The 144179-nt window shown below is 40.0% G+C and overlaps 6 protein-coding genes and 1 long non-coding RNA gene across 10 annotated transcripts; 3 read left to right on the forward strand and 4 right to left on the reverse strand.

Moving 5' to 3' along the window:
• The first annotated feature begins 9460 nt into the window (after positions 1-9460).
• LOC134664722 (uncharacterized) lies at positions 9461-18477 on the forward strand. The gene is made up of 10 exons (XM_063521468.1): positions 9461-9619; positions 10453-10656; positions 12336-12519; positions 12953-13111; positions 13587-13846; positions 14316-14520; positions 15351-15558; positions 16544-16724; positions 17401-18197; positions 18276-18477. The coding sequence occupies exons 1-9, from the start codon at positions 9461-9463 to the stop codon at positions 18091-18093; spliced, it is 2253 nt and encodes a 750-aa protein (XP_063377538.1). The 3' UTR covers positions 18094-18197; positions 18276-18477.
• Positions 18478-27123: 8646 nt separating this feature from the next.
• LOC134664373 (uncharacterized) lies at positions 27124-29398 on the reverse strand. The gene is made up of 2 exons (XR_010098243.1): positions 28663-29398; positions 27124-28567 (listed from the first exon to the last, which is right to left on the reverse strand). It is a non-coding gene; the product is annotated as an uncharacterized LOC134664373 (long non-coding RNA).
• A 2403-nt stretch (positions 29399-31801) lies between these two features.
• Positions 31802-74559, reverse strand: LOC134664412 (tubulin-specific chaperone D). The gene is made up of 19 exons (XM_063521037.1): positions 73996-74559; positions 73305-73464; positions 72504-72627; positions 69012-69262; positions 68162-68313; positions 67652-67859; positions 55262-55497; positions 54725-54871; positions 52233-52355; positions 49116-49254; positions 48404-48586; positions 46879-47115; positions 46395-46670; positions 41987-42146; positions 40784-41027; positions 39949-40117; positions 39245-39384; positions 37366-37521; positions 31802-32408 (listed from the first exon to the last, which is right to left on the reverse strand). Exons 1-19 carry the CDS (start codon positions 74353-74355, stop codon positions 32286-32288), a joined length of 3588 nt encoding a protein of 1195 aa, XP_063377107.1. The 5' UTR covers positions 74356-74559; the 3' UTR covers positions 31802-32285.
• LOC134664392 (uncharacterized) lies at positions 60813-62771 on the reverse strand. Its single transcript, XM_063521013.1, has 2 exons — positions 61436-62771; positions 60813-60915 (listed from the first exon to the last, which is right to left on the reverse strand). Exons 1-2 carry the CDS (start codon positions 62618-62620, stop codon positions 60835-60837), a joined length of 1266 nt encoding a protein of 421 aa, XP_063377083.1. The 5' UTR covers positions 62621-62771; the 3' UTR covers positions 60813-60834.
• Positions 63025-64735, reverse strand: LOC134664404 (uncharacterized). Its single transcript, XM_063521028.1, has 2 exons — positions 63925-64735; positions 63025-63505 (listed from the first exon to the last, which is right to left on the reverse strand). Exons 1-2 carry the CDS (start codon positions 64226-64228, stop codon positions 63204-63206), a joined length of 606 nt encoding a protein of 201 aa, XP_063377098.1. The 5' UTR covers positions 64229-64735; the 3' UTR covers positions 63025-63203.
• Positions 74560-75361: 802 nt separating the features above from the next.
• On the forward strand, positions 75362-105682 carry LOC134664374 (PHD finger protein 14). 4 transcript variants are annotated; one of them, XM_063520956.1, is made up of 21 exons: positions 75362-75499; positions 75597-75755; positions 75935-76062; positions 82474-82585; positions 89493-89621; positions 89886-89968; positions 90871-91025; positions 92641-92793; positions 94328-94443; positions 94911-95029; positions 95993-96178; positions 96993-97183; positions 98316-98434; positions 99530-99665; positions 100554-101340; positions 101575-101682; positions 101930-101989; positions 102513-102602; positions 103194-103315; positions 104130-104238; positions 105439-105682. In XM_063520956.1, exons 1-21 carry the CDS (start codon positions 75490-75492, stop codon positions 105457-105459), a joined length of 3093 nt encoding a protein of 1030 aa, XP_063377026.1. In that variant the 5' UTR covers positions 75362-75489; the 3' UTR covers positions 105460-105682. The 4 variants fall into 4 exon arrangements, with proteins under 4 accessions (XP_063377026.1, XP_063377027.1, XP_063377028.1 ...); XM_063520957.1 differs by having other exon boundaries at positions 98328-98434; XM_063520958.1 differs by having other exon boundaries at positions 98385-98434.
• A 6098-nt stretch (positions 105683-111780) lies between these two features.
• On the forward strand, positions 111781-112560 carry LOC134664723 (uncharacterized). Its single transcript, XM_063521469.1, has 2 exons — positions 111781-112352; positions 112435-112560. The coding sequence occupies exons 1-2, from the start codon at positions 111864-111866 to the stop codon at positions 112558-112560; spliced, it is 615 nt and encodes a 204-aa protein (XP_063377539.1). The 5' UTR covers positions 111781-111863.
• Positions 112561-144179: the final 31619 nt, after the last annotated feature.

The following is a 144179-nucleotide window of genomic DNA, read 5'->3' on the forward strand; positions in this document are numbered from 1 at the left end:
TCACGATATTTTACATTTCATCCCCACTTTACGTGTAGGGAAGGAACACAAAAAATGGCATTTATTTTACCACTTTGTCGGCATGATTGATGTTTAGGTATTATATCCATGATAAATTGCAATTTTATAGCACTACATTAACGATCACGGAGAATACCTATTAAGTTTCGGACGGACAGACAGACAGACGGATATGGCGAAAATATATGGTTCCTAGTTGACTACGGCCCTCTAAAAAGGGGTTGAAAATTGTGATTTTGTTCGTTTACACGACACCTAACGTTAAAACGCTTAATAAAGTTAAATTTAGATTAGGTAAGTTATTAATAATACTTGTAGCAAAAATAACTTAAAACTAGGTAGGTAACTAAAATATATATGAGTAAAGTAACGTATTGGGGCTCATTGATTATGTACATACACATATGAGAATAATATTTGATTTGCTTCTTGTTATTAAATCAGATGAATATGCTGCGTAATAGATATATCTAGACTGGTCATAGATCAGCCCGTGTTTCCCCTGAGACCAATAACAGACTTTCGCTCCGTAATCCGATAACACTAAGGTACTTAGCCACATAAATAACGGCTGAATGCGCACATGATTTTATCGTCTAAGAAATAAATACATGACATCAGTTATTTCTTTATAAAATATAATGGGGTCAAACTTACAGTTCAGTTGTTTCTTGTATCTTAGGGTGGTATTCTGTCCAATTTCTTTATCCAATGTGTATTTGCATCTCACAATTTGCTTAGTGAGAGAGTGAGAGATGGTTCCAATGTGCAGTGGAATACCACCCTTAGAAACCTATCAGTGCACTATTATAAGCACGAGGAACTGCGTGTTTTAAATTTTAGGTACAAAGTCTGAAGTACGAGTAAGAACGACATCATTCATAATATAATTAAATTAATCTAGAGTTCGTCTAGGTACTACTTACGTATCGACAACTTCATTTTCCTCCTTGATAAAATTCTAAGCTTTCCTCATGAGAGCACAATTTTACTTATATGGTCATATTATCAAAAGCAGGTCAGTCGATAAACGTGATTTGCAATTCAATTCAAGTTCCAGTAAAATATGAAGGTATACCTAAATATTTTTCAATTTATAATGTGAAGGTACCTCATATACCTATAGATAAGCAACAAAATAAATATAACGAGTAGAATTCCAAAAGGCTCGTTGATATAATCAATGTTAAAAACTAGACCATAGATTTTTTGCCGCTACCTACTTACTGTACCGTAAAAGTATAAAACTTTGCCCTTTAACTTCACTTCAGAATGTAACTACTTTTAAGTTATTTCGCTTTTACTGAATTGTGACGCGGTGGGCAAAGTTATGTTAAAGGGCAAAGTTTTATACTTTCATGGTATATATATGTCACAGATATAAGTGGTATATGTCTCAAAGTTTAGTAAAAGGTTTCACTTTGTCGTATCTAGTTTCAGAGTTGAAGACGATTTAGTGAAAACTGACAAAACTTACTGAAAATCGGTTTTTGACAAAAACCGAATACCAAAATTGATGAATAGTTTTAAATAAAATGTTTTAGAAGTTGGTGTAATGCTCGCAAAACAACGAATCTTTTTAACTTACCAAATCAATCTGAGTTGTACACTTTATAGAAATGCTTAAACTTTATCGTCTGTCAAGTGCCGCATATATACGCGTTCTTAACGAAGGAATATGTGAGCGATTTTGGACTTGAACTATATTTCCCTAATGGGAGGAATGCAGAAGTATGTATATACTATAGGCAAATTTGAAAAATGTAGGCGCGAAGGGATATCGTCTCATAGAAAATTTGAATTTCGAGCCTTTTTCTACTGACAAGATTTGCTTGACCATCTACCTATACCGGGTGTGGCCTGTAACACGAGCAAATAAATAAAACATAGATTGTACTCCTCAGAAGGTGACACTTTTAAAAATTATAAAGTATTTAGACTCCCTATTTTTCATACAAAATAAATATTGCCTTCAATGGACGCCATATCATTTTGATTGGCGTTGCTTGTCACGCCTTAAAAATAACAAAATTCGCAATACATTGCGTCTTAGAATAAACTTTAAAGTGTATCAAAAATCAAACCACAAGTTATTTTTAAAAGTCGCTGAACAAATGTTGGTCAGTTGAGGAGTACAGCCTACAGTTTAATTGTTTGCTCATATTACAGGCCACACCCGGTATAATATAAACTGAAAATCGTAATTAGATCAGGAAGTTAATTAGATTCCAAAAAAGTATGACAATGTTGCCACTGCAATAATTTGTTTGTAAAATAGTAAATTCCTTTTTATAAATAAACACGTACCCTAAGATAATTTATTTATTGGTAATTTTACTTCTATTATTTAAAAAAGTACTTTTACTTACTTGTTTTTACATAAATACAAGACGCGCTAGTAAAAAGTGACAACATTTTTTGGAATCTAATTATGATTTTCAGTTTTAGTTGAGTGTGCTCAGAGCATAAAAAGGTTAACCACGGCGTTGCATGAACAAGAGATTTCCTTTGGCAGGATTGGTCCTTAGGACCCAAGGATGGATTTAAGAAGTGGAGCCACCCAGAATTTTGATGCAGGTGGGGGTGGGGGGGTTATTAGGTAAGCGTCTGCGACGTCTGAGATTAATAATTCTTTAAGTTTAGGTTCTAAGTCATGTTGTGTATCATTTTCAACTAAATTAAAGATGTAGACATAGATTTCATCGAAATCGGTTCAGCGTTTATTGATTTCCCATACAATCCTACACCTTACCTTTCATTTTTAAGGTATTTTGTTTTTGAATAAAAACTCTCTCTATACCAAATTTTATCTAAATCGGTTCAGCGGTTATTGAATCCCCATACGAATTTTCTCCTCCCTTTTCACATCCTTAAGGGATGATTTTTTGAGATTAAAATTATGTTATCTTATTTCCTGGGACTCAAACTGTCTCTGTACGAAATTTTAACTAAATCGGTTCAATCAGCAGTTTAAGCGAGAAGAGGAATTTAAAAAAAAGTATTTTTTTCATATTTTATGTGATTTTACTTCGGAATGGTGTCATTATGATATTAGAAATGTATTCGACACCCCCGATTTATACGAAAACGATACCAAACTTGGCCTAGTATATAGCTTAAATGATATAGATATCAAGACCAAATTGAGAGCCCCCCCCCCCTTAAAATTTACATCAAAAATCTCGGTGGCTCCACTTCTTGAATCCATCCTTGGATCCTAAGGACCAATCCTGCCAAAGGAAATCTCTTGTTCATGCAACGCCGTATGTTAGGCCCAGCACCATCCGCTATTTAGGTATTACGAGTTCCTGAGTAGGTACCTACTAAGCACATGCGTAATAAAATGTTTAACATATCCGGATGTGCCTACGCAGTAGAAAGCCGCGTTTTCCTTATTCTTATCTGAATAACTGTTTACTATTCAATATTTAAAAATAACTAATATTAACCACCCTCATGCATCATACATTGTAGACATCTTATTTAAGTAAGTACTTAAGTGTTATTGAGAAGATGTTTATGACTAGTGGTATGGGGATAGGAAAAATAATGAAATGAAAGGAAACAGAATAGAAGATCTCTCTCTAAAGTGTTGTGCCAGAGGACCGACGACATCCAACGAGAGTAGCAGGCCAATTCGAACGTACGCTGACATCAGAATGATATAATTTAATTATCGTGTATTTCACTCGCACTACAGCGAGCGAGACGCGCGATAACTAAAAAGAGGGGACATATAAGCATAACGCTAGGACGGCACGTTCATTGGTCCCAGAGCCGTTCGAAATGCGCTGAGGAGGACAACTGGGAGGTTTTTAGTCCTCCGCGCTGTCCCTGCGGTGCGGAGGTATCCACAACGGATTTCCCTCCCAAACAAAAAAGTTAAATCTATTTCTAGCTACCTACCACTAACTCAAGAAACATTAATTAGGCAATGTAGTACTACATACATATATTCCTTAGTAATAAATAACGAAGATTTTACGTGATGATAATTGATGATATAATATGAATTTAAATTATCTCATTTCCTATCACGGGTTAGGACCATGACTTATGTGAATACCTACTCGTTCAAGCAAGATGGTGTTCATATTGATAAAACCCCCGTATAAATTACTCTATAATTATAAAGATGTACCATTTGTATTGTTTTTCATGATTCTGCAGCGTGAACTTTTGCTTTTCAATAATTTAATGAGCTAATGTGTTGACCTAGTAACCTCACCTGATGATAAAGTAATGAAGAGTCATCGTGGAACGTGGACAACGCGTCTTATCTTTATAGTGTTTATAGTTTACAAATATCGATCTGGAAATAAATAAGTATTATGAACTGAAAATCATTTATTTACAGTATATATACAGTGTACTACAGTGGTAGTGGTACAGTCAACTGTAAAAATATGGGTGTACAATTACCCTTTGGCTCTACAAGACTATAATCCGCCCCCTAATCTGTTACGGTGCTTTGGTTTGGTGGCCAAGAACAAACCTAGGCAACATACGTGACAAGCTACAAAGACTCCAGAGCAGTGCCGGATTTAGACATTTGCCGCCCGTAGGCTATGCTGATTTTGCCGCCCCTATCCGCCTCGCTTATAGGTTTTTTAAAGTACTTTCCTGTCAGAGGCGTTTAATTTTATAGTACAACACACCATAGCCATATTAAAATGCATATAAGGTGACGTCACTAATTTCACATTCTAGATACACTCTTTATAGCCTGATCTGATCGGTGACCGGTGGGTAGCGCTGGGTTTTGGCCATTGAGAATCAAGGTGAGGCATTGGCAGTCAGGCTGGATATAGCTAAGGAGTTCGGTCGGTTCTGGCATTGAGTCTGCTCGAGTGATTATGCTATACAAATGGATCGCTAGCTTTTTATCCGGTAGACGCATATGAGCCGTATAGTAGACGGAAGCTGCTCGGATAGCGTGGACATTACCGCTGGCGTTCTACTAGGTTCTGTGCTATCATTAAATGATATGGTCAGATATATGGGTCACAATAAAATGTAGTTAGTAAAACGAAAACGTTAAATAGTTAATGGAAATATTTTTTTTACCCAAACTTGCCGCCCCCTAAAATCTGCCGCCCTAGGCTTCAGCCTACTCAGCCTAGTGGTAAATCCAGCACTGCTCCAGAGGCTCGCATGCGCGGCCACCACTGGTTGTACGAGGTCCACTCCGACTGCAGCCATGGAGGTCATGCTAAACCTTCCACCGCTGCATCTACACATACAGCAAGAGGCCAGTCTCTCAGCGGTAAGGTTGCGAACCACAGGAGCTCTTCACACAACATGCCTGGAAAAGGTATACAACGAATTTCCAGTGCTCAGGGCGGGCACGGATCGAATTCACAAACAAGCCATCTTTGACAAAAGGTACAAAATATAATTATATGAGGACGACAACTACGAAGGACTCAATCCCCAGGAGCTGAGAATCTTCACTGATGGGTCCAAAACAGACAGCGGATCGGGCTCTGTTACCTTTTCAGAAGACCAGACATGTCAATCACCACTCCGCTAGGAGCCCATAACTCAGTATTCCAAGCTGAGTGCATGGGCATCATAAACGCAGCGGCTGCCACCACTGCAAGGAAGGTAGTAGGATTCTCCATCCGCATACTCTCCGACAGTAGAGCAGTCTTAATGGCCCTAAAAAGCCATATATGTAGTTACATCCAAATTTATACACGAATGCCACGAACGACTAACGGAGGTATGTCAGAACAACAAGATCACCTTACAATGGATCAAGGGACACAGTGGATCCCGAGGTACCGTAAAACGGGTTGAGTAGGTTTCGCGGGGAGAGGTGGGTTATGAATGGGGAGAGAAGGTTTGAGAGGGGGGTGAGAAGGGATTTTAAGGCTACTGCTACAAAAATAATGTATATATTCCAATTTAAAAAGGAGCTATAGTAATACGCATAATAATAAAAAAACGATCCAACAATCTTCCATAATCACCTTTGTATGAAAACCCCTCTCACCCCAAATACGAGGCACTAGGGTGAGGTGGGTTTTCCTCATTATCGTTAAAGTTATGAAATGGAACTACCCAAATAAAATAAAAACTAAAATACAAACGTCCGGAACACTTATTATATATGTCGCAGTCGGATCGTATAATCCGCCGTATTACATTACGGCTAGCCGTTTTCAAAAACAGGGGCGTTTTGAAATGCGGCGGTTTAACGATTAGCCGTATTGAATGCGGCTGAATGAGAATCCGCCGGAATGTATTCGGCGCCATACGTTCTTCAACACGGCTAGCCGTAATGTAATACAGCGAGTCATTAGCCGCCGCTTTGACAGTTTTTAGTTCCCATTTTTAACACTCGTGGCGCTGCCTGACAAACGCTGGGGTGTCCATCAAATCTGGAGTTTGTCGGACTGTTTCTTTTCAAAAAAAAATTTCCTTAGCAACTTAACTAGACGGAGCCCCGCTTCGCGGGGCTCCTATTTCTGAGCGGTTTGCCCTTCGGGCATCTGAAGCTACCTAACGAACCTAACCTACCTACCTATTGATTAAGTGAGACGTCCGTGAAAACATTACATTTTGGGGAAAAAAGCGTAGGTAGGTAATTAGGTTAGGTTCGTTAGGTACATAGCTTCAGATGCCCGAAGGGCAAACCGCCCAGAAATAGGAGCCCCGCTTGCGGGGCTCCGTCTATTTAAGTTGTGAAGGAAATGTTTTGGAAAAGAAACACATGTAGTGCGGTGGGACCATGGTAGAAATAAATTAAATTGCAAACATTGTCAAACTCCGGTTACGTAGGCGACCGAAAGAACTGGGCACTCTACAATGTACGATGCGGCTAAACGTGGGCCGCCTTATTGAAGAACGTATCGCAGTGACAATCCGGCTAATCGTCGAACCGCCGCATTTGAAAACGGCTAGCCGTAATGTAATACGGCGGATTATACGATCTGACTACGACATATACACCACTCAATTATCATATGTAAAAATAAAATGTTATCGAGGTTTGAATTTCAGTTTTGACCCTACTTACCTTATATTACGGTAACGATACTCGTACTGCGGACGAGCTAGCAGACAAGGATCGGGTGCGGGGGCGATTGGCCTGGAACCGATTCTCCCGATACCGTTTAGCAAGGTACCTACGCTCAATGCTGCTGGCACGCACAGGGAAACTACACACAGAACACTGGCTAAACCAGACTGGATGCAGACAGGCCAAAAAAGCCATGCCTGGCATCAACGGTAAGCTCACAAGGACGCTCCTTCAACTAGGAAAGGTTCGACTGAGAATGGTAACCAATGTCATAACAGGTCATGGACTTTTTAACAAACATCTTTTTATAACAGGTGTCACAGACAGTCCCCTCTATGCCGTGGATGCATGGAGAAGGAAGAAACAGCCTCTCACGTGGTGTTGGAATGCAGCGGAGTGGCCCCATACAGGGCAAAACATCTTGGATCTCCGAGAGGTTTGGTGGGATTCCTCCAGGAGCTGGGCTGGCAGGACTAGCTCACCCCATATCACGCAAAATAGGCGCTGGACGTCGAGTTGCGGAAAATCGCCCGTACTACAATACAATGGGTGTACAAATCATCTCAAAAATATGTCCGATAACTCTGTCAGTGAATTAAGAATTAAGAACTATGGGACATATGTTTGAGTAAGTTGGCTACACCCATATTTTTACAGTTGACTGTAGGTACTTTTTTTCCATGTCATAATCATAAAATTTACATAATGTACACTGACGTTCAACCGTTACGGTCGACATCCATCCATGCACTTTTGAACGTCACTGTACCTAGGTATGCGAAATTTCAGCTCAGTCGGAAATAGGTAAGTACATACATACTAACAGGGTAAGTTAAATAAAAGCTTGTAAAATATAAAACTCCATTCCAGACAATAAGTACATTCATTTCAATAGTAGCAACCGGGACAAACTTCGAGATAAATTTTTAGCTTGATTAAATAAAAATCTCAGCTAAACAAACTAAAATCGATTTCGTTGCTGCAATCAAAGTTATTTCTGCAGATAAACGCCCAATTAATCTCAAGATAACAATTGATTGTAGCTACCTATAGATAATTTGTAAACACACCGAATAACAATACGTCTCAGACGTCAGAAGATACACGAACAGTAAATCGCCAACAAAAGCTGTTATGATTGTAACCTGTCCGGAATGCATTGTGAATCTATTGTGATCTCAAATGCAGTGCGCCCGCAAACAGGTGGACAGTGTAATTAATCTCCCCGTGTGTGTGTTCGAGACTATTTGGATTATAATATTCCACTATGTGTGATATATGTGAGTATAGTGCTGAAGTGAAAAATGTGTGGACTTGATAAAGTGGGGTTGTTCTGCTTTATTACTGTCTTGGCTGTGGCAAAGGTGAGAATAGAAAATACATACAAGTGCGTACAATACGATACAAGTGCGAAAGTAGGAAATACCGAAAGGAGAGATCGACGAGAGTGTGAATTACATATTCGCACACGTGTATCGTTTATTATTTTACACTACATATATGGCCCTTAAAGGGGGAAGCCTATGTCAGCAGTGGACGTCTTATGGCTGAGATGATGATGATGATGATATGGCCCTTTAAATTTTCGACATGGGCACGTGAAGTGCTAATTACCGCACTAGAGCGGTAAAGTAGGTAGTAGGTACATAAATGGGGCATATGGACCTACCTAATGTAAAATTTTTTGACCATACACGTACGTGATAAAAGATAGATCCGTATTCGTATATTGAGACGAGAATTTTATCTAAATCATGTTATATTTTATTATCATATCTATGGGACAGGAATAGATTAAAACAATTTTTGACGAAGTGTTGAACAATATACCCGACATTGGAAGTAAACCTTAGTCCAAGATCTAGATACATATACTACATATCCGAACCCACTTTTCCACGAGCTTACAGGATTTATACTTACGAGTATGTATATCTCTTTCATACATAAATTATTGAAAGTCATAATGTAATGATTGTCAGATTATCATTAGTCATAATTCTGAAACCGTCTGAAACCGTTAACTTTTCAGGATTTTCGTAAGGTTATCCTTTAGATCGGTTAGGTTAGGTTTGTTTTATGGCAATCCTGAAAAGTTACGCGTTTCTGAGAAAAACCAAATCATGACTAACGAAAATGCACTAAGAAAACATTATGACTTAATAATTTATGGGAAAATAGGGACCCCATGTGCCATGCAGCTTTACAAATGTTTACAGTACCCATAGTCTAATAAAACATGGTGTTCTCTTCCCAGAGTGACACAAGCCTACGTCACAATAACATGGCCGCTATATATAGCGCTATCGCATATTATCATATAGCGCTGTCGCATGATGACGTAGGCTTGTGTCAGTCAGGTGACCTATAAAAGACGGGAAGAGAGTACCAGGCGGAGTATATTATTATACCATGACAGTACCTATATTTGGGGTTGCTGCACTGTTTCAGGGCAATAACCATTCCAACTGTTCACTAAACCCTGAAGACGATAAAAGCGTGTGGAACCAGACCCAACGTAATGGGCGAGATGCATTTAGGCCTTCAAGTGACGACATTTACGTTTGTGAGGTAAGGTATTTTTAATTATAGTCTTAAGTTGCCTCCTATGAAAAGCGTCTTTATCTTGGAATGAAATTGATCTGATAATTTCTACTACTTACATATCGGAAGGTCGATAGCAAAATGTCATTGAATGTGCTAATGACTTTTCCTTTCCTACATTTTATAACGATAGTTCTTGCTCCATCCGCCCGTTACCATGTCGAATCAACATTTCATGATCTGCCTAAGGACTAACACATCTTTGCGGTTTGCACAATATCAACGATATGGCTGGTGGTATAGTGGTGGTCGATCTGCCGCCGACATAATAATACAGAAAGCTTATTCAGCTCAGGGATGGACGCAGACAATTTTATTTTTTATTGAGAGACAGGAGAAAATGACAGTCCAGATCTCATTCAGGCTTAGTTGAGCTATGAGCTCCACGGTTCTTGATTAGAAGTGCCCTTAACGGGGTTGGCCGGTCGAAGTATTTAGCAGATGGCGCCAGCATAGCTTGCCCTGTCAATCCATAGAATTGTGTCCATTTTTTAAAATGGAATGTTATGCCCTGGATGCCAAAACTCATAGAAAAACCAAGCTATGATCAGTGACAGATTTGCCTTAAGACCCAGTAGATCCGGGCCTAGGGCGGCAAGATATTAGGGGCGACTATATTTGTGACAAAAATTCGCAGATGCTAACAAGAAATAACTCAAAATATAGTCAGTATATATGATGGGGTGCTGAGAAAGGGGCCGGCTACTGAGCCTGGGGCCTAGGGCGGCAAAGACTGCAAATCCGCCACTGGCTGTTATGGCGCCATCTATGCGAACCCTTGACAGTTGCACCTATTGCAGGAACCATCCAACACAGCGCCTCCAGAGTCCAACCGAAGCTGCAACTACCGTAACGTGGACTACCATGAGCAGGTCTTCAAGTGGGTGGCGGGCCGAGGCTGTCTACTCTACACCCCGGATTTCCTATACGTCGACGGCACCAATACTCTCAATTTGAACAGTGTGTGTGTCTATGGAAATTTGAGGGCACCGTGTTTGGAGATTGTAAGTTTTGCTTATTTGTGTCTGTAAGAACACTCATAGTATACTTTAATGTGGCTTGGAAAACACCGGCTTACGTATTGATCGAACGAGCGAAGCGAAGCAAAGTTCTTACATTCGACTTAGAATACAACCCTGGGTTCTGGCTAGGGGCTCGTTATATAATCTGTGCTAGGGGCACGTCCAGGCATTTCAATGTTTTTTTAACTGAACAATTAGAGGAATAGTTTTTTACGCAATTACTTTACGACATAGGTAAATTACTCTTTTATAAACCATTTTATTTCGACGTAAACAATTGGACATGGAGGAGACAGTAAAAGTTATAATATATGCATAATATATCCATATATCTTGAGGGATCCTCGGTATAATTATCAATACAGGATTCCTAATAATTATTAAGGTTAATCGAACAAAGTAAATCATTCAAGTAAGTAAGAGAGTGTTCAGTAAATCATTAAGCGCCACTTGCACCATCCGACTAACCCGGGGTTAACCGGTTAAACCGTTAACCCAGTGTCAAAATGTACTGGTAGCCATGGTAACTACAGATTTAACCGGTTAACCCCAGGTTAGTAGGATGGTGCAAGTGGCGCTAAGAGGTTTGAGTATGATATAGGTACCAACCATGAACATATTAATGACATTATCCATATGTAATTAGTTTAATTATCACGATGTTTACTGACGGTTTATCGTGATACAGGGTCACAGCACGGTCTTTACACGCTCTAAATTGTGTAATTGATAAACTTCATTAATCTCGTGAGTTTCGTCACATGATCGCAAAAAGATAACGCATTTATACATTACTATGACAGTTATATACTTGTTATTTATACAGTTAGAGCGAAAACCGCCAACCGCCAAAGGTCTGTAATCGCGGCTTAAGAGTTAGACCAAGTAAAGTCTGCAGCGATTTTGATAGCCCATGCACGCAGTGCAAGTAAAAATTCTATGAAATTATGACGTAAAATAACACTTGCACTGCGTGGGCTATCAAAATCACTGCAGACTTTTCTTGGTCTAACTTTAGAAGAAATATTCTTCACGGTAAATTTTGGGACCTTTGGGACCTGAGTCGCGGAACAATTAATTAACTGATAAAACAAAGGAACATTTTGTTTTGCAACTGCACAATATTACCTATATTTGCGCGGTATGGCTCCTCTACACGATGGGCCAGCGCCGGCCACTCCAAGGGACACAGCCATGCGGTAGAATGAGATAGCGATATCACTTGCTCCCTCTAACGTATAAATTTGTCCCTTGGAGTGGCCAGCGCTGGCCCATCGTGTAGAGGAGCCATTAAAATATCTGTCGAGCGGGGACAATAATATCAGTAGGAACAGTCAGCAGCAATAGTTGCTAAGCGGGCGAGGTTTTCAAAATGATCTTGACGCGACTTTATTGTCAAGAGAATAAGAGCGCGTCAACGTAATTTTGACACCTCGCCCACTTAGCAACTTCTGCTGCTGACTTTACCTACCCATCGGAGCTATGTAAACAATCTTAAGAGTGGAGTAGTGGACGTAAAGCAGGATAATTAGAACAGGGACAAGGAGCATGTGTTAGGAATTCAAATATAAAATACCGTGGCTCCATTACTCTCAGTTCCAGGTCACGACGTCACTAAAATCTCCAAGTTGATAACCCAAGATATCTTTATGTCCAATTAGCTTAAAGAAGATGGTACATACGCGTGCTACCCATTCGACCCAGGCTTACAAGAGGTGGTAGTGGCGGTGGAGAACGCGCTCATTCCATCTGCCCATGGGCGCTGGGAGAGATGCTTCGAGGAGGCTGCCACTTGTTGCAATCAGTATATGGCTCCAGAGGTCGCTAGAAAGAGCTACCTTTTAGGTTAGTAAACGTGTAAGTCTTTTAAACACTAAAAAAATGCTTCTTGATGGTGTCTGCTCATTCTAGGTACATGTGGTTATGGGTGCTGGAAGAGATACCCTGGAGAGCTTTAGGAAGATTTATCTCCCCAGTCAGCATTCCTGGTGATATGCTTTGCGTGTCAGTAGGTACCTATAATATGACTTTGGGGAGTTCTAAAAAGATTATCTTGTAGTTTGCCACTAGAACTTGGTTAAGGCAATGTATAATAAAGACTCTACTCGTACTTTGCAAAACATTATCCACATATTGCTATGAGTTAGTTGCCAAAATAAACCTGTACCTTTAACAGCACACCTATATATTTGCGCGGAAAGAGAAGAGTCGTGGAATGTATGGGGCCCAATATCCAAACAGAAATCTTTCCGAACAGACTATATTTAAGTACTTATAGGATTTACAGATATCCTTGAGGATTATACCGATAATGAAGAACACGAATGTAGCCCTACATTCGATGGTTGGAGTTGCTGGGTGTCAACCCCTGGTGGCACCACCGCCGTCGATGTGTGCTCGGAGTTTGCCTACTCTAACCAAGGACCGACGTGTCATCGTAAGTTCTATTACCTTCTAAAAACTACGAGTAGCATCTATCTGGCATACTTCTAGCAGTATGCCAGATAGATGCTAGTTTTAAATAAAGCTTCTTTTTCTCTACGCTATCCAATGAAATTTATACTAGGGGTTCTAAAGTACGAAATGACGAAAATTCAAACATAATAAGTAGTTTAATTAATCTTTAAAACGCCTGACAGTGAAGATCAAGCAAATGGCATATAAAATTAGTAGTTAACTTTCGTATGATATTGTAAACAGTTGTAAAATTTTTATTGTCCTAAACATGAAATTAATGTTGACATGCATGTACGAGTAAGTTGAATGTAAGGATAAGTAATTATATTCTTTGGTAGGGATACACTGCTCGGTGCAAAGGTTGAGATCACTAAAACTACATCAATTCATTATAGTTATCTTATCTTATATAGGTACCTACTTTTCAAACAACTTTTTTTTGCTAAATTCATCAGATTTCAGCAGCAAGGAGTGCTACCAAAACGGAACCTGGGAGCTTCAAACCGACTACAGCACTTGCAGCATCACCGCCCGCCTTCTCCGGCGATATCGCTTCTACATCGCCATGTTATCCTTCTCCATAGCATCGTGTCTGCCGGCGGTGGCTATCTTCTTTTTCTATACGAGACTCAGAGTGACGAGAGTGGCGTTACATAGGAATCTGCTGATCGCTATAGTGATAAGGAATGTTTTGGTCATCATTAGTAGAAGTGTGGTAAGTCGTTTGAGAATTTTACGTTTAATAATTGTAATACTTTAGCAAGCTTTTATTTCAAACACTAAACATTCATAATATTATCGTGAATTTCAGTTTAAAAGCCAGTAAATACGGCGCCATCTTTTTAGTGGTAGTATGACTAGTAAACCAATGCGATAAATGAATTGTCCATGCAACGTCAACTTTTTACCCACAAACAGAACTGCCGTAGGGGTAAGGGGCCGTACAGTCAGCGTCATATAGTAGGTAGCATCAAATAGTACTATGCGACGCTGACTGTACAACGACATCTATTTCGGCTGTTAAATTTGAAGCACGATTGTTTCTTAGACTTTAATACCTACCTCGTCCACCATTAATAACTATACTTGGTCAAGCAAATCTTGTCAGTAGAAAAAGGCTGTAATGGCGAATTCTACGAACTTTAACTACTTTCTCATCCGTATGGTTTTCCAACTCTACCCAGATTTACATCGACGAATTAACCAACTCCGGTGAAACTGTAATGTCGACTCACGCCGTGGGGTGTCGAATACTGGCTATCCTAGAGAAGATCGCAGCCAACGCAGTGTTTGTGTGCATGCTGGTCGAGGGGGTGTATCTGCATAGGATGATTGTGACAACCTTTAGGAGAAACCTGCAGGTTAAGTGGCTATACGCTTCGGGAGCTGGTACGTATCTAATGACCATCAAACACCCAAATTCGAAAATAAAAAAAATAGCTCTGCGAGTTAGGCATCTAGGGCTCTTTCACATAACCTTCATCATATCTGCCGCAAGGTGTCCACTTCTGAACGTTAGCTTTGATTTTCGCTACGATCTAACTACGATGTGTGTGCTTAATACTAATAGCTGAATTTTGACCAGTCCATTTTGTTGAGGGCCTTTTCTGGTTGAATCCTTTAGTTCGCGGTTGTCACTCTAATACTTTTCTGCCTCAGTGACCATTCATTGGTCCTACATCCTAATACAACCGCTTTGCCCGCCATGGTTCGCTGCCATTTAAGTGTGATACAATAAGAATAATAAATAAGCTGTTCTTAGTACAGTCAAGTATAAAAATATGGGTGCATATTACTTACTCAAAAAAAAGAATTATTCAAATCGGACTACGAATGTCGAAGTAATCGGTGAACGTACATAGAAAAAAAAAAAATAGCCACAACCGAATACAGAACCTCCTCCTTCTATGAAATGGAAGTCGGTTAAAAATATGTGACGTTCCACGGCAAAAGTACCTTATGGCGGCTGGCGCTTACGTCGCATAGCGCTGCAATAATATTGGAGCGACGTTAATAATAGCGTAAGCGCCAATCGCCATAAGGTACCTTTTCCTGTGAGACGTCACATATGTCACATAGCTCTTAATTAGCTGACATAAGACCTATGGGAGATATTTTTGAGAATGATGTGTGTACCCCATATTTTTACACTTGACTGTACAATTGGTTTAGTATGAACCATTTATTCTGTTAAGGCAACGAAATCACCTTATTTCCAGTGATCGCCATAGTCCCAGTAATCGCCTGGTCGATCGTCATGGGGATATTGGACGACCATTCTTGCTGGGTCGTGTACACAGTGAACAATATCCAGTGGATCCTCGACGCGCCGCGTCTAGCCGTGCTGCTAATAAACACAGCTCTGTTCATTGACGTGTTACGAGTGCTGCTTACTAAGATCAGGAACAGTGAGAACGCTAATCAGCTGTGAGTAGAGTGTGTACTGTCTCTTCCGAAAATCGTTTTTTCCGTATTGATATTTTTGCCATTCGCAATTTTTACCATTTTACTTTTTCTCGATAGCATCCTTTTCCGATATCATATTTAACCAGGATGCAGTGTAAACTGAAAGTTTACGAAAGTTCTATACAGTAAAATGGGGTGAGTTGGGACAAATCCGAAGTTCAAACCTCAATAAAAGTTTATTTTTATATGTAGCACGTTGATTTATACTTGAAAAGTGTTCTGGTAGTATGAACTTTAACTTTCAATGATTATCTGTCGTTTTAATACTTAGATTCACACAAAATAAGTAGTGGGAAATCCCATCTCATCCCGTAGTCGGGGTTAGGGGGGGATAGAAATTGAGTGAGATGGGACAGTTGCTAAAATTCACACAATATTACAATAGCTTGAATAAAGTATTCACGTAACAATGTGACAACTCTAAACAGAAATGTCTACATGAAAAACAAATTAAAATATTTTCATGGAAAGTAATACTCTGGTCTAAAAATACCATCTAACACCCCTACCATCCCTCCTCACCCCATTCATAACCCAACTGCCCTCGTGATCCCTATACTCACCCCATTTCACTGTACAGTCAGCCAAGAAAGTGGTCTACCACTTTTCGACTCTATCATCTAATTAATAGAGTCGAAAAGTGGTAGACCACTTTTCGACTCTATTAATTCTCTATAAAGTGGTAGACCACTTTTCGACCACTTACCACTTTTCGACTCTATATCATCTAATTAATAGAGTCGAAAAGTGGTAGACCACTTTCTTGGCTGACCGTACCTACTAACATGATTGCCGTATTTGCGGCCTCGCTTGTGTAGGTATGATTTATTACTGTATTTAATATGCATGGGACAATACAAAACAGGAACCCGTGTCTCCAAATGTATGATACGCTCCAAACCTAGTTCTGAATAAAATATACACTAACATTATTGTAAATTCACAGAAGCACAACAAAAGCCACGCTCTTCTTGATGCCAATATTCGGCTCCCAGTTCCTCCTGACCGCATTTCGGCCGAATACTACCAACTGCACTGCCGAACAGATCTACTATTACGTCACCTACGCCGTCGAAGGACTGCAGGGGTTCGTCGTAGCTATGCTGTACTGCTATGTCAATAAAGAGGTTAAATTTTGGAAGTTTATTCGATAAAATTGAACTAAAGTTGAACTCCTTGCCGAGGTTTATACTATGGCAAATCTTCAAAAGGGGCATTCCACGAGACTGTCGCTTACATAACGCTTTTGCCTTGTATGGCAGCTACCTCAATAAAATACGTGAATCTCGAGAATATACTGCCAATTTGTTAGCCAAGTCATGAAATATTACCTGACCCAATATCGCTTACTCAGCATTTCCAGAAGAATTGCGTTATGTAAGCGACAGTCTCGTGGAATGCCCCAAAAAAGGATTTCAATTATTTTTAAGACGTTCACTGCTCAGTATATGGGTTACAGCAAAAAGCCTCTATTAACGATTCGGAGTAGGACAGTTCTGTTAACGTGTTAAAGGACCGATAAAGTTGTGTCGTTCTCCAGAACATCAGCCGGAGCTTGTTTGTCACCTGACATTCAGAAAGACGCCGGCAATATTCGCACAAGATTAAATATAAGACAGAGCTGCTATATGTAGGTAGGACAGGCCAGGAAAAGGGGCGTTTTGCACTTTAAATCAGATAGTTTTTCAGGAAAATAATACTGACATGACTGACGAAACGTGCGATTTGACAATATTTTATTTATACAGCCACATACGCTGTCTTTTAGACCATTGCAACAATGCAGTGATATTATTTTTTCAGGTGCGCATGTTGATAAAAGCAACGTACTTGAAAACAGAAAACGCAGTAGTGTCACGCGTTCGCGGGGATCCCTACACCCGACCCAGCCTCAACCCAAACTCCAGGAGAATGACCTACAGCACCAATCTCCCTACGCACTTCGAGGACCCGGTAATAGACGACGTAGTCCTACCCAAGCTACACGTTGCTGAAATCATATCAATAAATGCTACCGAAAAATTAGCAGAAATCTTAGACCCCGTCTACGAAACTATTGATATGGGAGAAACAAATAAAGGCTACGATTCTACTCAAGACCTAAATCGAGATAAAAAAATATATAATAACTACACAAACGCTTCAAGCACCTCTTATGAGAATGAAGACTGGATCAGGTCTGTGACGTCACACGAAAGCGACGGTCGTACCTCTCATTCCGAAATACATGAAAAACCGGAAGAAATTAAACTTGAAGAAGTAAACGGGCCTAGAAATAATATCAAAGATGTAAATCCAAAAAAAGATAGTAAAAACGATGTTGATGATTCAAATCAATTAGAAAATGCTTATGAGGATTCGCTAGATGGGACAGACCGTGACAGTATGTTCGAAGAAATATTTCAGTACATCGATTTTAGTAAAGGACGTTTAGATCCTGAACTTTTATCTCCAAACAGACAGAAAGAAGATCAAATTGTATTTATAGAAGAATAAAAAACTATTTTTGTATATTTGGTCAAGGGACATTAGTTTAGTCTAAGTATTTATTTTTAATAATAAACCTGAATTGACATGATTAACAGCTTTTATAATGTACTGTACATAGTGTTGTGTTACGAGTCTTGAGGGCTCGAGTCTTTAAGCCTAAAAATGTAAGCGTTATTCACAACACTGAGTGTACATGTTTGCGCAACGGCCTAATGCTTTAGGCGCACCCATATCCCCTACCGAAATAAATCCATCTGTCAACTCGTTCAAAAATCTAGATCCTTTCGAACCGAAGCGGTTACAAAAGTGAGCGGCCGACCCGTGCGCGCGCATTTTCAAGTTGGACCTTAAACTGACACCTTGTAGGTATAAAAAATGTGGTCGAAATTATTAGTGGCAATTTTATTGTGTTGGGGGGTTGAGGGGTTCCCCGATGGGGCGCCTATAGACGCCTGTGTCAAGGACCGGCCTAATCAGCCCAATCATGGACAGCATCGGACGCAGCCGCTGAACACACTGCCTTACAGAGTGTACGCTTCAGCGACCAATTATGGACCCAATGCTGCAATTACAGGTCAGTTTTTTTATCAGCATACAAATACTTTCACTTAGGCACTTTTGGCAATTAAATATAATAATGATGTGTCAAAATGTGGGATAATTAGGTACTCTAATACCAGCAACATTTTCAATTTTTTTTTCATTTTCAATTGGATCAATTGGAATTATTTATTATCGATTCCCAAAATAGATTTCTTCTTTTAGTTAACATTTAAATCCTGAAAATGCCCGTTAATGTCAGAACTCTAAGCATGTATAGAACTCCGGGAAGAACGACAGGACTTAATTGCGTAATAGTTAAATTTACCTCCGATGTTTCGAGAACGGCGTTGTCGCCGTGGTCTCAAAGAAGACCAATAACCAAAACGTAATTTTACGTGATTAAGTCGGGACTTAACTTCAACGACGGGTCGTTGCAAATAATAATGAGTAAATATTGTGAAGGAAGCGAAAGAGGTATGTCAGGATCGTAGTAAGTGGAAATCCGTGGTCTCTGCCTACCCCTCCGAGAAATAGGCATGATTATATGTATGTATGTAAAAATCGTGTATGTTTGAATCAGTGTTTTACTCATCTCAATGTCAAAACAATATTAAACGGTAGCATACGAGTCACGATCGCGAATACCATTGCAAAAATGTTGCATTACAAAATTAGGTTGCAAAATATCTAGTACTCGGAGTGCACATTGAAATAAATGTCCAGTGATAACTGATTACCCAATGAATAAAAAACACGTTAACGGATAACGTCTTGAGTGTCAATTTATGTACTTATATGTCTCAGCCGTTGAAAGGTTCTTGACCACTCAATTTTCAGAAGGTTGCAATTACAAGTTTCGATGGTTCCGCAATTTCCGTTAACCCTCTGAGGAAGAATGCTTACTTCAATTTTTCAAAAATAAAATTGTATTAAGTATTAGTTCCACCATGCGGGGTGCGTACAGGGTGTGCGTTTGATCCGTATCTACTGAACGGATTGAACTAGCTCCTGTATATATTGGGGAAGAAGTTTTGGCTTTTTCTGGGATCACGATATTCACGAAGGCAATGTTGCTTTCGAAACGTCGAAGGTAAGTTCAGGCATATTTATACGCGATAAAATCTCATGTTAGTTAATTATTATGTTCAGTTTTTTTTTTCATGAAAAGCGGCAACTACATAATTAATGACATTTTATGCCGTAAAATTAACACTAAAGAGAAAAACCGGACAAGTGCGAGTGGGACTCGCCCACCGAGGGTTCCATACTTTTTAGTATATGTTGTTATAGCGGCAACAGAAATACGTCATCACGTCATCAGTGAAAATTTCAACTGTCTAGCTATCACGGTTCATGAGATACAGCCTGGACGTGACAGACAGACGGACGGATAGACAGACGGACAGTGGAGTCTTAGTAATAGGGTCCCGTTTTTACCCTTTGGGTACGGAACCCTAAAAGTATAATTGGGTATTTACTGTTTTTGACGCCGGTTAAAACCGATAATGTTCATTGATAAAATCTTTTGTACCTACTCGTGTAGTAAGTAGTATAGTACGCTATTGCGCAATGCCATGCTTTGCATTGTAGGTCAGACAACTTGGCTTGCCGGCAGACCGGTTCGCGGCCGGCACTTCCAGACAAACTGGAGCGAACACGCTGTCAAAATATAATATATACCTACTCATTAAATTATATACTGTACAAGAACTACTTAATCTCAATACATTATTGACCGAGCGTTAGCGAAGGTCTCCTTTACAGCTTAGGCAACAATGCTTTCGTATATCCGGATATTCTTCTCTACAGGTCGCAACTCTCAACATTCTCGTGAAATTTTGTGAGCAGGTAGATTTTTTGTAGATTTAGTTTATCAAAACGGCGGAGCCACACATTTTGGGATCACTTCGGTCTTTTTCAGTTTTAAGTTGTTTCCGAGTTTTATTTTTTCTTAGCCCGTTAAAGTGTCCCATTGCTGCAGCTGGGCAAGGGCATCTCCCTTTGATCTCCACAACTCCCGTTGTTGTGGTTTTTCCGGTCAGTTATTCATGAAAGTGTACCTAAGCCATCTCCGTCTGGCCTTGCCACGTCCGAGTTTATTTTGCGTCATCTACTTGGTAGCTAATATATACTAGCCCACCTATCCGGATGCCTGTACTGCACTTCAGCCTGGCAGTCTTCTCCCCTACGCCAGCCATACGCGTTTTGAAACTTTTGAAGCGCCAGAGATGCGATCCGTCCTTGTGACATCTAGAATTGCTGCGCTCCATTGCTCGCTGGCAAACCTACTAGGTATTTGAACTTCTGACTATAAGCTAAAGCTGGTAAGGAATAAAACTAGTAACTCTTTCCGGTTCTAAATACAATGAACACATTACGAGGGTTTAATAATTCCACATTTCAAGCGCAGACAATAGGCTCAGATGTAGACTTATGCAGGAAACGTACAAAGGAGATCGCACCCTCACAAAGCAACATTCTTTTCAGTAACCATTGAGGGTGCAGAGTCATTCAAAGGGTTCTTTATCCAAGCCCGTTCTGTCGAGGACGACCGGTGGCTCGGCTCATGGGAGGAAGCACCGAATACCACGATCCATCCCGAGTGCGCCGCCGTCACTCACGCTGATCCCAGAGAAAAGACTCGAGCGACGCTGGTGTGGCGCGCCCCGCCCGATGCACAGGGGAGGGTTTACTTCACGTATGTATTATATTGTTATTTCTTATCTCGTAAGACTCGTTCGCATACAGACGACAGTTGGGTCTGGACTTATAGGAGCAAGCACCTAGCGTAGCGCGCTCTTTTGTTTATTTAGTGTGGAAAACCAACTTTACTGTTTTATTTTATTCTAAACAATATACATTGTATCGAATAGTAGGTAATACATGCATATAATTAGTACATACATTATAATTTTTAAGAAAAAAAAACCGACTTCCATGGGGGCCGATGAAAGATTATTGTAGATGGTACACTATGTAGAAAAGGAGGTAAAACCACCCACTTTTTTACTAGCATTTCGCTTCTGTATAATGGCTCCTCTTCACGATGGGCCAACGCCGGCCACTCCAAGGGACGCAGCCATGCACTATCACTTGCTCCCTCTAACGCATAAATGCGTCCCTTGGAGTGGCCGGCGTTGGCCCATCGTGAAGAGGAGCCATGAGGGTCGTAGTTCTAGCCTAACCCAACTCACTCCTCACATAGCAGTTCGGTTCTGTGCGGATCGCAGTTCGAACCTAATCAAACCCACTTTTCAAGTAGCATTTCGTTTCTGTAAGGCTCGCAGTTCTAACCTAACCTAATCCTTGTTCGGTTCTGTGAGGATCGCAGTTCAAACCTAACCTAACCCACTTAATGGCGCATGCCGTGCGGTGTACGGGGGTTTAAGCGGGAGGGGCTAGTAAGATTGGCATCATCGTACTTTATACCTACATTAATTTTATGGTAGGTAATCATAGTTGTTTATTTAGTTAAGGTATCATAGTGGTTTTCTGGGTCAAGGTCCGGGTCCGAGTCCGGGTCCGAGTCCGGGTCCGGGTCCGAGTCCGGGTCAGAGTCCGGTTCCGAGTCCGGGTCCGAATCCGGATCCGAGTCCAGGTCCGGGTCCGAACCGGATCCGGGTATGAGTCCGAGTCCGGGTCCCAGTCCAAGTCAAAATCGAAATTCGTAATCACCAAACGTGTACCATGCGTCATTGAAGAGTTCTGTTCTGGTCATCATCAGCAGTTCCACTTCATCAAATGCGACAGTTTTTAATGTAAATGCTTGATTTTATGATGAAAATACAAAAAAATCTATACGTATGCCTTTAATATTTGAGGACTCGATTCCTTATGGATCCCATCATCAGAACTCGAGCTTGACAAAAATGTGGCTTAAAAACTTAACTTGCTTAACGAACATAACGAAAAGGAAAAATCACCAAACGTGAACTATGCGTCGTTTAAGAGTTCTGTTCTGATCATCATCAGCAGTTCCACTTCATCAAATGCAACAGTTTTTAATGAAAATGCTTGATTTTCTGATGTAAATACAAAAATCTCTATACGCATGCCTTTAAGATTTGAGGAGTTCCCTTGATTCCTCGTGGATCCCATCATCAGAACTCGAGCTTGACAAAAATGTGGCTTAAAAATTTAACTTGCTTAACAAACATAACGAAGAGGACAAATCGCCAACCGTGGACTATGCGTCGTTGAAGAGTTCCGTTCTGATCATCATCAGCAGTTCCACTTCATCAAATGTCACTTTTATGGATGTATATGCTTGATTCGTTGATAAAAAAACAAAAATCACTATGTGTATGCCTTTAAGATTTGAGGAGTTCCCTCGATTCCTCATGGATCCCATCATCAGAACTGGATTTTGACAAAAACGGGACCAATCTGTATGCATATACATTCAATCAAAAAAACAATTTTCAAAATCGGTCCAGTAATGACGGAGTTATGGAGTAACAAACATAAAAAAAAATAAAATAAAAAAATTTTAAGAAAAAAAACCGACTTCTATGGGGCCCGGTGAAAGATTATGGTAGATGGTGCACTATGTAGAAAAGGAGGTAAAACCAGTACCTACTTTCTAGTAGCATTTCGTTTCCGTAAGGGTCGTAGTTATCTAACCTAACCTAACCCACTTCTCTGATAGCAGTTCGGTTCTGTGAGGATCGCAGTTCGAACCTAATCAAACCCACTTTTCTAGTAGCATTTCGTTTCTGTAAGACTCGCAGTTCTAACCAAACCTAACCCACTTAACGGCGCATGCGGTGCGGTGTACGGGAGTTTGAGCGGGAGGGGTTTGGCATCATCATACCCACATTTTATGGTAGGTAATCATAGTGGTTTATTTAGTTTAGGTATCATAATGGTTTTCCGGGTCAAGGTCCGGGTCTCTGAGTCAGAGTCCGGGTCCGAGTCCCGGTCCAAGTCCGGGTCCGGGTCCGAGTCCGGGTCCGAGTCCGGGTCCGAGTCCGGGTCCGAGTCCGGGTCCGAGTCCGGGTCCGAGTCCGGGTCCGAGTCCGGGTCCGAGTCCGAGTCCTAGTCCGGGTCCGAACCGGATCCGGGTATGAGTCCGGGTCCCAGTCCAAGTCAAAATCGAAATTCGAAATCACCAAACATGTACTATGCGTCGTTGAAGAGTTCTGTTCTGATCATCATCAGCAGTTCCACTTCATCAAATGCGACAATTTTTAATGTAAATGCTTGATTTTATGATGAAAATACAAAAAATTCTATACGTATGCCTTTAAGATTTGAGGAGTTCCCTCGATTCCTTATGGATCCCATCATCAGAACTCGAGCTTGACAGAAATGTGGCTTAAAAACTAAACTTGCTTAACAAACATAACGAAGAGGACAAATCGCCAAACGTGAACTATGCGTCGTTGAAGAGTTCCGTTCTGATCATCATCAGCAGTTCCACTTCATCAAATGCGACAGTTTTTAATGAAAATGCTTGATTTTCTGATGAAAATACAAAAATCTCTATACGCATGCCTTTAAAATTTGAGGAGTTCCCTCGATTTCTCATGGATCCCATCATCAGAACTCAAGCTTGATAAAATTGTGGCTTAAAAACTTAACTTGCTTAACAAACATAACGAAGAGGACAAATCGCCAAAGGTGAACTATGCGTCGTTGAAGAGTTCCGTTCTGATCATCATCAGCAGTTCCACTTCATCAAATGTCACGTTTTTGAATGTATATGCTTGATTTGTTGATAAAAACACAAAAATCACCATATGTATGCCTTTAAGATTTGAGGAGTTCCGTCGATTCCTCGTGGATCCCATCATCAGAACTGGATTTCGACAAAAACGGGACCAATCTGTATGCATATACATACAATCAAAAAAATAATTTTCAAAATCGGTCCAGTAATGACGGAGATATGGAGTAACAAACATAAAAAATAAAAAAAAAAATAAAAAAAATAAAAATAAAAAACATACAACCGAATTGATAACCTCCTCCTTTGGGATTTGGAAGTCGGTTAATAAAAAAAAACATACAACCGAATTGATAACCTCCTTCTTTGAGTTTTGGAAGTCGGTTAAAAAACTAGGGTCAAATACATATAAGTATTTTATCACTACTATAAATTTAAAAATAATACTATAAATTCATTGATGGTGTAAGCCTGTAAGGTGACTTACTAGTTTTTTGTGCAATAGTAGTGTAGATATTTAGCAATTACCTATAGGTACAGTCAGCAGCAATAGTTGCTAAGCGGACGAGGTGTTCAGAATGATCTTGACGCGACTTTAATGTTAAGAGAATAAGAGCGCGTCAAGGTAATTTTGACACCTCACCTACTTAGCAACTTCTGCTGCTGTATACGTACTAATCCTATTATTGGCAATACGAATTCATGAGTCTATGTATTGCTCCTAATCCCTTGTCGTCTCAGATCATAAACGTACGTACATGCCAGTAAAGTTCCTTTCACTCGATCGCATATATGCGTTGTGCAACTTCGGTTTAAACGGGTGACCTTAAGATAAAATCCGTTTCAACTAAAATAGTCCATCGTTAAGAAACTTCCGTTCGTACATTTTGACCTTTGTGGTACATATATTTATTTTTATTGACACATTTTGAAATATCATGATTAGTGGTTTCTGAGGGTTACTAGTTATTTATGTAGGTTAGTACCTAAATATCTACATACGTACCATTTGATTGCCCATTGAAGATAATTAAATATGTTTAAACGGCATGTTAATTTAGTAAACATGTATACAGCGTGACCCTGGCCTTTAGACAAAAAATATAAATCGGCTAAAATGAGAACTAGTTTCGATTTATGTTATCCGTGATCTTATTTAATTTCCTTAGCTTAATCGTCGGTAGTTAGTCAGAATTAAAACAAAACTAAATTACTTACTTACTCCGTTGGCTCAGCGAACCAAAATGACACAAGACAGCGCATAAATTAAATTATAATTTTTATTCGTAATAGACACGATATGTTGCGCATTATTTTGTATACATATTGCAAAATTTGCAAAGCTGTCGTTTGATTTCTCCGAAACTATAAATTTCCTCTGAACATGCAGGCCAGTGGCGTAGCTATAGTTCGTTTTTTTAGCATTAAAGTGGTAACAGACTATCGCACCGGACCGCGACCTTGGAGCGGTTCTAGGAATTGCTTTACTGCCGTGGGCTTCCACACTATCGCACCGGACCGTCAAAACGGTGCGATCCTAGCTTACAGACTGCCGCACACGTGCGCCAGTGTTGCCAAGTGTCCCATATTTCCGTGTTTTTCATCAAATTTTTGCAATGGAATCCTTTATCATTTTAAATTAAATCTTAAGGGCTTCAATGCGGCTTTGCTTTTTAGAGGTAGGTAGAGAGCCTAAAACAACACAATCCATAGTTTTGCATGAAAATCTTTGCAAATCAGTTTCTTTGAAGCATTGTACCTGCATATTTTTATTTCATCAACTGGCTACATTGCCGTCCAGTTGCTATGACACCACGAATGTATGTTTTCAAATAAGAATGCCTCCAGTGTTATCTAAACAAACTAAAATCGCCTTGATAGTGGCTACAATTGCCACTACCACTCAACCTATATTTAAAAAGAAAAAGAGAAAGGAATGGGCCAAATTTTACCTAAGAGACAGAAAGGCATATAGTCACGTACGGCTCATTAGAGAGCTGGATGACGAAGATTTTAAAATATATCTCCGCCTGTCACCAGATTTATTTCAGGAGCTGTTAAGTTTAGTCAAACCACATATTACAAAAAAAGATACACATTTGAGGGCAGCGGTGACAGCCGAAGAGAGGCTGTTGGCGACGTTAAAATATCTAACGTCTGGCAGAGACCTAAGAGAACTGAAATTCTGCACGAGCATATCGTCCCAACTGCTCTCAGAAATAATACCAGAGACCTGCCAAGCTATCTTTGAAGCTCTCAAAGACTATATAAAGGTGAAACAATTGTATCTTTTGTCATACCTATGTAGCTAACTTTGTGTATAACAAATGAAACAATTCATTTCCCTGGTCATCACCCAAGTAAATGGCGGTACCAGGATTTGAACCCGGTACCATCAGCTTAATATGCAGGGTCACTAACCACTAGGCTAGACAGGTCGCTATATATTTAGGTAATGTGTACATATTTTTGGCACTTAGTATCAATAGAAACAGCATGAAGTTAGTAAACCTTAGGAATACATAGATTTATTACCAAGGTTCACCAACTTCATGCTGTGTTACTTTGGAACATATTTGACATAAGGTAAACATACTGGTGCTCGATGCGGTCCCAGTACATGTCATCTTGAAACTCAAGTCATTGTCAATAGCGATGACAGCAAGGTGTCATCTATCGGGCAATAGCATGTCGAGTACTAGTATGTTTACCTTACTTTTACTTTAGAAAACCTTTTAGTATCTGGAATAAAAAAATAAAACAGCAACTTTTGTGTCAACAACAAACATGTGTAGGTACCTAATGTGAGAAATAAAACAATATGCTATTAATAATCTAATTATTATTATTTATGAATCACAGCTTTTATGGCACCTAATTAGAATGATCATACTAAATACCTAATAATAATTAACAATAAGTAATTTTATTATCAGTCACCTCTCTGTCACACCAATTTTGGCAGTATTAAAGGGAAGAAATATATGTTACTTATACTTATTTATAACAATAATATTAGTGTCAGTAAAATACAGACTCCCCATGACTCACTAAACTGGCTAACATTTGTAGGATCACTAGACCCTTTCCAAATAATAGTTACAAAATGTGAAAACTGTGCAGTCAACCAATTTGATTTCGGGGCCACTTCATAACTTGCCACATTATGAAGGGGTACCGAAATCAAATAGGTTGACTGGACTTGAAAATTAAAAGTGTAAATAGTACAGTAAGCTGCAGAGAAAAGGTAGCCTCTGCAGCTTACTGTCCCATATAGTTACCTAACATAATATATTATCTCAAGGGGCTATTTTATAAAAATCTGATCTTTAATTGTCTTTTTTGATTCGCCTCTGAGTAGACTCTGACTACACTAACTATGCACAAACGTTGCAATAAGAATGCATACACATCCCTATAAGCTATCCATACTTGATAAGTAACTTGGAATGAAAATTTAGGATGGTCAGAATATACTCATACATTTACATATATTACATACCTATGTGTCAAGAGACAATATTTTTAGTCAGATATTTATTAAAGGCTTTGATTGAATCTCTCTCTGAATATATATTTTATAATATCTCCTTGAGATATCTCCTTATTCTAAAATCAGATACATTTTTAATTATTTATTAGTCTTTTAATTCTCCTCTGATTATTTTTCTTAACATATCTTATGAGGCTATTTTTTTAATATCACAAATTTGTTTAAGTCTTTTAACTCTCCTCTGAATATATTATTTTTTTGGAGAATAATACTCCTACGAGGTAATGATGATAGAGGCTGCGTTGATGGTTGTTGCGGCACTTGGGAAGGACAAGCTGGGACGAAGGGGGTTTGGTTAGGAGGGGATAACAGAGACGGCGAAGGCGCTGTCAAAAGTTGGGATGTAGATTCTGGTGATCGTGATGGATGTTGGGATTGCTGGGGTGATGACGGAGGAAAATATTTTTGCGATGATGAAGATGTTGTTGATGGTTGTTGCGGCACTTGGGAAGGACAGGCAGGTAGGAAGGGAGTTTGGTTAGGAGGGGATAACAGATACGGAGAAGGCACTGTGTGTGTCAAAAGCTGGGATGTAGATTCTGGTGACTCTAGAAATGTTTACCTATGTTTACCTCAACATCCTTTGTTGGAAAGTTGTCAACTGGAACTGTGGTTGGAACCGTTTTTTCCTGCAGAAAATTTAAATATGGGTAGTACCAGAGATTCGGTTGGTATATTTCCGTTGAGCCAGCTCCTGTAGTCTTGCTGGACTCCACCTGAAGTTAGCAAAATTTTTGTATGTGATGATTTATTGTTTTTATTTGGTACATTATTAAATACAATTTAAAAAAAACTTGATTTATTTACCAACCTTTTTTCGCTCCCGCCGGTAACATGATCTTAAGTATTCAATTTTTTTCCTGATATCGGTGACCGTTGTATTGGGAAAGTATTTTTGGTAGCACTCTAAAAGGACTTCGAATGATTGCGAGCGAGCGTCCTTATCAAAATATTTGGCGTGGTTTAAGTCCCATAACCATGGGAAATCTTTATACAATTCCAAGATTTCAATGATGGATTGTCTTTCCGCGTCACCTATGATCTCGGGCTCCATGTTGATCACATGATATATATATATTATATTAGAGAAATGGCAGCCTTTAGGGCCTTTGCCAGAGTCAGTGTGAATGGTGAAAGGTAGAGAATATCAACAAAATTAATTATAAACCTAGCAAGAAAAATCGCTGTACTCCCGTCATAGTAGTATTTTAACATTCCACTGAAAATGAAAGCCGAGGGTCTACCGCGAACCACTTTCGACGTGTTGTCTCCCTGTCACACTTACGTACGAATTTATAAGTGCGACAGAGAGGTTAGACGTCGAATGTAGTTCGCGGTAGCCCCGCTGTCAAACGGTGCGACGCAGCTTACACACTATGGAAATTGGTGCGGAGCGCACCAGTATTATTATTACCTGTCAGTTGGTGCGACGTGCATGCCCACCGCACCGCTATTAATAATAATTATGTGCGATGGAAGCTTACAGACTATCGATAAATGCTCCGCACCGCACCAAGGTCGCGGTCCGGTGCGATAGTCTGTTACCACTTTTATAAAGAACTCCACAGAAGCAAGCGTGCAGTTTTTATTAGGCTCTTTAATTGTTAATAATTAAAGAAGGGAGGCGGCATTCGCACTATTACCCCTCTGCCGAGGTACAAGATTAGCGCGTCAATCTAATCTAGCGCGGGTAATAAAACTAGTTGCACTTGGATTTTTCACTAGACCGAGTCCAGACGCGCGCGTGAACACTGCTGCACAAAAATGCCTGTTTGCTCGGTTTTTTGTTATAAAAAGAGGTCGGGGACATCAAATTTATAAAAAGAAAGTGTTACATTTTTTCATGTAATATTTTTTTTTACATATCATACGTTTAATTACATTTAAATACAATTATTATATTTTAGTCTCAAGTAATTGTTGGATTTATCGATTTTGCTCGCTCAGTACAAATTGCGGATCGGTCGAGCGACAAATCCGACTTCTCATCTCTCAGAATACAATGACATACTTCAACGAAAATGTGTTAGTGTGCGTGTTGTGACACTAAGTCACTCGTCCGTACACAAAAAGAGATCGAGGTTTGCAAGATTTGTCTTTGACGTGTGTCATTTTCTATGTATTTGTGTCGTTATTACAGAGGGCCTACCGCGAACCACGTTCGACGTGTTGCCTCCCTGTCACACTTACGTATGAATTTACAAGTGCCATAGAGAGGCAACACGTCGAACGTGGTTCGCGGTAGGGCCTTTGATTGGATTTTGTATGTAAGTGTGTGAGAAGCGCGATTGTGTGCACCTTCCCCCCGCGAAAAATGGCAGAATGATTTGTACGGTGAGATATCGCTTGGGACGATATCTTCCTCCCCCCTCCCTTCCGACGTGTCGGAAGCCGGTGTTGCTCGAAGTATAATTTACTTCAAATTATTACCGCTAAAAGTGCCAGATTTGGAACCACAAGCTTACTTCTGCGAAGTTCTTTCTAATGCTAAAAAAAACGGACTTTAGGTACTGGTCCCACCGCGAGCTAGTAAGCTATGAGCTATCGGCTATAAACACGAACAAAAGATAAGCACTCCCGTGTAAATAAAAGAGACACGGCGATATTTATAGTCTCTTTTATTTACACGGGAGTGCTTATCTTTTGTTCATGTTTATAGCCGATAGCTCATAGCTTACTAGCTCGCGGTGGGACCAGTGCCATAGGCGTGGGCGAAGTGGGCCCTCCCCCACGGCCTCGCGCCGCACATTGAAAGAAAAGGACCTACAGATGCGACTTCTCCCACGGCTAGATTAGTTCATGCTACGCCACTGCCGCTGAACATACTTACATGGGGGTCAAACCTTCGTCAGTAGGCCAAGCACATGATTGACGCGACAGTATCTCGCGGCGAGATAGACTACCCGTCTTTTTCTATGTCGACAAATTGACTTCCTTTTGCGTGCAAGAATATATGACGAGATAAGATAATCACTGGAATTTTGACAACCCTAAATAGCCGAAAGGGATAGTGCCATATATTAGAAAGGAATAGCAAGATTCGACCCTGAACCGCTGTCAAACTTCGGTTTTGTAGAAGTTTCCTTTCTGTACGATAGTACTATTATTTATTCTGTGCTTCAAGTATGGAGTCTCGCGGAACAACGCAAGTCGTACTAGTTAAGCGGCATAGTAAGTGCAAATATGTATGTTTAAAATTTTAATGTGTATCATTTTACTTTACAGAGGCACCGTATTGAAGAATTATTCAACATTCTGGTCGAATTTAATAGCGGAGGCGCCACAGGATCCAGCACAATTGCAAATTCTTGGCTGAACCAGTTTCAGTATTGTTATGCGAAAATAGTGTTGAAGTTATTGGAGATCCGTACTAATATCAACCAAAATAATGCAAGACAGATTTAAATTTCTCGTTTGTCTCAAAAAGTTTAAACCATTAACCTTTTCTCCGCCACATCAATGAAGTAGTAAGTGTCATCAACGCCATGTCAAAAATTGCACGTTAACAAACCTGACCAAAACCACGTCTTGATATGAAGTCGTGGCGTGTGGGACACGAAATGTATTGACTTTATATCAAGTCAATGGCGGCGAAAAGGTTATTTTAAGCACGCTTTGACAGCTCTCCGATTTTTCAGATTCGCAAAAAGCTATAGATTCAAGGATTGCTACTACAGGAGCCACAATATTCTTGGCCAACTTGGTGTTGTAAAAATGTATTTTTACTTTTGGAATAAAATGTGTACCTACCTATATAATCAAATTTACAATGATCATTTTGCAACAACAATAAGATGTTATAGAGCGCGTATTTTTTACCCGACTACGGCAACGCAAAAGGAGGGTTATGATTTTGACCGGTATGTATGTGGGTATGTATGTATGTTCATTTGTTTAATGTGTGATAGTGCAATAACTAAATATAAGGTGTAAAAGTGAAACAATTGTAATATGTTAAATAAATATTTTATTTTATGCATGGTTTGTGTTACATAGTTCATTAAAATAATCTCGAGGTGAGTCGCACATATAAAAAAATAAAGAACATTTAATTTGAGGCAGTCATCATACAATACTACATGGTATCTATGATAAAAATGTATATCAGTAAACAGTATGGTTAAAAAAAAGTTGATCCATTATATTGACCAGTTGAATAAGTACCTATAATTATGGCTTGAGGTAAGGTTTTACCGTTTTGGTAAAGAGATCCGCAGTGTTAAAAAACAAACAGTAGTTCAATCTTCCTTATTCAGGCCTGCCAAGCTTTTAAGACAGTTTAGCTAAAGCAATTGTTACCACAATTAATATGCAAGAAAAAAATGCATCACGTAAAGGCACTACGCTGCAACTAAAGCACCATTTTGGAATAACCAAAACGCCTCTTCTTGCTTCGCAAAAGTGTTACACGAATTTAGTTCTTAATTAGTAAGATTAAGGTGCTTTTTGCTTCATAACTGGCCGCTTGATGCCCATGAGATCGCAGAGCTCGTTCCTTATTGGTCGCAGTTCTGTGACGTCTTTTTCCCAGTCGGTTTGTTCAAGGATCGTCATTACCTAGGGAAATAAAATTCATACATGCCATAATAAAAGGATTTTTTGGGAAAAAACACCTATTTAATAATCTGAATGTTTACTTAGTACAAACAAAACTCAAATGTATATAGAGAAAAAGACCAAAGGGCTGGCCAATATTTTGCCCAACGGATCAGCATTGCCATCCAGTGGGGCAATGCGGCCAGCCTTCTGGGCACCCTGCCTACGGATTACGACTTCGGGCAATTTTTTTTATTTATAACTTTTATAAGTTTTAGTGTTTTTATTATGTTGTAAAAATGTTATTAAATAAATAATTACAGAGAAAAATAAATGTAAACAGTATGATGATAAAGGTAGACTCACATCATATTTGGATGCAAAATTACACAGGTATTAACAGCAACACATTTAAGATCAATGTGGTGAAGACCGTCTAACACAATTAAGGTTAACGTAGTGAAGCCTATCAGGTAATGCCGTCTACAAGCTCTTTCGTCGCTTCTAACTCTTGCGTGTGTGACACATACTCCCCTTACATAAGGTCGGTAGACCAAAAGGAGCGAAGCTCTTCCTTTCCGACTTGTCTGAGCGAAGTACGTATTCAAATATGAGAGTTCTTGCCCTATGACGGTCTTCCCAACTAAAAATTTTATATGCCGGTCTTTTCCTCATTAACCTTAACTAACCAGTTGTAGACGTAAACTCGTTACAATAAGTATTACGAATGATCAGTTCACATGAATTCTAAACAATGAGAAGAATTTGTGTAACGTATATCATGAACAGAAACGCGGGACGAAGACGCAAGGCAAAAATATTCTTTTCTCAAACATGCAATGAAATATTGATGTTATGTTCCTTATAATAGGCTGCGAAGTATGACGTTTCAGGTGCGGCTAGGACAAAAGGTCTTTAATGGAATTTCATACAAATCTTGCAGGCCTAGGCCGGCAAAGTCCTTTTTTTTTAATTTTCATTTCACAGGTATTTGTGACACAGCATCGTGGCATTCATCCATTAAAAAAAACTAGAGGCAGTTTTTGCTTTATGGTTCGTAATGACACTCTGCCACTACGCCTATAAAAAAAAACAAAAAACAATGTTTGCTATAATTTGCAGTTTTAATTGTATAAAATCAACATGAACTTAATAAATAATACATTATTAATCAAATTCAATAATTTTAAATTATAAATTTAACTACACAAATAAAAACATTTAAAATATTTCATCTAAACGTTAGCGGTAAAAAGGTCTACTCAAACACGCGTAGTTATTTTTTTTAAATTGTTATGGAGGTAAAGTTGAAAATTTTTAATTCTGTTTTATTGGATTTATGGTGCGTTGTTGATTTTTTTACTTTAATATGAGTTCCGACGAAATAATAAAATTAATATTAATTGTAATCGTAGGTGTTGGAATTGGCAGCGTAAGCAGAATTGAATTTAAACAACTTGCTGCCTCTGCCGCCAAGTCAAAGACGAAGTATAAAAAATGACGAGAAACTAAGAAAAATGGCTTACAGTTTATTAGAAACAGTTTTGTGGCATATTTTAAATGAATGTAGAGTCTGTGCGGAAAGAGAAGAGTCGTGGCAGAAACGGGAACTAACATTTTAAATTTTATATGGCAATCAAACCTTTGACACCTTGTCATGTAAAAAGTAAACAAACTTCTGTCATTGTATATTTATTAACAAAAACCGCAAGTTTTATGTATAATATATTTTCAAAACACGATAAAACCGTACATAAAACCACAAGGAAAATTATATTTAACATTGTTCGGTTTTGTCAGCGGGAAGAAAACGGCTAAAAGCCGACTATCGACTTACAAAAAGTCGCGGAACGTGTTTCCGCTATTCGCGGGTATTGATGTTGTATTTAATATTAAATAATTACCTATTTAATAAGGCCCCTAAGTAACTTGTCTCCGGTACATAATCGGTAAGTATATTCATTCAAAATATATTAATTTTCATAAATATGCAGGTCATTCATGGTCTTTAAAATAACTGACAAATAGTCTTGATACTTGCCATTTTATGCATATTTATATGTAATTTTTTTTTTCAGGATTGTGTAAAAGTACCTACGGCATCTCGAATAAAAGACCGCTAAGTAGGTGATATGCAAGAATTCGTAATCTACGTGCCGGATTCAAGCACATCCAGTTCAGATGAAGATAGTTCTATGAGTGTCCCTGGTTGTTCTGAAGCTAGCTCAAACATAAGTGACATTGAATATTTTAATTCAGACTTCGATTACAAAGAATAAAACTTTTTCTAATAAAATATTTCTTTATTTGTAGGTTCTGTTAGTTACGAAATTATATTTCATATTTAGCAGTGTTGTGACATAGGGGAGGGGGGAGTCACAAACATTGTGACGTCACTTTAACTTCATCAATATTCATCAGTAACCGAAAATTAATTTATATTTTTTTAATCGCTGTACATTTAAATAATGATGTAGGTAGGAATGTAATTTTCGTTCCTAATTGGTTTTGCGTTATAAAATTACTAATATTTCTTTTACAAAAAATATTTTTTTATAAAAAAAATACAGCCGAGTTAGTATTGCCGATTTCGTTGAAAACAAAATTGCCTAAATGTGACGTCACACAAGGTGGGGAGGGATTTGCAAAATGTGACCAAGTGTGACAAGGAGGGGGGGAGGGGTCAAAAAACCTAGAAATTCGTGAGACGTAATTAATGGATGATTCCTTATGCACTATTTTTATTCATATCCATATTTATTATTAATAATGTACACATACATTACAAGTCAAGTTTACAATGGGTGAAATATATCCCAGATAAAATTACAGTTCTATTGCCCAATTTCTACCCGATTTACCCGGTTTTAATAACTGTTGGACTGCACAGATTAGGCAGTACATAAATGAGACTCTATCTTGTTTGGTACTAAAATTACAGTTGTATTGGGCAGATTCTTAACTAGTTTTAGCACTTTTAGCAGTTTTGTCAATCGCACTGTCACTTTTTAGTATCTGAGACATAAAAACAAGTGTGTTTTAAAAAGAAAACTAGTGCCTGCGCTAAATCAGGGGATTGAGTTGATGAGCCGACACCACCACCAGGCTCCGTTTAGTAAGCCGTGGTAAAAAACCGGAACAAAAGGGATTCAAGTATCATGACCTTTAGTGTCGTACTATAATCACGTGACCAGTGTTGTCAGCATAGCAAAAACCATAAAATAGCACTGGCGCGCCCTCAAATCCCACGACTCTTCTCTTTCCGCACAGACTCTAACTGCAAATTCGTCAACACTGTGGAAATTATACTTATTTTCTCCATGCATAAAGCAACGGTGTATGTGAAACATGTGAAAGACTATGTAACCGTATGTGACGAAAACGACAGTCAGACGGATACAGGGCGAAAAAATCAAAGATACATGAAAATATACGGGTAGTAAAAATACACGACTCGTGTAAAACATACGCGTGATAATGATAAAGGTACGTGTTGGTTATATTTTGGGTGTAGTTTACTTTTAGTTTTTTCTATAAATAAAACTTGGGTTTAGTGGATTTTTTATTTTATTTATTTCATTGCATGTTTGAGAAAAGCACTATACATACCTCGGCGGGAAATGGGGTTGCCCGCGCTCAGACCTATCCGGCCTCGCTTCGCTCGGCCGTCTATATGTCTTCGGCCGGCAACCCCTTTCGTCCCGGCCTTTGTAGTAATGTACTATTATCACTACCGATTCCAACTCCAACATAATATTATGTACGCAAATTGTAACATACTATCGACGACTGTTTTTATAATCTTGAATCGTCACATACTTCGACTCATGCCGCCAAGGGTGATTAATTGATTATAATCTATTGGTTTTGAATAGAAGTAGATAACGGTGAGTAAAATCTGCAATCTCAGTAAAGTCTCTAAAAGCCCCTTTTACGCGGCGAGAGAACTTACATGCAATATTCTGTACATTGCCAACTTTTAAGGGGCCCACTGATTACCAGTCTGCCGGACGATATCGGCCTGTCAGTTAAATGCGAAAGGTGACAGTTCCGATCAGGGGTCGGACAAAAAGTGCGGATGACGTAAAAATGACGTAATCTTGCACACAGGATGATGTTTGAGTGTGTATTTAAACTTCCGTGTGACATGTAGTAACAAAGTAGTATTAATGAAGTAACAAAATAATCGTAAATAAATCTATGGAATTAATAATACAGGTGGTAGGGTGATGTAGTGAATAAAATAAATTTCACGAATAAATGTCTTTTAATATTGCTTACCTTCGTTGGTATATCTTGATTATAGCAAGAGCAGTATACGTGTTTGTCACGTACCTCCAAAAACGGAAAATTGCCACAATATTCGAGTAAAGATGACATTTTAGAGCGTTTTATTATACATTAGTAAATATAAATTTTAGGTAAATATAATCGTGAAGATACAATAGCTAAACAATAACGAAGTCAATTTATTGTTCATCTGATTGACAATGTGTCAGTCAAAAACGTACTTACTCATTTCAAGTGGCGATATATATCGTTTAATAAAGAGGTTGATCAATGATAAGTGATAATTGTTGATGAAAATCAAAAATACTATTTGAAATCATCCTATAAGTGGTTTGACGTCATCCGCACTTTTTGTACGACCCCTGGTTCCGATCAACTGACGGGCTGATATTTTCCAGCGAACTGGTAATTTGTGGGCCCCTTAGACCTATTCGCCGCCCCGTCAATGTATCTAGTAATAGAGTGTCATCATTATAAACGCCATGTCAAAAATTGCACATAGACAACCCGTATAACATATCACAAGTCGTGGCGTGTGGGGCGAAATGTACTGACTTTATATAAAGTCAATGGCGATGAAATGGTTAAGTACAACGAATTAGTTAAGTCGATCTACCAAATAAATCGCATGCAAGTTCTTGGAAATGGAGCTTAAGATTCATGTGGATTTTGTATTGAATTGTCCTACCTTTTCAATATTTTCGTCTGGCACGGAGCTCTCGTCGCCATACAGGGTGAGCGCTTCATAGAGACGCGCCGAGGCGCAGCGCCGCACGTAGCGGTCGGCGTAACACAAGTAGATCACTAGCTGGCCTAGCGACTTTCTGCATACTGTGCCTCCAACCTGAAATAATTTTATTGTGAATAGGAGGCAATGGCTAGTTTTGTCTAGAAATAGTTCTACGTTGATACTTGTATAGCTTTCTTTCGGTGGGACCAGTGCCGGATTTACCACTAGGCTGAGTAGGCTGAAGCCTAGGGCGGCAGATTTTAGGGGGCGGCAAATTTGGGTCAAAAATTATTTTCATGTGCTGTTCAGATATCGACCAGAATTTATTTGTAAAATTTAAATAACAAGCATTATTTGTCGATTTTGCCACCCTCTGTCATATCAAGACCCTTTATATTGAGACAGACAGACGGCCGGATGGACAACAAAGTGATCCTATATGGGTTCCGTTTTTTTCCTTTTGAAGTATATGGAATCCTAAAAATGTATCTACCTACTATTTCTCGAAAAAATTTCGCGCTCGCTACGCTCGCGTTCTCATTTAAGTACCTATATTATTTGTGACCCATCTGACCACCATCTGACTACAGTGTGAGTTTGGGATGGTCGTCGATTCTTCTATCTTCGTGGTATTATGTTTTTTCCCTTTTGAAGTATGGGACTTTAAAAATGTACCTACTTACCTACTATTTTCTCGAAAAAATTTCGCGCCTTCTACGCTCGCGTTTTCATTTTACTAACTACATTTTTTATACTAACCCATCTGACCCCTATGTGACTACATTGTGAGTTTGGGCTGCTCGTCGATTCTTGTGTCTTCGTGGTATTGAATCTCCGATCCCATGCCAAAACTCAGGATGGATAGAGTGCTCTCGATATCAGATACTTTTCATGACTTTCCAGCACCACAGAATGAGGGATATTGGCACGGCCTGTGTAATACGTATCCCTACTACTGTCATCTCTGCAATCTGCATAGCAATGATTATCATTGATATGCAGCAAGGATAGCACAGAACCAAGTGGAACGCCAGCGGTAATGTCCACAATATCGGAGCAGCTTCCGTCTACTATACGGCTCATATGCGTCTACCGGACAAAAAGCTAGCGATCCATTTGTATAGCATAGTCCCTTGAGCAGACTCGATGCCAGACCCGACCGAACTCCTTAGCTATATCCTGCCTGCCTGCCAATGCCTCACCTTGATTCTCAATGGCCAAAAGTGCCAAAACCCAGCGGTACCCACCGATCAGATCAGGCAAATATAACGAGGTCGCATCGTCATTAAGTGACAAAAACAGCCCATATAAATGTGACATTAATGACGTCACCTTATATGCATTTTATGGCTATGGTGTGTTGTACTATAAAATTAAACGCCTCTGATAGGAAATTACTTTAAAAAACCTATAAGCGGGGCGGATAGGGGCGGCAAAATCGGCATAGCCTACGGGCGGCAAATGTCTAAATCCGGCACTGGGTGGGACTAATTATATGAATAAGATGTACAAAAAATGTGTCGTAGATACACATACTCCACGCTGTAACATATGTAGATATGTGCAAGTAGGTGGCGGAAAGTTTCCAAAAACTTAGATAAGTTCTCGGATATTTTGAAAACTTTCTAAAATCAACACTGGGTAGCCCACACACTGCTAACTGAGCCACCGAGACTACACCCGAGGACAGCGAATAATTCCACCATATAAAAAATACCTAAAATATCTAAGAACTATCCAAAGTTTTTGCAAACTTTCCGGAACTTGCACGTCTTTGAACTCTCCGTATTGAATTCCGTATGACCCTTCTCTGATGGAAAGCCACATATGTACTTACCTGAATCAGCTGACAAAGGACATTGATTGAATCTAGCAGCTTGTAGATATTTTTCCCGCCTCGTAGCTCTATCAACAGGTATTTGAGGATATCAGAAGCAAACGTAGATTCGGGGTCGTCGAGTATTGGCGAAACGGCACCTAAGACAAAAAAAAAACAAAGTAAGTAATTACATAATTATATCGACGACGTCGACATAGCCCACCGGATTAGCAAGCTGAAGTGGCAATGGGCAGGCCACATTGCACGCAGAGAAGATGGCCGCTTCCAACCGGTACGAATGGACGTCCAAGGGGGAGGGCATATGTTCAGCAGTGGACGTATTATGGCTGAGATGATGATGATGATCGACGACGTCAAACATGTTTATATGTATTAGTCTCATTACAAAGGAGTAAGTTACAAAAGTGAAATCATACGGGACATTCAATGAGCTGTCCCGTACAAACGCATTTAATTTCGTATATTTTTTTCCATTGTAATAAAAAAAAACTCCTATACCTGCAAACCTTCAGTAAATTCGCGTTTGTACGGGACATCGGAAGACAATTTCGTTGAATGCTCCATAATCTTTGACATCCACGAATGGATGCGAATCCATTGTGAAGACCGCCAAGAACGATATAAATAAAATATTTTACTACGAAAGATTAAAGAAAATAATGCTGTAATTATAGATAGTCAAGGTTCAATTTGCGACTTACCCGAACTCAATAGTCTGTCCAAAAAGTTGAATATCGCCGTGGTGATTCGTTTCACGTTGATATTATCAGCGAAAACTTTAATAATTGTGTCACAGATCGATTTCAGCATTTCTTTATCGCTGTGTAATGTGTTTAAATATGAAAAGAGAGACTGTGTCGTGTGTTTCACCTGGAACAAAGTTCAGTACATTACAATTATGTTTACAGTACATAATGGTCCTACTCTCCGTGCTTTTGACATCGTAGTACTTACTTAATTTATTCATAATATTATATAAAGTAATTCAAAAGTAAATGTGGGTCTCAACTCGAGATAGAGCACAGCTAATGGCCTGTGCACACCGGCTGCGTGTGCGTGACGTACACGTGCGCGTGCGGCGTTGTAGTATACAGATCCTTATGAGAGATGGCACACCGCTTGCGTGACGTGTGCGGCTCCAATATTTTAGCGCACGCGCACGCCGTGCACGTCACGCACACGCAACCCGGTGTGCACAGCTAAATCATTTTCCAGTGCAACATTTCGTCAGATGACAACTACAACTCACTAATTAGTCTAATTACAGTCACCACAAGTTGAGAGCAATAATAAATGTATACTAGTAATGAAACAACGTTGACAACACCCCCCTTTTTCTATGAGATTTGGCTAAAGAGCATTGCCTAAATTGGCATCCAAGGCATAAAATTCCATTAAAAAAACTAAAATTTAGTTTAGGGTTAACAGGGCAAGCTATGCTGGCGCCATTTGCTAAATACTTCAACCGGCTAATCTTACTAGGGACCTTTGGTTGTCTGACAATTTCACGTATAAAGGTTATATTTTTCAACTTACCAAGCTTTCAGTCAACTCTCCAGCGCTAACAACCAGCCCTTTAATCACGCTATACCTATACGCCGGGTAGTTCAACAGCTGAACGAACCTCGGCATAGTGTGCCCAGGGAACAGCCATAGGACCACATTTGTATTCTCACTGGTCGGTACGTCTTCGTTGGCCTGGGGTTTTAGTTCGATCTCTTCGGGTGGGAAGATGCGTTTTAGTGCGTCGTGGTGTGGAATGTTTGTGATTGGCGGGTCACTGAAATAAGTTGGTTTGTTAGCTACATGGAATTCATACGAAATTGGATGTATCCATCTATTTAACCCGTGGAGCGCCCTAGCAAGACACGTGTGATGTTAACTCAATTTGGGTCGTAGCGACTTAGTATCAGACGTGTATTACTACAGATCAATATGGGTCAAATTGCTTTGCATCAATTTTTTTGTATGATTTGTATAATATATTTGACACTGTGAACTAAATAAAGCACCAGATAATAATTAGAAAAACATTGATAGCAGTTATTTTTAAACACAATTTCTATTTAATAAATCGGATTGAAATATAAAAAGTAGGTGAGTTGACCGTGACGTCACTATACTCGTTTTCATATAAATTCCGTAAATAGCATTATTAAATAGATTCAAAGAAAATAATTGATAGTCCGGCAGCCATAGAAAAAAATACATGCAAGACGTGCGAATCTCCCGTTCACCCATTCGAGTTAATAAGAGTTGTTAAACTGCTCGTATATTGTATGCGTTCCTGGTCCTATTTCTACCTTCTGCTTTACCTTCTTCGGCATATTGGTGACAGATCGACATAATTTTCAATAATATAACTAAACTAACTTGTATATGAGCGACGTGAATATCCGTCCAGCGTGCGCGCGTGTACGGTCGATCTTCTCGACGGATTGTTGTGCCACGCCGCACGCAACTGCGCTCACTACGTCCGGAGAGTTTAGGTGTGGAGCATCCACGGCGCATTGGTGATAGATCGACAGAATTTTCAGTAATATAACTAAACTAACTTGTATATGAGCGACGTGAATATCCGTCCAGCGTGCGCGCGTGTACGGTCGATCTTCTCGACGGATTGTTGTGCCACGCCGCATGCAACTGCGCTCACTACGTCCGGAGAGTTTAGGTGTGGAGCCTCCACGGCGCATTGGTGATAGATCGATAGAATTTTCAGTAATATAATACTAAACTAACTTGTATATGAGCGACGTGAATATACGTCCAGCGTGCGCGCGTGTACGGTCGATCTTCTCGACGGATTGTTGTGCCACTCCGCACGCAACTGCGCTCACTACGTCCGGAGAGTTTAGGTGTGGAGCCTCCACAGCGCATTGGCGACAGATCGACAGCAAACCTGGTGAAGTTGGTGCGGTTAAGTAATTAGGGCTTGGGTTATAGTCCCCACACTGGCCCAATACGTGTTGAAGACTTCATAGGAGTCGCTTAACTTCAAACTCGGATAAATCCATCTGTCAGATTATGATATGAGATTTGGGTATTAAGAAAAGGTAGTAGGGTAGATATTTGCTGAGAGGGTCGAATGGATTTACCCGAGTTTGAAGTTAAGCGACACATGTACACTTTTTAATTTTTTCGCGGATGTATGCAGATTTTCTTACGACTTTTTCCTTCATCGAAAAGCTATTAGTAAATATCAAATGATATCATTGGTACGAGCCCGGATTTGAACCCGTGAGCTTCAATCGAAATTTGGAGGTCAGATCCACTCGGCCACCACCGCTTTCTTCGGTCTTTGCTCAAAATTGTTGCTAAAGGTCAGAGTGAAAAAAATGTTGTTGGTTTGAAATTCTAACCAAATAAGTTGTCAACATGTTTTGACGTAATAGTAAGTGGCGAGATTTGCGATATTGATTAAAATGATCAAAACAACAGTAACTAAAAAACATGCATATCGTTCATATCTTGTTATTCAAATTCGTTGAACTCAGTTGTTGTTGTTATGCGAACTTATAGACAAGAGCCTAATAGTCGATATATAAGGTTAAATAAATAATCTCACTCAACAACTATTATAAATTTCAGTTTATCAGTAATTAAATATAAACAATGTTAAACCACCTGTCAAATGAGATGAGATAAGAAAAATCATGTTGTTTACAATGGTATCTTGCTAACCTTGACATTATCACAGGAGAGTGAACAGGTGTTTTAAGATAATTGAGTCACTAAGTGAGATTGAACTGCGACCCTGTTCGGTCGGACGATGACAGAGACAAAATAATATACCAAAAAATATTTACGTACGTAAATACGCGTACTACGTGATGTAAAGATTAGAAACAAAAAACTTACCAGTCATGCTAGCTTCTCGGACCCACGCTCCAATATCACCCCTCATGTCTATAGTATACTCCGATAGACAGTGCAAGAGCGCCTCTATAATCATCGGCACATATTTCTCTACACCATCCACAATGCCCATGGCCTTGCACACGCTAGTAAGTCTTACTACTACGTGTTGTAAAGATTAGAAACAAAAAACTTACCCGTCATGCTAGCTTCTCGGACCCACGCTCCAATATCACCCCTCATGTCTATAGTATACTCCGATAGACAGTGCAAGAGCGCCTCTATAATCATCGGCACATATTTCTCTACACCATCCACAATGCCCATGGCCTTGCACACGCTAGTAAGTCTTACTACTACGTGTTGTAAAGATTAGAAACAAAAAACTTACCCGTCATGCTAGCTTCTCGGACCCACGCTCCAATATCACCCCTCATGTCTATAGTATACTCCGATAGACAGTGCAAGAGCGCCTCTATAATCATCGGCACATATTTCTCTACACCATCCACAATGCCCATGGTCTGGCACACGCTAGTAAGTCTTACTACTACGTGTTGTAAAGATTAGAAATAAAAAACTTACCCGTCATGCTAGCTTCTCGGACCCACGCTCCAATATGACCCCTCATATCGATAGTATACTCCGACAGACAGTGCAACAGCGCCTCTATAATCATTGGCACATATTTCTCTACGCCATACAAAATACCCATGGTCTGGCACACGCTAGTAAGTCTTACTACTACGTGGTGTAAAGTTTAGAAACAAAAAACTTACCCGTCATGCTAGCTTCTCGGACCCACGCTCCAATATGACCCCTCATATCGATAGTATACTCTGACAGACAGTGCAACAGCGCCTCTATAATCATCGGCACATATTTCTCTACACCATCCACAATGCCCATGGTCTGGCACACGCTAGTAAGTCTTACTACTACGTGTTGTAAAGATTAGAAACAAAAAACTTACCCGTCATGCTAGCTTCTCGGACCCACGCTCCAATATCACCCCTCATATCGATAGTATACTCCGATAGGCAGTGCAACAGCGCCTCTATAATCATTGGCACATATTTCTCTACGCCATCCACAATGCCCATGGTCTGGCACACGCTAGTAAGTCTTACTACTACGTGTTGTAAAGATTAGAAACAAAAAACTTACCCGTCATGCTAGCTTCTCGGACCCACGCTCCAATATCACCCCTCATATCGATAGTATACTCCGACAGACAGTGCAACAGCGCCTCTATAATCATTGGCACATATTTCTCTACGCCATACAAAATACCCATGGTCTGGCACACGCTAGTAAGTCTTACTACTACGTGGTGTAAAGTTTAGAAACAAAAAACTTACCATTCATGCTAGCTTCTCGGACCCACGCTCCAATATCACCCCTCATATCGATAGTATACTCCGACAGACAGTGCAACAGCGCCTCTATAATCATTGGCACATATTTCTCTACGCCATACAAAATACCCATGGTCTGGCACACGCTAGTAAGTCTTACTACTACGTGGTGTAAAGTTTAGAAACAAAAAACTTACCCGTCATGCTAGCTTCTCGGACCCACGCTCCAATATCACCCCTCATATCGATAGTGTACTCCGACAGACAGTGCAACAGCGCCTCTATAATCATCGGCACATATTTCTCTACGCCATCCACAATGCCCATGGTCTGGCACACGCTAGTAAGTCTTACTACTACGTGTTGTAAAGATTAGAAACAAAAAACTTACCAGTCATGCTAGCTTCTCGGACCCACGCTCCAATATCACCCCTCATATCGATAGTGTACTCCGACAGACAGTGCAACAGCGCCTCTATAATCATCGGCACATATTTCTCTACGCCATCCACAATGCCCATGGTCTGGCACACGCTAGTAAGTCTTACTACTACGTGTTGTAAAGATTAGAAACAAAAAACTTACCAGTCATGCTAGCTCCCCGGACCCACGCTCCAATATCACCCCTCATATCCATAGTATACTCCGATTGACAGTGCAACAGCGCCTCTATAATCATCGGCACATATTTCTCTACACCATCCACAATGCCCATGGTCTGGCACACGCTAAGTCCTACTACTACGTGTTGTAAAGATTAGAAACAAAAAACTTACCAGTCATGCTAGCTTCTCGGACCCACGCTCCAATATCACCCCTCATATCGATAGTATACTCCGACAGACAGTGCAACAGCGCCTCTATAATCATCGGCACATATTTCTCTACGCCATCCACAATGCCCATGGTCTGGCACACGCTAGTAAGTCCTACTACTACGTGTTGTAAAGATTAGAAACAAAAAACTTACCAGTCATGCTAGCTCCCCGGACCCACGCTCCAATATCACCCCTCATATCGATAGTATACTCCGACAGACAGTGCAACAGCGCCTCTATAATCATCGGCACATATTTCTCTACACCATCCACAATGCCCATGGTTTGGCACACGCTAAGTCCTACTACTACGTGTTGTAAAGATTAGAAACAAAAAACTTACCAGTCATGCTAGCTTCTCGGACCCACGCTCCAATATCACCCCTCATATCGATAGTGTACTCCGACAGACAGTGCAACAGCGCCTCTATAATCATCGGCACATATTTCTCTACGCCATCCACAATGCCCATGGTCTGGCACACGCTAGTAAGTCTTACTACTACGTGTTGTAAAGATTAGAAACAAAAAACTTACCAGTCATGCTAGCTTCTCGGACCCACGCTCCAATATCACCCCTCATATCGATAGTGTACTCCGACAGACAGTGCAACAGCGCCTCTATAATCATCGGCACATATTTCTCTACGCCATCCACAATGCCCATGGTCTGGCACACGCTAGTAAGTCCTACTACTACGTGTTGTAAAGATTAGAAACAAAAAACTTACCAGTCATGCTAGCTCCCCGGACCCACGCTCCAATATCACCCCTCATATCGATAGTATACTCCGACAGACAGTGCAACAGCGCCTCTATAATCATCGGCACATATTTCTCTACACCATCCACAATGCCCATGGTCTGGCACACGCTAAGTCCTACTACTACGTGTTGTAAAGATTAGAAACAAAAAACTTACCAGTCATGCTAGCTTCTCGGACCCACGCTCCAATATCACCCCTCATATCGATAGTGTACTCCGACAGACAGTGCAACAGCGCCTCTATAATCATTGGCACATATTTCTCTACACCATCCACAATGCCCATGGTCCGGCACACGCTAGTAAGTCTTACTACTACGTGTTGTAAAGATTAGAAACAAAAAACTTACCAGTCATGCTAGCTTCTCGGACCCACGCTCCAATATCACCCCTCATATCGATAGTATACTCCGACAGACAGTGCAACAGCGCCTCTATAATCATTGGCACATATTTCTCTACACCATCCACAATGCCCATGGTCTGGCAGACTGCAGTGAGTCCCACTACCGCGTCGCGACGCGCCTCGGCCCATTTCTGTGTGGTCTCGGTCACTTTGGTGCAGTCTATTAAAGATTGGATGACGTTGGGCAGGTATTCAGAGAGGACGAATTTTGGAAGAGTTCCTGTAAAAACAAATCAAGTTAACCATTTAGTCCGTAGCGGCAACATGCCTACTTGCCATCATACTTATAACAAAAACGCATCTCTACTATAAGAATTACGGTTCGAAATCAAATAACTAGAAAGAAATGTCAAATGGTTAAAGAGTTAATTTGGTTACTACGTTAGTATGGAGAACCGGTCGTCCCCTTTCCTCTTAAGGTGACTTACCAAGAGCCCTCGCATAGCCCATCCGGAGCACGAGCCCGCTTACACCAGTATTGGCCAACTGCTCACAATACCGCTCCATCAACATGACTCGCTTCTGCTTCGCGGTCATGTCACCATACACCGCGTTGTCATCGCGCAGGTACTGGTCGAATACGAGCGGGAACGCGGAGATGGCCTTCTCCCGGATGGTTTGGACTTCGTGGGCGAGGCACTCTTCGATTAGGTTCAGCCACTCGTCTGAAACAAGTTAATGTACTTAATACACTTTTTTTATCGACTATACTCTGTAAAGTCATCTTCACATCGACGTTTTTTTTTTGTTAATTTCCTGCTATTAAAAGTGGTGTTTCGTCAATAAAAGTTTAATTGGCTAAAACAAAATTCTATGTACAGTCAGCAGCAGAAGTTGCTAAGCGGGCGAGGTTTTCAAAATGATCTTGACGCGACTTTATTGTTAAGAGAATAAGAGCGTGTCAAGGTAATTCTGAACACCTCGCCCACTTTGCAACTTCCGCTGCTGACTGTATAAGTCAAACCCCTTTCGCGGCATTACAATATTTGACGTTGACGCGTATACGCGCTGCACAATTCAGTCGCTCGCGGCACAATACACGCGGGGTAATTTTTGACAGAGCGTTCACGAAGGTTTCAGCTTGGGAAGGAAACAGAGGTTTCAGCTTGGGAAAAAAATGCTTTCGTATGTCCGGATTTTCTCCTCTTTAGGTCGCAATGGGGTTGGCAACTCTCAAAGGTTTGCACAGATGGCGCCATCATAAACTATGATGGCGCAAAGAGGTACGCACTTCTTTTTCTATGAAATTTGGCTTAAAGGGCTGACATCAAGGGCACAAAATTCCATTAAAAAAAAAATTGACACAATTCTAGGGATTGACAGGGTAAGCTATGCTGGCGCAATCTGCTAAATACTTCGACCGGCCAACCCCATTCTATGTGGAAGATCGTGAGTTCAAGCCTCCTCGGAGCTCAATAGAACGGTATCGTCTTGGGTCGTCCCATTCGTTTTTCGCCAGGTTCTTAAATTAGTCCTATTCTGCTTTCGTCACTCATTCTACATTCGTCACAATCGTCGGTGGCTTTCAATGTAGAATGAGTGACGAAAGCAGAGTAGGACTAATTTAAGAACTTGACGAAAAACGAATGGGACGACCCAAGACGATACCAATAGAACTACAGATTCTGTTTAAAAAAAATGCAAAAAGACGAGCAAAGGTTATGTGCCTCCTCTGGGGCCGATTTTTGAAATTCGAGCGCTCGATTTCGTCACTCGAAAATCGGTGGAAAACCGAAATGCTAATTTTTTAAATACGAGCGATAGAATTGGGAATCGAGCGGTATTGACTACTCGTTTTCAATTTTATTAGTAGAATTTAAATGCCGGGTACTGGAGATATTATTGAACGAAATACACGAAATCGAGTGGTCGAAAAATTCAAAGATCGGCCCCCTGTCCTGTTGCCAATTTAAGGGTTAACCGATTCGAAAGTGTGTGAATATCCGAACTCACCAATAGTCTCATGGCCATGGTAAGGGGCACCAGCTAACGCTAACTGCCCGATGCAGTGGCAGCAAGCCTGCCGCATCAGCTCGCCTCCCAACCCTCGGAACTGTTGCTTCAAACGCAGCTTGGCTACCAAGTCTCGTATGTCCTCGTCCACTTTGGATGAAATCAGGGTGGAGGCGGAGTTACCTAAGCGGGAGAAAAACATCAATTTTGTAGCTCCTATTGCTGCTCGATTCTTAAAGTCTCTATGATGACGATTGGTGTTTCTTTCTTCTTTCTTAGTCTAAGAAAAAAATCGTGTCGTTTATAACCATTTTTCACTGTAAGGGAAGATTGTTGCTGAGAAAAGTTCAATTTTCTACCAATAAGATTTCACTGGAGTAAGCAAGCTCACAGAAAATATAATAGTACTACCGTACAGTAAGGACACTTCCTACACAAACGAAGATTGACAGCGATTCAGGGGCGAATCAATCTTTCCCTTTCTAATGTATGGCACTATCTTTTTCGGCTATTTAGGGTTGTCAAAATTCAAGTCATTATCTTATCTGTCGGTCGTGCACGCAAAGGGACGTCTAGCTGTGCCAACCCTAATAATTGCTCAGAGCAATGCTGAGCCGAACGGAGCCGAGAATACCCGAAAGGAGGCACTCACACCACTGGCACTGGCAAGGTATAACCAAGGTATAGGTCTCGCTGGCAAGGTATAACTCACCATTAGCCAGCTGTGCTTGCGATAGAGCTTGATAAGCTTCACCGATAGCAAGAATAGCTCCATGGCGTACGTTCAAGTCGATGGATTCAGTCTTCTTCACCAGTTGGGGTAACACGACCGTCGCGACATACTCCGGAATCTATAATACAAAAAAATTACAAAATCAAACAAGAAGTTTTAGTTTTAAAACCGCACGATTTTCCGGGTCCACACAGAGCGAGCATACGTGCGAGGCAATTTTCATAAAACGGTCAGTGTAGACGCGTGCTTCGTCCGATGCGGTGCGTGCGAGGCATGTGTTAACTCTACTCGTAAGTTGGCCGTTTTGTACGCGAGGAAATTACCTCGCACGTATGCTCGCTCTGTGTGGACCCGGCTATTAAAGAAAAAAAAATTGCATTTCTTCGTCTTCGTTGACATAAGAACTTCGATTTTGAAGCAGAAAATTATTGAGAGGTAATCCTCGAAACCGTACTTTATTCTGTTCTGTACCACATTCTGTAAAACGAGATATTATTGACGTAAAAGCCAGCGCACAATTCGTGTTTCCTTGAAAACTCACGTGAAGTTTAATTCTCAGTCACATAATGTGATGCGCTCTTTGTCAAATAGGAGTAAAACTTACTTCGGACATTTTAATTCCAGAAGAATTTAATTAAACAGCAAATTCATACAGAATTACAGACAGAAGCCGGATACAAAACTTAACCCTACTTAACCTAGCGAAATCACAAAACTAAATGAAACATCACGTAGACAGCATGCCGCCTGTCAATTAATTCTAAAGACGAATTTTCATTTCTGTCACATTTATAACCGGCCAATTTTCAAATGCCTAGAAATTGCCTAGAAACCTCAACAAAGAATTCGATTCATATAGAAGTTGCCAGAGTCAGTCGAAGAAAAGGGCTACAAATATAATGACCAATAAAAATACTTTGGTACCCTAAATAAAAAAATCATGCTTACCAAAAAAAAATATTGAACACCAAAAAAATACGGCCTAAAAATACAAAAGTACCACCATTTTAATTACGACTGGGTCATTCCATAAGAAACGCTACCAAAGGGTTGAAAAATGAAAACTGGTTTAAGAAGTCAAAACTAACCTATTTCCATAGAAAACATACCGAACCTTCATGTCACAAAAAAAAAACCGAAAAAAAATGTTTTTTTATGGTAGCTCCTGTACAAATTTTTTTTTTTTTAATTTTTTTTTGCATATAATCCTGTGATGTGGGGTGTCCTTGGATAGATCTTTCAAAATGAATAGGTGTCACCATCAACAAGTTTTTGATTAAGTGAATATTTTCGAAAATATTCGCATTGAAAGAAAAATAATTATGATATCTTCGAGAAACAGTTTTTATTGTTAAGATAATGTATTTTAAAATAATTCAGCATTTATTACTTATATTTTTAATCGAATTTATTAAAAAGACAATAATTTCAATAAAATGAGCCATAATTTCGTATAAATCTGTCTTAATTTCGTACTCGTAACACCCGAAACGAACCATGAGTAACACCCGAAACAGGTAATTTATTTTATTAAAATTAAATCAGAAGTGATTCTAAGTGTTACTTCAGTGTTTCAGTAGACTATACTAACTATTATTACTTGACATAAATAAAACTGGAGCTTACTTGATAAAATTCGCTTAATTATGCATTTTGGTACTGATGGTCAGAAGGTATAGGCCAATTCGCGTAACGCCCGAAACAGCTACTTTTTAGTGATTCTCTCGGTATTTCTCTTATACTTTAATAATGTGCGTACAGGAAAGGAAAATATTATCAAAGTAGTAGATGAATCAATAGTTATAATCTCCTAGTTCCTGTTACAATATCGAATAAAACCTTATTTTATGAGTTCAAGTGTAACACCCGAAACGGTGGAATGACCCGACTGCACTTCAAATTGTATTCAAATAAGGTCCAAATATATTGAATGATAACCAAATCTTGAAGACCAAATTAATGCGATATCTAATTTTCTACGAACTACCAACTTGTATGAAAGTTGGTAGAAAAGCTTCATACCAAATCCATAAATGTATAATGCGTGAAAAATTAGCGACTAATATTGATGTGCCGTATATAAATGTGTTTTATTCTATTCTTAGAATATTTAATTACTGGAGTGACCATTAAGAGCATACCCCTCTGTCGAAAAACTTGCACAATTGTGCAAACTTTTGTATGGACTGACATGGCTATTTGTACGTTACGTATAGCCTGACAACAGTTTATTTAACCCTGAGATAGTGTCGCTGCAAACAGCTTACTTATGGCAATAATGTGCGTACGTCATGTATAGTTGGGGTAGTGGGCATTGGCTTCATGTTGATATTCGTATAATGTCAAAAATATTGCTTACAGAGAATTCGGTTCTTTCAATTTACCTATTCGTCAAAATCTGATTCTAAATATTCAATATTTAATATATTCTTCGTTTTCTGGCTCTGACGAAGTCTGATTTTCATCAGATGTTGTGTCGCTTCCAGGACCACTAACCTCGATTATAAAACGTTCAGTCTCTAATTTGATTATAGGACCTTTATTCCTATAATCATCTTCAATTTTTTTAACATAATCACAGCAATTGCTCCAATTTACTTCCTACACGATACGATAACCAGTTCAATACAACCGCACTATAAAACGTCAATACCGGTCATGTCAACAACTAACTTTAAAACATTGTTTATTGGAATGCTATGTAATCCTTCGTCTTTTTTAAGCTGTAAGTATTTGATTGCATTCACTACAATTTTTTTCACATCTTTGGAATATATTTTTGTAATTTTTGTAATAAAACCGTTTATATTTGAATATATTCGTAGATATTTTCTATTTGTATACATCGGTGACATTCGATGACATCCCACGTTCGTTGTCAAAGAGTACTTGTTGCCAGTAAAAGAAATTAGTACCATTGAAAATCCGCAAAATGGCGAGGGTCAAATAAACTGTTGTCAGGCTTTACAAAGCATGTAAATAACAATACATTTGACTGTTTCGTATAGAAAAAGACAGCGATGAAATCTCTTTTCTAAATGCTCTAAGATTATATTCTAATATTCATAAAGTTGGCTAGTGCCACTCTGATCGTACCCTTTCAGTAAGCCGGTTAAGCGCTTTAGCGGCGAGTTCTCTGATCGCGCAGTCCCAATGCTCCACCTTGAGCTCGACGAGATGGTCGACCAACGGCCGCGTGTATTCTTCAAAGCGAGCAACCTGTCAAGGTCAAAAAATCTATTAGTCAGTGCGGAAATAGAAGAGTCGTGTAATATATCGGATCCAATACATTCTACGATTCTTCTATTTTCACAGACTTTTTTTTTCTTTTAATCTGATGTAGAGCATAATTATTTTCCATCGTACTTTCACGGAAACACGTACAAACGTGTCTTGCTATTTCAGTAAGTCTCGGTAGAAAAAGTACTGAGGTTGACTGAAGTAGCATGACAAATACGAACGTTTCCGAGAAAATACGATGGAGAAGATAAGTACCACCATAAGAAACTCAACGGGATAATTTTTTTCGGGAGATATACAGCTATACGAACATGCAACATGTTACCATGTTGCAATTTTTTTTACTAAATCATTTTTAAGACTGACTAGAATTCAGACTGTATAGTGTATAGCTAGGTTTTTAACAATTGTTTTACGTGTTACTTTGCTTGCCTAATATTTTTAATGATTTGGCTACTCAATATTTTTTGGGAAATTGTGTGAATCAAATTATTACCTGTGGCGCCACCGCCAAGTACGTGTTGCTCCGGACGCCGACAGACAGGAAGTCAGCTATAGTGAGGACGGCGATGCCGTGCGGGAACATGCCGTGGCGGCCGACGTTCTCTTGGTAGTTTCTAGTTTATCAACAGTATTACACCAAAAATAGTGTGAACCATTATTACCTGTGGCGCCACCGCCAAGTACGTGTTGCTCCGGACGCCGACAGACAGGAAGTCAGCTATAGTGAGGACGGCGATGCCGTGCGGGAACATGCCGTGGCGGCCGACGTTCTCTTGGTAGTTTCTAGTTTATCAACAGTATTACACCAAAAATAGTGTGAACCATTATTACCTGTGGCGCCACCGCCAAGTACGTGTTGCTCCGGACGCCGACAGACAGGAAGTCAGCTATAGTGAGGACGGCGATGCCGTGCGGGAACATGCCGTGGCGGCCGACGTTCTCTTGGTAGTTTCTAGTTTATCAACAGTATTACACCAAAAATAGTGTGAACCATTATTACCTGTGGCGCCACCGCCAAGTACGTGTTGCTCCGGACGCCGACAGACAGGAAGTCAGCTATAGTGAGGACGGCGATGCCGTGCGGGTACATGCCATGGCGGCCGACGTTCTCCTGGTAGTTTCTAGTTTATCAACAGTATTACACCAATAATAGTGTGAACCATTATTACCTGTGGCGCCACCACTAAGTACGTGTTGCTCCGGACGCCGACAGACAGGAAGTCAGCTATAGTGAGGACGGCGATGCCGTGCGGGAACATGCCGTGGCAGCCAACGTTCTCCTGCTAGTTTACCTACGAGATTATATCAATAATAGTGTGAACCATTATTACCTGTGGCGCCACCACTAAGTACGTGTTGCTCCGGACGCCGACAGATAGGAAGTCAGCTATAGTGAGGACGGCGATGCCGTGCGGGAACATGCCGTGGCGGCCGACGTTCTCCTTGTAGTTTCTAGTTTATCAACAGTATTACATCAATAATAGTGTAAACCATTATTACCTGTGGCGCCACCACTAAGTACGTGTTGCTCCGGACGCCGACAGACAGGAAGTCAGCTATAGTGAGGACGGCGATGCCGTGCGGGAACATGCCGTGGCGGCCGACGTTCTCCTGGTAGTTTCTAGTTTATCAACAGTATTACACCAATAATAGTGTGAACCATTATTACCTGTGGCGCCACCACTAAGTACGTGTTGCTCCGGACGCCGACAGACAGGAAGTCAGCTATAGTGAGGACGGCGATGCCGTGCGGGAACATGCCGTGGCGGGCGACGTTCTCCTGGTAGTTTCTAGTTTATCAACAGTATTACATCAATAATAGTGTGAACCATTATTACCTGTGGCGCCACCACTAAGTACGTGTTGCTCCGGACGCCGACAGACAGGAAGTCAGCTATAGTGAGGACGGCGATGCCGTGCGGGAACATGCCGTGGCGGGCGACGTTCTCTTGGTAGTTTCTAGTTTATCAACAGTATTACACCAAAAATAGTGTGAACCATTATTACCTGTGGCGCCACCGCCAAGTACGTATTGCTCCGGACGCCGACAGACAGGAAGTCAGCTATAGTGAGGATGGCGATGCCGTGCGGGAACATGCCGTGGCGGGCGACGTTCTCCTGGTAGTTTCTAGTTTATCAACAGTATTACATCAATAATAGTGTGAACCATTATTACCTGTGGCGCAACCACTAAGTACGTGTTGCTCCGGACGCCGCCAGACAGGAAGTCAGCTATAGTGAGGACGGCGATGCCGTGCGGGAACATGCCGTGGCGGGCGACGTTCTCCTGGTAGTTTCTAGTTTATCAACAGTATTACATCAATAATAGTGTGAACCATTATTACCTGTGGCGCCACCACTAAGTACGTGTTGCTCCGGACGCCGACAGACAGGAAGTCAGCTATAGTGAGGACGGCGATGCCGTGCGGGAACATGCCGTGGCGGCCGACGTTCTCCTGGTACGCCGCCGAGGCCGCGCGCCGGCAGTTTATCTACGGAAATATGCCAAAAATTCAAATAATCACTTTCTTCTATCGGGTTAATTAACATAAACTATCATTTACAGGTTTTACTATTTTTAGGTTATACATTGTATGGAGATTACAGCTGTCACCGTACCAGTAAGTAAAAACAGTGTACAGATGTAGTGCATAATTATTTTTCATCGTATTTCCACACAAACGTGTCTCTCTATTTCAGTCAGTTTCGGTACAAAAAGTACTGAGGTACTGATCACGGCAAATACGAACGTTCCCGAGAAAATACGATGGAAAACAATTATGCACTACATATGTACAGTGTTTTTGCTTGCTTAAAAGAAAACAAGTTCTTACGCAATCGGCCCAGCTGTAAAATACTCTTAATTCTTGTATCCCACTGACCTCTCGATCGAAGCAAGCCGTGGCTATAAGCGCGTTGGCCAGCACTGTGGCGTGTGGAGCGAGCTGGCTCGCGTCATACGCCCGCGCGACAGCCCACGCGGCGTGGCAGGCCGCGTCGCGCGCCGCGCGGCCGCCGCCGCCGCCGCCCGCGGCGCGAGGCTCGTCGCGGCGGAGCGCGGACACGATGGCGGTTATCGCTGCGCCTAGTTGGACGGGTGAGAGGAGACCGCGGCGAGCTGGGAACGAAATATGAATCGGTTGTATTATGCGCTAAAATATTGGAGCCGCATACGCACACGTCACGCGAGCAGTGTGCCATCTCTCATAAGGATCTGTATACTACAACGCCGCACGCGCACGTGCACGTCACGCACACGCAGCCGGTGTGCACAGGCCGTAAGGATCATATATCAGAATTAAACTATACTTTCAACCAACAAGTTGTATAATTGGCGCCACACCTTACATGGCGACCCTGCCAGGATTCGAACCTGGAATTTACTGAATTTTTAAATAAAGTACTGAAGATTCCGAAATGGCTGGCACTGTTTTTTTGTTTTCCGACACGTTCTCGCGAATAATTTGACCTGCACGGATATTTATGCACGGATATTCCTGCACGGATGGCTGATTATTTTATCAGCCATCCATAATGTGGTTGACAGTGATTTCAAAAGCTCTTCCGTATTTAATTATTTTTAAATTGAATTTATACTACTTTCTTCAATTATTTTAAGTGGAATAATAAATATTATAAATTAGTTAGTGGTTAATATTAAAATTTGAGATAGAATGGCACCATCGTTGAAAAAAACAGTGACAACTGCAGCGGCCGTTACAAGGTTGGTGGATCTTGTTTCGAATTTAAAAAATGATTTCACAGACATGAAAGAAAAAATTGGTACCTGTTATGACATCATAAAGAATCAAGAAAAACAAATAGCTTACCAGAACTCATGTCTCCAGGAAATTCTCAGGAAAATAAATTACACCACTCCTTGTAATGAGCACAACTCACAGAACTGCACAAGTGAGCTACTAAACGAGTCAGGTCCTCAAGGCTTCATTTTTATAAATAACGAACCACTGTTGGATGTCACCAACTCCGAGCCATCCACATCAACGCCAGTTGCTGCTCCTCTAACGGACCCGTCATCTGATGGTAAAGTAGCACCGACAGCTGAGCCTAAGAGCCCTGTGTTAGAACCCACAGAACCGGCAGGTGCCACTCCTGAGCCATCGCACTCTGTTGGCAATCCTGAGTCAGTGGAAACTGCTCCTGTCCTTGAGAGGCGCAGCGCCCGCTCACGCCGTCGAGCAAACTCAGGCCAGGGCAAACAGCGCCCACGAGCAACTGAAGACAAGGTTCCTGCTACAAACGGCACTGCTCTAATCCCTTTACCACTGACTTCTGCATCAGCACCAGCGCTCAAATCCACCGTCTCCGTGCAACAGAAGCAAAGTACCCCTGGGCTACGTGCAGCGGCACCGCGAGTCGTGAGTCTACACGTATTCAATCTCAGCGAAGACACGACCGTGGAAGATGTGGTCAACCATGCGAGAACGCAGCTAGGCATCCCGGCCCCAGTGTGCGAAAAACTGGTGGTAACCAGAGGCAAGTACTCCTCATTTCGTCTCGAAGTTCCAGCTGATAAGCAGCGAGCTGCTCGTAATAGTGAAAACTGGCCTGATGGCGTATCAGTGCGTTTATTTAATATTGTACAGAAGCAGCAAAAAAACTACACAGTACAACGCGGCCCGACACTAACAAAATAATGACGAACTTTGTTATTATACACCAAAATGTTCGAGCAATTTGCAATAAAACATCACTTATAGAATTACTATGTACCACGGAAAACCCTGATGTACTATGTTTAAGCGAAATTTGGTGCCTAAAAAGTGACCTGGAACGTATTAGGTTATGTGGGTATGCCCTCGCGAACGCATACTGCCGTGCGCGAGCTAATTCTCATGGTGGGGTAGCTATTTTTTTACGCGAAAGTGTGCCTTATAAACAGCGCAACGACCTGCATGGCTTATGCGTACCTTATCACATTGAAATAACGGCAATAGAAATATTATGTACTAATTTAGTTATTGTTGCACTGTATAGGACAGGGAATGGAGAGTTTGACATTTATTTGGAAAAATTGGATTTATTATTAGATAAGTTAACTGACGAAGGTAAAAAGTTTCTTATAATTGGCGACCACAATGTAAATTATCATACCGAAAATAATATGCAACAGCGAGTAAACGACTTGCTTGGCACTTATGATTGCATAAACACAGTAACTTTTCCAACTCGCGTCACTACAGACACTGTGACCTCCATTGACTGTGGCATAGCGAACCGCGTCCGAGACTGTCTAAGTGTATCGCCAGTGGACACGTTTATCAGCGATCACAACGCTCAAAGGTATGAACTCGCTATAGAACAGATGCGCCGTAACAATAAAAATGAAAAACACCGTACGGTTGAGCGTCGATTATTTGACCAAGAATCATTTCGCTTATTTTATTATGACATTTCAAATTATGATTTTAGTTTTATAAATTCTGATTATTTTGACATTAATTACAAATTCAATAAACTTTTCAATATACTTACTGTCTACGTCACAAGGCGGTTAGCCCGGACTCCCGTGGTCGCGTTCCGATACTTCTCTTTCCTTTGGTGCTCGTTGCTGGTGAGGAGCGCCTCCACCGCTCCGGTGTGACGCCTCGCGTGGTCCGGTAGGAGCTAGGCCTTCCAAAGCCTGCTGTGATGCCGCTGAGGACCCTGGCCGCTCCGGCCTGGGTGGTTCGGGTAGGTGTGGCGATGAAAAGAAACTCAATGTTTCACATGCACGTATATTTTACGTTAATCTACACTTATTCGTTCGTACACTGACGCCTGATGCGGGACAATCGTGACACGACAACTACTATTCTTAGAAAATAACTATACTGAAAACACACGCGGCGTGGTCAATGGCTGCGGCCAAGTCTAGCTTCAAACCCGGCAGGAATGCAACCTACGTGCGTTCGCTACAACGCTCCGAATCGTCCTGGTCCGGAAATAGAATCCATTGATATGAAGTTTTACCATAATGAATGTAGTGACATACCATTTAAGTTACGCTTGAGCCTCTAGGAAATTGGCCTACGATTATTGCACACGGCACATGTGAAAGGTGCTTGCACTTGGCGTAAACATTCCTGCGGGGGGGAGGCCAGAGTTGAGCTGATACCTTGAAGCACAATGGATTAGCTAGTCTAACTTACAGCACTATCAAACATTGACCACAGCAAAGTGGTGACATGAAAGAACAAGTAACCAACTAAATACTTATAAAGAAACAGTACCTAGTACAGTTGCAATTAGAAATCAGTGAGTCATCTTGATATAAATAAATTCAATTTAAACAGTAGGTACCATAAGTTGTTAACATGTGACAATACCAAAACATAACTTATAAATTAATACAGTTAAGTACACTCTACTGGTAATTTACACAATTTGACAACGGGCCGGATTAAGTCGCCGCCCTGAGTTTTTAATTTAACTGATCGTACAATATCATCTGCACCTTTAAATAATTGAATCACTCTACCTCTACGCCAGTGGAGAGGGGGTGCAGTTTCATCCTTGATTAATACTAAATCATTTAAAGCCATGTTAGGAACATGATTGTACCATTTGAGTCTGGTTTGCAAATTATTAAGGTAAGTAATATGCCATTTAGCCCAAAAGTTTTGTGAAATCTTTTGTAAAGACTGGAAATGTGATAAACATGCTACATTAGTGTCTTTCCACGGGTACTCAGGTACCGATAGCAATGGTTGCCCTATAAGAAAGTGGCCCGGAGTGAGTACTTCCAAGTCACATGGGTCCTCGGATAAAGGAACCAGAGGCCGTGAGTTAAGCACCGATTCTACTTTGGTAAATACGGTTGAAAGACCCTCGAAGGTCAGTATGCGGTCCCCTAACTCACGCTTGAGTAGGTTCTTACTACTCTTGACTGCGGCTTCTACCAAGCCTGACATGTGAGGGGCACCAGGAGGATTGAACTCCCAGCGGACACCTTGGCGACGAAATTCCTCCTGGAGGACAATTTCGTTGTCAAGTAAGAACTGACTAACCTCCTTGAGGTATGAGCTAGCACCTTTGAAATTTGTACCTTGATCGCTCCTGACTAAGGCGGGCAGCCCTCGTCGACTGACAAACCGTGTGAACGCCGCAATGAAGGCCTCGGTGCTCAGCGACGAGACGAGTTCAAGATGTACGGCTTTCGTTCCTAAACATACGAAAACACACAGATAAGCTTTGAGTGATTTAGCATTTCTGAGGTGACTACTTTTGACCCAGTAGGGACCGGCAAAATCGGTTGCTACTCCTGAAAAGGCACGAGCCGCCGTGACTCGGTCCGCTGGCAAATCTGCCATAAACGGGGCCTGCGTTGAAGCGTTGAATCTGAAACACGACATACAGCTATTGATTACGCGGGATACCACACGTCGCGCCGACGGGATCCAGTAACGTTGCCGGAGTATATTGATGAGTGCGCTCGTTGAAGCGTGACAATAGGTACGGTGATAATGCTGCATCAACATTTGAGTCCATTTATGGTCTTTAGGTAGAAGGTATGGGTGCTTAGCATCGTAACGTAAGCATGAATGCCGCAGTCGCCCTCCGACGCGAATGAAGTGATTCTCATCTACGAAAACGCTGAGTTTTTGAAGTGACTTGCAAACAATCTTGCCTCCTTTCAATAACACGATTTCATCTCTGTAAGCATCCAGTTGAACGTACTTAATCCAGTGGTTCATTGCCTCACGATTTTCGTCGATCGTTAGCGTAGGGCGAACGTTCCGTTGCGCTTTCGGCAAACGAACGTTCTTACAAAATCGCAATACGTATGACGTCACATTGATAAGCTTGTTGAACGAACTGACTCGTGATAACAGAAACTCCTCCCATGACTTCTCGGCCGGCGTAATGTGATGTAACTGTTTGAATCCGGGTAAATCTGGTGACATGGTGACCGGCATCGTCGGCCACTGTGACTCATTCGTCATTAACCATTCTGGGTTCCACCAAAGATGAAACCCGATGAGGTCCTTCGCCGTAGCCCCCCGCGATGCGACATCGGCAGGGTTCGACTCCGATCTGACATACCTCCATGTCATAGGTCGGGTTGACTGTTGAATATCTTGAACACGGTTACCTTCAAAAGTCTGTAGCACATGAGGCTTTGTGTTCAACCAACATAGCACAATTCTGGAATCTGACCAAGCATTTATGCTGTCAATCTGAACTGATTCCTCGTATGCCGCTGCGACGTGGTTTAATAACTTATAAACCAGGTGAGCTGCATTTAACTCGCTCTTCGGAATGGTTTGTTTGACTCTCCTTGACGCTACGCGAGTCTTAGCTATCACTAACCGTACTAGTACATTCCCTGACGCGTCCTCAGTCCGGAGGTACACGCAGGCTCCGTAGCCGAGCTCCGACGCATCTCCAAAGCCGTGGAGGGAGTGTGACACCGCACCGGGCAGAGTGACGCACCGCGGAATCTGTAGCTGACTCAAGTGATGTAGATCTTGAATGAGTTCATTCCATTGAAGGTCTTGAGTATGGGACAGTGGCTCATCCCACTGTAATCCATCTGTGAACAGTGATTGTAAAAACAGTTTGAATCTAAATATGATTGGTGCGCAATAGCCACACGGGTCATACAGTCTAGCTATGGTACTCAATATGCTACGTTTCGTCGTTGGTTGGCCCAACGGTATGTTGAGTTGATACGACATGGAATCTGACATGGGGTTCCACTGTATCCCTAATACCTTTATGAAACTCTTGTCGTCAGTGTCAAACTGACGAGGCATCTCACAATGCTCCTGCGGAAGATCCTGTAATAATTCTCTGCGGTTAGACGACCATTTGCGTAACTCATATCCAGCGCTCCGCATGAGTTCTATGAGTTCTGATTTGAGTTCTTGGGCCTCGGTGAGTGAATCAGCCCCAGTGAGGATGTCGTCAACATATACATCTCTGCGCATGATATGAGCAGCCGGTGAGTCTGGATGCTGGGCTTCCCAGTCATCAGCTAATCGAAGTAAGGTCCTTATCGCGATGAAAGGACTGGAGCGTAGTCCGTATGTATTGGTATTTAACTCATATACCTGTACATCCTGCGACGGATCCTCGCGCCACAGAATCAGCTGATAGCGCCTATCGCTGGGGTGTATCCACGTTTGCCGGAACATCATTCTGATGTCGGTCGTGAAGACAACTTGATGACGTCTGAAATTTAACAATATTTGAGTGATATCATTTTGAAGCGGTTTGCCTGAGTGAAGGCATTGATTGAGCGATACTCCGGTGCTTGAGTTAGCTGCAGCGTTATATACGACGCGGATCTTTTCGGATCCCTTTTTGAAAATTCCGTGGTGGGGTATTACATAGTGTTCGCTCTCGAAATTAAAGTCTGATTTGGACATATGACCAAGTGCCTCATAGTCCCTCATGAATTCCTTATATTTTTCAGCAAATACTGGATTTTTGGCCAGCCTGGCCTCCAACGAAATCAGTCTACGCATGGCTAGAGCCCTAGACTCGCCCAGCTTGGGTCGGTCTGCCCGCAGCGGCAACCGCACCATGAATTGGCCATTATCTAAACGTTGAGTAGTGGAGGTATACAACCTTTCACATTCGAGGTGTTCTGGGTGTTGCGGCCGCTCCTCGGGGGGCTGCTCCACTCTCCAAAACCTTTCTAGGACGTCCTCGAGCCGAGTAGCATGGATGCCGTAGTCCTCTACTGATGTCCCGGCGGTCGGTGTTGTTAATGATGATGGGTAATTCCAAGTTGCCCCCATCAGCACGTGACCGAAGCAGGTGCCGTACGCCTCAACACCTGGAATGTTAGTGAGTATCTTTGAACCAGTGTATATATAATTGAGCACATCCGTTCCTAGAATGATGTCCACATCCTGCGATTTATCCAAGGCAGGGTCAGCTAATTCAAGTTTTGATGAATCCAAATGAGTCCTGATCTCAGTATCATAATAAGGTATGTTTCCCGTAACCCTGTACATGACTGTAGCTACTACACTGATGATAGGCACTGTTTTCCCGCGTGGTTTGAATACAAGCTTAGCAATCGTGCCTGGCACATTTACCTTTATGTCACCTACTCCAAAAATATTATTCCCAGTAAACTGTTGGTGTACTTTGAATCTTTCTACAAATGATTTCTTCACCACGGAGCACCCCGCTCCCGAGTCAAGCAAAGCCCTAGCTTTAACATAAGACCCATTGCCTGATCTGACCATGATCACAGCTGTAGGAGAGACACGAATTGGCGCCATTCGTAGTCTTTCCTCCGGTGCACCAACAGTGGCCTGATCTCATTGTTCAGGCTCAGGACTGCTCCGAGTCCCGAAGCGCAATGAGTGGAATGACTGCTGCGCCGCTTGAACACGCGCGCCTACCTTAGCCCTCGGTATATGACCGGTGGGAATCAGCTGAGCCGGCTGAAGCGCACTATGAGGTGACCCTGTCTCCCTCCTTTGGGGTTGGTCTGGTACTGACGGCTTGGGAGACTGCGGCTTCGCAGCCCTCGGCGGAGATGTAGTCCGTCGCTGGGGAGACGGCCACCGCTCCGGCAGCGTGACTGCTCTCGACGTGCTTGGCGTGGCAAGCGGCATGACCCTTACCCGATGGACAGCTGCTTCAACTGCCATGGGTGGGGCTCTCCCCGCTGCACCACCATCGCACAGCAGTGAGTTGTGTGCGGACGACTCACACTGTGCGCACCAGTTGCGCTGCATGCACTCGCGTGCATAGTGACTGCGCAGGCATCTGAAGCATGCGCCTGACTTCCTAGCCCAGGTCTTCCGCTCCGAAATCGCCAGGTTAAGGAACTTCGGGCATTTGTACAAGCTGTGCTGGTCACTCGAGCAGTATGAGCAAAGAACAGGGGGTGAATTCACCTGATTGGTCTCTTGTTCGATGGCGAAGACCCTCGCTGGCGGTCCCGGTTTCCTGGTAGCTTGACCCGACGGCCCCGCTCTTCCTCGTGCAGGTGCGGAACCACGCTGCGCAGTTGGTTGCTCCACCGCTGCTGGCGAGACCGCTTGCTGAACCCGGCACTGCTCCTCCAACAGCGCCAGTAGCTGCGTGAGAGTGGGCAACACCTCCGGATTGCCACCGTACCTCTCCTCGTATAAGGTCTTGATTCTGTTCGGTAGTTTCTGCAAAATTATAAAAACCAATAAGTATGACCACTCCGTGATTGGCTGCTTGAGCTTCTCAAGCGCCTGGACTGACTCCCGGAGCGGTTCATAGAAAGCTGAGCGTGACCCTGCACTCCAGTGCGCCACTGAAGGCAGGTTCATGATTCGGCTAATGAATGTATCCAACAGCAGCCTGTTATTCTGATACCGAGCCCGCAATAACTGTAAAGCTACCGCGTAGTTGGGTCCGTCCATCGGAAGGTGCTGTATAATGGACAGCGCCTCCCCTTGCAACGACGACCGAAGATAGTAATGTTTCTCCGCGTCGGAGATGTCCCTACTATTGACTAACGACATAAAGAGATCATAGAAGGAGAGCCACTCTGGCAGGTTGCCCCTGAAGGTGGGCAGCTGCACAGAGGGCAATTTGACTTTACCTGCCTGTCCACGGGGTGTGTGTGACTGGCCAGCCTCTCCAGCCGACGCCTCGTCTAGCTGGATCAGCAGCCGGTTAACCTCGCTGAAGCACTCCTGGTATTGAAGTCGTTCCTCCTCCTCGAGCTCACCTTCGTAGGCCAGCAGTGACTCGTGGGCCTTGACGTACTCAGTATAAATAAGATCAAAGTGCCGCTTCGCCACCGACGCGGCCATGCTGTCAGGTCGTGATGTGACCGTGCCAGCATAGTCGGTCAACATTTGGTACTTGGTGCGCAGCTGCACCTTGATTGACTTTAACGACATGACGTGAATTTACTTTACGATTAATGAAAGACACTAATTTGTGACACTATTCGACTAACAGTTTACAAGTTAGGTGGCTTTGGCTTTACCTTAAAGTTGGATTTTATATTGACGATAACCTAATTAATCTATTGGCGACACTTGACGTTGACAGATAATTCTAACCTAAATGTCCCAAACTGACGTTTGCCGCGAACCGGAAATGTCCTTATGCTAAAGATGGCCGCACTCCGCACTGTACGGTCCCCGTCCGTTGCCTACGCAAGAAAATGGCGGCCGACGCCTTCCCTTTTATTACGATTTGATTTGATTTTTTCGCACTATGCCCAACCGCACCGGGCTCCGTTTCCACTGAATTTAACGGCAAAAATGAATAATGCTGACACGATGAGTACTTGAAGCGATGATTACGCTACCAATGCGATGTACCGCTGCGGTGCTCGCGTTGATGACGATGGCTTTCAATAATATCGTGCTGTAATTCCTCCCCTCATGGGCCACCAAAAATGTCTACGTCACAAGGCGGTTAGCCCGGACTCCCGTGGTCGCGTTCCGATACTTCTCTTTCCTTTGGTGCTCGTTGCTGGTGAGGAGCGCCTCCACCGCTCCGGTGTGACGCCTCGCGTGGTCCGGTAGGAGCTAGGCCTTCCAAAGCCTGCTGTGATGCCGCTGAGGACCCTGGCCGCTCCGGCCTGGGTGGTTCGGGTAGGTGTGGCGATGAAAAGAAACTCAATGTTTCACATGCACGTATATTTTACGTTAATCTACACTTATTCGTTCGTACACTGACGCCTGATGCGGGACAATCGTGACACGACAACTACTATTCTTAGAAAATAACTATACTGAAAACACACGCGGCGTGGTCAATGGCTGCGGCCAAGTCTAGCTTCAAACCCGGCAGGAATGCAACCTACGTGCGTTCGCTACAACGCTCCGAATCGTCCTGGTCCGGAAATAGAATCCATTGATATGAAGTTTTACCATAATGAATGTAGTGACATACCATTTAAGTTACGCTTGAGCCTCTAGGAAATTGGCCTACGATTATTGCACACGGCACATGTGAAAGGTGCTTGCACTTGGCGTAAACACTTACATATTATATTAATTTGCGGTTTCCATTTAAGAATTTAAAAACAAATGTTAATGGGCGTAAGGTTCCTTGGATGAATGATGAGCTGTCCGAATACATTTGTAAATACAACGACTTCCTTGAAATACGCCGACAATACCCGGATAATGTATTAATCTCAGAATGTATTACACATTATGCGCAGCTCATTAAGTCTGCTACACTTCGTGCTCGGCAATCTCACATAGAAAATAGGCTAAAAGAATGTAAAAACCCTTCTAAAGAAATTTGGAAAGTCATCAATGATGAAATAGGTACTAAAACTAATAGAACTCAAGTGTTTTCCTTAAATGACCCAATTTCTAGCGAAAAAATCTCGGACAGTGAGGTTCCCAATACCTTCAATTCACATTTTTTACAAATAGCGTCCAAGTCTGTAGTTCAAAGTGATGAGTTCTTATCTGCACAGTACCTACATCAACACCTTAGTGGCACAGACATACCCACATTTCATCTCCCTATTGTCACACCCGAACTCTTACACAAGACAATACAATCAATGTTAAAGACACGCGACACCGTAGATACATACGATGTATCATTAAATATAATCATATGTATCTGGCCGGTCGTCTCTGACATATTGGTTGTGTTGATCAACACGATGTTTCAAACTGGCGTCTACCCTGACGTGTTAAAGAGTACAAGGGTATGCCCAGTATACAAAGGGAAGGGAGAAAAAACAGACGTTAATAACTACAGGCCGATCACCATAGTACCGACCATTTCGAAAATTGTAGAGTCCATTTTGTCATCAGCCCTGATGACATACCTGGAATGTTATGACCTGCTTACTCCAAACCAATACGCTTACAGACGAAACATGTCAACTACCGCTGCAGCTCACAAAATTGTCGATATAATTATAACAGGTTTAGACAAACGTCACAAAATGGCCGGTATTATGTGTGACTTGTCTAAAGCATTTGACGTAATAAGTCACACAATGCTCCTGGATAAGCTGAAGTGTTATGGCGTGACGGGTGAGGGGCATCGCTTAATCGCTTCATTTCTGTCGGACCGAAGACAACAAGTTAAACTGTCCTCAAATGGCAAGCGATTCCAGTCTGACATTGGCCTTGTCAAACTAGGCATTCCCCAAGGATCAGCCCTTGGAAACACCCTGTTTCTAGCCTACGTCAATGATCTCCCATCTGCCATCACCACCGGGCTGTCAGTACTATTTGCAGATGACACTACGGTCATAATCAGCGCGCAAACGTACGAGCAACTTGGTGAGAACATCAACGTGGCATGTAGACAGTTACAACGGTGGTTTACTGCAAATGGGTTACTTCTTAACGTCAGCAAGTCTAACGTAATGTTATTCTCAGGACGGACGACTACCACGACCCCATGTGTAGTAGACTGCCCTATGCCAATATGCTGTGAAACGAAGTTCCTTGGCTTTGTGTTGGATTCGAATCTTAACTGGAAGTGCCATGTTGACCAGCTATGCAATAGACTGAGTAGTGCGGTCTTTGCGTTACGGAAGTTGAAACCCCTTATTTCGTACGTTTCATTAAAATCGGTCTACTATGCTCACTTCCACTCACTAATGACATATGGTGTGCTCATTTAGGGGAACTCTACGGATGCAAATCGAGTGTTTATTATGCAAAAACAGGCAATACGAACGCTAGCCGGTGTGAAGCGTAGACATTCATGCAGAGACCTTTTTGTAACGCATAAAATAATGACACACTACTCATTATATTTATTCGAAATTATTATGTACGTTAGAAATAACTTATCTTTGTTTAAACGCGTTGAGGTATCTGGTATAAACATTAGAACTACAGGTCGATTACGAACAGTTCCACGTCGCATGGCACTAGCAGCAAAGAACCCGCGTGTTATCGGTCCGACTTATTATGAGCGATTACCTGCAGAAATAAGGACGGAAACATCTGATACAACATTCAAGCGTCGATTGAGAAACTTTTTACTGGACAACCCATTATATTCAATAAGTGAATTTTTTGACATAACTGTATAATTTATATTCGCATACCTATTCTTGACATTGTCTTTGTTTATTATTGTTATTATTTGACGATCCTTCTCAGGTGAAAGTTTTCATATTATGTATTATTAATGAAATTAATTAATTTGGACTATTTTGCTATTATTTAAATTTATTTCTGACGATCACAATATAGATTCTTATAAATTGACATTAATGTAATTTGTACTGTAATCATATGTTGTGAAAAAAAAAAAAAAAAAAAAATAGGCTACACGTAAAATGATCATAGATGGGATCACTAGGTTGATCAGCCACGTACCTAGTTCAGCTAGCGCCATACAACCGCCGTGCCACGCGGTCTCGCGCTCGTTATGCGTGAACAGCGACAGCACGCACTCGCACACGTCGGCGGCGGCGGGCGCGGGCAGCCGCGCGCCGATGCGGCCGATGCCTTTGGCAGCTGACCAGCGGACCACCGTGTCTTCGTCGCGAAGCGAGTTGAGAAGCAGTTCCACCATGTCTTCAACCTGGGAATTATCAAATCTTTGAATAAAATGTATGATGTATAACCCGTTCGGTACAAGTTGGTAGTTACTATGCCCGCTTCCCCGCGCCACCCCCTCCGGCGCCTTATCCACTCGGCCACCACAATAAAATAAAAAAAACATATACATATAATAAAAAATATTCATTATGTCCTCATCGTCATCCTCAGGTATAAGCAGTTACTCAGTGTCCCCCGCCGCTGCCGCCGTAGCTCCCACGATCTCGGCGAGTGAAGGAATGTCGACCCTATTAGCAATGCAATACAGTATTTATTCTACCGTACCTCCTGTGGGATGTCCTCATCGTCATCCTCAGGTATGGGCAGTGGTTCGGTGTCACCCGCCGCCGCCGCCGCAGCACCCAAGGTCACGACGAGTGACCGGGAGCCGCGGGTGTAACGCCACGCCGCTACTCGTGGCCGTAGGAATGTCAACCCTGGTGCAATACAATACGGTATGTAATAGAGTATTCGCCTGACTATAGTAGACCCAAACCAAACGGACGACTGGGATCATATCTCTATCTCTCTCACCCCACCTTCAACCATGCGAGCGCGAATGAGAAGTTTTACGACCCCGGTCGTCCGTTTGGTTTGGGTCAACTATAGTCAAATCAATTTCAATTTTCAACTGTCGAAACGCTTAGCTACTAAAGGTAGACGTCCACAGGGCCGCATCGCACGCATCAATGGACGCACTTGTGTAACTTTCTATGCAAAGAATACTAAAATCCGTTGCGTGCGATGCGTCCGATGCGTGGGATGCGGCCATGTGGACGTCTAACTTTAGAAGATGAAAACTGTAACGTACGTTTAAACGATTTTCGCCTTTAAGGTGGCACACCGTCAATGCTCCCGATAGTACGTACGGTCAATGTAAAATACGTTCGAATATATATAATACTTAAAGCTTTGGTACAGTCGCCATCAGATATATCGGAGCTGCTAAGGCGCTCACAAATATCTGAACGCGCCTATATTGTCAAGGCGTTAGAGTGCGTGTTCAGATATTGTGAACACCTTGGCCGCTCCGATATATCTGATGGCGACTGTACAGACAAATCGCGAAGCTTTATTATAATTAACAGCATCCTATTCTTATTGTTTTCGAAATACCAAAAAAATTGTGACTTACCAACTCTTTGCACAATCTTGACACCGTACTTTCTGACAAGCATGAACTTGTGCTGCTGATAATTCTGCCTTGTCACCCAATCAAGTAGTTTAGACGCAAACAGCAAGAGGTCATCCCTCTTTCCATGCTTTAGCACTGCTGCCACTGCTGCTAATACTCCATAGTGGATGTTATCCTCATCTTGGATGTTGGAATGTAGTTTGCACGCCCAGTCGAAGAATTCGCCCATGTATAGCTCTTTTACATCTGACCTGAAATTTAATTAAAGAATATACATCCGCAGGCGTATAATGGAAGGCTTTATCCGCGTGATAAAGCCTTCCATAAAAGAAACGATATAATATTTCATCATCTTCCTCGTGTTATCCAGGCATTATGCCACGACTCATGGGAGCCCGGGGTCGGCTTCGCAACTAATCCCGAGAATTGGCGTAGGCACTAGTTTTTACGACAGCGACTGCCATCTGACCTTCCAACCCCGAGGATAACCCACTCTTTATAGAAATAAACCGAGCTTGGTTTTGTCACGACGTTTTCCTTCACCGAAAAGTGACTGGTAAATATTAAATGTTAAACGTGTCACAGAGGCAGACTTCCAATGATGGCCACGACTGCTCTGTCAAGAGTGACCCGATCAAGAAGAAGAAATATTAAATGATATTTCATACTGTTAGGTTAGTCCGTATATATTTGTCTCTTTCACTCATGTACCGTTAGGCCAATCAGTGCATTAAATAACTACAACGCGAGCGCACGTCTTTTATTTATCACAGTGGCGACGTCCGGGTTTTTTTAAAGTACTCACGCGATATAGACGATCATAATGAATTCGACGATCGGAAATTTACCTATTTTTGAAGTTGGAAATGACTGGAAGGTGTTTAAGGAAAGATTAAGCATCTGGCTCAGCGCAAACGCAATAATTAAAACAGAAACGGGGGTCGATCGTCAACGCGCCGTGTTGCTAAGTGCACTCAACGAGTCCGCGTATAAATTGGTACGCGAACTAATTTCACCGAAGACGCCGGAAGAGCTGTCTTATGAAGAAATTGTGAAAGAGGTGGACAAACATTTATTGCCGAAAAAGTCGCTTTTTGCAGAAAGGCACAATTTCCACAGGGCCATTCAACAAGGGGACGAAGATTTAACACAGTGGGCTGCAAGAGTTCGTCTGTTAGCATCCGATTGCAAATTTGGTTCGGATTTGGATAGCATGCTGCGTGATCGGTTCGTATTGGGCATGCAGGCGGGACCCGTGCGGGACCGACTGTTCACAGAAGATGCAGATACCCTCACGCTAGCACGAGCGCTAGAAATCGCCGTATCGTTGCACAGCGCGAGAACCGCCGCGCGCCAGTCGGCCGCGCCTAGCAACAGCAATAAGCTGACGGAGTCAGTCGAGGTCTACAAAGTATCAAAAGGATCATCGTCTAATAGTGGTGTGGAATGTGAAGTGTGCGGGTACAGTAATCATACGGTCGATAAGTGTCGGTTCAAAGGTTACAAGTGCAAAAGCTGTGGCAATAAAGGCCACCTAAAACGTATGTGCAAGCGTAGGAAACGTATGTCCAGCATTCGACCGCCGCAGGCCCACAGATCGCACGCGCCGGCCCCGCTAGATCGAGCAACCTACATTAATTTTGTAACGGACGGTGACCTACCTGTTACCATGAATGACTTAGTAAACGCGACCGAAACCGATAAATGTTTACATACCGTGAAACAATTTCTAATTTCTGGCTGGCCAAAAAAAATGGTTAACCCGGGAATACAACCATATTTTAATTGTAGGTTCGATCTTGTTCTAGAAAACGATGTGATTATGCGAGGGCACAAAATCGTTATACCTAAAGTGTTGCAATCAAAAATACTAGACGAGTTACATAGAAGTCATTTAGGTATAAATAAAACAAAGTCAGAGGCTCGCTCGCGATTTTGGTGGCCAAACATAGATCGCGACATTGAATTAAGAGTAGGCAGTTGCATGGTATGTATTCAATGTAAACCGACACCGCCGCGTGCGCCGTTAACGGTATGGAAGTACCCGACCGAGGCATGGTACAGAGTCCATTTAGATTTTTTTGGGCCCATACAAAATACCATGTTTTTCGTATTGGTGGACGCATTTTCAAAATGGGTCGAATGTTTCCCTTTAACTAGCAACTATTCGAGTGCTACGGTGATATCAAAACTTGAAGAGGTTATGTCTCGTTTTGGTATAATGCACACTCTAGTGACCGATAATGGTACATCTTTCACATCTAAAGCATTTAAAGATTTTTGCAAATTAAACGGCATAACACACATAACTTCTCCAACTTATTCACCGTCAAGTAATGGACAAGTGGAAATTTATGTTAAAATGTTAAAAAAACATATTAAGGGGTTGCTTATGGAGGGAAAAACAATGAAGGAAATTACTAATGAGCGGTTACAAGAATTTTTGTTCAGATACCGGAATAGCAAACATGCAACAACGGACAAGTCACCTGCCGAACTAATGATCGGCCGCCCGCTACGTAACCGGTTTGATTTATTGCTAGTAAACAATGATGCACCATCGTCACTCTCAACGGATTTGCAAAGTAATGTGAATTCTAAACAGTATTTGCAGGCTAAATATTATAAGGGGAACCGAAATGTAGAATTTGAAATTAATGAACATGTACTTACAAAAATAATTAGTAAAAACAAGTGGTTAAAAGGTATAGTTAAAAATAAGTTAGGCCGATGTTTATACGAAATCTACGTACCGGAAATGGATCAACTTATAAAGAAACATAAGAATCAAATATATAAATACAAAGGATACACCGGAACTTCAACCAATGGGTTGAACGAAGATACGGAGGATAGAAGTTTCAATTGGGCGATGCTGCCTTTCCCTTCGGATCAGAGATTGGGAGGAGAGGAGGAAGAGGAGTGGATGGAAGCCGATTCCGATCCGGTAGAAACCACCACGGCCGGGCAAGGCGGTCAACACGTGCCAACAGCCCCGCAGATGCCGCGCGGTTCGGACGCTGCGCATACACCGTCATCGTTGGGCACGACTGTCGCTTCTTTTCCGCTACCATCACCAACCGTACCCATCGCCCCGGCGGAACCACCGTCATCGAACATTCCACTCGCGCAACAAGATTCGACGTCTACACACCAGCCAGACGGCTCTGCCGCCGTGGTACCCGCAAGCAGTGAGGGCGTTCGGAACGCTCGACTTAGGAATATACCCCGCGTTAATTATAAGTAATTATAAGTAGTATTAAGGATTTATGGTGGAGGGATGTTAGGTTAGTCCGTATATATTTGTCTCTTTCACTCATGTACCGTTAGGCCAATCAGTGCATTAAATAACTACAACGCGAGCGCACGTCTTTTATTTATCACACATACATAAGTTCCGAAAAACTCATAGGTATGAGCAGGGGTTTCAACCCACGACCTCCAGATTGAAGGTTGCATGATACATTTATAAAAAAAAAAATCTACACTTACCTGACAAGGAATTTAGATGATAGGAAAGCACATGCTTCTGCCGAGCAATCCTTGCTCATAGAGTAAGTCTTGCAAATATTAAGGATTCTCTCCATCACTGTCAGCTTCTTTGATGAGCCAGCATCTGCAATTTCATGTCAAAATAAGCATTCAGCATTTTCTAGAATGTTACATGGTATATCTGCTACTTGTATTTTTTTTCAAGTACAGTCAGCTGCAGGAATAGTTGACAAATATATATGTAGGGGTAAAATGATCTTGGTATATTTTGAAAAAATAAATTTTGGCGTAACGGGCGATATTCTAGTAATTATTATGGAATTCTGCAAAGTAATAAATTACAGTAGAATGTCAATCTTACTCATTGGTAACATATTTTTGAAGTGCCTTAAGTGATTACTATACATATTGCCTCAATAGGTATTGATATACAGGTACAGGTATAGATATACATAAACATAAAAGCCTTTTTTTTTCTAGGTAAAAAACTTAATCTTGGGTTTTAATTTAATTTATCTATATCATAAATTACTCCGGAACCCTCCTAAGAGGTATGGGCCTCTTCCAGATTCTTCCATTTTTTTGCCTCAAGGACTAGGTAAATATTTTTTTTATCATTTACTTACAAACAAGATATATACAGTGGTATTACTAAAAGAAATTAATAACTAGCTTAAATCTAAAATAGGCCCTTGAGGCATTGTACCAAGGATGCTGGCAGCATTTCTGCACTGTATCGTAATGCTGATACATTGCGTGAGGTAGCCGCCAGTTCTGAATAATTTTTAAATTAGTTATTACCAGGTTGGCCAGGTGCGAATCCATCAAGCCGACTCATGTGGAACGGGATAATGACTACAATGGACAGCCACAAGAGCAGCACAAATCTGCTGCGCCATGTCTCCTTGTTGTTTGGGTCTTCAGCTTCCAGGAAGGTGAGAACATAGAGCAAGTCGGAAACCTGTCAACAATTTTGAAGTTCAAGAATGGAGAACTGAACCCCTAGTGTAAATTTCATATGAAATTGTGTCAAGTGTTTGTGTTATATCTATTTTAGTAAGGGATTTGAACAGGAAACACAAACAGGTCTACCGTGATATAATTTCATGGTATTTTTATTATATACAATAAAAACTTTGAAACTCAAATTTTAATGTTTCAGCTGAGCGGTAGACCTGATTGTGTAATTAAAAATGTGTACATAACGTGAGAGTTTAAAGTGATATATAGGAACCAACACTTTCGGAAGGAACACTTTCAGGAAGAAATGCATTCCAGATCACCAGTTAAAGTAAGTAAACATAGAAAGTAAGCAATTCCACATCAGTATTTTACAGATGTTATAAATCAAGAAATTCTGTTCTGTTCTCACTATTTAATATTTATACTGCAAGCAATTAGTTAATAAGCTGTGACCATAAACATATATGTACAATATTTCTTTATGTCAAATTTATGATCATGACTGTACAATAAAATATATTTTGTTTACCTCATGGGGGAGATGTCTCACAACCACTTTGTATCCTCTCACTCTTATAATCTGGTACATATAATTGAATGTAGCATGTTTTAATTCAAGAGGAGATTCCTTATCCTTGATAATGGCAATAACCTTCCCTAAAATCTTGTCTAAGTGCGGATCGAGCAGATGTGGCTGCTCATAGTATTGTTTTAGTATTGCATTTAATTTATCGTATTCGACCTCCAAGGAAGGGGTGTTGTAAATATTTTTTACATTATCGATCATGTTTAACACCTCTTCGACCTCAGAAAAGTGCTCCAAAGCGCAGCCGAGTCCAATGTTGTCGCATTCGTCATCGTGGTTCATGTCGGCTTCTATCCCAACCATGTTTTAAAAGGGGTAAATAACTAAGTTTTACTTTATTCCCTACAAATTAATCGAGTACCGTTAGTTCGGACCCGAAACTCCGTAGAAAACCTTACACAAACACAATATATTTCTTATTTCTTTCGTTGGAACAACATAAATAACTAGTATTTGCGATTTTGAAAACTTCCTTTTTGTCTTACTCGGGTTTGCTCAGACTTTGCTGTCACAACTGTCACTGTCACTAACCTGAGGGCCTACCGCGAAGTACGATCGAAGTGTTGCCTCTCTGTTCCACTTGTAAATTCGTACGTAAGTGACAGGGAGGCAACACGTCGAACGTGGTTCGCGGTAGACCCTCCGCCACCCAGGGCGGCTACCGCGAAAACCGAAATTCGCAAATTGCGGGGATCTTTCTCTTTTACTCCAATGAAGGCGTAATTAGAGAGACAGAGAAAAATCCCCGCAATTGATGATTTTCGGTATTGGCGGTAGCCCTACTGACGTCATTTTTAAGTTTTTTAAAGCACAGTCACTTTTTCAGCCTTTACAATATCTTTACAAACGTAATAGCCGGCTTAGACTCTCGCGCGAGCCGCGAGACGAGCCGCGAGCCGCGCCACGAGACGCGAGTGTAAGCAGTGGACTCGCGGCTCGTCTCGTGGTTCGCAAACTCGTCGAGCCAATATAATTTAAACACTAACGGCACGGCATAAGATTTATAACCGAATGGCAAGCCGAACGCGAGTGTGTCAGCCAGTGATTATCTACAATCGCTTGCCAATCGCATTTGTTACAAGGTGTAGAAGCCTAATGTTTCATGTTAAAAGCTCTAATGGACTGATGAGGACTCAACATCAATTAGTCAGAATATTCTAGGAAAAGTAGGTCCATCTATACAGCGAATCAGCTATAGGTGGTTGAGCTAAAAATACTACAATGTGTGTTTAGATTCGACCGTACTTTCATGGCCGTACATTATGGCAGTACATATTTCGTTTTTTTTTTTCACTTGTAACACTGATCTTGATCTGTCAAATTGCAAAATGATGCGTGAAGCTGCGCCGGCAGTATTTCGTAATTTTTAAAGATTTTTTTAACTCAAACGTAATGAAAGTGCAGTCGAAATAATAACATTTAGCTATTTTGTCCACAATGAACAACCGTAAGTATACTATATGTCTAATTTTCACAAGAATTCATCATCAGAGAAACAAAGCAGATGCTCAGTCTAATACTTATTCTTTGTTTTTAATTTTTAGTCGGCCGTGATCCTGCGAAGAGGAAGGTTAAGCCAGTGGAAGCTCAGTCTCTGCTGGATTTCGATCTTGGGGAAGGTGAAAGTTCTGACGACTCGGATTTTCGAATTGAGGACCACCCTGAAGACAGCGATGATCACTCGATCAACAGTGACGATGATGGTAGTACTGTTACAACACATTTACAATATAAACAACACTTATTATTATTGATATATTTTACTTATAAACAATTATTTATATCTGAACGGATACTTGTAATCAATTACTTTTTTTTTATTAGTAAAGAAAATTATTGCAAAACTCTTATTCCTATAAAAAAGTCTTAATTGTTTATACAGGAAAAGATGACAGTGGCAGTTCTGAGGAGTCCGCATCAGATGCCGAGGATGAGTTTAAGGACAATAGTAAAATGGGTGACTCATCCGTCACTGACTTATTGGAAAGAGCCAAGAAAGCTGAATTCAAGGTATATGTTATACTCATACTTATGGAGCACAAAAATACTTCCATATTTATTTCATTACATTACCTACTAATGTTTCTTTTTGTGGTTATTAATTTAGCCTTACGGTTTATACTCACACGATTTAAGTCACTTGTATGACATGTTTCGGAGAGCTAGCTCCTTTCTCACAGTGCAAGCAGAGTTCACAACGGCTAGCCGGCGGGTCTCACTCCAGTTTAAATTTGTTCATACCGATCATTTTTGTCATACTCCTTGTTAAACAAGCTTGACTCTTTCTCTTTTGTTGTGAGCTGGTTAGCATGAGCACATTTCTCGCTTGCCGTGTAAAATACTTCTGTTTTATCAATAAAAGTTTGTTTGATTGATTGATTACCTAATTAGATTCTCACTCATATTTTATGATTTATCTCGTACATTCTCTATTTAAGTGAAATGTTATAATTTATTTTGAGAAAATAAATTTCTTTAACCACTTATAGTTGGCTAGTATAAGCAGTGGAAATAATTCGTCATAGCTGAATTTCTGTTAGAATGAATCACAAATCATAACACAACAGTAATAATAACAACAGTAATAGTATAACAGTAGTAATAGTAATAACAGTGAAATCGTGCTAAGTGACCTATGATTTAGACGCACCAGCATCAGCTGCCTGTCTAAAACGAAATAATAATAAATAAATAATAAATTATATCGCGATATTATAGTCGAAATTCGGGAGAGCACATGTGCTTGCGTACCTGACATATCCAGACTGGTTTTGCTGAAGTACCCTCATATTTTAATACACTACATGCCTTTCCCTCGGGATAGTTCACTAAAACTATGTTTCACTAATCACTGATAGTTCACTAACACTAAGTTTCACTGTTTATTGGTAGTTCACTAACACTATTCAATTGTCTGTTACAAGGTCCTTACACTCTATCATATATATTTATACTAAATCTAACTGGGTATCATCGTCTACAAGTCTTAGTTTGAATCTTCAGTCTGTTCATAATCAGACTCTGACAGACTCTCATAGGAATCTATGGCTAATCTCTTGGCTTCCATGTTTTGTGGTGATGAAGGTGATCTTACTCATTTGTTGGTTGGCGGTATGCGTTCTTGGCTCTGATTAAACGTATAATCCTGAGGCCCAGAAATCCCTATGATATCAGCCCACTGTGAGGCCGGTGGAGTAGCATTTAGTTTTACATTAATATCCTCATCGTCATCACTATCTTCACATGTTTTACTCGCCTCCGTGTCATGTATAATTTCAGGACCAGTATTTTCTGATGTATTCTGGCGGATATCTCTCGCCTCTCCCCCATGACCTTGTATCTGATTAATATGTCTTTTCATCAGGTTCCCGTTCCATCTTATTATATACCTACAAATGCCTTGTCTCTTCTCTATGACTCCTTTCAACCAGCGCGGTCCTGAACTGTAATTCCGGAAATACACCGTCTGTCCCATTTGAAATGAACGAACTTCAGTGTTTTCATTCTCGTCACATACTTGCGTTTCCTCTTGGTTCTTGAATATGAGGGGATTAAGGTGGTCAAACTTTGTCCTGAAACGCCTACAATTTAAAAGTTCCGCCGGTGACTTGTCATTAGTACTATTGGGTGTAGTACGCAACCCATACAATATTGTAGGTAATTTTATGTTCCATGGAAGTGTGGACTGTTTCTTTAATTTATTCTTAACCGTCTGAACCGTTCTCTCGGCCTGTCCATTCGACGCTGGATGGTACGGTGGTGTCAAGACTTGTCTTATTCCATTTGTACATAAGAATTCTTTAAACTGATCTGAAATAAAGCTTCTGCCATTATCACTGACCAAGGTGTCTGGTAAACCTTGTTCTGCAAATATGTCCCTTAAAACATTTATTAGCGTTCCTGAGCTCATATCTGGAACGATCTTTACTTCAGGCCATTTTGAATAAGCATCAATCAGGATGAGAAACGTTTTCCCTTGAAATGGCCCTGCATAATCAATATGCAATCTTGACCACGCCTTCTCCGGCCTTATCCACTTATGGCTCACTTGTGCCGGCATATTTCTGTTTTCAGCACAAGTTTCGCATTTATTTACCAAACTTTCAATTTGTTTGTCTATAATATATACCATAACTATAGACCAATTTCGCTCTTACCAATATTATCAAAAATATTTGAGAAATTAATTAAAGCTAGACTTGTTAAACATTTGGAGTGCAATAAAGTTATAAATGAAAGACAATATGGCTACCAAAAGAATGTAGGCACTAGTGATGCAATTGAGAGGCTTATTGATGATGTAGTTATTAACTTAAATAATAAATTCAAGGTTGCTGGTGTGTTTCTTGATCTGACGTCTGCATTCGATACGGTTGATCATGAAATTCTATTGTACAAGCTGAATTACTGTGGCGTCCGGGGTAAGGTATTAGAACTTTTCACGTCATACTTGTTAAACAGGAAAATGCTAGTAGAGATGAAATCGATAGAAGATGGTTGTCAGAAAGTATACCGTTCCAGATTCGCTAAAATTAATAAAGGGGTGCCGCAGGGCTCTATTCTCGGACCTATTCTTTTTGTAATATTTGTCAATGATTTAATTGATTGCATTTGTAAACAATTTAGCGATGTTGGAGTAGTAGTCTTTGCAGACGACACAAACGCGATAGTTTCCTCAACGAATACAGAAGAACTGAACAATAAAGTAAACGCAGTGCTCAAAATGTTTCAGACATGGTTCAATAGCAATAATCTAATATTGAATATGAATAAAACAAAAGTTATGCTATTTAGAACAACGTCTAGGAGTAGAGAGTCCCTACACGTTAACTTAGAAGGCTCTGACGTTGCCACTGAAGATTGCGTTAAATTCCTTGGAATACATCTAGATAGTGATCTTAACTGGAGAGAAGAACTCAAGTCGCTGGAAAATAGCATCAGCTCAGCTTGCTATGCACTTAGGAGCTTACGCGACGAAGTTACTATAAAACAACTAAAGTCTGTGTATTACGCATTAGTAGAGTCCCGGTTGCGATACAGCATTAAATTTTGGGGTCAAAGCTACAAATATAATATAAATAAAGCATTTGTTGCCCAAAAACGTGCCATCAGAATCATGGTCCGAATCCCATGGTGGCAGTCGTGTAGGGAGCATTTTGTCCGGCTCAAAATTCTTACGGTACCCTGTCTCTATATTCTGGTCTTGCTGACTGGTGTCGTTAAACACTTAAATAGATACGAGACCGAGGAAGAAAGAATTTCTAGAATGAACACACGCAGGAAGGACTTGGATAACTTAATAGCGCCTAAATTGAAAGTTGTTCACCATTGTGTGCGATATCAAGCAATAAAATTGTATAACTGCCTCCCTATCGAACTGAAATCAATACATAATGTAAACAACTTTAAATGCCGGCTAAGGGACCTCTTAATTACTGAATGTTACTACGATGTTAATGACTTTATCTGTAATTTATAAGTTATTTTTCAATATGTTTGCATTATATTCATAACGTGACTGAACTGACATAAAAACTGTAATTATTGTTATTTTGTATACTTAGTTTAAGTTAAATGCATGTTGTTTATAAAATTGTGATTAATTTAGTAGCTCGTAAGTTAAATTTCACTTGTGATATTTCCGACATGATTGTAAAATTGTTATGGAATAAACTATCTATCTATCTATCTATCTATCTATAGCTGGCCACCAAAAATAACTTCGTGCTATGGCTTTTGTTATCACTATCCCGTCATGATTTGAGTGTAACTCCTGTAGGATATATGGCCGCATTTTGTCCGGTATAATCACCCGATTACCCCACAGAATGCAATTTTTATATTCTGAAATTTCGTTACGTTTCTGCCAGTACACCTTATATTCCGCATCCACTTTGCTAGGCCACCCGTTTCGAATCCAGTATAATACCTTGCTTAGTGTCTTGTCTTTAGTTGTAAGTTTCGCCACTTCACTGGCTGACAGTTCCAGGTCTGATGGAGTTTCTTCTATGAGGAGGACTCCTAAGTATTCTTCTTCAGACGATTGATCACGGGACGGCCATCTGCTTAAATCATCAGCGTTTCCTAGCTTTTTACCTTCCACATATTGTATGTAGTAATCATAGGAGTTCAATAGTAAAGCCCAGCGGATTCTGATGCTGCATATTCCACTGCCATTTCACATCTTTATTTAACAACTTATACAACGGTTCAGCAATATTAGCTTTGTGTGGTAAAAACCGATCATAAAAATTAAGCAATCATAAGAATGCCTGGAGCTCTTTTACATTACTTGGGGCCGGTGTACTCTCAATTGCATGTATTTTATCTTCACAAGGATGTATACCACATTCATCAATGAGGAATCCTAAAAATTTCACACTTCTTACTGCAAAATTACACTTTTCCTTGTTTACCCTTAGTCCAGCTTCTTGTAATTTCTTTAAGACCATTTCTAACCTGGAGTTATGCTCAGCAACATCTGTGCCACTTACAACGATATCATCCAGTAATACAGCTATCCCTCTTATTCCTGTAAGCAAGGAAGACATTAGTCTTTGGAAGATGCCTGGGCACGCCTTGACCCCAAAAGCTAAACGTTTCATTTTATAAAGGCCTTTTGGTGTATTTATTGTTAATAACTGTGCTGTTGCCTCGTCTACACTAACTTGAGTATATGCCCTTTCTAAATCAATTTTACTGAAAATTGTGCCACCTTGTATGGCTGTGAAAGCCTCATCTAGAGTTGGCAGAGGGTATGTATCCGTGTCGGTTACCATATTTACTGTAGACCTATAGTCACCACAAAGCCTTACATTACCATTCGGTTTCAGAACTGGTACTATCGGGGTAGCCCACTCAGAGTGTGCAATTGGCTCCAAAACTCCTTCCTCTACCAGTCTATCTATTTCCTTTATTACTCTTTCTCTCAAAGCAAATGGAATGGGTCTTTTTTTCAAAAACTTAGGCACTGCTCCTTCTCTCGGTGTAATCTTGACTAATGGGCCTTTATACTTTCCCAAACCTTCCTGGAAAACATCACTATATTTCTGTAGGAGCCCTTTAATTTCCTCGCTGTTTATTTTCAGATGCATTACTCCTTGAACCCGTATTCCGAATGGTTGAAACCAATTTCGCCCTAAGAGGCTGGGTCCATTACCTCTGGCTATATAGATCATAAGGTCATTTTGTAACCCCTTAAACGAAGCTCGCACTTTAGTTTTTCCTAATATCTTCAATTGGTTTTCTGTCCATGTAATTAATGCAATATCATCTTTCTGTAACACAGGTACTTTTCCCTTCCAAATGAGTCTGGCTGTCACTTCAGAAATTAGAGTAAACGCACATCCCGTGTCAACTTCCATGTCAATAATAGAATCATCAATTGACACCTTTACCATATAAGGGTCAACTTTATTTTCTCTCACGTTGTTCACATTTGCATACAACCCATTACAATTTGATTTATGTCCACCATCCTGTTTATTCTTGCTAAGACACACTGCCTCAATGTGCCCCGTTCTGCCACATGCATTACATTTACTCCAACGGAATCTGCGCTCCCCTCTATGCTGCCTACCACACCTGTAGCATGGTTTATTCTGTTTATCAATCTTTTTGTTAGTGATCTTGTTTACTTCCATGGGTTCATCGACCTCCACATTTGGTTTAGATGGTCCTGGCACTACAATAATACTGGAATCAAATGTGGCACTCTCATGTGAAAATGCTATCTCAGTTGCTTGAGTAAATGTCAGCTTCTCACACTGTAACAGTTTCCTTTGAACCTCTTTGCTCCTAATCCCACAGACCAGCCGATCACGTAAAGTTCGGTCCAAGTCAGTAAAATTGCAATGAATACTCATTTTCCTTAAATTTGCCACATAATCTCTGACCTTCTCCCCCTCTTCTTAATTTCTTGAGTGAAATTTAAAAGATTCTACAATCTCATTAGGTGTGGGGTGGAAATGAGCCTTTAAAAATTCCAAAATTTGTTTATAGGTTATGTTCTCTATACTAGTTGCTAGTTGGAGATGACAAAGAAACTATTAAATCAAATAGTTGAGAGCCACATACCGCCAACAAATTCGCCTTTTTCTTATCTGCATCCACAATATCATTTGCACTTAAACAGAATTCAAACCTTGTGATGTAGTTTTCCCAGCACCCATGACCCATATCAAATTCACCAAATTTAATACCCATTTTTCGCACTTTGCACTCACAACATCACAAAAACTCACTAACACAGCCTAATACACGCTTTTACTACCGATTTGTCTCGTCGCCACTATTATATCGCGATATTATAGTCAAAATTCGGGAGAGCACATGTCCTTGCGTACCTGACATATCCAGACTGGTTTTGCTGAAGTACCCTCATATTTCAATACACTACATATCACAATGTGTTTGTTTCAGATACCTGGTGACTTAGCCAATTGGCTGATCTGTGCTGGCTGCCTTGGCTCGAGGAGTGATGACTTCAATGAGATTGTTGAGTGTGACGGTTGTGGTGTGACTGTCCACGAAGGTAAGCTCAATTAATTTGTCTTAACCTTTTGGACGCCAATCACCTATATATCCGCACCGCAGGTTCAACGCCAAAGACCGATTAATCGGTCACAGACCAAGAGCAACATAGACCTACGTGTATATGCATAAAGTTCAATTTCAGTTTTGACACTTCTGTCTGAGTCTGAGTGACAGCTTTTGTGTTTGACACGGCGTCGAAAAGGTTAATGGAGGCGAACTCAAACTTTCATTTTGACATCAAAATGAAACCTAAATGGTGCCTCTCTGTTATCATTCGGCCATGCGTCTCACTTGCGCCAATACATGTACGGACAAGTAAGAGCTAAATGCATGCACATATGATAAGTGATAACTAAATAATTTTTAAGAAAAAAAAACCGACTTCTATGGGGCCCGGTGAAAGATTATGGTAGATGGTGCACTATGTAGAAAAGGAGGTAAAACCAGTACTTTCTAGTAGCATTTCGTTTCCGTAAGGGTCGTAGTTCTAGCCTAACCTAACCCACTTCTCTGATAGCAGTTCGGTTCTGTGAGGATCGCAGTTCGAACCTAATCAAACCCACTTTTCTAGTAGCATTTCGTTTCTGTAAGACTCGCAGTTCTAACCAAACCTAACCCACTTTTGTTCGGTTCTGTGAGGATCGCAGTTCAAACCTAACCTAACCCACTTAACGGCGCATGCGGTGCGGTGTACGGGGGTTTGAGCGGGAGGGGTTTGGCATCATCATACTTTATACCTACATTTTATGGTAGGTAATCATAGCGGTTTATTTAGTTTAGGTATCATAGGGGTTTTCCGGGTCAAGGTCCGGGTCTCTGAGTCAGAGTCCGGGTCCGAGTCCCGGTCCAAGTCCGGGTCCGGGTCCGAGTCCGGGTCCGAGTCCGGGTCCGAGTCCGGGTCCGAGTCCGGGTCCGAGTCCGGGTCCGAGTCCGGGTCCGAGTCCGGGTCCGAGTCCGGGTCCGAGTCCGAGTCCGGGTCCGAACCGGATCCGGGTATGAGTCCGGGTCCCAGTCCAAGTCAAAATCGAAATTCGAAATCACCAAACATGTACTATGCGTCGTTGAAGAGTTCTGTTCTGATCATCATCAGCAGTTCCACTTCATCAAATGCGACAGTTTTTAATGCAAATGCTTGATTTTATGATGAAAATACAAAAAATTCTATACGTATGCCTTTAAGATTTGAGGAGTTCCCTCGATTCCTTATGGATCCCATCATCAGAACTCGAGCTTGACAGAAATGTGGCTTAAAAACTAAACTTGCTTAACAAACATAACGAAGAGGACAAATCGCCAAACGTGAACTATGCGTCGTTGAAGAGTTCCGTTCTGATCATCATCAGCAGTTCCACTTCATCAAATGCGACAGTTTTTAATGAAAATGCTTGATTTTCTGATGAAAATACAAAAATCTCTATACGCATGCCTTTAAAATTTGAGGAGTTCCCTCGATTTCTCATGGGTCGCATCATCAGAACTCAAGCTTGACAAAATTGTGGCTTAAACATCATCAACATCAACATTTATTCAGCAAATAGGCCACAAGGGCACTTTTACACGTCAACATTGAATTTACATAAAAGCAAAAATAATAACATCAACAATTTTATAAAATAAAACTAACAATTCAATCTAACGTATTACAATTACTAAGAGATGTATATGGTCTCTTAATGTCGAATTACATACAAAATACAGATAAAAAAACACACACAAAAAAAATCTATAATATTTAGAGGTGTAAATGTCTCTAGGTGTCAGAACTATAAGATTATATAGTTTATCAAGTTATCCTTAGAGATGTATAAGGTCTCCAAGAGTCAATATCCTGTATAATTAATACATTCATTAAAAGAAAAGAAACATACGAGAACAGAATGAGGCGTCTCACTGTAATTAATTAATAAAAGTTACTAAGTATAATAGCTCGTGTTAGCTTAACAGACCAGTCTTCACAAACAGCACCCGTTCACGAGTATGACGCGTATCTCAGCAAATATAGCTCTATTATAAAAACTTAACTTGCTTAACAAACATAACGAAGAGGACAAATCGCCAAAGGTGAACTATGCGTCGTTGAAGAGTTCCGTTCTGATCATCATCAGCAGTTCCACTTCATCAAATGTCACGTTTTTGAATGTATATGCTTGATTTGTTGATAAAAACACAAAAATCACCATATGTATGCCTTTAAGATTTGAGGAGTTCCGTCGATTCCTCATGGATCCCATCATCAGAACTGGATTTTGACAAAAACGGGACCAATCTGTATGCATATACATACAATAAAAAAAATAATTTTCAAAATCGGTCCAGTAATGACGGAGATATGGAGTAACAAACATAAAAAATAAAAAAAATAAAAAACATACAACCGAATTGATAACCTCCTCCTTTGGGATTTGGAAGTCGGTTAAAGACATCATTTAAATATAGAGTAGTATCCCGCAAAGTGTTAACAACACCTTATAATTAGTGTCCGACCGAAACATGTTTTTTTGCCGAAACCGAAACCGAAACCGAATGTTCGGCTTTGGCTCTAGTTTCGGCCGAAACCGAAACCGAAACCGAAACTTTTGTAGACTTGTTAAAATCGTTGAAAAAATGACATAAAACCGCTTTTACACACATATTATGGGGCTGTCAACACCCAATGTCCTTGAAATGTATGTTACTTAAGCAGTTTTTTAAGAAAATTACTAGAGTTAGACCAAGATAATTCTGCAACGATTTTGATAACACACGCAATGCAAGTGTTATTTTAAACGTCAAAACTTCTATGAAATAAGACGTATAAATAACATTTGCACTAGTTGCACTGCGTATGCTATCAAAATCATTGCAGAATTTTCTTGGTGTAACTCTATTCATTCACCAGTCAAGCTAACATGTAGATACAGGGTCAAGCAAAAACGCGAGCGCAGCGAGCGCGAAATTTTTTGTTAATAATATCTCAAGGCCGGGTACCGATCTTCACCTGGGCCTAAAAGTCCGAAGTGCCCCAGTGAGGCGAACTTTCATGCGAAGTCAAAGCCGTGCTTCAGGCTTCAAAATAAGTAGTTGAGCACAGACTCCAACCAATGTCCATTGTATTAAAAAGCGAGACCGCAGGCTGAGCATGGCGCAGCGAGGCCAAAGGCTAAGCTGAAGTAGAGGACATGTGGAACACAAACCAATGGTAAATTGAGGTAAAAAGTGAGGCTAAGGTTGAGCATTCGTATGAAAAACTGTACTGGGGGCACTTTTAAGGGTTTTTTCTTCGTTTTAATCAATAGTCAGCTGTTCAGCCTCGCAAAATATTAACTATTGAGAAAATCAACTTTGCAGCACTAGTTGAGCGTAACCTTTAGCCTCGCTTAAAATTTGTCATTAGAGGTAGATAGGAAAATGACTGAATAAGTGATTGAATAAGAGCGAAAAAGACATCGTTCGACTCGGGCCGAGCGGATACTCGGCCAACGGCTATCTCATTCACTCCGATACAATCAGACAGTGTGCGCGTTATAGGTATTGACAGCCTCTTAAGACTGAGTCGACCGTCCAGTGGCGCCCTCACTAGTGGAATTGTGTTTTATAATAAACCAATTAAATTATGTAGGTACCTATACCACCTATACATGAATCAGTATATGTACCTAGATATTAATATTGTTGTCCTACTTATTCCCCAACTTTTGGTCTTTGTTCGAAGTACCATTTCGTAAGTTTCGGCCCGGCCGAAAGGTTCGGCCGTATTTTGGCCGAAACCGAAACTACGGCCGAAACATGATTTTTTGGCCGAAACTGGCCGAAACCGAAACCGAAACCGAACCTTCGGTCGGACACTACTTATAATCCAGTAAATTTGTCGAATTTTGTAACCTGGCTATTTTGCGTCAAATCCGGTAGTTCTGATTTTTTGCAGGCTTGTTTATGATATTGGCCCAATGAATAATCCAAGTTTGTGACCTCTAGCGCCGAACGCAACTTTGTCAAAAATCGAATAAACCGCAATTTTTTTTTAGATTTAGATTCTCGGAAAATATTAGATGTACAGAGACAATTCTAGTGTCTTATTGTAGCAAATTTAGTCTACTTTAAAAACGCCCTAGTAGCGGAGTCAGTTATGAAGTTGACCCAAAAATTTTTTATTAAGCTATGAGCTTCATCACATATGATCTTTGAGAAATTCTAAGCATTTCAAGCCTGGGAGGCAATAAGGGGAGGGGGGGTACAAAGATGGCCGCCACCCGTCATCATTCAAAAAAATCTGTTCTGGTCCTGGTGGCTACTAGGGCAAGTTTGGTATCATTTTCGTATAAACCGGAGACGTAGAATTCATTGCTGATATTTGTTTTTTTCAGCTTCATAGTAATTTTACAAGAAAAACGTAAAAAGATGAAAATTTAGGATGGAGATATTTGCTTTGAGAGCTAATAACTTTTGTATAGTGGCCAAAAATATCATATGAAAAATACTATAATAAAGCGTAATTCATGCAGATTCTAAACATATACACGTTGAGTAATAACCTACTGCAAAAAGATGGTGAAAAAATTATTAAATGACCGCAGCGCGGGTAGTTGGACTTTCGTTTATCTTGCGGACCGTCGTTTATCTTACAAAATGATCGAGTACGAGTATCTACGTAGGTATTCTTACTTTGCTAGATTTTATGATGACGAATAAAATACTTTCATCCAGACATAATTCATCATACATACATAATTTTAAGCACTTTAATTTTAATGCACTTGCAACGATTTGAGTGGGGCCTAGTGTTATTTGACCGCTGTTTTCTGTAAGGTAAGGAGGTAAGTACGTACTTCCCCAGTGGGGCTCTGCTCACATAGATCTGGAATGACATCCGCTGTGCTGTGCCCTACCACACAAAGCGAGATGACATTTACAGTGCCCATACCTCTCTTTTGAACGTAGTTTAAGGATATACCCGGGTCCAAAATTGGGTCCGAGAAATAACTATTATAAATGAAATTATTCTAATAAAATAGCGCTCTTATTTTTGCTGATAATATTAAAACACTATTTATGAGAGAAATTGTACTACTTAGGAAGTGGCAAAATATTTATAATCACGATAATTTTCATGCTATAACTCACTTTAAGTAATTTTATAGGTACTTACTTGTTGTTTTTAATAAATATCTTCAACCTGCACATAACATTCATTTGGATTTGATTTGGTTTGATTTTGTTTGATATTTTACATTTAATATTTGCTTCAGGTTGGTGTGGTGAAAAATTCTGTGTTTCACTCGGCGGCAAATTTTGTTTAACCCTCGTTCTTTGAAACCCTTACAACGCTCAAGAATCCATTTTTCGAACCACTCACTACGCTCGTGGTTCAATTTTGAAATCTTTCGCTTGATCGGGTATCAATATTAGCACGAGGGGTTAAACAACAACTTTGCCCTCTTGTAAAACAAATAACTATTATGCGGAGAGCTTACATTTAGAAATCATAACAGCTATGTATATTTGTCATACTAATATAGGTTATACAAGTATGACTTGGTGGCAAACCAACGAAGCCCCGCCTCGCGGGGCTTCTATTTTCTGCTCTGAGGGATAAAAGGTAACTAACGAACCTAACCTAACCCAACCTGAAATTGCGGTTGTACATGATCTTATTTGTTAAGCGAGCCGCCCTCCTCTTTAGACATGGGGATACCTGTGTCTAGTTTTTTAACCTATACCAGAATTATGTCTGTGTACTGGAAACTGCGGACATTAAATATACAGAAAGCATTTTATTCGTCATCATAAAATCTAGCAAAGTAAGCATAGTTACCTACGTAGATACTCGTACTCGACCATTTTGTAAGATAAACGCCGCCTAGCGAGAGTCCAACTACCCGCGCTGCGGTCATTTAATAATTTTTTCACCACTTTTTGCAGTAGGATATTACTAAACATGTATATGTTTAGAAGCTGCATGAATTGCGCTTTATTATAGTATTTTTTGTATGATACTTTTGGCCACTATACAAAAGTTATTAGCTCTCAAAGCAAAAACCTCCATCCCAAACTTTTATCTTTTTACGTTTTTCTTGCAAAATTACTATGATACTGAAAAAAAACAAATATCAGCAATGAATTCTACGTCTTCGGTTTATACGAAAATGATACCAAACTTGCCCTAGTAGCCACCAAGACCAGAACAGATTTTTTTGAATGATGACGGGTTTCGGTCATCTTTGTACCCCGCCCTCCTCGACTAGACGCACGCTTCTTATCGCCTCCGAGGCTAGAAATGCTTAGAATTACTCAGAGATCATATGTGATGAAGCTCATAGCTTAATAAAAAAAATTTGGGTCATATATGGCAGCGATCCGTAACTGACTCCAGTATAGGAAGTTACTACCAAAAACTAGTACTTAGGGTTATAATCGCCGAAATCTAAAAAAAATGCGGTTTATTCGATTTTTGACAAAGTTGCGTTCGGCGCTCGAGGTCACAAACTTGGATTATTCATTGGGACAACATCATAAACAAGCCTGCAAAAAATCAGAACTACCGGATTTGACGCAAACGCAAAATGTATAATTTTACTGTATTATTAGTGTTCTCTACTCTGTTTCTGTAATAATTGTAGTCTTGTTAAGCCAATTTTTTCAGTAGGAATAGGTGGCTGAAAGATGTAGGCGCAAACATACAATCTCCTAAGATATAAATTTTGAATTTTGCTCTTTTTCGTCTGGCAAATTGGTTTGCCAGTGCCAGACTATGCTATAAGTTCAAGATAACGCGCCGCACGATATACGATAGGGGTGTCATTAAGGCTGTTCCCGAACCCACACAGGGACAGTGTGGGGACTACAGCCCAAACCTTCTCATGCTTGAGAGGAGGCTTGTGCCCAGCAGTGGGATGTATATAGGCTAAATGATTTATTTTATATTACAGGCTGTTACGGCGTCTCGGACGTCACTAGTGAGTCCAGCACAGTGAGTTCCGCGTCCACCGAGCCGTGGTTCTGTGAGGCATGCAAAGCGGGGGTCACTGACCCCAGCTGCGAGCTCTGCCCAAATAAAGGTAAAAATTCATCTTGTGTTGCTGTTAATTACCTTATGTTTTGTACCAACTTTATAAGTTGTTTGTGGCATGCAATAAATTATTTTTATTATTTTCCTTTTTATAAAATATTGTCATTAAAGTGTCATTCTAACTATATAAACAAAAGTCACTAGTAAATTCATCATTCAGAGACAATATGGTGGTTTGTTTACATAGTTAGCAAGTTCCATAGAATGACACTTAGTTGTTTGGATAAATGCTGATGTGGTTTCGTTATTTTAGGTGGCATATTTAAGGAAACAGAAGTTGGAGCATGGGTTCATCTTGTGTGTGCTCTTTACGTGCCTGGTGTGGCATTCTCAGAGGTAAAAATTGTTTTACTTCCATTTTTATTACCCGACTACGGCAACGCAAAAGGAGGGTTATGATTTATCTTTTGATTTAGAAGCATTATACACACTTTTAAAATTGAGATGTGGGAAAATGAGCGTTTAAAAAATGAGAACACACTTATGGTTTATACTGAAATCTGATAGCCTCGAAAGCCCCGGCGTACTTGTTCTAGTACATATTAAACTCGAATATTCAACTTTTATAGAAATAAATGATTGCACAAAAATTGGTCTCGCTCTACCGAGACTATGATAGTTAGACCTAATAGTTATCACTTTATTATAAACAACACAGGTTCACGTAAAATTTGCTGATATAGAGGTATAAAGGGGTATCCAGACGGGACTGACGAAATCAGTCGATTTGTTCAGGAAAATAATTTGTCAATCTAATCTAGTTTCCACACGTACACAAATTAAATCACCAATTTGCATCTACTATGAAAATTGGCATTTTTATGTCCGCACCTGCTGATGTGATCGGGGAATCAAATTTGTATTTGCGTCCCTGTTCGATCGGAGAATTTCATCAGATTGGCGAAAAATTGTCTCGTCTGGATACAACTTAAAGGTGGACTCTAGAAAAAAAAGGTAATATGACACTGTACAAACAGCAACACTCTTGAAGCTGTCCATCGGTGTACTTTATGCCTTTCGTAATAAGGTTTACCAATGGACAGTTAAAAGTGTGGGCGATGGAATACGCATAGGGCTGGTTTAGACGGCTCGCGAACTGATATACGATTTTAGTTATATTGCGGACTGGTTACGTCCAATTCAACCGACCGATCCAAACCCGCAATGGTATGAAACTCGCATACGAGTTCTTGCATCGTCTAAATCGGGCTTAAATCTCACAAATGAAACGCATACAGGTGGAGCGACTATCCGGCGTGACGTTATTCGAGATGGCGTACTCCCGCTGGGGCGCGCGCTCGTGCGCGCTGTGCGCCGACGCCGCGTTCGCGCGCACCGGCGTCTGCGTCGGCTGCGACGCCGGCCTCTGCAAGACATTCTTCCACGTCACATGGTAACGTCACTCAGTGGAATCTCTGCTAGACATTGCGTGTGTCACGTCACTTAGGGCCAGTTGCACCAACCACATTTGACAGACTGATCAACGTCAGCCGGCGCGCACCGGCGCTTTACTATGAAACTTTCCATACATAAAAATTTAGCGAACTCTTTCACGATACGAAATCGTCGTTTGGTGCAACCGACCCTTAGTTGTCCTGTAAAAGATTAAACCTTATTTATCCGCTGCAACATGTTTGATTCTGCTTAATTTTCACTGACTTAGTCCATTAGCAGCTTTCTGAATATGAATAGTAAAAAAAACGTAATTGCCTAAATAGTGGCTCGTGTCTTTTCTTTTTACCTCGCGTCTTTTTCTTATACCTTTACAAAGATACTGTTTATGGCCCCTATTAACATTCGAACAAAACTCTCGACACGTTTAAAAATATGGACGGCATTGCCTTAATAGTGGCTCGTGCCTTATCCTTTTATCTAAACATAGGCTTTATTGCCCCTATTAACTCGAGTCTAACAGTCGAGTTAACCATTCTGACCACCAATTCTTTGTGAGGTGTCGAGGGGTTGTAAAACTATTGTTCATTGAATCGGCTGACCTCACTTCGTTTAGGTGCGGTGCGGTTCGGTGCGGTTTTACGATGTCTATTGTTATGTTTTGTTTATTGTTTTTTAACAGTAAATTCAGAAAAAAAGAAAATCACCACAACAAAAAAGGGTCTTGCAAAGATCCTATTGTTATCTCCTAATGACCTTAAATGAGTGATCGGTTGCATAAACTAGTGCAATCGTACTGTCATTTTGATATGTTGGAAACATAGACTAGGAATCCTCTAGACCGAATTTAGAGCAATTATTTCACGCAACTGATGATGCCAAAAATGCGGGGGTCCGCGGGATGAGGTGAGCGAAGTCCCGTGCCGTGATTGGTCCGTTCAAAGACACGGACGTCACACAAACACAGATTCGATTCGAACATGGAGTAAAATTACCGTATGCGTGGCAGAGGGGGTAGCGCGACTATGCTCAGTCTGGAGGATGTTTTGTCTGTGGTTGGAAATAATAAACACAAATTTCAGTATTTGAAAGTATTTACCTTTCTGTCGTCTAAATAGTAATATTGTATTTGTAATATGGGCGTTGTTGCCTGAATCAAAATTTAAATTAATAAATTGTAGTGTAAACTCCATAAAACGTCACTCGATATAATGATTCCCTCTATAACGTCGACAATTGTTGGCTATACCTAGTTGCTTTACTTTCATATTAATAATCTCTATGTAACGAAAACTCTCTATAATGCCATAAAAACGTCCGGTCCCTTGAGTGTCACTATACAGGGTAGCCAAAAAACAAGTGCATTACCGTTGCCAGGGAGGTTTTGGGATTATACTCAGCAACTTTTACTATGGGACCAACCCTGAAATCGCGAAAATAATTGACTATTTCATGCATTTTGGCTGGTCCATTTTCTATGGGAGGGTAAATTTTTTTTCGCGATTTCGGGGTTGGTCCCATGGTAAGAGTTGCTCAGTATAATTCCAAAACCTCCCTGGCAACTGAAATGCACTTATTTATTGACCACGTTGTATGGAGTTTGCTCTGTGTTTTAGCGGTCAAAGGGCAGGGCTGCTGGCCGAGGCGCATTCCGAGGAGGCGGAGCAGGCGGACCCGTTCTACGCGCACTGCAAACTGCACTCTGATAAAACGCTCGTCAAGAAGCGGAAGAGAAACTGGCTCGCCCTGCAACTGAGGACCGAAAAGAGGTACCTTTTCTCATCGAATTTAAACTGTTGTGAGACATACTAACATTGAATAATTTTACGGTTTAGACTCACTTGTTTTTAGTCACTCGCGCGACATGTTTCGGAGAGCCTAGATATCCTTTCTCAAGCACTAACAGTGCGAACAGCGTTCACGACGGCCGTGTATCGCGTACTGCGGCTCGCCGCGTCGCACGCTGCGCGCACGCCGAGAAAACAGGTTGGGGGAGTGGCAGAGCATAGTGGTGTGTTTGGGCTTGGGTCACCTAACACTTGTAGCGATTCGACAAGGCGAGATTACTGGTACGAGAAAAATGTTACGTACCACCTAAAATACGTGAAGCGATCGAGATAGGGCGGCGCCCTAATTTCAATCGGGATAGGTCTTGGTACAGTCATGTAAAAATATGGGTGTAGACAACTTACTCAAAAATATGTCCCATATTAAGTCGCTGGCATAAGAGTTATGGGACATATATTTGAGATGATATGTGCACCCATATTTTTACACTTGACTCTACACAACTCAGGCATTTCGAACTCTCTTGCTAATCGAACCTAAGATTGACAGGAGACTTGAAGCTGCCGCCGCAGGGTGAAGTGATTATATTAGGGGCGGGTGTGGTGCGTGGCCATTCTGTATGAAATTCATTTATCTACATACCCCCTTATTCATAAACGTCTACTAAAGTTGACGAACCTATAATAATCGTTTGTCCCTTTCCGACGTATCGGTATGATGGAAAAGGACAAACGATTATTATCGGCTTGTCAACTTCAGTAGACGTTTATGAATAAGGTGGTTATTCTATAACCTTCAGAATCAGAATCAGAATTTTTTACAAGTTTTCCAGACAATTTTATAGCTCTCCCTTTAAATTTATTCAAAAGTAAGCTTTATCAATGGTTCAAGGAACAAAAGTTTTATTCAACTAATGCCCTCGTCGACAGGAACACATAACATAATATATGTAATGATTATGAGCTTACAAGTACGTATACTTTATGTAAGTCTTTATGTAACTTTTACTTTACTTTAATTTGTGAAAACGTAGGTACAGTTAACGAGTGAAATTGTGTACAGAGTATGCTCTCAATGTTTTACCCACAAAGGCTTGTGAAACAATGAAGCGTATACGAAGTATTTGCCAGTACCGGGTAAGTTCTCTTAGTAGAGCGGTAGGCCGGTGTCCACGTGCTTAAAGTCCAAGAAATTATTCTTTTTTAAATTCTTCCTTTATAAAAAAACAAGGGGTTGTACTCTGGGAATGCCGGCAGAAGTGAAAACTTGTAACAGTGACATTGTAACAGTTCTTCGATCAGTACACGTGTCCGTCTTACGAAGCGTCTTACGTTTTACGCTCTCGCGAGCTTAACATTTTTCCCCATCCTGTTTTTCGATCAGGTCACGTGTCCGTCTTACGAAGCGTCTAACGTCTTACGCTCTTTTTTCCCTATCACAAAAATTGCACAGTGCTGCTAAAGAAGTTTTCACTTTTAAAAAAACTATTCTATTTATTTTGTTTTTATTGCCTAGGAAATACGAGTTACAAAACAATCCGACTCCAGAAGAGAAGGCCAGGATCAAACGGAAACTTATCAAATACAGGAAGAAGTATTTGCAGCACAAGGAAAACAGGAACCCTCCATGGGGTATGCGGTATTCTTAAAATTTTACTTAAGACTGTTTTTATATAACGAGATGTTATGTTTATGATGAGATGTAGAGTCTTAGTAATAGGGTTCCGTTTTTACCCAAAGGGTAAAAACGGAACCCTATTACTAAGACTCTACGGTCCGTCTGTCCGCCTGTCTGTCATCAGGCTGTGTCTCATGAACCGTGATAAGTTGAAGAACCGTTGAAGTTTTCACAGATAATGTTTTTCTTTTGCCGCAACCTATAACAACAAATACTAAAAAGTACAGACCCTCGGTGGGCCAGTCCGACTCGCTATCTCGCTCGACTTGTCCGTTTTTTTTTATTTATTTGTAAACACCACATTTCTTTAAGGATACGGTCTAATTACATTGTGGTGCTCAAATGCAGAATAACATGATAGAGAATGCATACCAGAATTCAACTCTTAGGAGATGGCATTACGGTTGATTCTTGTTTGCAGTGCCGACACAGAAAATGGCGAGAATGTTGTTTAGCAGCGCTTCGGCAATGAGGAAATTCCAGAGAAAAGCGGAATGCATGGGTGTTGACACGCATGCATTGGAATTTCAAGACGCACAGGTAAATGCTTATGAAAAATAGTATGAGCAACGCTAACTAGCGCGGACGCGTGTGACTGATTTTATCTATAGTTTTTAGCATTAGAAAGAACTTGCAAGAAGGTAAACGATCTTGACATGTCTTTTAATTGGAAAACGCTTTTTAAAAATGAAAAACGATTACTTATGAAAGCAGAAGAATATAAAAAATGATCGTATTAAATTCATAATTGTTACATATTTGTCGTAACTTATTTTTAAAATGTGTTTTTCAATTAAAAGACACATCAAGATTGTTTACCTTATTTCTAATGCTAAAAAAACGAACTATACAATGGCTCTGATATATAGGTCAATTTCATACAGCCGTCTGTCACCGTTAAAGCGTTCGCTAAATTTTATTGCATGGGAAGTTTCATAGATCTGCTTCGTTAACTGTGTTTGGTGCAACTGGGTCTAAAGCTTTGGATTGCCCTCTAAAGCGGTGCCATCATATAGCGGCCCTCATGGAGCGGACGCAAAAAAACGGCCGTCTTTACCGTGACGACATGTGGAAAGTTCCACGGCGTCATAACCCACCGTCAGCCATCAAGGTCAAATGAAACGTATCCAGAAGAGAAAGAGGACGACCTTGATTTAGCTTTAATAATTTACTTGGAGGGTGAATCATCAGAAGAGGAAAATAATCGTAGTGCGGAAGATCATTTATTCAAATCTCGTGGTACAGAAGGCGCATTCGAGATTTTAGTAGAAATGGCTTCACCGCTATCAAATAAAATGTTCACGAAACTATCGACACCGTCAAGACGGCCATCATGCAAATGGCGGCACCACTTTCTAACGTTACGGTGTCAATCACCGCTCTCTAGGAAACCGCGCCATTTGGTGGTTTACACAGGCAACGTTCTAATGACGTCTTTTACCGCTGTATTACGGCACCGCTTTCCGAGGAAACCAGAGCTTAAGTACACTCATAATTTCACAGATGGCCGCCCTGAAAGACGTGTCCCGCCGCTGGCACGTGCCCCCCGCCTTTTCAGTAGAGTTCGTTGGCTACTATTTGGAGAGAAACAGTCGTGTGACGTCACTGAGGCGGTCGTTGGAGCGGCTCACAAAGGAAAACGAGACTTTGCTGGGTGGCGACGAGAAACTGAGGACCGATTATGATGACGTAAGTATCCCAATAAACATAACTACGTTAACACCAGACTTGTTCGTCGGCCACTATTTGGAGAGAAACAGTCGTGTGACGTCATTGAGGCGGTCGCTGGAGCGGCTCACAAAGGAAAACGAGACTTTGCTGACGTAAGTACATAAAAGTTCTCGGAAATTGCAGGAAAATTTTATAGCAAATTAAGGAAATTTTCATTCTGAAAACTGGAAATTTCGATACCCATTAAAAATATGTGAAGAGGTTCAATGTGGATATTTCGCAATTCGATGAACTTATGTAGGGACATAAAGCATCTCAATACGCATAACAACTGTACGTATACACCAGATTTGTTCGTCGGTAACTACTTAAGGAGTATTGTCGAATAAGAACGAGATTTAAGGTACGCTTATGATCAGAGACCAGAATTATCGTGGTATTTTTAACTGCCATGGGGAGTTCTCATTTATCGACTTCCGATACACATATATCGATACAATGTAGAACACAAAATATTGTATAGCCCTAGTGACAATTCAAATTACCACGAGTATTCCGACCTCTGCTTATGATTATGTAAGGTGAAACTGCCCCACAATGTAAGCAAAAAAACACAATAAATATATAAGTTTATATAAGTATAACTTATATAAACTTGCACTTGTTTTATCCGCATTTGTGAATAAAACGTAGTGATCGAAATTTATTTAAAAGTACAACCTGTATATTACCTATGTTATACAAATAAACTTAACTGGCCTTTTTGTCAAGATAGACATCTATAGGTCTCACCAGGATCTGAAAACATATTCAAGCAATACTTTTTTACCAGGCTTCGAAAGAAAACACCGAAGCACTGGCCGAGTTGACGTCAACCAAGCAAGCCCTCCAGAAGATATACGAAGCGCTCACAGCCATCTGTCCCGCCAAAACGCTGCCCCCCATAATGGAGGAGAAGCCTCTTCTGCCGCCGGTCCTGGCGCGGTCTACTCCGAAAGTCACGCCACAGCAGCTGCAGAAACGGTATGTGTTGGTGTTATTTATGGACAGTCGATTTCATAAATATGTATACATTTTTTCACCCTTATTGCAATCTATCGAGGTAAAGAAATGAATACATAATATACGTATGATTTCAACTTAGCAAATTGATTAATGAATGAATGAATGAAATTGATTACAGACCAAGATAGACTCCGCACAATTAGCTTTTATTAAAGTTAGTGTTCAATTGCGAATATGAATGTAAACAACAATTTTGCAATCTGCTTTCATTTCATATAGTTATAGTTATAAAAATGCGTAGACTCACTTGGTCTTAAAATTAAATGTGTACATTTTACAATGTGTAATTGGCTGTTCTCTAGAAATTATTGTAAAGGCAAATGAAAGTAGCCATTCTTTACTAATACACTAAACTAAAGTAAGGATTGTTACTTGGAAGAAATATTTTACCTACAGCTAATTCAGATCTTAACCACCAATTGTAATATCGATCACGACATAAGCCACTGTGATATTGGTAGGTTTTTTGGACTTGAATTAGAAATCACAGTTTGATTGATCTTATTTTATTAACCATACAACTTTATTTTTGTCATTCTCTTACCACATAAAAGACACCCCCCCCACGTATTTTCATATTAAATTGCAATCGCTTTCGACTTGCCTTTCCTCATAAAGTTGTATGGTATCAGGTGAATATTCAGCTTTTTATGGCGTTGATTTTCGTCATTACCCTGACCAAAGAATATATACTTTATTACGATTATGTAATACGATACGAAGTGTTAAGTAAGGCCGCTAAGCACGAATTAATCCGCCTGGTCCTATATCTGACGATTCTGACGCGCATTAGTATATTGCTGTCCCACTCGTACAGCGGCACTCGTGACCGCTGGCATCATGTCATGGGCGGGAAAGCAATATAATTATGCGCGTGCGATAGAGATAGGAACAGGCGGGTCAATGCACGAAATACTTCGTGCTTCGCGTCTTTATTTTACATATAAATATTAATGCGTATTGTCCTTCGATGTCCTTGTATTGTAGTACTCGTAAGATTTTAGAGAGAATAATGACGATAGAACGCTCGAGTATTCACCAATTTATGATAAGTTATGTACGTTACCACATGCCGAATACTGCATAGTAGGTTGGCCGCCAGGTCTATGTCAGTGCCCACCGCGGCTGCTCTTAAGATGGGCGTTGGTTTTCCTCTTAGCGACAACCCGGACGCTCGCCAAGGAAAAGTCTTGTCTACGTCTCTTGAAGGTAAGTGTATTCATGACTATCAATTAATAAATATTAAGACAAAACAGGAGCTGAGTTTTAAATATTTTAGGCAAATATACCCGTCTCGCTAACGGAAGCGGCTCCTAAAACTAGTGCGATAAGGATAAGGCGAAAAATCTCGCGTAGAAATCTCAAAAATCGAGGTTTCGTACTCGACTGTTTCCTCCTCCAAAACTCAACCAATCCTAACCAAACTTGGAAATCTAAATGATTATGAAATTATCTGTGTCGGACCGTTTTGCTTTTTTCGCTAATTGATATTAGTTTTGAATACTACGCCTCTCATTGCGGCATAGTCAATTAGGCCATTTTGGCCATTTTTGAAGGGCTCTAGTGCCTTAAAAAACAAATATCAATAAAAGCAAAACGTACGACACAGATATTGACAATATTATTCTGTGTTGAAAAAAGCATTGCTCTAGCATCAAAACCCACGGAGGAAACAGTCGAGTACGTTTGTATGGAGAAATGAGCACTCCTGTTGGCTCTTAATAGTTTCTTGAAAATATCAAAGACAACGGAATTGAAATCTATTTATTTATTTAATCATGCTGTAATTTTTATGTAGATACTGTAAAATATATTTAACCTTGCGAATATCTTATACTATCTAACTTACATTTTCATGCACCTCATCCTTAAATAATTGTAAAAACTTAATGCCTTTAGCATTGTCAAATTTTATTGCACGCCATTCATTTTTGTTTTCTTAATCAAATCTAAAAATAAATTACGAACAGTACATCTTATGTAAATATCTTGTGAAGTCACTGAGAGTATATACCGATAATTTCACTACATGTTATCGTAATATAAATTATTTTACACCATGCATGAAATAAAGCACCAGATAATTATTAGAAAAACACAGGTAGGAGTCATTTTTAAACACAAGTTCTATTTAATAAATTGGATAGAAATATAAAAAGTACGTGAGTTGACCGTAACGTCACGATGTAATGTTTCATATAAATTCCATATTAGCAAATCTTTTGCTAGTTCTAAAAAAGTAACTGATTTGACTAGTAGGAAAATACCCTATTACAAGTTTTTAATATAATGATGTGGCAATAGGCGCATGCGCGGTATGCGGGCGGCACAGCGAGCGGCACCTCATGGCTGCGTGCGACACGTGCCGCCAACACTACCACCTGCACTGTCTCAACCCGCCGCTGCAGCGCCCGCCCAAGAAGACCAAGCTCTACGGCTGGTAACGTACTAGTATTGTAGACTACGACAGACAACTATCATGGCGACCCTGCCTATAACATCCATCACAGCATCAACTCGATGCTGCACGCGTCTAAGACCAAGCTATACGGCTGGTAACGTACTAGTATTGTAGACTACGACAGACAACTATCATGGCGACCCTGCCTAGTGCCTACATCATCCATCACCGTCTCAACCCGCCGCTGCAGCGCCCGCCCAAGAAGACCAAGCTCTACGGCTGGTAACGTACTAGTGTTGTAGACTACAGGACAGCGAGCTCTCATGGCGACCCTGACTACAAAAGTAACTTACACTACCTAAAAAACAGTTGGAACGTTGGAAAGAAAGTAGCTGAGTTTTGGGACCAAAATTAGTTTGTATATTGCGTTTTTATTAGGGTTCCGTACCCAAAGGGTAAAACGGGACCCTATTACTAAGACTTCGCTGTCCGTCCGTCCGTCCGCCCGTCCGTCCGTCTGTCACCAGGCTTTATCTCACGAACCGTGACAGCTAGACAGTTGAAATTTTCACAGATGATGTATTTCTGTTGCCGCTATAACAACAAATACTAAAAATAGAATAAAATAAAGATTTAAGTGGGGCTCCCATACAACAAACGTGATTTTTGACCAAAGTTAAGCAACGTCGGGCGGGGTCAGTACTTGGATGGGTGACCGTTTTTTTTTGCCGTTTTTTGCATTATGGTACGGAACCCTACATGCGCGAGTCCGACTCGCACTTGCCCGGTTTTTATATACAGCCAAACCTTCAAACACTCCGTAGCCGACCATAGTAACTTTTTAACATCCTAGTTAATTAAACTGTAGATCTTTAGTGGATATTTTAACTTTACAAGACTTATTGCATGCCTTATTTGCTTCTACAGGCAATGCTCGGAGTGCGACAAAACGTCAGACTCAGAACCAGAAGTACTCGAAAAGAAAGTACCGCGCCGTTCTCGCATCAGATACAGCAAGGATGGCGCCATCATCACCGACCCACTGAGCCCTGCTTCCGTGCCCAACTCCCCACCTGCTAAACACAAGCAGGAAAGAACTCCCAAGGCTGAAAAGGAGAAACTTGTCAAAGTAGCCACCGCAGAAAATGTATCACCTATCAAAGTTACTATAAAACCCTTCGATTTCATCAGCGATGATGTCGAAACTGAATCCAAGAAGAAAGATAAAAGAATCAAGAAAAAGAAAGAACATGGCGCTTCCGGCGGAGAAGAGTCACTCTCAAAGAAGATGCACAAACGTGCATTCACTTCCCCTACTTTGACAAACACCCCTCTCATGTCGATAACCCCCATAGTCGCGGACAGCCCTAACGATTCTCACAACGAAAACTCAAACGCCTCCGCAACCGCGACACCAACTAAACGGGAGGATTCCAGCTTCCTATCCCATAACTCGTCATTCTCCTCTCTTCTCACAGAACCGAAAGAACGGGACAGCAAAACTATCGAAAGCTCTATTGAGAATACTCTAGCTAACTTATCTTCGGATATAGCTACGTATAAAGCGAATAGGAAACGCAGGAAAGAAAAGCATCGGTCGCGGTATTCGCCCGATTTTCTGCGGTCGCCGTCCAAGTCTCATAAGCACAAGAGGAAGAAGAAAACGCAGGATATGGAGAATCCAGATATGCCTCATCCAAGAATTACTATTAAGGTAAGACAGGACTATCTCTTTGTTTATGTTACTGTACATTTATTGTAAACTATGTGAGGCTCAAAAAACAAGCCACGATATATAAACCTCTTTATTGAATTAACAGGTCACGTTAGAATTATTCTCACTAATATCATAGTGATTGGTGCTTCAAGCGTGATAAATATGGCTTTCCAAAGATTAATCTATATGTATAGTTGAGGGTTCTGATGTGCTATATAAATTGTTTTGTAGATCAAGCCGATCCCAAAGCCGGATGGCTCCCTGGATACGCAGATGTTCTACGTGCCCACAGACAGCAACGATGGGCCACCGCCTGCTGTCATGAGGAAACTTTCCAAGGTATTATACTTAACGTTCAAACTAGCTGCAAATACACTTTTAGGAAAATATATTTTAACAAAATTATAATAAACGCTTTACGTTATACAGCGTGATCAATCCAAATGGGTCAGTATAGAGAAGTCAGAAACTATGAGCGAAATCTGTTCTTAGGAACCATGGCTTCGATTTTAGATTTAATAATAATTACCCTCATTCGTGCGCTTCTTATCTTTGTATTTATATAAAAAAATATGTTTTTGTACAGCACGCCGAGCAAGAAGTAGTTGCCAAACCTCCGGCCGCGGATACACCAGAAGCCATAGCCGTAAGTACTGACACCAACAGATTAAACTCACTATTGGTAGACCTTATCCCATTGTAATAACGTTCCGGAACGGTCACTTAACGTTCAAAGATTTTTGACGCAGGAATGCGACTATAAACCTTAATTAGAAGCACGTAGGTTTATATTAAAATGAAGGTAACCCTTATACGATTATAGGTAGGTATTATCTCTCTTCCGAGTAATATATCCCAAATGGTGATGGGGTCAGCTTTCCGTGTCTTTCGCTTCCACTTTGCCCTATCCTCGACGTCGTTTTCGGACACTTTGCATTCGATCATCTTGTAGCACTACGTCCTTCCATCTTGTAGGTAGGTATTATATATAATTATACTAGCAAAATAGTTTGAAATGATAACTACATATTCATTAGAAAAGTAATAAAATAACGCTCTTGGCTATAAAATGATCAATAGTCTAAGTATAATAAGCATTTTTATTCCAACATTTGTATAAAATATACCTTTTTCCAAATTGTATCTCATACTGACATCTCTTACGCAAGCCTCCGAAAAAGGAACTCAATCAAAATCAGATTGAGCCCGAAAAATCAATGCCTCAAGTAGTGCTTGAGCAAGTTAAACCTGCGCAGAAGGTAAGTTTATGTTGTGTGTATGCATTGTGTGTGTGGTGATGCACCGCAGGGACAGCCATGCATACAAATTAAGTCATGTAATCAGTGTAAGTTTTAGTTTTAGATACGTGTCCTGTATCTCCATACTTTCTTACCTCTGTGTGTGTGTAATTCTATTCATTATTTTTTCCATTTGCCTTTTATATAGCGAGACTAGGTTATGGGCTTAGATTTCCGTACTTATATCGTCAGTATCGGCCCATTATTAGTGTTAAATATTTGTATAACAAAAAACCAAATGTAAACCTAACCCGAAAATTAGGTTAAAAGTTTTAATGACTTCTAGACTCTGATCAGCGAGACGTGTCAAAATGCGGCAAAAAAGCAGAAACGTGAAATTCAACATTTGTATGGAATTCGAAACTTAGCGCCTACAATTTCAAAACCGCCGCCTTTTTCTACAGACAATACTATTGATTTGCCAGACCTTAATATGTGTAAGGGTGGTATTCCATCTTCCAATATCTGGGTCCAATGTCATTGCGTCTCACTCTCTCATTAAGCAAAATGTGAGACAAAATACACATACAATAATGAGACTTGGTGTGCCAGGTCGCGCGCGCGGGGCGGGGTCGCGCGGAGGCGGGCGGCGCGGCGCCGGCGTCCACGCCGCTGTCGCCCATGACGCACTGCGACGTGTGCCAGCAGCCCGGCGGGCCCGCCAACCTCGTCCGGTGAGTACGAGTGGTACAACGATATAAGTGTCGGCGGCCGATCGTAAGATCAGGCAGATCGTGAAATTCCTAGGCAGATCGTGAAATCCCTAGGCATATCGTGAAACGTGAAAATCTTTGGCTCATCCTGTGAGTCGACGAAGCCCCGCTACGCGGGGCTCCTATTTCTAGGCAGTTTGCCCTTCGGGCAGCTGAAGCAACCTAACGAACCTATCCTACCTATATATTGGTTTAATGTGATTATCGTCAAAACATTACACAGGAACATTACGATCTGCCTAATCTTACGATCGGCCGCCGACATAAGCACTGCGTCTTGTTGCTGCAAACAAATCACTGGGATACGCCGGGTAAAAACTCCCGTGAGATGTATTGTGAAGCTTTGTGAACGTCCGCAATCGCTCCGTTGGTACGGTAAACACTCAGTTATTTTTATTAGCCTATTTTGGTGTCCCACTGCTGAGCAAAGGCCTCCCCTCGTTTTCTCCACCAAACACCCAGATACGCAGAAAAAGCGGTATAGTCGCGAACGGTCTACAACGAAAAATGACTAGTGTAATATTTTGCCTATATCGCTTTTAGTCTACATCGCGAACGGTTTAGAATGCAAAAGAGCGAAGAGCGATATAGGCAAACTAGTCATTTTGCGTTCTAGACCGTCGCGAATAACCCGAAAAAGCTATCTTGAGACATTTTTACCCGAGGTTTTATTATCAGCAGATGTATTTGGTCAAAAAAGTGACCACATGACCTTTCTCAACCTCTTTAATTATAAAATGCTGCTATGAATGACCAATGTTTATGGTTTTTCCAGGTGTGACGAGTGCAACAAGAGGTACCATTTCACATGCCTGGAGCCGCCGCTGAACAAGAACCCTAAGAAACGAGGCTACTCGTGGCACTGTGCTGATTGCGACCCTACTGTAAGTAAAAAAAAAATCAATTTTCTTCTATTTATTAATTTTTGAAGTGAAAACGTCTTTAGCGGCGCTGTGCACTTTTTGAGGTGTGGAAAAAATGAGAAACTCGAGACAGCGTAAGGCGTAAGGCGTAAGGCGTCTCTCCTCTCTTTCTACCGCGCGGCGAAAATGTATGCCTGAGCCTGCTGTTTCATTTAGGCGGCGCAGGGCGCTTGCGCGATATGTGACGGACAATGTCATTGTTTTTTTTATTTAAACGCCATCTAGTGAGATTCCCTCAAACTGGTATTAATATACCTAACTGTAATACCAGTAGTACTTACAGTGATGTGCTTAGGGGTTTCAAGTAATGCGACGATACAACGCTAGATGGCGTTTACCTCAATTACACATAGTGCTGCAGACATTTTGCACTATATGTTATTAATATTTTGAGTTACAATGTCGTTGAGTTTTCACTTCTGCCGGCACTCCCGGAGTGCAACCCGTTGTTTTTTTTTCTATTTATTTCATACTCCACCGACCAGATTTTAGGTCTTAAGCTGTTGGTTTTTATTTTTGAGTACAATTTATATGCCTATCGAGTGTGTTAGATAACTGTAATATTAATATAAACTATCCATCGGGAGATAGTGTTAATATTTCTTTGGCTGTTCAACAAAAAGCATCCACAAGTGTCAGATTCATTTTAAAATACATTGGCATATCAACAACACAACGTACTACATGTGGATCATAGACTAGGAATCCTCTAGACCGAGTATAGAGCAATTATTTCATGCAACCGACGATGCCAAAAATGCGGGGGTGCGCGGGACGAGGTGAGCGAAGTCCCGCGCTGTGATTGGTCCGTTCAAAGACACGGACGTCACACAAAGACACTTTCGACTCGAACATGGAGTAAAATTACCGTATGCGTGGCAGAGGGGATAGCGCGACTATGCTCAGTCTGGAGGATGTTTTGCCTGTGATGTAGATTCACGAATGGAATTAGTGGAAATATCTTTGTGTGTAACATAATAAAAAACGGAAACTCTGGCTGTATACTGATACTGTGTTAGTCACACAATGGCAGATATAATTAGTTTCGTTCATTCCATTAGTGCCAGCTTTCGTGAATCGACCTGTACTTTTTTGAACTACATATATAAACTTACCTTTCTACCTTCACCATATGCTAAACAATTGTATTATTTGTTACAGGATGTAGAAGAAAACAACTAACGGTTGTAAATTTTTTGTGCGCATCATTTACGAGTATTAACGGAAGAAAATTATCCAAATCAGTGTTTTCCCTAAAGTTATTTGTGGCTTTATTCATGGTTTAGACATTTAATGTGATATAAGAGTAAATTATTTATTAAGATCGTATTATAAATATCGACGTGTAATGCATTAGGATTAAGGTTAATGTCAAACTTTAAAATAAATACTTAACTACTAAGGATATTTGTCTTTCATTTTGTTGAAAAGTAACCTTTACAACTTGTTTGTACCATTTTAAATGGGCGCTGTATTTATTTATTCATTCATTCAAATACATATTGATAACTCGCTTTTATTACCTAGGTACTAACCGCAATTTACTGGCTATTGTTAGTTGTCAGTTGCAATAATTTAAATGAGTTGTTAGTTTCAATAATTTAAATGAGTTGTTAGTTGGAATAATTTAAATGAGTTGTTAGTTGCAATAATGATACCTACAGATATTTAATACGGCATACGACTTCCTAATGTAACGTACCTGCTGGACGTAAATTTTCTGTTAAAGCTTGAAAGTACCAGCTTTTTAACCGACTTCCATTTCATAGAAGGAGGAGGTTCTGTATTCGGTTGTGGCTATTTTTTTTTTCTATGTACGTTCACCGATTACTCCGAGGCCCGTAGTCCGATTTGAGTAATTCTTTTTTTGTTTGAAAGGAGCTACCTCCGAGTTGGTCCCATTTTAATTTGGTTCTGTTCTGATGATGGGATCCATGAGGAATTGAGGGAACTCCTCAATTTTTAAAGGCACATGCATGGCGATTTGGGTGTTTTCTTAAGCAACTCGAGCATTTTCTTCCGAAAACCACCATTTTGATGAAGTAGACCTGATGATGATGATTGTTTTGATGATAATGATGATGATTTTTTAAATGTAGTATGTTCAGCGATTACTCCGGCACCTGTGATCCGAGTTGAGTAATTCTTTTTTTGTTTGGAAGGAGTTGCCTCCGAGGTGTTTCCGTATTATTTTTGGTTCTGGTCTGATGATGGAATCCATGAGGAATTGAGGGAACTCCTCAGTTTTTAAAGGCACGTGTAAAGTGATTTCGGTGTTTTCTAAAGTAACTCGAGCATTTGCTTCCGAACACCGCCAATTTGATGTAGTGCAAGTGTAGCCTTACCACGAGTTTGACATTGACATATAGTAACGCTAACGTCTTCGTAACTTACTTTTTATGCATCTCGCTCGCACTAATATGCCAGTACGAGCGAGATGCAAAGAAAGTAAGTACACACACGCTAGCGAATAAATCAATGTCACACTCTTGGTAAGCTGGTAAGGCTTCTGATCGGGGGTTAGGGTTAGGAGTTAAGGGGTCGGGGATTAAGGGGTCGGGTAATGGTGGTTGATGGGCTGCTGGTTCATGGCCGACTGGTACATGAATCAGGGGTTGATGCGCTGAGAGGTAGAGTGATCGGGGGGGGGGGGGGGGGGGGTTTGAGGGATTGGGTCAGTGGCGGGGCGGAGGATGGATTTAGTGAAGTGACAGGAATTATAATTTCCCAGACAGGCCCGAGAAAATTCCTGATTACATATTTATTAAAGTAGGTACACGAATTTAGTGTTAATCATGCATGATGTTGTTTTTCATTCATGCGTCGCGCTCTTAACAATGCGTTAAAACTAAAAATGGAAAAATAAAAACTTTTTACAAAAAAAAGAAAACCGACTTCAAAAAGGATGAAATAAAATATTATCCTTTTTAAGTCTATGCGTTACTAACTGATATGTTTGAAGTCGGTGCCAAGCCAAGTAGTAATAATACCCGTCAAAAATAATCAGCTTTATGACTATAAATCCCATTAGAACTGTACTAATAACTATTATAAATGTGTAAGTAATTCTGTCTGCCTCTTTGTCGCCTTTTCATGGCTAAACAACTGAACCGCTTTAGGTGAAATTTGGCAAGAAAGTAAATTCCTTGAATTGTTTTATATTTTGAAATGTAGTCCTCTGAATAAGGGACGGGAAATAACTTCAGTCCCAATCCCACGCTTGCGTGCCGACAAACATGGTACGGACTGTGCCAAGAAGGTTTGATCGTGTGTTCTGAGGTGTGTTCTTAGGTACAGTCGACGTCAAATATATGTTTACACTTTTGCACCTTACTCCTTTGTAATAAGACGAAAAGTGTAAACATATTTTTAACGTCGACTGTACCTACAGAAAGTACGTTCATTGTCGTCGTGTAAGGCAATCTAACGTACATCCTTATCGAATCGCACCAAAATCATGGTACCTATGCTTCAAAAGTTGGCTTGGCACCGACTTCAAACATATCAGTTAGTAACGCATAGACTTAAAAAGGATAATATTTTATTTCATCCTTTTTGAAGTCGGTTTTCTTTTTTTGTAAAAAGTTTTTATGCTAAACTCCTTTTATTACTCGTACAACAAAACTTCTTGTATAGGACCCAGATGCATAGAGACTAGCCATACGCGGTAAATCATCAATACCATCATAAAATAAGACTTCCGTTGCATTTCCCGTTGGTACATACTAATCCGTTTAATCGGACATCGTTCATCAATACCGAGCTATGCATAAGGGGCATAAGTTATCTAATATCAGCATTAATCACTATTAATCCTCAGCCAGCCACGCGCGCAAGTCGCTTCCTCGTTGCCGTTGATTGGGTGACGACGAGTTTACGTCGCGGACCACCGTAACGTGGTCCCAAGCATAGGACATACTGGTTTCAAGGGGGCACAGCCAAGGTAACAATTTTACATCGACAAACGTCGATAGGCGTTTTCTAACAACGATAACTGAAAAAGCACTCTTAATTCAAATGGATATAATTTGTTCAATCGTTTACCCGGAAACGTTAAAATCGATTAGCATGCACTTTCACGAAAAAACGTCTGTGCGGAAATAGAAGAGCCGTGGAATGTAAGGGAGCCTATACATTTCAAGACTATTTTCTTCTAATATTATAACGATTACCTACTTTAATTCCGATTGGTAACTGACCAGCTACTTAATGTAAGTAAATAATCGATCTATGCCAATATTACTTACTGCTGTTGGTTCCATAGTAGGTAAGTAAGCATGTATTTAATATTTGCACATTTCAACATTCGAATTAGAGTCCTTTTATAAACTGGTTCACTTACCTGAGTTCGGCAAGTGATTGTAATGAGCCCCCAGTTTCCAGATGGCACCTCCACGACAATAGGTACGTACGTCACTCCGAAGTTATTGTTCTCCAGTAAACTTCGAATTTCGAACAAAGACGCCACTTGGGGTGGGGCTTTTACTGGAACTATACAATTTTGAACTGCGACGATGGCAATGGCATTTAGAATTGAACCGTCAACTATACCTGTAGATCTAATTTACCGTTTAACTCTGAGGAAGGATGAGAAGTTATTAATAATCCACTCTGCGATGTGTTAAGCTACACCGTAGAGAAATATTTATATGTAGTAAGAATAAAGTGATCACTCCATACATCAGGTTGTGGTACCAAAAAGACTATTATTTTCGCAGTAAGTATCGCTACTTGATACTAGAATTCTCTAGCGTCGCGAATCACGAAAATTGTATTGAACAACAATTTACAACTAATATTAAAAGCAGAAGGAGTTGAAAATACCATCACCATAAATCAGGTAGGTATTAGTTACAATTACCGCGACGATATTTCAGATTTACTACTTTAGTATGCGACACCTATTCCTTTTAAATTGATTTTCACCACACCAGCTCGGAAAGGCTTACTTTGCACTTCAAAAACTGATAGCAAAGTTTCATTTTATTCACATGTGAGGCAAAGTAATCAAATGCAAATTTTGAGTTGTTTTCTTATGTTGGCTGGTAGAATTGACTTTTAAACGATGATTATGGATGATAAATATTTAATAACATTCATTTGGATTTGATTTGGTTTTTTTTTGTTTGGTATTAATTACATTTAATATTTGCCTCGGATTGGTTGTGGTGAAAAATTTTGTGTTTCACTCGGGGGTAAATTTTGTTTAACCCTCGTGCTTTGAAACCCTCGCAATGCTCAAGATTCCATTTTTCGAACCACTCGCTACGCTCGTGGTTCAATTTTGGAATCCTTCGCTTGCTCGGGTATCAATATTAGCACGAGCGGTTAAACAACAACTTTGCCCCCTTGTAAAACAAATAACTATTGTCCATATTTACGAGTCGGGTTATTTCCTCCTAGGTAGGAATAATATCATTGGAATCAGTTCAACATTTTTTGGCAGATTTGTAAGTACAAGGTAACTGTAGAATCCTCAATTGTTCCCTGTGCCGTCTAGAATTACTTAGTTTTACGGGTGCTAGGAACATCACATAGGTAGCTACAATTTAGCCAAGGGGCAGTAAAACATTAAAAACAATGTAAGTTATTACATTACCTACTGCAAACATACTGTTGAAATGATAGTAAACAATACGGTCATCACTACAGGAATAGTCCTGTTTTACAATTCTAAGCATTATTAGGCTAGGCAAAGGGGTTTCATTCCAATTGCAGTCGAGTCGAATGGGCAGGTGAACCAGTGCAAAAGTGCGTTCTTTGCTTTCGCATAGTTGTAACGAATCACAAGGTGGTAGCTAGACAGGTTCGTATGGAAAGTCGACTTGCCCGCTCCCATGTACCGATGGGAGTACATGGCCAGGACAACTTATCGCTGCGACGCCACATTCTCGGCCAAAGTTTGTTCATCTCCGTACGAAGTTCGGCCAAACTGCATAATTTCTTCATATGGAAAACTTGTGTTTTCTCATAGTTTGCCGCTGTTGTCTGTGATTATGGCTAATTCTCCAAAATGTACGGCAAAGTTTTAACTCGCAAGAACAACGTTTTGCCGACCCTTTTTCGAGTGTGTTGTGTATCTACATCGGTATAACTATTTCTTTATCACATCTGCAGCTCTTATAGACTGTAATGAATTCATACCTCCTAATTGTGGAAACGATAAAGCAATGAAAGAATACACTTATTAATAAGAGGTAATGAACATTTCTCGAGCTTCTCGCTCTTTAGTTTTTAGTGCCATCGTTTGCCCAATGTTGGCATGTATATAAGTAGGCCCATTGTTTAAATGTTTACCCTATGGAGTGTAGAAGTAAAGGAGAGCTATCTTTTATGATAAGACGGTTGTAAAAGTGTCCAGCTGTCAGCTTAAAGAATAGTTCGAAATCTCTCCGGTGGCGCTAGTAGGTAGTAACGGGAACTAACATGAATTTAGACCTTATTGACTGAGTGAAGTGCGCTGTCAGTTTTTTGAAATTTTATTAAAAAATTTCATAAAGTGATTTATTTAATTTAGGATTTCCTTGTGCAGTAAAACTAGCCGCCCCTGTCTCAGTACGCATCATATAGACTGCCACCTCTGTTATCTAGCCACCTCGGGCCTGGGCTTACCAGGCCTTAAGCCCCACATTCACACTCCTACCTTGTAGGCCGCCTCGTAGTCCGCCTCGTTGGGTAGGATTGTGTATGGGGGTTGCGGACTACGAGCCGTCCTACAAACGGCTAAACGGTAGGACGGCTCGTATTATCGTATTATCGACTACGAGGCGGCCTACAAGGTAGGAGTGTGAATGTGGGGCTTTAGGGCAAATCCACCGCTATAGGATATATTTTCTATAGTAAAAATGGGAAAAGTTTGCATCGTAAACAGTTGCCAAAGTGGGCGTAAGAGGAAAAAACAGAAAAATGTTACGAAATCCGTATCTTTTTTCCAACCAACGGTAAGTATGTAATTTTCACTACACCTTATAAAACAAAGTCCTCCGCCGCGACTGTCTGTTCGTGGGTTTGAATGTATCTTTGCGATAAACAAACTACTGGACGGTTTCAGTTCGATTTTCATGCGGTTTTCACCTATCAATAGAGTGATTCTTGAGGAAGGTTTACGTATATAATTTGTTGACTATAGTTCGTTTTTTTTAGCATTAGAAAGAACTTGCAAGAAGGTAAGCGATTTTGACATGTCTTTTAATTGAAAAACGCTTTTTAAAATTCAAAAACTATTACTGATGAAAGCAGAAGAATATAAATGATCGTATTAGATTCATAATTGTTACATATTTGCCGTAACTTATTTTTAAAATGTGTTTTTCAATTAAAAGACACATCAAGATTGTTTACCTAATGTCTAATGCTAAAAAAAACGAACTATAGTGCGAAGCCGGTCGCTAGTTATTTAATAAAATATTATATTGTGATTTTTATATTTTTCTTATAAAATTCACAATTTCACTTCAACAATTCTTAATTTTTCTATTAATTCTCAGACTCCGGCACGGTTAGAAAGTTGGAAAAAGTCGTTAGGAATTGCATTAAAAGCAAATGATTATATTTGCCATCTTCATTTTAAAGAAGAAAATATAAATATGTACGAAAAGTTAACTATTAAAGGAGAGCTCAAATATATTCCTACACAAAGAAAAACGCTTAAGGAAGAAGCTGTGCCCACGATTGAGCATCAGTTTATTCCCATTCCCGAACATGAACTCCAAGCCAATACTATTCACATAGAGGAATCTTTCGAACCATACCCCAATCAACCTAAGGACGAGCAGCAACAACAAATCAATGCCGAGCAACAGGAATTATCAGAAGATCAAAATGATTCTAATAATTTAATGGATTATGAAATGATACAACAGGACTTTGCGGAACCATTGTTTAGTCAATATCAGGATACTAATGTAACAATAAATCCAATAGAGAATTTTAAAAGTAAGTTTCGGGCATTTTCGTTGTTGCCGCCTTTTTGGCTACATGCAGAAAATCCTAATGGGCTGGTATTTATGCGAATGGATCCAAAAACTCAGAAGATTAAACATCATATACGTTTAAACGATGATCTAACTGTCACTGTAAGTGTTTATTAATGTAACAATAAAATTCGGTTGGCATGATTTGAATTTGTAACGAAACATAATTGCTATTTAATTGCAGGTAATTTTTCCCAATAATGAACAATTGCCACTAAAGGAGAAAATTAATTCATATGACAACACCTACGATTACTTAAAATCGGTTGAAAGATGGCCTTTGTGCGTTGGTACTCAGATTGACGATTAGTTTACCCTTTTTACTGGAAGTATGGAAGGTAGAGATGAGGAAAACAATCTTCATGTATTAAAAAGTGTCCCTCAAAAACATTAAATAGGCCGCGCCGCGGCGCCACTGTGCATCGTGAACCAATTATTGACGGTCTTTTAGCCTTGTCGGTAGTGACCCCGCTTATGAAGCAGGAGGTCCCGGGTTCGAATCCCGATAAGAGTATTTATTAGCTTTTTATTATTTGTATTTGTAGGTATTTAATACCAATATATAAATTAATATTGATATACATATGTAAGTTGAAAAAGATAGAGAACATAAATTGTGATGACCAGCATCACTGGAGGAGGCCTTCACCCTCACAGGAGGGGTTGTTGCAGAATAAATTACAAGAAAAAAATATAATTACTTACTACTTATTACATAACCAAGCATAATAGAACATTGATTTGACGAATATTAAATATTAAATATTATTGTAATACTAAACCTAATGTAAATTTAAGTTTATAATATTGTGTTTGTTTTACCAGCGAGAAATAAAAGGCTCTTTTTTGTTTTTCGTTTTTAATATTAATATAAAAGTAAAATATAAAAACACTTACAAAACAACAAAAAAAAAACACCCGAACACATTTTTATATATGTATAATGTAGTGGCGGATTTGCAGTCTTTGCCGCCCTAGGCCCCAGGCCCTGTAGCCGCCCCTTTCTCAGCACCCATCATATTGACTACATTTTGAGTTATTTCTTGTTAACATCAGCGAATGTTTTGTCACAATTTGCCTGCATCTGACCCTTGATCCAGTCTCTAGGTGTTGGTCGAGACTCTTCGCTATGAGACCGTCCGCTGAGACGACTATCGCAACAATGATCGTCGAGTCAACATCCCACATGGCGGTAATCTCGTATATAAAGTATTACTTACCTAAGTATCACTAGTGAGATTGAGTTGGAAATCAAAACCTGAGTGTGCGCGCTGCGCGGTAGTTTTCAGCGAATGCGAGTTCTTAGTTCGGGGCGAACTATTAGTAATTAAGACAATAACTTGGCATTTTTCCTATTCATTTTAGTTTTGGTTTTGGCTGCGGCGTAACGTTTATTTTTATATTTTGCCAGAAAGTGGGCTCGCATAACCACGTACATATCGATAACATTTTTTAATATATGTTTGAAATGGTCGACACATCCAACTTTTATCAATGCTCCTTTTAGTCATTCTTGCGTAATTTCACTGATCGTCTCCATATTGGTTAAAGCTTTGCTTATTACTCTTAACATACATTTCTCTATCATTTTGGTCAGATTGAATAGATCGTCACTAGCATAAATTAACCCGCCGTATAAATCCATTTTATCGATTACGTCGTTTCTCACTAACAGTTTTCCCTCATTAGGACTCATTTGTATGAGTTTTAAACAATTATTGCATTTTACGATTTTTCGCAATTTGCGGACGATGTACCCAGCAATGTAAGACTGAACCGCGTCACTGGTTTACAGCCTCGTTGTAATCATGGTCTTCATAACCGTGAATCAATGGTTACCAGATCCTTCGCTCCTAGTAAGTTCTTCAGCAAATCCTTGCCGGAAACATTACAACCGGGCGTATTAGGGAAAAACGAGACGCCAATCGGTAAACTTGTGCAAACATTTTGGGATCAGGGTGATCGTTTCCTCCACACGAATATCTCATGACGGCAAAAAATCCGAGACGACTATCGCAACAATGATCGTCGAGTCAACATCCCACGTGGCGGTAATCTCGTATATAAAGTATTAGTAGGTATCACTAGTGAGATTGAGTTGGAAATCAAAACCTGAGTGTGCGCAGTAGTTTTCAGCGAATACGAGTTCTTAGTTCGGGGCGAACTACTAGTAATTAAGACAATAACTTGGCATTTTTCCTGTTCATTTTAGTTTTGGTTTTGGCTGCGTCGTAACGTTTATTTTCATATTTTGCCAGAAAGTGGGCTCGCATAACTACGTACATATCGATAACTTTTTTTGATACTTGTTTGGAATGGTCGGTACATCCAACTTTTATCAATGTTTATTTTTGTAATTCTTGCGTAATTTCACTGATCGTCTCCATATTGGTTAAAGCTTTGCTTATTGCTCTTAACACACATTTCTCTATAATTTTGGTCAGATTGAATAGATCGTCACTAGCATAAATTAACCCGCCGTATAAATCCATTTTATCGATTACGTCGTTTCTCATTAACATTTTTCCCTCATTGGGACTCATTTGTATGAGTTTCAAACAATTATTGCATTTTACGATTTTTCGCAATTTGCGGACGATGTACCCAGCAATGTAAGACTGCACCGCGTCACTGGTGACGGCCTCGTTGTAGTCATGGTCTTCATAACCATCAATCAATGGTTCACCATTATCTAGTATATGGTCGAGGCTTTCCAGCCATGCTTGCTTAGCCTCGTTTGAACCAGTTACCATATCCTTTGCTCCTAGTAAGTTCTTCAGCAAATCTTTGCCGGAAACGTTACAACCTTTCGGAGGGCGTATTAGGGAAAAACAAGACGCCAATCGGTAAACTTGTGCAAACATTTTGGGATCAGGGTGATCGTTTCCTCCACACGAATATCTCATGACGGAGAAAAATCTCTGAAAACAAGTCAAAATTATTATTCAATAAAAAATATAGGACCTCGGGTCTCAAACTATCTCCATAATTTTATCTAAATTGGTTCAGCGGTTTAAGCGTAAAGAGGTAACAGACACACTTTTGCATTTATAATAGTACTAATATTTGTATGGCTATGTTCGTTTTTTTAGCATTAGAAAGAAGGTAAGCGATAAAAAACGTCCACAGCCCAAAGTTACGCCTCATTTCAAAAGAATTAAACCCAAAAACACCAGGCAGAAATATATTGATGGGTACATTAAGTATATGGACTAGGTAGGAACTGTATCCTAAAAAAATATGTGCCACCTGTCATGCTTAACGGAGCTCTCTTAGACAAGTACAGAGTTTCAAGTACCTAGGGCATATTGTTACTGCGGACCTCAAGGATGATGTGGATATGGAGCGGGAGCGGAGGGCGTTGTGCGTAAGGGCGAACATCTTGGCTCGCAGGTTTGCTCGTTGTAGTAGTGACGTGAAGATAACGCTTTTCAAAGCGTACTGCACGTCGCTGTACACGTGTGGCCTGTGGGCGGACTACACGCAAAGAGCGTACAGCGCTGACTGCGCCTTAGCCAAGGAAATTTTCTCTCTTAATTGGATATTCTGCAATTATATGAACGGTCGATATGAAATTCGTTACTCAAGTAGGTACAATGTATAAAGTTATAAGCCGACAAGATATTGTAGTAATTAAAATGTGGCAACATCGTAGTGTCGTCCCGTTTTCTTAGATTGATTTGAAAGGGACGACACTACGATGTTGCCACTTTTTAATTTCTACAATTTCTTGTTGGTCTATAAGCGGGTGTGCGAATAAAAAACAACAGCTAAGTAAAGTGGTATCCAGACGGGACTGATCAAATCGGTTGATTTTATCAGAAATGAAATTGGCGTCAATCTCTAATTTTAGATTTATGGTGATATTAGAGCCCTCTACATTGAAAAAATCCAGAAATGGTATCCAGACTGGCCTCACAAATTGGTATTCTTGCATCTGCACTTCATTTTATCGGTAATATCGGTCATTATCGGCGGTTGAATTCGGCGAGCCAAATTGGTATTTGCATCCGCACTTCGATCCTGATTCGATCGGGCAATTGAATCAGATTGGCGAAAAATTTACTAATCTGGATACGCCTTAAGGGACTTCGAAATGATTTCGAAAAATATGTATGAAAACTTCTTGCTCAAGTTTCTTTTTGTATTATTTTACGTCTTCAATTATACAAATACAGTATATTATAGCGTCGCCTAGTACCCATAGTACAACTTTTGCTTAGTTTGGGGCTAGGTTGACCTGTGTAAAGGCCAGTACACAATGGGCCAGCGTGGGCCAGTCTGGGGGACGCATTTATGCGTTAGAGGGAGCAAGTGATATTGCTACCTCATTCTACCGCATAGCAGCGTCCCTTGGCCTGGCCGGCGCTGGCCCATTATGTACAGGGGCCTTTAGATGTTCCCTATTATTTATTTATTTAATATGTTTTTGATAAAAAGCCGTAACAGACTACCGCACCATACCGCGACTTTAGTGCGGTGCGGCGCACGTAACGATAGTCGTAAGGTGGTCGCCGTACGTGCGTTAAGAGCCCCCTCCAGACTATGCGCGTGAATCGCGGGCGAAGCCGCGAACGCGAGTGTGGAGTCCAGAACGCAGACCTGCGAAATCGACTCCACACTCGCGTTCGCGGCTTCGCCCGCGATTCACGCGCATAGTCTGGAGGGGGCTAAGGATGTAGCTATAATTTGGAGCGTGAAAGAGATATTTTAACCGCACCATCAAGGTCGTGGCACGGTGCGGTAGTCTGTTACGGCTTTAATGCCGGCTACATACGTAACGATAAATCGTTGCGATAAAACTGTGCAGTCCGATTGTCCGATTGTCGATTATCGTAACGATTTGTCATACACACGGTTCGATTTATCTGCACAGTCGGACTGCACAGTCTTATCGCAACGATTTATCGTACGTATGTAGCCGGCATAAGACTTACCGTTCTCTTCAGACGCTTGCATTTATGTACAAAATTTGAAGCGCGCCGTTTTGCTTCTGCCATTTTTTGTAATAGAGTTGAAGTGGAATTACGGTTCTGCAAACGATTTCGTAATATTCGACAAGATTTACATCTTGGGTACTGTTGATTTCTTTCGTAAGTATCATCACCAATAATCACACCTTTACAAAATCTGAAAATTGATGTAATTATATATTAGATAAATTCGTTTTTATCTTTTATTATTCTCCTGTACCATTGTTTATGTATAAATAGTGCTTTAATCTACAGGTACCTACATAATAAGGGTTCTTAAAATACACATAAAAGTCGAGTTTTAATAGGATAGGTTCAAGAATTAAGACCTATTTAATGTACCGTTACATACAATATTTTGAATGACAAAAATGTTAAATAAAATCAAAGTTAGGCTTACGAGTTATCCTTTTATTTTAAATACAACTTACATTATGGTATATATATTCATAAGACAACTGCAAACAGTTGTATTATCGCCTACACCCATAGTACAAGCTTTGGGGCTAGGTTCCTCGTATTCGAAATGAAAAGTAGAGTGTTTAACTCGGGTGAATGGCATCATTTTAGCCTCGGACTATACTCTCACTGCGTTCATCCCTTGGTTAACAATCTACCAAAACTTACTTATTGTCGTCAATCTGAGTACCAACGCACAAAGGCCATCTTTCAACCGATTTTAAGTAATCGTAGGTGTTGTCATATGAATTAATTTTCTCCTTTAGTGGCAATTGTTCATTATTGGGAAAAATTACCTGCAATTAAATAGCAATTATGTTTCGTTACAAATTCAAATCATGCCAACCGAATTTTATTGTTACATTAATAAACACTTACAGTGACAGTTAGATCATCGTTTAAACGTATATGATGTTTAATCTTCTGAGTTTTTGGATCCATTCGCATAAATACCAGCCCATTAGGATTTTCTGCATGTAGCCAAAAAGGCGGCAACAACGAAAATGCCCGAAACTTACTTTTAAAATTCTCTATTGGATTTATTGTTACATTAGTATCCTGGTATTGACTAAACAATGGTTCCGCAAAGTCCTGTTGTATCATTTCATAATCCATTAAATTATTAGAATCATTTTGATCTTCTGATAATTCCTGTTGCTCGGCATTGATTTGTTGTTGCTGCTCGTCCTTAGGTTGATTGGGGTATGGTTCGAAAGATTCCTCTATGTGAATAGTATTGGCTTGGAGTTCATGTTCGGGAATGGGAATAAACTGATGCTCAATCGTGGGCACAGCTTCTTCCTTAAGCGTTTTTCTTTGTGTAGGAATATATTTGAGCTCTCCTTTAATAGTTAACTTTTCGTACATATTTATATTTTCTTCTTTAAAATGAAGATGGCAAATATAATCATTTGCTTTTAATGCAATTCCTAACGACTTTTTCCAACTTTCTAACCGTGCCGGAGTCTGAGAATTAATAGAAAAATGAAGAATTGTTGAAGTGAAATTGTGAATTTTATAAGAAAAATATAAAAATCACAATATAATATTTTATTAAATAACTAGCGACCGGCTTCGCACTATAGTTCGTTTTTTTTAGCATTAGACATTAGGTAAACAATCTTGATGTGTCTTTTAATTGAAAAACACATTTAAAAAATAAGTTACGGCAAATATGTAACAATTATGAATCTAATACGATCATTTATATTCTTCTGCTTTCATCAGTAATAGTTTTTGAATTTTAAAAAGCGTTTTTCAATTAAAAGACATGTCAAAATCGCTTACCTTCTTGCAAGTTCTTTCTAATGCTAAAAAAAACGAACTATAGTCAACAAATTATATACGTAAACCTTCCTCAAGAATCACTCTATTGATAGGTGAAAACCGCATGAAAATCGAACTGAAACCGTCCAGTAGTTTGTTTATCGCAAAGATACATTCAAACCCACGAACAGACAGTCGCGGCGGAGGACTTTGTTTTATAAGGTGTAGTGAAAATTACATACTTACCGTTGGTTGGAAAAAAGATACGGATTTCGTAACATTTTTCTGTTTTTTCCTCTTACGCCCACTTTGGCAACTGTTTACGATGCAAACTTTTCCCATTTTTACTATAGAAAATATATCCTATAGCGGTGGATTTGCCCTAAAGCCCCACATTCACACTCCTACCTTGTAGGCCGCCTCGTAGTCGATAATACGATAATACGAGCCGTCCTACCGTTTAGCCGTTTGTAGGACGGCTCGTAGTCCGCAACCCCCATACACAATCCTACCCAACGAGGCGGACTACGAGGCGGCCTACAAGGTAGGAGTGTGAATGTGGGGCTTAAGGCCTGGTAAGCCCAGGCCCGAGGTGGCTAGATAACAGAGGTGGCAGTCTATATGATGCGTACTGAGACAGGGGCGGCTAGTTTTACTGCACAAGGAAATCCTAAATTAAATAAATCACTTTATGAAATTTTTTAATAAAATTTCAAAAAACTGACAGCGCACTTCACTCAGTCAATAAGGTCTAAATTCATGTTAGTTCCCGTTACTACCTACTAGCGCCACCGGAGAGATTTCGAACTATTCTTTAAGCTGACAGCTGGACACTTTTACAACCGTCTTATCATAAAAGATAGCTCTCCTTTACTTCTACACTCCATAACTGGAAGCTTTCTACTGTCTCTAAAAAAGAAAAGAAATGTCATGATAGCTGTCATTAACCACTGAAATAGGTCTATGTCAGTAACACGGTAAGCGCTGTTATTTGCAACGCTACAATTATTAAATATTTTAATCAGTAGTTATATTAAAATGATTAAAACTAGTTTATTATAAAAACCCGTGAGTGACCGACGCGTGTGATGTACATAATTATGTGTAACTTGAGTGTGCGTGAGTTGTGTCACGTACGTTGTGTGTGTAAAATGTGGTACGAGCAAAGACTATTCCGGAGCAGGACAAATACCTACCCCAACGTTCAAGAGGTACACATCTAAGCTTCCTTGTTTGTATAAATTTACAGTTATATAATTGCTAAGTTGTCTAAGTAAGCGGATACCTAAAGGGTGATTTCACGAAAGCTACCGCTGATTTTATTGTTATGTACATTTTGACAGTTCAGTACAAATCTCGCGCCTGCTTAAATCTCCATTACAACAATCAGTCAGTCACAGAAATATCTACATTAGGTACATGTTCAAAAGTTTTTGCGTTAAATATGTTGGCATCATTTTTATAATACAGAATAAGGCTGTAAACCGCATAAAACGTTTATGAGCTGGTCTGCTTTAACTGAGCGATCTCAATTTAATTCATTCGATGCTCATGCATTTTCAATAACGGTAAATTTTTTGCCCGTTTAATGGACGGGGGATGTTCGTAGGTGATTAGGTAACGAGCTAAAGCCGGTTAGGCTGGGACGCAAACGCAGATGTTACGACTCATCATCATCATCTCAGCCATAAGACGTCCACTGCTGAACACAGGCCTCCCCCTTGTTATGGTGGGTGAATGCCATAATCGCTATGCTTGGCAGGCGGGTTGGCGATCGCAGTCGAGTACACCGAATTTGAGGGACGCTGTTGCCCGTCCACCGGTGGTCTTGGACGTAGTTTAAGGACATACCCGGGTCCCTATATATTATCTAGATGGATGGATGCAAAATTTGCAACAGTCGTGAAAACTGGCATTACGCCATGCTAAATTTATCTAAATTGGCATAATGGCGTCAAGCTCTTAAGGATGTTTTTGCGTTCAATCCGTGATTATTAACCTACAATACCTAATGAAATGAGAAGCTACGCTACGGCGTAGCATTATTAGCGTAGCTTATTAGGAGAGACAATGAGGTGTTACCTCTCGGACTAACGTCATATTAAAAACTCAGTCAATTTCTTCTGTTTTGTTTTTATAAGAATATTGGTCCCTAATTTGACAAAAACGAGTTGTGATAATGGGAACTTTGAGACTTCAAAGGTCTCTATACAGCCAACACATAGTTCATCCTCGGCAGCTGTGACAACCTTACCACCAGGAATACGTACAACACTACCCAAAGTGTACGTGTAGCTAATACTAAACTCGTAACGGTGAAGCGTAATACTGAGCCAGAACCATTTTGTTTTGCTGCGACGCACACAACATTCCTTCTGTGTGAATCAATATTTATACGTATATTCCTTTCTTTTTCTATTTTTGTAAAAATCTGTCTTACTCTTATTTGTGCTTGTATTTTCTGTTTTTTCTAAATATTGATTGTTTTTTTTTGTTCTTTTTTTCTGTCATTTTTGTATTTGATTATTCTGTGTGTATTGTGGCAAACAGATTATCTATCTATCTATCTATCTAACTTACCTACAGTCAGTACCTAAAGTAAAGGCAAGGGCAGGTTAATATGGTAGTGGTATTTTTATTTGTTACGTTCATAAAGTTCCGTCTGTCTCTCGGACTACGTGCTGTAAGAGCTCTCATCCTGCACGTTAAATTGATAATCGATTCCGTCCCGGGAATAAAAGAGCTTCCTTTCCACACGCGATACGGGGAGCGAACCATCAAATTAATCCACTATTTTAAACCTTCCACTGTCGCCGTACTTTCTGTTGCTGCATTTCGGGAATCATTTAGGTAATTTAAGAGTATTTAGAGGCTGAAAAGGATTTAAGCTAATTTAAATTTTCTCTTAGAGTATTTTCCCCTTTGATGTGCATTTTCGTGCTCGTGAATTAAATAATAGCATAGCGACGTCCAGTTGATTTATTCCGATTCCCGTGGGTATATTTGTATTTTGTAGTTACTAAGACACGACAATTGTCAAAATTATGCACTAGAATAAAAATACAGCCGTTCAGAATTTAGCCGTAGGGTCGTTGTAAATGCCATTAGATTTTTCTCTTATCCGGGATTTCTACCATTTTGTACGAGCATGCAAAGTGCCGTAAGCTCGATCACCTATAACCGGGGACGGCGCCCGGATTTTCGGACATATTTTAACACTTACAATGTGTGTTGGCAGCGAACACCAGTCGCCGACACTTGACTTGGCTACGCGCCTCGTTACACCGACTGCGATTTCCGATATTAAATTTATGGCAACCCACTGTTATTCCGGAATTTCCCGATTACAAACTGCAACGCTAACAGCGGGTAATCGCATCATGACTAAGGAGAATGCTTTATTCTTATCGGTATCAGTGTAACACATGCAGCTTTCTGCTCGAAAAGCGTAAGTCTGGTAGCTTCGTCGTAACTTGGGACGTAGAGATAGGTAAGCACCTACTCTACTCTATAAATCAAGTTTCGAGCAGAGTGAAAGCGAAGCGATATTACCTGCATGTATCTGTTTAATAGGAAACTCAAACAATTTGATAACACAAACATTTAGCCGATTGACAAGCTTAACTAAGCGCATTATGTTATTGTTGTAAGCATGGTTGTACAGTATTAAGCTATTACCTACAACAACAAACAAACTAATGAAAATTTGGTATAGATGTTCTATTACATCTGCATCTCTTTAATATTTTAATCTTTAGCCAAATAAAGCGATGTGAATTTTGAATTAGGTTAAGCTGACTAAGCAGAATAATAAGTAGGCTTACTTAGACAACTATTAATATTAACAGAATTAACGCTTTTATGCGTATAAATATTAAATTAGGTAACAATAATTGAATAAACCTACGCTTATAACCTTAACTTTATTCAGTTACAAGCTGAAATTGACAAACGTAACCGTAATATCAGGGATTAAATGGTATTTTAAGATCTTAGGTGTAATTACCAGAAGTTAGAAGCCAACGGAGCATCGTTAATAGCGATCAAATGGCCTCGTCTAATCGCGCTGCAGACTTATAATTAGTTCCAAATGAGTTTAATGACAGTTTACCATCAGATTGTCGGAATGCCACCCCGTTTCTCACGGGAGGCTTAATAAAAATTCTTTTAAGAGTTACTTTCGAGGGTACGTAATCCAGCTCTGAAAAATTGTCTGAGACTTTTAAAATGGAACAATATTTTCAAAACCCGGTCGAGGCAGTATTAGTTACTATCGTAGAAAAGAAAAATTATTCGTTTGCGTTTGTATGCATTTAATATGGTTGCGTTCACCATTATTTGACGCAGTGTATACCTGTCACAGAAATGTGAATGCAACGGTATTAAATATATGGAACCGATTTACCTTTATGACACGTCAGAAAAATGTGAATCCGGCTTAAGGGAAGGATCTTGGGAATTAGTTCAGGATTATCCCTCACAAATTTTACGATTTTTTGTCAACACCCTAAAGTTATCATCGAATTTAATATAGTGCGTTTAAGAAATTCTATATATCGAGTTATGTATCTTAAACTTAACCTATCCGTGTCTAATGGAACTTAGGGCCTACCGCAAACCACGTTCGACGTGTTGCCTCCCTGTCACACTTACGTACGAATTTACAAGAGCGTCAGAGAGGCAACACGTCGAACGTGGTTCGAGGTAGGCTCTCTGAATTTTAGGGTGCATACAACAAAGTCGGATCGTAATAATAAGTCGAGGATCACATATTATGAGGTTATAGATAAGTGATAACAGAGAACTGATAGGCGGCTATAAGAACTTTATAATGAGGTCAAACAATCTTCTCGAGTTAAAAGACGTCACGTTAAGTTCTCTAAAAATTATGCATTAAAGTAGGTGGCCATTAAAACTTGATTGAAAGAAAATTCCTTCTTAATATTTTATCAGTAAATTTAATAAATTTCTGTTTTAACTTAAAATAAGGTAGGTACTTGAAGAATTGTGCGATTGTTTATTTTCTTAGCATTAAGTAACCCTTTTAGATCTCAGACGTAACGTCAGGTCTTAGTAGTAATCCTTCTTGATAACTCGACGTTATAAAAAGAAAATGAAAACCATTTTGCTAAGCCACTAATCAGTTGAAAGTCAGGGAGACCGTATTACGTAGGGTAGTATTTAATTTTGATAATTATACTGAACAAAGTGCATTAGAAGGATAATGATTTTGTGTATTTACACAAAAAAAATCTACTAATATTATAAATGTGAAAATCTGACTGTTTGTGTGTTTGTCTGGCTGTCTGTTACAGTGGCGTAGCGTGAAGTAATCTAGCCGCGGGCGAAGTTGCATCTGCGAGGCCCTTTTATTTCACTGTGCCCGAAGGGGCCTCGCGCGAGGTCCGCTCCGTCCGTGTGGGCGACGGCCCACTTCACCCACGCCTATAGTCAGTTTTTTAGCATTAGAAAGAACTTCGCAGAAGTTCGCTTATGGTCCTAAATCTGGCACTTTTAGCGGTAACAATTTGAAGTAAATTATATGTATTGACCATGCTACATTAGATATTTAATTATTAACAATTAACGAGCCTGCACGCTTGCTTCTGCGGAGTTCTTTCTAATGCTAAAAAAAACGAACTATAGCTACGCCACTGGTCTGTTACCTGTGTTAATATTTTTCATTGCAACTGTATTTCGACCACAAAATAACCTTTATAGCCTTTTCTAACCCAGTGCTCTGTAACATTTCGGCCGCACAGGATGCCCATGCCCAGTCTAAAACAGCATCTGTTACAATCAACAAGTTATCAAATTATGGATCCGAATCACAGCTACATTTCCCGCCCTCGCCGCAACCAGAATCAGTTTGGCTTCAGGGAAATGGCATGATTTATCACACGGATGCCGTTTGTGTTTTAACATTTTGATACGATATCCATCAGATTTTGATACGACTTACCACGAGTTCACATTTTAACATTTATTTTATGTTAGCGACCACTTCGACCACCAATAAATCAGGGTGGTAAGACCCGAGGTTGTATCCTATTGGGCCTTATTACAAAAGGCTAATGCCTCCTATAATTAGGATAGGAAATAATAATAAATTATCATGCCTTTATAAACTATTACGCCTTTTTTAATAAGGCCCACCGATGGTCAATTAAGAGTGTTGCTGTTTGTACGGCGACTTGTGTCGTATGGATAGGCATTTTATTGGAGGTTGCATATATACTGCACTGGCAGAATATATTATAAACCTATTACTGTCTAATGTAATGTCAATATTTGAATATGTTTGAATAGAAAATATATGGATTCTACCCAGAACTGGCGTTGACTATCTGTTCCACTTATTCTGCTGGAGACCAGGACCCTGGTTCTTCTAATAGGTAATGTGCCTCACGCACTGATAGTGCTAGTTTATAAAACAGTGGTAGAAATATTCGAGTAGTTGTGAAACTTGCGTAAATGTAAATTATGTCTGAAGAGAAAGAAAACGGCATATGTGGTATAAAGAAGCTGAAGGGATCGTCGGACTACCCAAACTGGAAGTTCCTGGTACGTAATTACCTTGAAAATAAAAATTGGTGGGAGGTAATATCGAAAGATGTAGTAAATGCTGATATAGACAGGAAAGCACGAACAACTATTTGCCTGTTGTTGGAGCCAGAGTGCTTTACCCACGTCTACAATGCAAAGACTGCCAAAGAAGCCTGGAACAACCTGAAGAACGCCTATGAAGATAAAGGTTGGGGCAGACGTATCCACATACAGCGAGAGCTCTTTAACTGTAAGTTGGAGAATTTCAATTCTATGGAGAGCTACATATCCAAAGTGACGTACCTTGCACAGCAGTTGGACGATATTGACGCAAAAATCCAAGAAAATTGGTTGATATCGATTTTGCTCGGTGGTTTGACGGCGGAGTACAGCCCCCTCATAATGGCTGTAGATAATAGTGGCCAACCAATCACGTTAGAGCAAATTAAGACGAAATTGTTGCAAGAAGGAGGTCGTCAGAGCAAGTTGAACACGGACTACGAGCAAGCCTTAGTGACACGTAAAGCACGAAACGATGCCAGATCTACACCTAAACCTAACGATCGTAAGCAGAAATTTGTTTATAAGTGCTACAGGTGCCACGAACAAGGACATAAGGCGTCCGAATGCAAGGAGCGTACCAAGACCGCGAATGTGTGCCTGAACACTAAGGAGGCGATTGACAAAGATAAGTGGTATCTTGACAGCGGATGCTCTAACCACCTTACCCACGACAAGAGTAGGTTGTTGTCCTATAAACCTGAAAGAGGCAGCATGAAAATATCGGTAGCAAACGGTGAGAAATTGCCAGTAAAAGGACGGGGGAACGCTGAGCCCCAAGTCAGCGAGAACGAAAAATTAAACTTAGAAAACGTTATGCATGTTCCCGATTTGTCCATGAATTTAATTTCGGTAAGTGACTTAACCAAGAAGAAATGTAAAGTAATATTCGACGAAAAAGGTTGCGTAATTCAAAAGAAGAACCGAACTATTGCAAGTTGTAAAGAAGTCGATGGCATTTACGAGTTGACAGAAAAGAAAAACAACGTCGTTTATTTGACACTGTCAAAACAAAATGAAAACATTTCTAACGTTTGGCATAAGCGCTTGGCCCATTTATCCCGAAATTATATGTTGAAAATGAAAAACATCGTGACCGGTATGCAATTTAAGAGCACAGATTTGTGCGAACCATGTATTCCCTGTATTGAAGGAAAGACGTGCAAGAGTCCCTTTAAAAACAAAGGTACGAGAGCCACGGATGTTCTGCAAATCGTTCATACTGATTTATGCGGACCCATGGAAGAGCCGTCGTTCGGAGGTTCGAGGTATGTTCTGCTTTTTATCGACGATTATACTCGAAAGACTCATGTTTATTTTTTGAAAAATAAAAGTCAAACTTTCGATAAGTTCCGTGAATATAAGGCGGAAGTAGAGAATGAGACGAGTAAATCGATTAAAATCTTGAGATCGGATGGAGGTGGAGAGTACTGTAATGCACAATTTAATGCTTTTTTGAAGTCTGCAGGAATAAAACACCAGACGACTGTACCCTACACGCCTGAGCAGAATTCTGTTGTCGAGAGAGCCAATCGTACGATCATTGAAAAAGCAAGAACACTACTGTCAGAATCGAACCTGAGCAAAAAATATTGGGCGGAGGCTGTTAATACTGTTGTTTATTTGAAGAACAGGAGCCCCACGAAAGCTTTGAATAATGCAGTGCCTGAAAAGCTTTGGACTGGAAAAGACGTGGATGTCAGTCATCTGAGAATATTTGGTTGTTTGGCTTATAGACTTATACCAAAACAAAAGAGACGTAAATTGGATATGAAGACAGAACCAATGATTTTCATAGGATATCCAGATAATCAGAAAGGTTATCGTCTGATGAATCCAAAGACGGGTGAAGTGACAACTGCGAGAGACGTCAAATTTTTAGAGAATGTGTTTCTTCAAAAAGAGAACGTCAAGAAGTCGTCAGAAGTCATCATTAACCTGGATACGGACTCTGATAGTCAGACCTGTTTATTAAATGGATCCACGAGTGTTCCTGAAGTATCGGAAGCGCACGAGAATGAGTTTGTTGACGCTGTAGACGAGAACATAGAAGAACCTGAACCTGAAGTACCTGAGCATGAGCACGTACCTGATGAGGTGGTCACTAATGGCGAAGTGATAATACCTGGCCTATCAGAAAGGAGGTATCCTCAGAGAGAACGCAGACAAGTTGATCGGTACGGTTGCAATGTCATGTATGCCAAAGAGAGCAATCTTGATGGAGATCCTGTCACCATAGAGGAAGCACTGGCGAGACCGGACAGCGAATTATGGCAGAAAGCTATAGATGATGAACTTACGTCACTGAAGGAGAACCAGACCTGGACGTTAGTGGATCTACCAGCTGATAAGAAGCCAATCCAATGCAAATGGGTGTTCAAGATCAAGAAAGATAGCGACGGCAAGGTAACGAAGTACAAGGCTAGACTCGTAGCGAAAGGGTTCACACAGGTATGTGGTGTAGATTATACGGAGACCTACTCTCCGGTAGTTAGAAGCTCTACTCTACGATTATTGTTCTCGCTAGCTGCTGAATACGATTGGTTTATTGACCAATGGGATGTCACGACTGCATTTTTATACGGGAAGATAAAAGAGGATATTTACATGCTTCAGCCGAAAGGAGCAGTCGCCAAAGGTCAAGAAACCAAGGTATGTAAGCTGCAGCGATCTCTGTATGGTTTGAAACAAGCCTCAAATGCTTGGTTCAAAGAGTTGGATAGTGAAATGTTAAGTTTAGGCTTTGTACAATCAAAAATAGAACCGTGTTTGTATCAAAAACAGCTTAAAGGTAACAAGAAGTTAATTGTCGTGATCTATGTTGATGATCTTTTTATATTTGGCAATTGTGAACAGGAAAAGCAAAGATTAAAATCAGGTTTGCTTGACAAGTTTAAGGTGAAGGACTTAGGCGCGGCTAGACATGTTTTAGGCATGAGACTGAGACGAGAGAAGGGACTTATCCATCTCGATCAGGAACAGTTTATTTTGGACTGCTTGAGGGACTTTAACATGACAGAAGCTAAGCCGGTAACTACTCCAATGGAAGTAGGAATGAAATTAGAGAGATCGACTGATTCCCAATGCCACCTACCATACCAAAATTTGATAGGATGTCTAAATTATTTAGCCTGTAATACGCGACCAGACATTGCACACGCCGTAAGTGTACTGTCTCAATTTAATTCATGTTATGATGAAATACACTTTAAGTGCGCGAAACGGGTCTTAAGGTATTTAAAAGGTACGTCTAACGTGTGTCTCACTTTTCGAAAAACAGGTGACTTAGACTTACGTGGCTATGTAGATGCAGATTGGGGTGGCGCACTCGATCGCAAATCCTTCACGGGGTTAATTTTCAAGTTAGGCTACAATATTGTTGCCTGGGAAAGCAAAAAACAGGCGACAGTATCATTGAGCTCTACAGAGGCAGAGTACGTAGGGCTGAGCCAAGCTTCAAAGGAAGCATTATATTTGCGTAGTTTACTGAACAGTTTGACTACTGTAGAGAGTAAACCTGTAGTCATTTTTAATGACAATCAGTCGGCACATAAAATTGCAGCCAACAAAATGATGCATAATAGGACAAAACACATTGATATTAAGTATCATTTTATCCGTGAGTGTGTACTGGCTAATAAGGTTCAAATACGGTATATGTCAACAGATAAAATGATAGCGGACATCTTAACTAAAAGTGTTTCTGGCCCGAAGTTAAAAGGTTTTTTGAAGGATTTATCCCTGTCAAATTATCCTATTAAGAGGGCGAATTAGAGTAGTAGTTAGGTGTTTGATATTATAATGTGTTATATGTTTTTAAATATTTTGTGTTAGGTAATAGAATAATTTTCTAGTTTTCGCTTTTTATGCGATTTAATTTGTTGGCTGATTTTTATGTTTGTGTACAGTCAGGCACGATAGTTTAGCATATAAATTTTATTTTATGTACCGAGTACAGACAAGTACTGAAGTAATTATGTATGTCCGTAATAGTTTAAGAGGGCGTATTGGAGGTTGCATATATACTGCACTGGCAGAATATATTATAAACCTATTACTGTCTAATGTAATGTCAATATTTGAATATGTTTGAATAGAAAATATATGGATTCTACCCAGAACTGGCGTTGACTATCTGTTCCACTTATTCTGCTGGAGACCAGGACCCTGGTTCTTCTAATACATTTCACCCGAACATATTGGAATGTTGGTAAGACCCGAGGTCGTATCAAAACAAGATGAAAACCATTTCAAATTGTTAAAACGGAATCTACCTCATGGAGCGGACGGGGACTAAAGGTCCGGGTTTGACACGAATATATTCATTATATGAGGCAATTGTGCTACCGTTAGACATTGTAACGATATGTTGGTGCCCAAAGGAGTCAAATCAGCTACCGTGAACTCAGGTAACTATAGTCCACAACTTACAACTGTGGCCCAAATTCAAGTTCCAGTGAAATATGTATTAAATATTTTTCTAATTATAATGAGTACCTAAGTAAAAAAAAACATTAGTTTATGTGGTACATCTAAGCAATAAAATAAATATAACGAGCGTACAAATCCAAAGGGCTCGTCGATAATCAATGTCCATATAAAAATTGGTCCATAGAGGACTATAGTTACCTGATTTTACGCTACATACCTATTTTGTACGAAAATTCAAAACGATTTGCTACTACATAGTTTGTAAATTACAATTACACAATTGGACGTGATGTTATAAGAACGTGCTACGACTGCTACGTGACGAGTGCTACGACCAATATCTCGTTTGTAATTATGGCTATGCATAATTTTTATTTGCCTATTGATTTTTAAAGATAAGTAAATAGGTAACTACACTATTTAAAAAATGCCCTATCTATTCCGCAAGGGCGCTTGCAATAATTATAGTTATTTTAATAAATATATTCAATCATTACATTAAAATTAACTATAAATTGAATTAAACTAAACTAACGAAAGCCACAGCTAGGAACTTAGTCAACCCACTAGTCCTGCGCCCTGACGCAAAGAAGGTGCCCAAATGTTTTAATGAAACGTGCATCATTAGATTTTCCCCCACTTAGATATTCCTAATTTAAATAATTCCCTGTCTTATTCTAACTAGCGTTTTAACGTTGTGAGGGGGTTAATCTTCGAATTTTTGATGCTGTTATTGATCGTACAATGCAATGATGACCTTCTTTCAGTAGACTCCTACCAGAGCTCGCAATCAAAAACAGTTTATACCATATACTTACTAAGGTAGATGTGCTGTGAACCTAGAATCTACGACAAATGTAACGTGTAATGTATCAAGGTCGGTGAACGCATATATTTAGTATGGAAACCGCCTTTAGGAACATTACCGTTCAAATTCTCGGGCCAAATTAGCACACATACAAAATTACGCCTACATTTAAATAAGACGACGCGTTTACAGAGCCTGTAATTAAAGCTGGTAAACAAAATAATAGTCATCTTTTTTACACTAATGGTACATAGCTAAGTGTAGATGAAATGCATATAATGTCAATAACTACCAATCAGCGACATTAATCCGCTAATAACCTTTTTGCTGTACGTACTGGCCGCTGAGAGTTTGCGGTTCATATTTGATTAGAATATGACTTGGACAGGGATAGGTTTATGCCATACATTGAAGAACCAGTCAAATAATACACGTATAATAATTTAATGCAGATTAAAAGATAACTAGTTAAAATGTTGTTGTGAAATGACAGACTAACTCAACATAAGTAAATATATCATTGTTGTATAAATGTATTCCGCTATAATAAGTATTTGTATTATAATAAGTATTATATTTTATTATCAATTTGTATGGCAGTGCGAAGTCACATTCAGGTATAGTCTGTCCGTTTTTCTAAGATCAAGTACGCCATTGTAAATGTATGGTAAACTTGATCTTAGAATTCGGACTGGCTATACAGCCTGCAAAATTTACATGGGTACACGAATCGGGTCTAAAATATTTGAATAGGCGGAGTCACAATAAATCCCCACTTTCAGTTCCAATGGAAATATTTTATATGTATACCGGTCAAGCAAGTTTGTCAGTAGAAAAAGGTGCAAAATTAAAATTTTGTATGGAACCACACCCGTTCGCGCGCTTACATTTTCTAAATTTGCCGCTCTTTTCTACTGACGGAAATGGCTTGAGAGAGAACCTACATATATGTGACGGTAGAGGGTGGATTCGAATGATCAACATTTTCAGATAATGTGTGTATTTGTTAAATTAATTCAGTGGAAGTGTATCTACATATAGAAGACCGGGTATGATTATCTCACGAGTTATATCTCATGAATAGAACATATTCTAGATATCTTTCCAGGCATCCACTTAATTTCATGTCTCTCTAATTGGACAGCTTTTTTCCATAGTTCTCTGCGAATAGCATCTTGTGGGAATCTGAATGGAAAGTAATGTAAAATAATAATATCAAATTTGATTATTAATTTGAAATAATTAGGTAGTTTTTTTACAGCTCTATTTCATGAAATAAAAAAGGAAAATACAAATCTGTAAAAAAGAATTTATTACTACATTTATAATTATATAGAAAATACCTAAACCAAGCACACGTTAATAAAATAGTCTACTTCATCTGGCATAACACCATCCCTATTATCCTCGCAATTTAAAAAGTCGTATGTTGTTATGAAAGTCGTATGCAGTTATTACGTTTTAGCTTAGCACGGTAGTATTGAAAACAAATCGTCATGTTTAAATTCCAAATTTTACTGAAGTTATCTGTTTACTACAAGTGAAAAGTGATTCCACTATCCTTGGTATGAACTAAAATAACTTCTGCACCACTTCACGACACATGAAGACATTTTTAATTACAAAAAAACGTTGTTTTTATAAATCAATTTAGCCATCCGTCACTGACTGTCATCTCGGACGAACTGAAATTGCGAATCGAATAGTTTGTAAGCACCGCCTACAATCGAATAGTTTACGTTGGGTCATAACTGAGCGAACAGAATACTTCCATGTATATCAGTTCGCTGATCAAGGTAGACACAGCAGGTGACAGTGGCCCAGAACGGTCACCGGGGACGAGTCGGCACGCCTCGGCAATCTCACTGCCTGACTTGATTCACTCCGATTCAAGTCGACTGTAAAGCTTTGATTTAAATTTTTCTTAGTATTTATACTAGAAACCGTATTTTTTACTGTAAGAGATTTTGTATCACTTTATTTAGAGTAGAAAAAATATTTTTATTAAGCCGTTAACTAAGCGGAGTCTTTACCTGGAGGCGGGCTGAGGCTTGCTAAAACCAGGCTGCGGGTTAATAAAAGGGAATGAATTGCAAAAAATAGGTTTTATAACAGCGCATAAAATAAATAAATAAAAACGACGGCATTGAAGAATCCAACGAAATAAATCACCACCCATACGTCCGTGAAGCGAGGAATCTCTAACATTTTTAGGCTATTAATAGAAACATTATTATAGGACCCAATGAAATGGCAATTTTCTGGAGATCGTAGGTTCATTTTGTGATAATCCCTTATCCTTACCTGATATTTTCTCAGTTCACTTAACACATTCAATGCCAGCGCGAACTACGCGTTACGAGCGTAGCGGACTAGCGGATAACACGGGAAAAACCGTATGTAGCGAAAAGCGCCTACGAACAGTGAACTCCCCTAGGGAGTCGCTGGCAGTTAATGTGTTAATGCGGTTGACGCATTCAAAATTAATATTGCCAGGCAGCCGGCATTATTGTTTGAAAAAACTAGTTGAAATAAAATCGTAAGGGAGCTCTTTTGTTACCTACTTACATACAGTTTCGACTGGTATTGCTCTCAATAAATAGGTAAACAATGCATTTAGATATGAAGGATATAAAATTGTATTACCTGAATGTAAACTCAAAACAAACAACAAAGTTGTATTTCTCCATCTTCTTCCAATCCAAGTTATAGGGTAATTTAGTATTTTACGAAGGAACAACCTTTCCGGTTAAAGTTTAAAACATTCTTGTCTGCAAATCTGCTTTATCAGAAATGATACTTGAGTATTCCCTAAGCTTTCTCTAAGCATACGGTGGAGTGCATTTTTACTTATAAGAAATCACGGTGCATTTGCTCCAATATGATGCTCTCAAGGAAAAGTCATTGTTCGTCCTTGTTCTTGAGTCGAGTGGCACAAAGCGGGTCCAAGGTAGCGATTGTTATTACCCAAGCTCGTATCTTACACAATGAATTGGAAAAAAGAACGTTAATTCTTGTCAATTAAGGTTCATATTTCTAAATCAAAGCGACTGATGGTAAAGAGCAGACGGGCCCTGAACGAACATTTCGTACAGAAACGACATTTTTCTTCTGGAAATTTCGCATTCATAAACTTAATGGAGACTGAAATACAGAGCACAAATATATTATGCTAACGAATAATTTGAACATTGTACCTATATTTAATATCAATTTAAGTATGCAGAGTTTTAAAGAGCGGTTACCAAGAAAAGAAAAATTTATGTAGGTACACTCTCTGTTGTTCATCCATAATAACTATAAGTAGGTACATGTGTTTTTATGGATAGAAATGACCTATGTATGTTTTCTTTCGTATATCTACCGTTGAAGAATATAAGACGCAGTACAAGAATAAATTTAAACTTTCAAGTTTGCACCGAAGCATGTAATGAACATTGCAAATGGTTATTTTATAAAAGCAAACCTAACGAGTCGGGGAAATTAAACCAGTTTCGACGTTTCACGTTTACGCTTCGGGTTCTATTATTTAACTTGCCAAGGAAAACGGACTTCATATTGCAGCTCAAAGATTGCACTTTTATTATAATTCTGCATATTTGTAACATGCCCAAAATTGCTTTTTCTGAGTAGCTCAAACAAGAATATTTTAATGACAAAAAAGTGAACGCAAGTTGAGGTAAAAAGTTGTATGTGTTAATCTCGATTAAATATTTTCGCACCCATGGCTTTTCAATCTCTAAACATCTTTGTTTTGAATCACTAGCGTAGCGAGATAGATATGTATATTAAAAATTGTTGTGACGTCATATAGCCTATAACCAGCGGACGACTAAGAAGATTCGAATGACATATCGTTTGTCAGATTATAATGAGTACTTTAGAAGTTATGAGGGAACAGATGAACATACCTACATACCCACATACATATCGGTCAAAATCATAACCCTCCTTTTGCGTTGCCGTAGTCGGGTAAAAAATCTTCCGCTAACTTGAGACTCAATTAGGACAAACCGCAAAACAATACCTTTACTTTCTTGATGCACAAATAACAACTCCAGGATTAAGCAAAGCAACTGTCGGTGACCTGTGTGGGAGTGAACAACTTTGTTCCGGCATTCTCGAATTCCTAACGTAAAGTCTGTTTATTTTTTGTGCGCTTGATTCGCTCTTTACAATTAGCTTTCAAATTTAAAAAGCTTTCATAGGGCTTATTTAGTCATTGAAATTAATCTTGTATTGAACAAATGCCAGTAATAAAACCCTCAATAAAAATAGTTGTTTTTAAGTTCTTTCTTCAAAATGATCACAAGAACTAGCCCATAAGTCACGTCTCTCCAAGTCTATATAACGGATGCTAAAGATTAGAGACTAGTATTTCTACCTATTTAGGTACTAGGTAGTACCTATACCTATTAGTAGAGACTAGTATAATGTCGATCGTAATATTGTGTTATATTCCTTGTAATTGCTGAATAAAAGCTACCGAGGTCCACGAAAAGTACGTGCAAATATAACTTTCTGGCGGGCCCCAAACTAGGACTAGGGCTTGGCAAACTCGGACGAATAGAGCCTTACATTACCTTTTTACAATAATCATAGGCACCTTTGTATGGAAACTATATAATATATGTCTATATATAAGTAACTACAAAAATTTTATTGATAAGGTAGATACAAATATTAAAAATGAAAATAAACTAACTTATCTATAAAATAAAACTAAATTAAAACTAAAAACTAATACTAAATAAAATAAGATAAAATTAAAATACATCTAAGTAATTGGGCCCCTTTGGCATGGTGCCGAGGACCCTGGCAGCATTTCCCCGCTGTATTGCTAAGCTAATACGTTGAGCGAGAAAGCTGCCAGCTCTTCGGTAACTTATCTTAGCTCATAATATACAGGATGAGTCTGGACTAAACTGAGCGTGAAATCACATCTCTGTTGACTGTTTGAGCTTGACAAAAGGAAAGTTCTTGCCCTGAAGGTCAAATCAGGTAGTCAGGTAGCTCAGGTAGTCTAAAGTCGGTACTATGCTTTTTCGTGAACTCAAAACGACATGCTGGTAACTCAAAGAAAATTAATGCATTTTATGCAACTAGCATATTTAAGCCTTAGTGTGGCAGACCGTAAACGGTCGCATACGACAATTAGAAAAAAAAAATAATTGGACAAAAAGTTGTAATTCCAAAAACTCAAAAATTACGTATGCTACATGGATGAGTAATATTTTTGTAACCACACCAGCTCGTAAACGCTTACTTTGCACTTCAAAAACGGATAGCAAAGTTGTATTTTATTCACATGTGAGGCAAAGTAATCAAATGCAAATTTTAAGCTTTTTTCTTATGTTTCCTGGTAGAATTGACTTTTAAATGATGATTTTGAATGATAAATATTTAATAAAATTCATTTGGATTTGATTTGGTTTGATTTTGTTTGATATTTTACATTTGACATTTGCTTCGGGTTGGTGTGGTGAAAAATTTTGTGTTTCACTCGGGGGCAATTTTTGTTTAACCCTCGTGCTTTGAAACCCTCGCAACGCTCAAGATTCCATTTTTCGAACCACTCGAAAAAAACCACTCGAGCGTAGGCTCGTGGTTCAATTTTTAAATCTTTCGCTTGCTCGGGTATATCAGTACCTAGTAGCACGAGCGGTTAAATAACAACTTTGCCCCCCTGTAAAACAAATAACTATTATAACGTTGACGGTGATAAACAAATCAAATCCGCGAAATCAAGAAATTCTCCTTTGACGTGGCAATGGGCATGTTACTTCCACTTTTGTAGAGTTCTGTTGCAACCGCCCGTAATTGGCTACGGGCCGCTACGTTTTCCCATAACTAAGTTTAGTTAACATCAGAACATCACAATGGTACAAAATAGTTATTGATGCAACTACACTCAAGGCGGTCTTCACATTGCGATCTCTCCCACACACTGGAGCGGCGTAAATAGTAACATCCTATACCTAACTGTTTTCTATTATGCACCTATGTCTACGAGAGACCACACACGTAACACTTCAAATATATGCGTGAAACTATCAGAAATCAGAATTCGTTAGAAATTTTATTAGAATTCGTATTTGTGTGTGTGATGAGTGACATTTGGAGGGCGACTGATACAGGGTTACCGCTGCAGCGTAGCTGATGCAGCGTATGAGAAGTGGGAAATTTGTGATGTCACTATCAATTTATTGTGTCACTGTCGCTGTCACAGTGCCAGATCTCTTTGAACGATACATTACATTACAAACAAGCGTTACAATTCAGTCGCTTACAATACAATACAATACAATACTCTTTATTGCACACCTCACATACACGTAGTTTACAATAAATACCCCCTTTGCCGTTATATATAGTTATTAAAAAAAAACTCGTATAAAAATAATAAACATCGGTCTGAGCAGTTCCTAAAAACGACAGACGGTTGAAATTTAAATTCAGCTCAGAACAGATTGAATTTCATTTAAAAATTGAAAATTTGTACACAGCGCAGTGATCAATTGTTCCCCGTCAACACCGCCACAGGAATACAGGATGTATTCAAAATATTTACGGTCGACATAATTCACAGAGATACGCGCAAGTCGCATAAAATGCGTCATCAACGTTGGAAAAGCAAAAATTTGTAGCGAACTCATGGGTAGCCATGCCACTTTTTACTGTTGAAAATTTTACGCCGTTGCCTATGAGCAATGGGCACGTAAAATGAGTTTATAAAGTCATGATCAAAGCGAAAAAAGGTTTTGTCGAATGTTTTTTCATAAATGATTAGGATTTCCGTACGACGACAGTTTAGAGTGTAGGTTTTCGTGTTTCTGTAGAACTTACACTTCCGGTTCGAATTTTAATAAGGGAATATTATTTTCTAAATGTGCGTGAATACCTCCTGAAAAGTTTCTAAAATTGAGTCATATTATTTGACATGTCTCACAACATTTGTAATTTTGAACTAACACCACATACAGACGGCAGGCGTGGCTTGCTCCGCGATTTCGTCGCTTTGCTACAGGTAGCTAAAAGTACATCCGTTCGGCCCCAATTTTGGGGTTTGCCATAAGCCGCGCGTGGCGCTGTCGCCACCTAGCGGCCATATCTGTGCTGATCGTAACAGACGCGTTTTGTTAGGGAGTGAGTCTTCTGTACCTAGTACTATTATTTATTCTGTGCAGACGGTTATAAATATGTATGTAGAAGACTCCATATACCCCATGTCCCTAGTCACTTCAATTGGACCTCTATAAATAAGTTTATTCCGGATCAAGTCGCAAACAAAGTGAATTTGTACATGGAAGTATTTCATTAACGAATGTTGTAAAGTTTCGGAACCGAGCGCGGTCCCAGGTGTGTCTTTTTGTCGATGACTTAACTTGCTTCTGGCGGCCTCAAATTTCGCAGTTTGGAAGGTTTTATTACTAGTTCCTGGGTAACATAATTTTAACTTAGGTACAATAACAGGACTACTGACTGCATAAGTACACTACACCGTATACATAAATGGACTCTTGTCTATTCTTCAGTGTGCAACGTAATTGGATGCAACGATTTGTAACTTCATGTAAGTTGATGGAATACATATAATATTTTAAGTTTACTATTTCGTGGTGGTGAGATGATTTTTTTCGCAAAAGTTTGTTTACCTATCCCTCTCGTTCCTTGAAAACTTCGTAACGCTCAATCTTCAATCTTAGAATCTTAGATCTCTCATCAGCTCGAAGTTAAACATATATGATTATTCTTCCCGCTAATATGAACGTATTCAAAATACCTTTTTAACAATGTTATTACCTTGAATATCGTCGTTATAGTTCAAAGAGCAATTTAACGTATGAACGCGTTTTTACAAAAGGCTGATCAGTAACGGCCTTTAAAAAATTCAATATCCATTTTATCGGCTGATAGGATCTTTATCTTAGATGGGTAGTCGTTTGTAATTCTCCATGTAGGCTTTCTGAAGCCGAGACGCGTTTTCTCATTGCTTCGCAATACTCTTTATCGTATACGACTAACATGTTGTCAACAGGCGAGTTCTAGGCTCACCAGAAACAAAATGAATCTCTTCATTTCTCTAATACGCATGTTTGCTATCCACGCATGTTTAGATGGTAATGTATATTTATAAAAATTCTACTTTTTAAAGATTTATTTTAATCATGTAGAAAACACGACGTGGCATAAGCGAAATAAGTATTAAAAGCTCATTATTCCTCCTAGAACGAAGTTGTGGGAACCACGTAAAAAAGTTGGTTGTTGGCCGTGTTGTTTTTAGGGTTCCGTACCCAAATGGTAAAAACGGGACCCTATTACTATGACTGCTGTCCATCTGTCTATCACCAGCCTGTATCTCATGAACCAGGATAGCTATAGGCAGTTGAAATTTTCACAGATGATGTGTTTCTGTTGCCGCTGTAACAACAAATATTAAAAACAGAATCACCCATACAACAAACGTAATTTTTATGCCGTTTTTTGCGTAATGGTACGGAACCCTTCGTGCGCGAGTCCGACTAGCACTTGGCCGGTTTTTAATGGTGCCGCTGGATCTATTAAAACGCAATAAGGGGATTAGCTCGATGCAAATGTAATGTACATTCCGTGTTGTCCGACAGCGGCGGGCGAACTTGGACGCTGTTGTTTCATGTGTTGCCGCGCGTGGGCGAGTTGAACGCGGCGGGGAACCAGCCTCCGAAATCACATCAATTTACTATAACAACGACATGGCCACAGATTAAATAATAGTACTAGGTACAGAAGACTCACTCTAACGAAACGCGTCTGTTACCATGGACAGATATGGCCGCTACGTGGCGATAGTGCCACGCGCGGCTTATGGCTTGCCACCAAAATTGGTGTGGAACGGATTTACTTGTAGCTACCTGTTGCAAAGCGACGACATCGCGGAATGAGCCACGCCTGACATGGCCTGAAAAGTCTAGGGGAGGCTGATGTTGTAATCTCATTTTTTTTTAAATCTCATCTTGTTTTTGTTGCAGTCATACATTTGTTTTGATTACTTTCGGGACCTTTCTAATGAGCCCAAACTGGACGCGTGTTTTGTTAAGGAGTTAGAGAATAACCGCGTCCACCCGCAGGTCATCAGGATGTTGAGGTGGCTCCACTAGGAACCCGACTCGCGCGCTCACTCGTAACCCATAAACACAAACTTAAAACGCCTGCCACGGCGCGCCGAGTTGTTTCAAACATTTGACTAGTTTCGATTGAGTTAAGAGTTCGCAGTTCCAAGTGTACCTCTACTTCACTCCAACAAGCTCAATCTTAACGGATACTCTTTTGTTTTTTAACGTCTTAACTCGATCCTGTTGTAATGAGTTAGGTATTTTAGTTTACGTCTCGCGTAGTTCCTTGAAAGAGAACTGGAACTATCGAAACCAAAAGCGATATAAATTTGACATTCGACTTTGACTTTGGCGTTAGGCCCACTAATTTTGATATACCTACATATTATATCAAATACATACTTGGACTTGCAGCGTGCTGCCTCAGGGGATCCACTCGGCGGTTTTAAGTAGTTTACCTATTAGTTGTACCTCTTATATTCACAGGGGCTTTAAAATATCACAAAAGGATTATATATGTAAGGATTTTACATTTAGGTAGGTACATAGAAATCTCACATAGCGTTATGGTTCCTTTATACGTTAGGTTATATGAGGATTTGCTGTTTGCCAGCTTAAGGTGCAGGATTATAGCTTTAGCGTTGTGTATTCTCGAGAGCTCTAGTACTAACCATCATCCCATCAGGAACACAATAGATTTACACAATAGGTATAATCTCCGTCAGATCAGAGAAGCATCGATAATTGTGTTTATCGATATCAAAACTCCCTACCTGTTATTAAATGTTGGCACCGAAACTTCGATGTCGCTTGGAACAAGTAAGTGCTGACAAGCGTAGTCACAAGTATATGCACAGAATTAATAATAGTTTAATAGTACTACCGTACAGAAAGGAAACTTCCTACAAAACCGAAGTTTGACAGCGGTTCAGGGTTAAATCATGCTATCCCTTTCTAATATATGGCACTATCCCTTTCGGCTATTTAGGGTTGTCAAAATTCAAGTGATTATCTTATCTGTGGTCGTGAACGCAAAAGGAAGTCAAGTGGTGCCAACCCTAATAATTGCTCGGAGCAATGCTGAGCTGAGTTTGGCCGAAGTCAGGAGTTTCGCACGCCGTATATTATATATGTGGCATTATATTATTTATAGGGCATTTTGAGAGATTTTTAGGAGTAATTTTATACCTTATTGTACTATACATATTTTGACCGTACATTGATAACAACATTACGAGTATAATTTATAAGTACATAGGTACATGTGACAGTAAGAAAAATTATCAATTACTTGCTTACTGGACTTCTAATAAACATATTGCTATCAATTTTAGCCATTTCCTCCCTCAGTGCAAGTCCTATTAAAAGGGTAAATCAATGGTTACGTTCTCCTGGGTCACTCTTAAAACCCTTGTTTTATTTTATTTAAATTCCACAAACATGCATTTTTCTGTTTTTTTTTCCTTTTTAGCCCTTTCCATAAGGGGTCATATCTACTAAGCACGTTAGTAGGACATGGTTCAACATCTATCTTCTAATAAAACTGTTTGTTGTTTGTCCCCTGCCTGACGGGACAAAATAACATCAAAACAATTGATTCTCTCAAAATAAATTAGTCTAAATAGAAGCGAACTAACGGACGTTTGTTCGTAGTCACGTATGTCACGCCAGAACTGGTGTTTGGGCGCCGCAAACTTTTGACAAGTTTGGGACACGCCATTGTAGGGTCGAGAGAGTATTATGCTAGACCTGAGCTTCTCAAACTGTAAAGATCAGCGGTGGAATGAGTCTTTACTCAAGGGCTGGATAGTGAGTGGAATAGACAATTAGTAGACTTACACAAAATTCCTTACCTACCTACTTAATAGTGGTTATATACCTACATGTGTGCTGTCTTAAAATTACGTAAGAACGTAATTTTAAGATGGTCTACCTATATTACCTATATTACGGTATAGAACACCTTTCAGTTTTGTTATGAATGCTGGCTGTTGGTACTTAGTAATCGAATAAATTCGCGGACAATTCGAACGTGCATCTGACATCAAACCCATATTAGAATGATATAAGAATCATATCAGCTTTCATACGAGCTTTCAATACGATCGGACTTGTCCGTGCAAGTATTAGTGCAAGTGAGACGTCCGCGCGAATGACAGCTAACTGATATGATTCCAATAGGTATCATTCTAATGTAAAGTCCACGTTCGAATTGGCCTGTCGTTCGCGCTAACACATGTACGGAAAAGAACGAGTGTCATGCACGGCTGTTATCTTTGCAATTTGGCCTCATAGTAAATAAAGTTCTTAGCACATTTTGAGAATAGCTGTGTTAAAGCTTTTTCATATATGGAATATCAAGCGCATGTTAACGGAAAATTGAATGGCCACTCCAAATTCCCGCTTAACCTAAAAGTTCGTGAGATAAAGCAATTTAACACAGATATTACATTTACCAACATGTATTTTAAAAGCCTTTTGTGGCGGCAGAATCATACGCGTAAAAAGAACGTGCAAATAATTCCATATATTCGGGAATTGGTTGGATGAAAATCGTTGTTACACAATTTACACATATTTACATTTAAACGCTACGGGGAATGAAATATTTAATTGATTTTAATTTTGTAATTTTGGTCAATTTGTATTTAAAGTATTATTGACTTTAAACGGAGCGGTCGGAGCTTTATGATAATTAACAGCCAAATAAATTTAAATTATCAATAAACCTCTTTGTCCTGCACTTTGTATTATATATGTAAGTAATTCAGTTCATCATATGTAAAATAGTTTCTTGTAATTCTTTCGGTTTTGTAAATATTGAAGGTATTTGGGTACCTACTGAATCCGGTATGATGACCGGTATTAACGTGGAATAAACAATATATTCGATTAAAACAATTCATTCTCTTTATTTTATGAATATGTCTCTAGAAATTCCTACTGCACTATTTAACTCGGAGAAAACATCATAAACTAACTCTGTCTATATGTGTTATTATAAACTTCTATTATATACATATTAACTCACATTATAGACGGGTCTAACGCGAATTATATTCAATTACCTTTATTTACCGACGTTTCGACACAGGTTTCACTGGGCCTGTGTCGAAACGTCGGTAAATAAAGGTAATTGAATATAATTCGCGTTAGACCCGTCTATAATGTGAGTTAATATGTATTCAAAACGCGAAAGTTTAAAATATTCTATTATATAGATCATTTTGTTTCGGATGATGTTCAAAGTTAGTCTTAAATTTAGGCATAATTACAAATGCACGTATGAATGCCAAAAACTACCACCGATTCATTAACCTAGTAACCTATATTACAGCCCCGAGAAGTTATCGACACTAGCAAACTCATCGGACTCATTTCTTGGGGGTTGCGAACTCCATCGCAGCCATAATTGTGTGTTTTTAGTTTTAAGATACCTATATATTATTTTATAATAATAATATATGGGCCCGATTCAGATTTTGAAATAGACATCTATTAGACATCACCAAGATACGATAACGATATATGTTTAAGATCTAACCTGTCAAATTTGACATTTGCGCGATTCTGGAGATACTCTTGAACGATTTCCACAGGATATGACTTAGGTAGGGATCTAATTCACATCTAATAGATATCTTACTCTATCTAACGTAAAAGTGACATTGGTTTCCCGAATTGCGCTGCAAAAGAGAACTAGTTGATATCTAAACTATAACGTATCTAGAATGGATCTAGTACAGTCAACGGTAAAAATATGGGTGTACAAATCATTTCATAAATTTGTCCCATAACTCTTATGTCAGTGAATTAAGAACTATGGGACATATTTTTGAGTAAGTTGTCTACACCCATATTTTTACCGTTGACACGTGTCGTCTCTTGTGAATATCTTGAAGTTCGCATACGGCAGTATGTATGCTAATTTAAGGTATTTATCTATGGACCAGTAGTTACAGTCAGCAGCAGAAGTCGCTATACACTCCAGGTGCTCAAAGAGAGGTAAACGTTTAAACTGTCAAAAAGTTGTTGACTGTCATGGTAGCATTTACTTGTGAGCGCTCAACATGTCACAAATATCTTAACAGTCGCTATTCATTAATTTCTACACTTACAACAAATCATTGATACCTTAGCTGTCAAAAAACCATTGGTATCTAAGCGGTCAACGTGTCAAATATATCTGAACAATATGGAAAAATAGACGTTTAAAGCATACATGTATGGTCGTATATTGAATGAATAATAGCTATGCAAATTTCAGGTAAAGCGTTTTGACAATCATCGAAAG

This window comes from Cydia fagiglandana, chromosome 5, assembly GCF_963556715.1.
Source record: "Cydia fagiglandana chromosome 5, ilCydFagi1.1, whole genome shotgun sequence".
In the NCBI taxonomy this organism is placed as follows: domain Eukaryota; kingdom Metazoa; phylum Arthropoda; class Insecta; order Lepidoptera; family Tortricidae; genus Cydia; species Cydia fagiglandana.

Bases quoted from the DNA above. Each gene is read 5' to 3' on its own strand.
- LOC134664722 (XM_063521468.1), top strand. From the start codon at position 9,461: ATGACAGTACCTATATTTGGGGTTGCTGCACTGTTTCAGGGCAATAAC. The intron at 14,521-15,350 runs GTACGTATCTAA...CCTTATTTCCAG, and splicing joins GCTATACGCTTCGGGAGCTG to TGATCGCCATAGTCCCAGTA. The intron at 15,559-16,543 runs GTGAGTAGAGTG...GTAAATTCACAG, and splicing joins AGTGAGAACGCTAATCAGCT to AAGCACAACAAAAGCCACGC.
- LOC134664392 (XM_063521013.1), bottom strand. From the start codon at position 62,620: ATGGCGCCAATTCGTGTCTCTCCTACAGCTGTGATCATGGTCAGATCA. The intron at 60,916-61,435 runs GTATATGAGTTA...CACTGTTCACAG, and splicing joins ATCCGTCGCAGGATGTACAG to ATGGATTACAGTGGGATGAG.
- LOC134664404 (XM_063521028.1), bottom strand. From the start codon at position 64,228: ATGTCGTTAAAGTCAATCAAGGTGCAGCTGCGCACCAAGTACCAAATG. The intron at 63,506-63,924 runs GTAAAGTCAAAT...ATAATTTTGCAG, and splicing joins CACACCCCGTGGACAGGCAG to AAACTACCGAACAGAATCAA.
- LOC134664412 (XM_063521037.1), bottom strand. From the start codon at position 74,355: ATGGTTGGGATAGAAGCCGACATGAACCACGATGACGAATGCGACAAC. The intron at 52,356-54,724 runs GTAATAATGGTT...TGACCTTGACAG, and splicing joins ACTTAGTGGTGGCGCCACAG to GTTGCTCGCTTTGAAGAATA. The intron at 41,028-41,986 runs GTTAGTTTAGTA...AACTTATTTCAG, and splicing joins TTCACGTCGCTCATATACAA to TGACCCGCCAATCACAAACA.
- LOC134664374 (XM_063520956.1), top strand. The intron at 89,969-90,870 runs GTAAAAATTGTT...AAACGCATACAG, and splicing joins CTGGTGTGGCATTCTCAGAG to GTGGAGCGACTATCCGGCGT. The intron at 97,184-98,315 runs GTATGTGTTGGT...ACTGCATAGTAG, and splicing joins CCACAGCAGCTGCAGAAACG to GTTGGCCGCCAGGTCTATGT.
- LOC134664723 (XM_063521469.1), top strand. From the start codon at position 111,864: ATGTACGAAAAGTTAACTATTAAAGGAGAGCTCAAATATATTCCTACA. The intron at 112,353-112,434 runs GTAAGTGTTTAT...ATTTAATTGCAG, and splicing joins ACGATGATCTAACTGTCACT to GTAATTTTTCCCAATAATGA.